Source organism: Zingiber officinale, chromosome 6B, assembly GCF_018446385.1.
Source record: "Zingiber officinale cultivar Zhangliang chromosome 6B, Zo_v1.1, whole genome shotgun sequence".
Lineage (NCBI taxonomy): Eukaryota > Viridiplantae > Streptophyta > Magnoliopsida > Zingiberales > Zingiberaceae > Zingiber > Zingiber officinale.
The window spans coordinates 71,930,819-72,074,997 of record NC_055996.1 but is presented as its reverse complement, the minus strand read 5'-3'; the positions used below and the strand labels follow the sequence as shown (position 1 = coordinate 72,074,997).

General features: G+C 39.1%; 6 protein-coding genes across 9 annotated transcripts; 2 read left to right on the top strand and 4 right to left on the bottom strand.

The window, feature by feature from the left end:
• Positions 1-44,821: 44,821 nt before the first annotated feature.
• On the top strand, positions 44,822-49,542 carry LOC121992667. The gene is made up of 8 exons (XM_042547172.1): positions 44,822-44,965; positions 45,205-45,472; positions 46,643-46,714; positions 47,745-47,809; positions 47,893-48,040; positions 48,175-48,273; positions 48,352-48,441; positions 49,070-49,542. The coding sequence occupies exons 2-8, from the start codon at positions 45,224-45,226 to the stop codon at positions 49,196-49,198; spliced, it is 852 nt and encodes a 283-aa protein (XP_042403106.1). The 5' UTR covers positions 44,822-44,965; positions 45,205-45,223; the 3' UTR covers positions 49,199-49,542.
• A 34,043-nt stretch (positions 49,543-83,585) lies between these two features.
• Positions 83,586-87,203, top strand: LOC121992666. Of its 2 annotated transcripts, XM_042547170.1 has the most exons (6): positions 83,586-83,716; positions 83,835-83,968; positions 84,091-85,670; positions 85,771-86,169; positions 86,275-86,504; positions 86,753-87,203. In XM_042547170.1, exons 2-6 carry the CDS (start codon positions 83,853-83,855, stop codon positions 87,002-87,004), a joined length of 2,577 nt encoding a protein of 858 aa, XP_042403104.1. In that variant the 5' UTR covers positions 83,586-83,716; positions 83,835-83,852; the 3' UTR covers positions 87,005-87,203. The 2 variants fall into 2 exon arrangements, with proteins under 2 accessions (XP_042403104.1, XP_042403105.1); XM_042547171.1 differs by lacking the exon at positions 83,586-83,716 and having other exon boundaries at positions 83,723-83,968.
• Positions 87,204-87,315: 112 nt separating this feature from the next.
• Positions 87,316-90,855, bottom strand: LOC121992664 (putative UPF0481 protein At3g02645). Its single transcript, XM_042547167.1, has 2 exons — positions 90,721-90,855; positions 87,316-90,642 (listed from the first exon to the last, which is right to left on the bottom strand). Exon 2 carries the CDS (start codon positions 89,350-89,352, stop codon positions 87,580-87,582), a length of 1,773 nt encoding a protein of 590 aa, XP_042403101.1. The 5' UTR covers positions 89,353-90,642; positions 90,721-90,855; the 3' UTR covers positions 87,316-87,579.
• Positions 90,843-98,813, bottom strand: LOC121992665 (HVA22-like protein a). 2 transcript variants are annotated; one of them, XM_042547168.1, is made up of 6 exons: positions 98,679-98,813; positions 96,698-96,724; positions 96,486-96,608; positions 92,546-92,789; positions 91,162-91,318; positions 90,843-91,085 (listed from the first exon to the last, which is right to left on the bottom strand). In XM_042547168.1, the coding sequence occupies exons 1-5, from the start codon at positions 98,732-98,734 to the stop codon at positions 91,187-91,189; spliced, it is 582 nt and encodes a 193-aa protein (XP_042403102.1). In that variant the 5' UTR covers positions 98,735-98,813; the 3' UTR covers positions 90,843-91,085; positions 91,162-91,186. The 2 variants fall into 2 exon arrangements, with proteins under 2 accessions (XP_042403102.1, XP_042403103.1); XM_042547169.1 differs by lacking the exon at positions 96,698-96,724 and having other exon boundaries at positions 98,679-98,809.
• Positions 98,814-111,480: 12,667 nt separating this feature from the next.
• On the bottom strand, positions 111,481-116,802 carry LOC121992662 (probable methyltransferase PMT2). Of its 2 annotated transcripts, none has more exons than XM_042547166.1 (7): positions 116,550-116,802; positions 115,102-115,748; positions 114,741-114,951; positions 114,331-114,625; positions 113,663-114,052; positions 112,128-112,205; positions 111,481-112,055 (listed from the first exon to the last, which is right to left on the bottom strand). In XM_042547166.1, exons 2-7 carry the CDS (start codon positions 115,741-115,743, stop codon positions 111,743-111,745), a joined length of 1,929 nt encoding a protein of 642 aa, XP_042403100.1. In that variant the 5' UTR covers positions 115,744-115,748; positions 116,550-116,802; the 3' UTR covers positions 111,481-111,742. The 2 variants fall into 2 exon arrangements, with proteins under 2 accessions (XP_042403100.1, XP_042403099.1); XM_042547165.1 differs by having other exon boundaries at positions 116,557-116,802.
• Positions 116,803-117,305: 503 nt separating this feature from the next.
• On the bottom strand, positions 117,306-124,599 carry LOC121992661 (EH domain-containing protein 1-like). Its single transcript, XM_042547164.1, has 16 exons — positions 124,418-124,599; positions 124,253-124,332; positions 123,501-123,569; positions 123,344-123,401; positions 123,200-123,252; positions 123,082-123,124; positions 122,935-122,999; positions 120,958-121,071; positions 120,737-120,839; positions 120,592-120,641; positions 119,538-119,666; positions 119,215-119,466; positions 119,005-119,084; positions 118,680-118,806; positions 118,458-118,601; positions 117,306-117,699 (listed from the first exon to the last, which is right to left on the bottom strand). The coding sequence occupies exons 1-16, from the start codon at positions 124,491-124,493 to the stop codon at positions 117,511-117,513; spliced, it is 1,632 nt and encodes a 543-aa protein (XP_042403098.1). The 5' UTR covers positions 124,494-124,599; the 3' UTR covers positions 117,306-117,510.
• Between the last annotated feature and the right edge of the window lie 19,580 nt (positions 124,600-144,179).

Sequence of the window (144,179 nt, the reverse complement as noted above, 5' to 3'; positions counted from 1 at the left end):
TAGTGCTTCTTGTTGAGTTTTAGGTTCATCAAAACACATAGTTATGTGTTTTGCAATCATTGGAAAAGTTAATATACAAGTCATGTGCATTGAGCCCAAAGAACATGGTTAGATATTGATTTTGAAAATATTTTTAAAATGCTTTTGAAAATCTTGGTGAAGACTATCTTTTGATAGTATTCATCATTGAAAAGTTAGACACAAACTAGGAGAAAACATTGAAGTTTTCAAATTTGTGTCACTCTTTGAAAATAGGAAGTATTTTCATAGAAAACTATTTTTCCTTGATAGAGTATACCCTAAAGAGTATCTACGTGATTTTTCATGATTTTTGTAATTTTGTATAATTTTTGGAGAGTTTCTGAATTTCGCTGAAACTAAATTTCAGAAAATCATAAACTCAATTGATCAGCCGATCGATTGGGATGGTTTTAATCGATCAGTCGATTGATTGAGAAGTCAATTCCCGTGAACAGAGGGTTAGTGAATTGATCAGCCGATCGATTCACCCAGGTTGGATCGATCAGTCGATCGATTCAGAAGGAATTTCTGCAAGCAGAAGCTTGCGGAATCGATCAATGGATCGATTGAAGTAGCTTCAATCGATTGAGCTCAACTTCAATCGATTGGGAAGTCTGATTATGGCTGGAAAAACCTGATTTTGGCACATTAAACCACTTCAAGTTCCAATAACCATTTCAAATCCCTTGGAATATATTTGTATATATTTAGGGGGAGTTTTCATGATGAAAGCAAGCATGGATTGGTTAAGGTAGATTTAGGTGAAGTTTAGGTTGGGGTTTAGTTTCATTATTGAATTTTGAACCTCAAAACTTCAAGTTTTGATTTTCCTAACTGTTTAGGAACTCCAAGTCATTGTTTGTGCAATGACAGAAGTTTGACCATATTTTTAGGGGGTGTTCCTCCTTGAATGCATGAAAATTTACTTTCAAGGACCTTGGAAGGGCGTTAAACCTTCGTGATGGATAATACTCAGGGTCGAGTATTGGGGAACAATAGAAGTTTGGTTATCTTCATTGTTAGGATGATAAATGCTCTCAGATGAGCATTGTGGAGTAGGTTACTGCTCAAGGGGGAGCATTGGATTAATGAAGGGAATCAGACCTTCCTTGGTAAAATGAAAAATGCTCTTGGATGAGCATTGAGAAGAAGATTACTACTCAAGGGGGAGCATTGAATACAATGAATGAGAGTTTCATTGGGAAGTTGATGCATGCTCTAGGATGAGCATTGTGAAGTGAAGTAGAGCTCAAGGGGGAGCTTTGACGGCAATGAAGAATATGAGATCTTCATTGTGGGGTTGGTAACAACATATGAGGTTGTAAACAACATAGAGTTAACTCTTATGGAGAAGAGTTTGTTTTCAGTTTTTGATGTGTGACAAAGGGGGAGAATGGAAGGTTAAGTTAGACCTTCATCCCAAGCAGGGGGAGTTTGCCCTCTAGGAAAAGGAGAGAAAGAAGGAAACCTTCATTCATGCCTTGTAATGAAGAAAATAAGGCTATGAGATTTAGCCTTGTGATAAAGAAGAGATTAAGACTATGAGATTTAGTCTTGGTATAAAGAAGAGGTTAAGACTATGAGATTTAGCCTTGTGATAAAGAAAATGTTAAGACTATGAGATTTAGCCTTGGTATAAAGAAGATGTTAAGACTATGAGATTTAACCTTATGATAAAGAAGAAGTTAAGGCTATGTGATTTAGCCCTGGTATAAAGAAGAGGTTAATGCTATGGGATTTAGCCTAACTTAGAGGTATTGTCAAACATCAAAAAGGGAGAGATTGTTGGGGCAATTTCCCTAGGTCAAGGTTGACCATCTTGACTAAGCTTGAGTTGAGCTAAGCTTGAGTCAGGATTTGAGTTTTGATGTTTGACAATATAAGGAGATTGCTGGAGCAATCGTCCGGTTGTGGAGATGGTCAAAGGATTGACTAGGTTGATGAGAATACAAGTCAAGTAGGTCAAGGTTGACAGGAGACTTGATTGAGAAAGTCCTAATTGGAGGTTAAACATTTGGAAAGTCCTAGTAAGGAGCTAGGCAGGAGAAATTCTAAGTGTGATCTTGGCAAAGGAAAAGTTCTGGTTAGAAGCCAGACAATTGGAAAGTCCAAGTGTGATCTTGGCAAAGGAGAAAATCCTGGTGAGGAGCCAGACAATTGGAAAGTCCAAGTGTGATCTTGGCAAAGGGTGTAAGTCCAAGCATGTGGTCTTGGCAAATGTAAGTCCTGGTATGACGTGGCAAGGAAGACCCGACAACTAGGATGAGGTCGAAGAAAGCTCCTGAAGGCAAGGCGTGAAGGATGGGGAGATATCCGAGGGACGCGATGCTGATGGAGGAGGCTAGAAGGCTAGTTTGAGGTTGGTCGGGTGTAGCCAAATGCTAGGCATGGAGACCCAACAGGTCACAGTTGACCAGGAGTGGGTTGGAGACTTTTGGACTTGAGATTGAGTCGAGTCCAGGATGGTCAATCGATTTGGAAATTAGTTAAACCAAGGTCCAATCAATCAGCCGATCGATTAGAGTGTGCTGTGAAGGAAGAAATGGCCCAATCGATTGGGAGCATGAGTCGCGAGCACAGAGGCCTTCCCAATCGATCGACCAATCGATTGGGAAACTCCAATCGATCGGTCGATCGATTGGAGCTGGGAGTTCTCATGCGATCGCGAGAACACTGAAAGCTTCTGAATCAATCGGTGGATCGATTCAGAATGTCCCAATCGATTGGCTGATCGATTGAGATTCGACCGTTACACAGGATGCAGATGATGGACGGCTGGGATTGTGCATAGCTGACGTGGCGATCGATTGGGGTTGATTTCAATCGATTGGGAGCACAGGATATAGTCGTTGCGGAGCGTTTCTCTCCACAGATCTTTGCGATCTTCTCCTGCGAGCTTACAGCGATCTTCACAGCAATTTCTCCAGCACTCACGCCAGTTCTTGAAGGCACTTGAGGAGCATCTTCAAGGTTCAAGAGGCAACAACAAGTAGCAAGAAGAAAGGTGCATTCACTTGTATTCTTAGAGTTTCATCTTGTATTTGTATTTGTGTTGTGTGTGAGTTTGTACGAGGCTTCTCTGTCTCCGGCTGCGACCGAGAAGAAGGTTTTCATTAGTGGAGATAGCGTGTCATATGTGGATCCTTGGATTAGTCACATCTTCTTGAGGTGGATACTAAGTAAATCCTAGGTGTTAGCATTGTGAGTGCTTGTCTTCGAGTATTCTACTGCACAGCAACAAGATGAAGCAAACCGACACAAGCGCGACGAAACGCTATTCACCCCCCTTTATCAGGCACATCAGTCCCAACAAGATACGTCTTGTTGACTGAGTTAACATGTTGATTATGCAAATGGTGTTATGTGTACACATGTTTGGTATGTGCCATAAGAGTTATCATGTTGACCGTGCATTTATATGTTGTATGTGTACACATGTCAAGTGTTATCTATTGGAGGTTTCATGATGATTATATGTATGTTGTGTGTACATATGTCTGATGTGTATTATTGGAGGTGTTAGAGTGTATACTAAAAGCCTAGCTTTTGTAAACATTTATTTTAAAATAAACAATCATATTGGTCAAAAATGTCTACATTTATATGTAGGTGTAGTTGTTCAATTAATTTATATTGTACATAACATGGTGTGTGGTGTCACACATAGAAGATCATGTTATCAGTTTCTTATAAATTATAAACAGTAAGATCACGACTGAGATGGAAAGGAACAAACCATCAGAACAGTCATAGTGTAATTAGGTATTAGTTTATCTTGACTATATAATTACACTAGTACACTTAGAGTGTATTGAGTAGGACTATTGATGCAGTTTCTTTTTTTACTGAGTAAATAAAAGAACAAGACCTCAGTTATTATGGAAGCGTGTGCTCTTAATCCTAATATAATGATAAACACATATATTTAATATTTATTTCTTTGACTTATCAAAGGGTGAGATTTAGTTTGATAAATCAAAAGGCTCAATAAGTTGGGAAATGATATTACTTATAGTATGTGTTATTGATTATAGAAGGAAACTGTGTCCTAATAATCTAGATTGATAATGTCCCCAAGAGGAGCTCATAAGGATTGTCATGTTAAACCCTGCAGGTGGACTTAGTCCGACATGACGATAAGGTTGAGTGGTACTACTCTTGGACTAAGACATTAATTAAAATGAGTTGTCAGTAACTCAATTAATTAGTGGGCATCCGATATCTTAAACACAGGGAGATTAACACACTCATGATAAGAAGGAGCCCATAATATAATTTGAGATTGGTGCGGTAGTGCAATAATAACTCTCTAGTGGAATGAGTTATTATTGATGAACTTGAGTTGTGTGTTCGGGGCGAACACGGGATACTCGAGCTCGTCGGGAGGTCAAAACCAATTTCTCCTTTAGGTCCTTGTCGTAGCCTCATTAATGCCTCACATCCACTCATGAAAAGCTCATCTTGGTGTCCAAGAATGGGGCGGGCCATGGCTTGGTGATCAAGCCATAGGCGCCGGCCACTTCCTCCTCAAAGGGGTCGGCCTCTTGCTTGGTGCCCAAGCAAGAAGGGGGCCGGCCACATAATTCAAAGTATGAGGGCTGTTTTGAATTTTTAAAATCTTCTCTTTGTAGATATCTATAAGTTTTAAAAAGAGATATTTTAAAATTATAAAACTTTCCTTATTTGAATTAGGCCACATGGTTTAAAAGAAAGTTTTAAAACTTTCCTTTTTTAACTATCAACATGATTTTTTTTAAAAAAAGAGTTTTCAATTTAAAACTTTCCTTTTTTTGTAACCATGTTAAAAAAGGAAATTTTAAATGAGAAGTTTTAAATCTTAATTTTTTTAATTTTTTTTTCTTTTTTAAAACATCCACATTAGGAAATTAAAAGAGAGCTTGTAAAATTTTATAAGAGCTTTCCTTCTTTTTTTATAAAATTTTTACAAGATATATTTTTCTTCTTTTAAGGGCTAGCCACCCTTGCTTGGTGCCCAAGCAAGGGGCCGGCCATTCAATCAATTAAGGGGAGAAAAAGGAATTAAAAAGGAGGAAAGGAAAACAAGAGGAAGATTTTAATTTTTTGTAAAAATCTTTCCTTATTTGCCTGGGGCAAGTATTATAAAAGAAGGGGAGGAGAGGCCTCATGAGGTATCAATTCTTATTCTCTTGCTTGTGCTCTCTCTTGTGGCTGACCCTCTCCCCTTTCTTTTCCCCTTGCTCTCTTTTGTTCCTTGGTGGTGGTTGTGGCCGAAACTTAGAGAAGGAGGAGGAGCTTTTGGGTGGTGTTCATCTTGGAGGTTCGTCGCCCACACGACGTCCAAAAGGAGGCAAGGAATACGGCAGAAGATCAAGAGGTCGTTGCATACAAAGAAAGATATAACTAGTAATTATTTTTCTTTGTATGAATTCCAAACACAAGAGACATATGATTCTAGAGTTTCGAATTTGTGATTCGAGTTTGTGTTTTTTTTGTTTTCGAATTGTGATTCGATTGTTCCTTTTGGTTAAACCTAGAGTTATATAAGAAAATTAAATATTAGATTTCCTTAAAAGGCTTTGTCTAGGCGGTGGTGGATGATCCCATACCCAAGAAGGACTAGTGCCTCGCCATGCAGTCTTGGAAGCCAATTTTAGAAATTAATATTTAATTGAATTTATAACATAGGTGGATTTGCATCAATAATGTTAAGCATCGTTTGCGATCCAAGTCTAAACCATCAAGAACTGATAAGTTAAATTTGGAATAAATAATGTTAAGTTACGTTTGCGATTCCTAATTTAATTTCTAAAGAACACAATAGGTTGTTTAGGAAAGGTTCGACACTTGTACAAAATTTTTGTACAGTGGAACCAGTACGATCTTCCTAGGACCAACCAACAATTGGTATCAGAGCTAGGGTTTACCTCTGTGTGTTTGATTTTCAGTTTAATTATGCACATGTCATACATAATTTAGGCAGGATAATAGTAGGATGTGCTAACTTTGTGGTTGTAGGCTCCAACTATTATGACTTACAGATATTGTGTGTGATTGGACCCTTGGACATGTTAAGGATATTTTATTGTATGTGCATGATTGTAATATTAAATACAGCAGGAGCTGTATTAGTTATTAGGAATTTACATTTTTATTTCGATCTAGATTATATGTACATTCCTTTGTGGAATATAGGATTCATATATATAAAATTTTATTTTTGTCGCGGGTCGTATCCTTTCAAGGCGTGGTACTATTGGAGGACCAAAAGTGCAACGGAAAAAGGAAGCTCGATAGACCCGACGGCATGAACCCTAAGGCTGGCAGCACGCGAAGGACGGTGATGGAAAAGACCATAATAGTTGGAAAATAATTTCTATATTTATTGTTTTATTTACTGTTATGTGTGTGATGTATGCTTACTAGGTTAAAATTCCTCACCTTAAATAACTAAGTGGGAGAGGGATTTTTTAATAAATTCCACGGTCTCCATTACTGGTTTGTAAATGATGCAAATAAACTTGCGCGTTGGCTCTGAGTGCCTCCTTTCATATCGGATATGAGTTTGTTTGTGGATCACTAGATCAAACTTTCATTTTTGGATGACTATAGGAAATTAATTAGGAGTGTGTGATCTTCCCAATCGGAAGGGGCACAATCTTATTTAATGGACTAAGTGTCAAGTAATAGTATACACTTAGGCACGTCGAATAGTATCCTCCCCATCAGAGTCACTGCTATTATTTGTGTGACTGAAGGAAAACTAACTATTAATTTTATTTGTCATAAAGTTAGGTTGACATGAATATAATTAATGGGTAAAACCTCCTCTTACAAATGCTTGATTTTGTATACGTCCACACTATCGTAGCATGCAAAATTCACGGTGATTTGAGGTATTGGTTAATTTAAATAGTATTGTTTGAGAAATCAATATTATTTTAAATTTAGAGTCTTGACCAAAGTTTATTTTGTGATTCTTAGGATGACTTTTAACCCACTGGCCATCATACTGAAGGAGAACAAACTTACTGATCCCAATTATATAGATTGGAAAAGAAACCTGGATATTGCCCTAACTGCTGAGGGCTATAAGTTTGTACTGTCAGAGGAGTGCCCTAATGTGCCTAATGGTGAGTCTACCCAAGAGGAGATTGAGAATCATAGGAAATGGGTAAAGGCAGATGAGATGACGCGGTGTTACATTTTGGCTTCAATGTCAAATGTGCTGGAACATCAGCATCAGGATTTATCAACAGCTTATGATATAATGAACAATCTCAAGGATCTCTTGGGTCACCAGGATCGGGCCGCTAGGCAAGAAGCTATGAGAAAGTTAATGACAACCACCATGACAGAGGGGACTCCCATAAGGGATTATATCCTAAAGATGATGGCTTATTTAAACGAAATACAAATCCTTGGAGGAGAAATCGATGGGGAAACCCAGATCGATATCATTCTCCAAACGCTACCCAGAAGTTTTGAGCATTTCCGCCTGAACTATAATATGAATAAAAGGATGTATTCATTGGCGGAACTGCTGACAGAACTTCAGACAGCAGAAGGGTTATTTCATCATAATTCTCAGATTCACTATGCTGAAAATGGTTCTACTTCTAAGTCGAAAGGAAAGAAGAAGAAGAAACAGACTGTTTCAGCAAAGAAGGTGAATAGACCTCAAGGTATAGGACAAAAAGCTGGAATGAAGAAGTCAAAGGGCAAGTGCTTCATCTGCAAGCAGTCAGGACATTGGAAGGCAGACTGTTCTCATAGGAAAGAGAACAATAAAGGCATATCTCATTCTCTAGTAGTTGAAACATGTTTAGCGGTGTTATCTACCAGCACCTGGTGTGTAGATACGGGAGCCATTGATCATGTCTGCAACTCTTTGCAAGGGTTCTAGGAAACCCGACGACTATTTGAAGGAGAGATAACTATCTACATGGGCAATGCTACTAAGGTGACAGTTGTTGCAGTGGGAGACGTCTACTTATCTTTTGATAGGAATAGAAATTTGGTTTTAAGAAATTGTCTTTATGTACCCAGTTTCAGAAAGAATTTAATTTCAGTTTCTAAACTGTATTTGGATGGATATTCTGTTTTTTTTAATAGCAATGTGGTTATAAAGAGAAATAGGGTTATTATCTGTTCTGGTGCATTGGTTGACAATTTATATACTTTAAATCCAATTTCTTCCACAAAGCAACAGATGAAAATTAATAACACATCTTCTAATTTCAATAAGAGAAAGAAATCTTCAGAGATGAACCAAACATATCTTTGACATCTAAGACTTGGTCATATTAACTTAAGTAGGATTTAAAGGCTTTTAGTTGATGGACTCTTGGGTTCATTAGTGGTGGAAAACTTTCCCACCTGTGAATCTTGCTTGAAAGGTAAAATGACCAAGAAACCTTTAAGGCCAAGGGGTATAGAGCCAAAAATGTGTTAGAACTGGTTCATTCTGATTTGTGTGGTCCTATGTCTATCCAGGCAAGAGGTGGTTTCGAATACTTTGTCTCTTTTATAGACGATTATTCGAGATACGGAGACATTTACTTGATGCGCCGTAAGTCTGAGTGCTTTGATAAATTCAAAGAGTACAAGGCTGATGTAGAGAAACGTCTTGGTAAAAGTATCAAGACACTACGATCTGATCGTGGTGGCAAATACCTCTTAAGAGAGTTTAGGAATTACTTATCAGAAGCTGGGATTCAATCCCAATTATCCGCACCTGGTACACCCCAATAGAATGGTGTGGTAGAACGAAGGAATATGACTCTTATGGAGATGGTTAGATCGATGATGAGTTATTTAGAATTGCCAAATTCGTTTTGGGGATACGCTCTGGAAACGGCAGTGCACATTCTGAACTTGGTACCTTCTAAATCAGTACTCTCTACTCCCACAGAATTGTAGAATGGGCGAAAGCATAGTCTGAGACATATTCGGATTCGGGGTGGTCCAGCACATGTCCTGAAAACAGATGTTGATAAGTTGGAATCTCGTACAGAAGTTCACGTATTTGTGGGGTATCCTAGAGGAACGAAAGATGGTTTATTTTATAGTCCTAAAGATCAGAAGTTCATTGTTAGCACTAATGCCCAGTTTTTAGAAGAAAACTATATAATGGACCACAAGCCCAAAAGTAAAATTGTTCTAGAAGAAATAAGAGAGGGCACGCCTACTTTAGTACCAACAGTACAAGATGAAGTACCACAAGAAACTGCAACATGTGTTACAAATGATGCATAGTTACAGACAGTGCCTCGTCGTAGTGGGAGGGTTGTTAGACAACTTGATGTTAGTGAGAGCCCTAGAGCCAATCATATGATGATTGTTGTATGGACTCGATGTATCATATTCCTATATATTTATAAAAGTATTTCTTTACGGTTATTATACTTACTTGTATTTGTGCCAAATAACTAAGTATAATAGCGTCCTTGAGCAGAAGATTTTTATCTATATCAATCGATTGGTTGAATTGATAGTCAGATGATATAGAGAACACTACTCTTAATCATTCCTAGTCAAGTATTAACATTCAGGGATAATGTTAATGCGATGAGACTAGCATGTAGGTCAACTCGATGACTTGATCTCACACGTCATGGATATAGAGATATTAAGTTGACACATGGGTATGCATTGGAGAATGTATACTGAATGACCTGCCATGAGAAAGTATCATGGATCGTTATATGAGTGTCATATACTTTCTCATGTGACTATTAGTATGACTATGAGTCCTTAGACCTGAAGCCACCATGGTTCCCTACATAAGGAGTTGCATGCTTTGGCTTCGTCAAACGTCACCCGTAAGTGGGTGGACTATAAAGACGATTACTGGGTGTGTAACAAATTATGTGGAGGGATGTGAGTGATGTAGATGAGATCTATCCCTCCTATATGATGGGAGTGACATCATGATTCTTGATAGAGTGAGACTACTAAGTGCATGACCTTGCCCAAATGAGTCAATATGAGATATTGAGCTCATTTGTTTAGAGTGAGTCTACTTGGAGTTCAAGATATAGATTGATTAGAGGATGACATGGTCTATGCCTCAATTGATCAATCTAGATGTCACGGATAGAAGGACATTGTCACATATTATGAGAGTCACAATTAGTAGTCACAAAGGTGATGTTGGATCTCAACATTCTTGTAATTTGGGTAGTAATGATGTGTTGCTAGATACCGCTCATTACTTATGCTTCAAAATGGGTTTAGGAGCATTGCCAACGTTACAAGAACCTATAGGGTCACACACAAAGGGCAATTAGATGGAGAATAGGTTCATATGATGAACCAAGATGATTAGGTTTATGTGATGAACCAAATTGGATTAAGAGTAATCCAAATTAGACTAATTGAGTTGGACTCAATTTGATTCATGTGTCCAATGAGTCTAATTTAGATTATGACTCATTGAATCAATTTAATTTAATGGATAGAGATTCACTAAATTAAATTGACTTAAATCAAAGGTTGGATTTGATCAACCATGGGAGATAAGAAGTCAAGTTTGACTTGACTTGAGAGGGAAGATGAAGAGTCAAGTTTGACTTGACCAAATGTCACCTCATTTGTGACTTGGCATGGGTCGGCCAATGATGGTGTTCCACATCATCAAGGTCACATCATTGTGTGCCACCTCATGAGGAAGACCAAGAGTCATGACTCTTGGTATTACATGGAAGTTTAAAACCCCTCCATTAAGTGGCCGATCACATTAGTGAGGCATTAAGCAATTTGTGTGCTAATTCAAGTCTTCTTTTTCCTCTCTACATTCTCTTCTCCCTCTCATCCTCCATTGTCATGACCACCAAGAGTGCTAGCACATTTTGTCTGTGTGGATACATATAGAGGGGTGTACACTTGACACCCTACGAGATCTGACAACTCTTGGACGAGCGGGATAAGCGAAGGGCTTCGCTACAAGGGTAACTCTCTTTTCATGTAGATCTAAGGTAGATCTAGGGTAGATCTAGGGTAGAAACATGTACATGATTTAATTTTTAAATATATCTGTGCATGGATCCGTGGCTAGCTTCGGGGTTTCCTCAACGCAAAAAGCGGTTTTTACGGCTCGAATTTCTAATAGTGGTATCAGAGCCACGTGCGAAGCTTGTACATGTTTTGTTTTTATTTTATGAAAAGATTTCATATCTGTAAGTTTCTGTAAGTTTACTATTTTTATGAATTTTGTGAGTAGTTTTCTCGTAAAGGCGAAGCAACAAGTGCTTGGACACTTGTAGGCTTCGAATACCGAGAAGAACCTTCCGAAATGGCAATGTCTCGCCCAAATTATTTTGGGACAGCGGCTTAAGGCGCTATTAGATCAAGATGGAACACTCACAATATTCATTTCGTGAGAAGGGGCGCTGCCCCTAACCCCGCAAGGAGCATTGTCCCGCGATCACGCCCCAAAATCGCTAAATGGGACCGCCGGGAAGTTGTGACTCATAAAATTGATAAAAACAGTAGTAAAATTATAGAAATTTACGTAAAATACATAATTTAGAATTATATGTGATATTGTGATGGTCATGGTCCAAAAATCCCAATATGATTGGTTAAAATGTGTTGTAATTCATAATATGACCTGCGCGCCATTTTTGTGTTGTGCGTGTTGTATTGAAATGCGATCTGCCCGTCGTACCTTCTTTTTATATTCCTGTTGTAAATAGTTTTAGACTCGAATGTAACTCGAGTTTCATATTGGTAATGTACAAAATGAAGCGGTGGAAGGTCTACTCGAAAAGGAGTTACGAGGAGGGTGCGATCAACATATGGCGGTCAAAAGGAGCCGCTTGAAGAAGTCGTTGACCCTAGGTTGACCGTCCAATCTTTTCATTGGCTTGAAAAGATCGTAGTAGGGCCATGACCTCATCACAAATTATTTTCTTGTGTGTATGAGATGCATGCTAATGTAGAGTAATTAGTGCCTTAATGCGTATATGATACACATTCACGATTAGATTAGATCTTAATCAAATCAACTCGAAATGCCTACCAAGTTTTGATACCCATCACTACCTCGATCATTTGTTGTTGTTGAATCTGTCAAAGCATAGCAACACATTTTATCTTGGTAGGGTGCGGAGGGATAATCTTGGTCCCGCCTATCAAAGCTTGGGTGAGTACAAACTCAATTAGATTGAGTATAATTAGTTAGCTCAATTGGATCGAGTATAACTATAGACATTTTTCAACGGTTGGAAGATAGGATAAAAATCACATTTATACTAAATCTTGGGTGATTTAGCCAAAGCTAACTCAAGTTTTAATATAAATGAGGATCTTGATCCTATGAACAAGAGTTGCATAGAGATATAATTGATAATTTATTATCTACCGATCATACTAAGTCTTGGGCGATTTAGCCAAAGCTAACTCAAGGCGTAATATGATGTGGATCTTGTCTCGCGAGAATTATAGCTAATTGGTATGAATCTAGTAGTGTGGTTTGACCACATCCATGACTTGATTCTACAAAAGCCCTATAATTCAGTAGGAGCATCATTTAGTTAAAGGCCTAATTAAATGATAAATGGAATATGATATTTACTTTCTGCTTTATTTCTATTGTAGATTGTCATGTCGACAAACACGAACACTTTCTCCCTGCGTTCTGTCCTTAACAAGGACAAGCTCAATGGAGCTAATTTCCTGGACTGGTACAGGAATCTGAGAATCGTTCTCACACAAGAAAGAAAACTGTACGTCCTGGAGCAGCCCATTCCCGAGGCACCTCCTGCCACTGCCACGCGAGCTGACCGAGATGCTTATAAGAAGCATCAAGATAATGCATTAGATGTGTCATGCCTCATGCTCGCGACCATGAACTCTGAGCTTCAGAAGCAACACGAGTTGATGTCTGCTTATGATATGGTTGAACATCTTCATCAACTATATCAAGGACAAGCGAGGCACAAGAGATTCGAGATCTCCAAGGCACTGTTTCAGTGCAAGATGCAAGATGGGACTCCCGTAGGTCCATATGTGCTCAAGATGATTGGGTACATAGAGAACCTACAGAGGTTGAGATTCCCACTTCGCCAAGAGATGACCACTGACTTGATCTTACAATCCTTGCCAGAGAGCTACAGTCAATTTGTCATGAATTACAACATGAACGAAATTGACAAGCCACTGTCTGAGCTGCTAAGCATGTTAAGAACTGCTGAGCTAAACCTTAAGAAGGTAAAGCCCAACTCCATTTTGATGGTGCAAAAGCATAAAGGCAAGGGTAAGCCTAAAGGTAAGGGAAAGTCCCAAGGCAAGATAATAAAACCTAAAGGAGGGGTTGCCAAGGATGCTACCTGCTTCCACTGCGGTCAGACCGGGCACTGGAAGAGGAACTGCAAAGTATATCTGGAAGATCTTAAGAAGAAGAGAAGTGAGACTTCTACTTCAGGTATATATGTTATAGAAGTTAATGTATCTATTTCTGCATCGTGGGTATTGGATACCGGATGTGCTTCTCACATTTATACTAATGTGCAGGCGCTGAGAAATAGCAGGGCATTGACGAAGGGCGAGGTGGACCTATGAGTAGGCAATGGAGCACGGGTTGCTGCTGTTGCTGTAGGAACTTATTATCTATCTCTGCCCTCTGGGCTTGTATTAGAATTAGATGAATGTTGTTATGTGTCTGCTCTTACAAAAAACATCATTTCAGTCTCTTGTTTGGACAAGAAAGGCTTTTTTTTGTAATAAAGAATAAATGTTGTTACGTTTACTTAAATGATATGTTCTATTGTAGTGCACCTCTAATAAACGGACTCTACATTCTAGACTTAGAGAACCCCATCTATAACATAAGTACCAAAATGTTCAAGTCAAATGATATGAACCGAACCTATCTCTGGCATTGTCGCTTAGGTCATATAAATGAGAATCGCTTATCCCAGCTCCATAAAGATGGTTTGCTGGACTCATTTGATTTTGAATCATATGAGACATGCGAGTCATGCCTACTGGGCAAGATGACCAAGACTCCTTTTAGTGGACACAATGAAAGAGCGACTGACTTGTTAGGACTTATACATAGTGATGTATGTGACCCTTTCAATGTCACTGCCAGAGGTGGTTATATGTACTTCATTACATTTACTGATGACTTCAGTAAATATGATTATGTGTATCTGATGACACATAAGTCACAATCCTTTGAAAAGTTCAAAGAATTCAAGAATGAAATACAAAACCAGCTAGACAAGAGTATTAAGATACTTCGATCAGATCGAGGTAGTGAATACCTTAGCCATGAGTTTCATGACTATCTAGCTGAGTGTGGGATCCTATCCCAACTCACTCCTCCTGGAACACCACAGTGGAATGGTATATCCGAAAGGAGGAATCGTACCATACTAGATATGGTACAGTCTATGATGAGTCACACAAATCTTCCTATGTCTTTTTGGGGATATGCTCTAGACACAGCAGCATTCATACTTAACCGTGTTCCATCCAAGACTGTGATAAAGACACCATATAGGATATAGACTGGGAGAGATGCCCAGATGTCTTTTATGAGGATTTGGGGTTGTGAGGCTTACGTTCGACGTCAAGTCTCGGACAAACTGGGACCCAAATCCGATAAGTGCTATTTTATTGGATATCCCAAGGAAACGAAGGGATATTACTTCTACATTCCCAGTCAACACAAAGTGTTTGTGCCTAAGACTAGGGTATTTCTAGAAACGGACTTTGTTTCTTGAAAAACTAGTGGGAGTACGTATGATCTTGAAGAAGTTCAAGATATGGACCATAGCACTGAAGCCTTGATGGAAGTTGAATTGGAACCACAAAATATTGTGGATGATGAGATTGTTTCACAAGGAGTTGAGGAATAATAATCAGTTCAAGTAGACCTACCTCTTCGCAGGTCTGATAGGGTACGTCGTCAGCCTGAGAGATATTCATTTCTCTTGTCTGACCATAATGACGTTGTGCTTGTTGAGAATGAGCATATCTCTTATCAGGAAGCTGTGATGAGACCATATTCTGAGTCATGACTAGAGGCCATGAGATCCGAGATGGAATCCATGTACACCAACCAAGTATGGACTTTGGTTGATCCACCTGAAGACATCAAACCCATTGGGTGTAAGTGGATCTTTAAGAGAAAGACTGACATGTATGGACTTATTACCTATAAGGGTCGCTTGGTAGCTAAAGGTTTCAAGCAAATTCGCTTCCATCTCATTCAAGAGATCATGGATAGAGGAGATGTGAAGATTTGCAGAGTACCCACAGAGGCTAACGTCGCTGATCCCTTGACTAAAGCTTTGGCACAGAGAAAGCATGATGGTCACACTAGGTCATTGGGCCTTAGAGCCTACACTGATTGACACTAGTGCTAGTAGGAGATTGTTAGTGAGAGCACTAGAGGCAATCATATGATGATTGTTGTATGGACTCGATGTATCATATTTTTATATATTTATAAAGGCATTTCTTTATGGTTATTATACTTACTTGTATTGGTGCTAAATAACTAAGTATAATAGCGTCCTTGAGTAGAAGGTTTTTATCTATATCAATCAATTGGTTGAATTGATAGTGAGATGATATAGAGAACACTACTCTTAATCATTCCTAGTCAAGTATTAACATTCAGGGATAATGTTAATGCGATGAGACTAGCATGTAGGTCAACTCGATGACTTGATCTCACAAGTCATGGATATAGAGATATCAAGTTGACACATGGGTATGCATTGGAGAATGTATACTGAATGACCCGCCATGAGAAAGTATCATGGATCGTTATATGAGTGTCATATACTTTCTCATGTGACTATTAGTATGACTATGAGTCCTTGGACCTGAAGTCACCATGGTTCCCTACATAAAGAGTTGCATGTTTTGGCTTCGTCAAATGTCACCCGTAACTGGGTGGACTATAATGCGATTATTGGGTATGTAACAAATTATGCGGAGGGATGTGAGTGATGTAGATGGGATATATCTCTCCTATATGACAGGAGTGACATCATGATTCTTGATAGAGTGAGACCACTAAGTGCATGGCCATGCCCAAATGAGTCAATATGAGATATTGAGCTCATTTGTTTAGAGTGAGTCTACTTGGAGTTCAAGATATAGATTGATTAGAGGATGACACAGTCTATGTTTCAATTGATCAATCTAGATGTCAAGAATAGAAGGACATTGTCACATATTGTGAGAGTCACAATTAGTAGTCACAAAGGTGATGTTTGATCTCAACATTCTTGTAACTTGGGTAATAATGATGTGTTGCTAGATACCGCTCATTACTTATGCTTCTAAATGGGTTTAGGAGCATTGCCAACGTTACAAGAACCTATAGGGTCACACACAAAGGGCAATTAGATGGAGAATAGGTTCATATGATGAACCAAGAGGATTAGGTTCATGTGATGAACCAAATTGGATTAAGAGTAATCCAAATTAGACTAATTGAGTTGGACTCAATTTGATTCATGTGTCCAATGAGTCTAATTTAGATAATGACTCATTGAATCAATTTAATTTAATGGATAGAGATTCACTAAATTAAATTGACTTAAATCAAAGGTTGGATTTGATCAACCATGGGAGATAAGAAGTCAAGTTTGACTTGACTTGAGAGGGAAGATGAAGAGTCAAGTTTGACTTGACCAAATGTCACCTCATTTGTGACTTGGCATGGGTCGGCCAATGATGGTGTTCCACATCATCAAGGTCACATCATTGTGTGCCACCTCATGAGGAAGACCAAGAGTCATGACTCTTGGTATTACATGGAAGTTTAAAACCCCTCCATTAAGTGGCCGATCACATTAGTGAGGCATTAAGCAATTTGTGTGCTAATTCAAGTCTTCTTTTTCCTCTCTACATTCTCTTCTCCCTCTCATCCTCCATTGTCGTGACCACCAAGAGTGCTAGCACATTTTGTCTGTGTGGATACATATAGAGGGGTGTACACTTGACACCCTACGAGATCCGGCAACTCTTGGATGAGCGGGATAAGCGAAGGGCTTCGCTACAAGGGTAACTCTCTTTTCATGTAGATCTAAGGTAGATCTAGGGTAGAAACATGTACATGATTTAATTTTTAAATATATCTTTGCATGGATCCGTGGCTAGCTTCGGGGTTTCCTCAACGCAAAAAGCGATTTTTGCGGCTCGAATTGCTAACACCTGAAAGATTAATGTTTTTGGGAGAATCTTCGGACTTGATCCCGGATAAACATGAATCTGATCCCCGGACGTATGACGAAACACTCCAAGATAAAGATGTAGTATCTTGGCAAAAGGTGATGAATTCTGAAATAGAATCTATGTATTCTAATAAGGTCTGGGAGCTTGTAGAACCACCAAATGCTATAAAAGCCGTTGGATGCAAGTGGATCTACAAAAGGAAAAGAGGGACAGACAGGAAGGTAGAAACCTTCAAAGCAAGGCTTGTTGTGAAAGGGTACACTCAGAAAGAGAGAATCGATTATAAGGAGACCTTTTCACCGGTAGCTATGCTTAAGTCTATCCGGATACTCTTATCCATTGCTACTCATATAGATTATGAGATTTGGCAAATGGATGTCAAGACATCTTTTCTTAACGGAAGTCTTGAAGAAAACATCCATACGAAGCAACCAGAGGGGTTCATTGAAAAAGGCAAAGAACATCTAGTATGCAAGCTCAATCGGTCTATTTATGAACTGAAGCAAGCTTCAAGATCTTGGAACATCCGGTTTAATGAAGTAATCCAGTCATATAGATTTATTCAGTGTCCAGATAAGTCTTGTGTATACAAGAAGTGTAACAGAAACGTAGTGGTATTTCTTGTACTATACGTAGATGACATTTTGTTAATTGGCAACAATGTCAAAGTGTTATCAGACGTAAGGATATGGTTGTCCAAACAATTCGATATGAAGGACTTGGGAGAATATGTACACATTTTTGGGATCAAAGTCATAAGGGATCGCAAGAAAAGGATGTTGTGCCTATCTCAAGCTTCATATATAGATACAATCCTTGCTCGTTTTAGCATGCAAAATACCAAGAAAGGTTTCTTACCCTTTAGGCATAGAGTAGCTTTATCTAAAGAGATGTCTCCGAAGACATAAAGAAGATAGAGGACATGAAGGTAGTTCCTTATGCTTCGGCTGTGGGAAGCCTAATGTATGCAATGCTGTATACGAGACCGGATATCTATTTGTCGTGGGCATGGTTAGCAGATATCAAAGTAACCCTGGACAAGGACATTGGACTGCTGTAAAGCATATATTAAAGTACCTGAGAATGACTAGAGATTATATGCTAGTTTACCAAGCAGATGATTTGCTCCCTGCGGGTTACACAGATTCAGACTTCCAATCAGATAGGGACAATAGTAAGTCTACATCAGGCTATGTGTTTATTTTAGGAGGTGGAGCCATTGCATGGAGGAGTGTTAAGCAGAAATACGTTTCAGACTCAACCATGGAAGCTGAGTATGTGGCAGCCTCTGAGGCAGCCAAAGAAGTTGTATGGCTTAGGAACTTCTTAATAGACTTAGATATGATTCTTGGTTTGCCCAAAATCATCACAATTTATTGTGATAATAGTGGTGCAGTTGCAAACTCGAAGGAACCACAAGCCCATAAGGCTAGTAAACATATAGAGTGCAAGTACCACCTGATACGAGACATCGTCAAGCGAGGAGAAGTTGTTGTCGCCAAGATTACATCAACAGATAACCTGGCAGATCCTTTCACTAGGGCCCTTCCGGCAAAAGCTTTTGATCGGCATGTGGAGGAGATGAGAATCATATGTATGGCAGCAGATATGACAGCTTAGTCTTTTAGTATAAGTGGGAGATTGTTAGAGTATATACTAAAAGCCTAGCTTTTGTAAACATTTATTTTAAAATAAAGAATCACATTGGTCAAAAATGTCTATATTTATATGCTAAATGTAGTTGTTCAATTAATTTATATTGTAAATAACATGGTGTGTGGTGTCACACACAGAAGATTATGTTATCAGTTCCTTATAAATTATAAACAGTAGCTCACGACTGAGATGGAAAGGAACAAACCATCAGAACAATCGTAGTGTAATTAGGTATTAGTTTATCTTGACTATATAATTACACCAGTACACTTAGAGTGTATTGAGTAGGACCATTGAGGCAGTTTCTTTTTATACTGACTAAATAAAAGAACAAGACCTCGGTTATTATGGAAGTGTGTGCTCTTAATCCTAATATAATTATAAGCATATATATTTAATATTTATTTCTTTGACTTATCAAAGGGTGAGATTTAGTTCGATAAATCAAAAGGCCCGATAAATTGGGAAATGATATTACTTATAGTGTGTGTTGTTGATTATAGAAGGAACTGTGTCCTAGTAATCTAGGTTGATAATGTCCCCAAGAGGAGCTCATAAGGATTGTCATGTTAAACTCTGTAGGTGGACTTAGTCCGACATGACGATAAGGTTAAGTGGTACTATTCTTGGACTAAGACATTAATTAAAATGAGTTGTCAGTAACTCAATTAATTAGTGGACATCCGATATCTTAAACATAGGGAGATTAACACACTCATGATAAGAAGGAGCTCATAATATAATTTGAGATTGGTGCGGTAGTGCAATAATAACTCTCTAGTGGAATGAATTATTATTGATGAACTTGAGTTGTGTGTTCGGGGTGAACACGGGATACTCGAGCTCGTCGGGAGGCCAAAACCAATTTCTCCTCTAGGTCCCTATCGTACCCTCATTAATACCTCATATTCACTTATGAAAAGCTCATCTTGGTGTCCAAGAAGGGGCCGACCACTTGCTTGGTGCCCAAGCAAGAAGGGGGTCGGCCACATAATTCAAAGTATGAGGGGTGTTTTGAATTTTTAAAATCTTCTCTTTATAGATATCTACAAGTTTTAAAAAGAGAGATTTTAAAATTATAAAACTTTCCTTATTTGAATTAGGCCACATGGTTTAAAAGAAAGTTTTAAAACTTTCCTTTTTTAACCATCCACATGGTTTTTAAAAAAGAGAGTTTTAAATTTAAAACTTTCCTTTTTTGTAACCATGTTAAAAAAGGAAATTTTAAATGAGAAGTTTTAAATTTTAAAACTTGTTTAAAATTTTTCTTTTTTAAAACATCCACATTAGGAAATTAAAAGAGAGCTTGTAAAATTTTATAAGAGCTTTCCTTCTTTGCTTATAAAATTTTTACAAGATATATTTTTCTTCTTTTAAGGGTCGACCACCCTTGCTTATTGCCCAAGCAAGGGGTCGGCCATTCAATCAATTAAGAGGAGAAAAGGGAATTAAAAAGGAGAAAAGGGAATTAAAAAGGAGAAAAGGAAAACAAGAGGAAGATTTTAATTTTTTGTAAAAATCTTTCCTTATTTGCCTGGGGCAAGTATTATAAAAGAAGGGGAGGAGAGGCCTCATGAGGTATCAATTCTTATTCTCTTGCTTGTGCTCTCTCTTGTGGCCGGCCCTCTCCCCTTTCTTTTCCCCTTGCTCTCTTTTGTTCCTTGGTGGTAGTTGTGGCCGAAACTTAGAGAAGAAAGAGGAGCTTTTGGGTGGTGTTCATCTTGGAGGTTCATCGCCCACACGACGTCCAAAAGGAGGCAAAGAATACGGCAGAAGATCAAGAGGTCGCTGCATACAAAGAAAGATATAACTAGTAATTATTTTTCGCATCATGCTAGTTTTTCTTTGTATGAATTCTAAACACAAGAGGCATATAATTCTAGAGTTTCGAATTTGTGATTCGAGTTTGTGTTTTTTTTTATTTTTCGAATTTGTGATTCGATTGTTCCTTTTGGTTAAACCTAGAGTTATATAAAGAAATTAAATATTAGATTTCCTTAAAAGGCTTTGTCTAGGCGGTGGTGGATGATTTCATACCTAAGAAGGACTAGTGCCTCGCCATGCAGTCCTGGAAGCCAATTTTAGAAATTAATATTTAATTGAATTTATAACATAGGTGGATTTGGATCAATAATGTTAAGCATCTTTTGCGATCCAAGTCTAAACCATTAAGAACAGATAAGTTAAATTTGGAATCAATAATGTTAAGTTACGTTTGCGATTCCTAATTTAATTTCTAAAGAATACAATAGGTTGTTTAGGAAAGGTTCGACATTTGTACAAAATTTTTGTATAGTGGAACCGGTACGATCTTCTAGGACCAACCAACAGGAGGATCATGTCGATAATACCTATGTTAGTGATTGTATGTGTTTGGTGTGATATTTGAGGTATCATGATTATACCTATGTGGTTGTGTGCATATGTATCTGGTATGACTATTGGAGATTTCTTATTAATTATACCTACATGGTAGGGTGTGTACATGTGTGATGATCTTACGTGTCTGGTGTGATAACTTATTGTACTTGTTATTTATAGGACACCTGTTGGATCTGTAGATTTTATAATCTAAATGCATGATTGACGAATTAAAAATGCGGTAAAAACTTACAGCGATCTCCCGCAGATCCGCAGTCGGCAGTGGCGAAAACTCGCTGTCGGAAGAGCGATCTCAAGATCGGAAAGCCCTCCGCAATTCCACAAACCAAATCCCTCCACCTTGGATGTTCTCCTCTTACTCTCGTCGCACACTTGCAATTTCACACACCCTGAGCCTTGGACGGACCCCCTTTATATAGGGAAATATACTAGGGGCATAATGGACTTTTCCATTATGTGTAGTGGGGAACATGGGCCACGTTCCCCACTATCCCCATTTCCAACATCTCCCACTCGTCCAAGGTAAGTCACTAAGACTAGTTCATTCAGGTAAGTCACAAAGACTTAATAAGTCACATAGACTATTAGAGAGTTTGGTCACATAGATCATATGAGAACATCCAATCCATACTTAAAGAAAATGGTTCGTGCGACAGCAAGCACACTGAGCGATAGTTGCTAAGAAGATTGTTACACCTTGACTTAGCCGCTCTTTGAGCAATCAATGCTAATAAAGTTGTTATACTTTACTTAGCTACTCAAATAAATTAGAGACACACTCTTTATGACACTTAGCCACTTTCCTGGTGGCACATAGCCTTTATCCAGAATCCATCCAATCTTCAAGTGACACACAGCCATTATCTTGAAGATATCCATGTCTTGCTATTTACCCAGATTAAATAATTTTCATTTACATCGATATGAACATCTCTAATCCCTTATAATGACCATTATGTCATGTGCATGTTCCATATCTAATATTCACATTCATTTCCGTACATAACAGAAATGGGTCGACCAGTGAATAACAACAAAAGATGTAAATATATTTAATCTTCCTTTTTAGCTAGAATCAATTCATTTTAATCAGTCGCTTTCCTAGTTATGCTCCATAGACCGAATCATCCATAGCCATAGGATACACGCTAAAGTAGCAGACACTGATTAAAACTTCAAGTAGACAGCTAAATAGTCACTAAGGCAAAAAATTGAGATTAACATATAATCTCAAAGGTCTCACATAGTAGAGAAACGAGGATTCATTCTCCTACTACCTTTATTGTCGCAATAGCACATGTGGTATGAATCACATGCTACGATGTTATTCTCTTTACTAAAAAGAGTGCATGTTGTCTTCAAATTTAACATCGTACAGATTTTGATCTAGACATACCTAGCGTCTAATCCTGAATTCAACATATGAATTCTAATCTGACTTTCAACAGGTTCAGTAAATGGTGGGTTCATTTACTTCGATCATTATTTACACAAAAATGATCTCATCTTGACACAATTATCAAGGCGACCTCAACTTATGAATCTGTCTCTAATTTCATAATTTCAGCTACATAAGCTGTTTCATAAGTAACGGTCTTACCCCTATTTGTATTTAACAAACAGAGATGATTGTCCATGTGAGTGGACCAATCTCCACCTGCCAACATGCTCACCGAGATCTTACATGAATGTAACAATACAACATATACACTGAATAAATTATGGCAAATTACACAATCATAACACAAAGTTTGATTGTTATTTCAATATTGTTACATTCTACGAAGTCCCAAAGACTTTACATGTTCTTTAAATGACTCTTTAGTCATTGGCTTAGTAAAAGGATCTGCAAGCATAACACGTGTAGGGACATACTCAAGAAAGATTTTTCTTTTAGCCACAATATCCTTACATAATTATATTTAATTTCTATATGCTTGCCTTTTCTATGATATTTGGGATCCTTGGAAAAAGCTATTGCAGCTTGACTGTGATAGTTATTGGACTCCCACTATCCTCAGCAATTTTCGGAACTAGACTGCTTCTTGCACAACTGATGAACATGCCACATATTCAGCTTCCATAGTCAACAAAGCTACACAAGCTTGTTTCTTTCTTCCGTGAGATGGCGCCACCATTCAACAAGAATGCATAGCCCGATGTGGATTTTCTATCATCCAGTCTCCAGCCATCTGCATCTGAATAACCTTTCGGACTCATATTTGATCCTTGAAAATAGAGACAATAATCAGTTGTCGCCTTAGATATCTGAATATCCTTTTATCGCCTTGTCTTGTCTCGGACTGGAAGGGACTGACCAAGCCCACAACATAGCTGATATCGGGACGTGTACACAACATAGTGTACATCAAACTACCAATAGCACTGACATATGGTTTTTTATTCATCTCAGCTATTTCCTCTGGAGTTTTAGGACACATACTCTTGCTCAACACAGTACCTTTCACAATAGGTGTATGTTCTATGTTGCAATTAGACATGCTGAAATGATGTAACATCTTATTTATATAAGACTCTTGTGACAGACCCAAAAGTCTTTTAGGACGTTCTCTTATGATCTTCACCCCTAAGATGTATTCAGCTTCTCCCATATCTGTTGTATCAAATTGTGATGACAGCCACTTCTTGACTTCATTCACATATCCTATGTCATTTCCAGCTATCAGCATATCATCAACATATAATGATAAAATGACATACTTTCCTTTTTCCCTTTTTAGGAAAATACAATGATCCTCATTGATCATCTCAAAATCATAAGATAAAACGACTTCGTTAAATCTTATGTTCCATTGTCTTGACGCTTGCTTTAGCCCATATATAGACTTTCTAAGTCTACATACTTTTTGCTCTTGGCCTTCAGCAATGAAACCTTCTGGTTGAACCATATAGATTTCTTCGTCAAGATCACCGTTAAGGAAAGTGGTTTTTACATCCATTTGATGTAATTCTAAGTCATAATGTGCCACAAAGGCCAAAATAACTCTTATTGATACAAATTTCACTACGGGAGAAAATGTCTCTTCAAAGTCAATACCCTCCATTTGGGTATATCCTTTTGCAACTAAACGAGCTTTGTATCTGTTAATTGATCCATCTGCTTTCCTCTTTATTTTGAGAATCCATTTATTTCTAATAGCCCTTCGGCCTGGAGGAAGATCAACTAAGTCTCAAACATGATTTTGAATCATGGACTCCATCTCTTCAACCATTGCAGCTTTCCATTTTTCTCTAACTCTACATCCCAATGCATCCTCAATGGATTGAGGCTCGTCGTCGTCAATTGGAAGTGTAACCAATGCCTCATTCTCAATATCAAACCTCTTCTTAGGTTTGATCTTATGAACACTTCTCCGTAAGTTGGGCTGTTGAGAAGTCAACTCATGACTCGGCATATCACTCCCACTCGGTTGACTAGACTCAAGTATCCCTTTTGACACCTCTCTTGTTCATAATATTTCATCCTCCTCAAATAGAGGAACATTTTTATCAACATCACCTCTGATTGGGAATTCTGTTTCGAGAAAAGTCGCATCTCTCGAGTCTATTTCGGAGATGGTTCCATCTAGTTGCTCACCTATGAAAACATAACCTTTGGAGGTCTCATGATATCTTATAAAGATACATTTCTTACCTCTAGGCCCTAGTTTTCCATACTTGTGAGAACTATCATGAACATAAGCACATACCGTGGTCTCAGATTACTCAAATCTGGTTTTCTGCATCCAACGTTCATATGGGGTAGATGGAACCGACTTTGAAGGTACTTTGTTAAGTATATAGCTACAGTTAATAATGCATCTCCCAATAGGAGATTGGCAAATTAGCTTAGTCATAGACCTAACCATTTCAAGAAGAGTCCTATTTCTTCTTTCACCTACCCCATTTTGCTGTAGAGGATTGTCAGCTGTCTAATAATCCCTCTATCATTATATATTGTCTTGAACATATCAGACAAATACTCCCCACCACGGTCAGTGCGTAAAGTCTTAACTTTACGTTCCGTTTGATTCTCAACTTCGTTCATATAACGAATGAAGCAATCTAATGCTTCGGATTTGTGAGAAATCAAATACATATGACCGAACCTAGAGAAATCATCAATAAATGTAATGAAATAGGAAGCTCCATGTCTAGCCTTCACATTCATTGGACCACAAATGTCCGAATGAATTAACTGCAATGTTGATTCAGATCTAATAGCCTTACCAAATGATTTCCTAGTTGCTTTTCCAGCAAGACAATGCTCACATATAGACAATTGAATTTTAGCTCGAGTGCCCAATAGACCCTCTCTAGCTAACCGATTCATTCGTTCTTGTCCTATGTGTCTTAATCTAGCATGCCAAACCTCATCAGTTATATCTGCATCACTAGTTAAAGCAATGTTTGAAAAACAACCATCAATAGCATAATTGACATCTGGTTCTACATCAAGAACCATAAAACCATTTGTTAAAAAACCATATCCGATTGACACTGAGTCAATCTTAAGTTCAACAGACCGATTGTAAAAATTAATACAATACCCTAAATCAAGAAGACACGTAACGGAAACAAGATTCCGTCGAATTTCAGGAGCATACAGGACATCATGTAGAAATAAAACTCTACCACCACGTAGGTTGAGTTTGCAAGTGCCGACTCCTTTGACTTCAACTCTTGCATTATTTCCCACATAGATCCACTTGTTGCTAGCTGGTACCCGACGGTACTCAACAAATGTAACTCGTTCCCGAGCTACATGGTTGGTTGCTCCCGAATCTATAATCCACAAAGGATAAGAATCAGCTAACAACACTGAACTAGCAACAAAATGCTCTTGAAAAGAAGACACACTTGGATTTACCTTTTCTGCTCAGTGCACTCCCGAGCAAAGTGGCCCTTTTTGCCACAGTTAAAACAAGTCAACTTGTTTTTAGGTTTCTTTCCAGTCTTCTTGACTATCTTCTTGATTGGGCCTTGTCCCACAACAGCAGCTTCCCTCTTCTTTCCCTTCCCTTTCTTGAACCATTTATTCTTGGATCCATATGATCCTGCAGAACCTACAGCCACATAGGCTTGTCCAGAAATCCTTGCGGATTCAACTCTCTCCGCCTCCAATTCTACATGGCGTGAGACGTCAGTGAAAGTCTTGATACTCTCACTGTGAGTTAAGGTCTGCTTCATGGTCTCCCAAGAATCTGGAAGTGAACGAATAACTGCTTGAACCTGTTGTTCATCAGTCAACTCATGACCAGCAGTTTTAAGCTCCCGAATCATGTTCGACATCTCCCTGAGATGTTGAACCATTGACATATTCGGATGCTTTTTGTAGCTGTCAAATTTAATTGTCAGCTATCGAAGCTTGCTCAGACTTACTCCACTGTATTTTTCTTTAAGGGCAACCCAGACTTCATGAGCCGTAAGATATGACTCATATTCAAAAGCTAGGTCGTCTACCATTGAACTAATCAATATACCCTTTGCAGTGGAGTCCTTTTTCTTCCATGCCTTATAGGCATCAAGATCTCGTCTGTGTTGTGCAGTGGGACCATCTACAGGTACTTCCATAACCTGATTTACAGCCTCTAGAACTTCTTGTTCCTCAAGTACATATTGTATCTTGAGGTGCCAGATCTTGTAGTTATCCCCATTAAGTTTTTCACCTTTGTTGAGTTCAGTTATTATGTTTTTGGTTGCCATAATCTATCATAAATAAACAAATTATTTAGTATTCAGTGTATATCATATGTATGCAATTTATGATTGACTTAATATTACTTTGAGTTGGTTTACAAAATCAAGTGACAACTATGTTTTCACTCATCATCCGTATGACCAATCAAATTAATATTAATCAATTCTATTACATACATCCCAACAAATGAACTAATCATTTATAATATCATGAATTCATTAATTAAATGAACTAATCATTTAATATATCATGTTTTTTTTTAATTAAATGAACTAATCATTTAATACATCATGAACTAATCATGCATCATGTCAAGCAAACAGCATAAATAAATGAACATATCATTAATATAAAATTATGCTGCAAATTGTTAACATATAACCAACTGACATGAATGAAATGAACTAACTATTGTTCATACAAAACGACAATAAAAATAACAGAACTCTAATAAACTAGATAGGCAACTACCACTCCCACTAGGACAGACACTAGTGCAGTGGCTAATATAATCCCTCTCAGCCTGGACTCATTTGGGGTAATCCCAGGTAGGACAGCTTTAAGATTTTCAATTGGATCCCACACACACTCTCCCAGATCCTCTTCAGATTCATCTGAATCTTCCTCTGGATCTTCAGGCTCTTCTGAATGCTCTTCAGATTCTTCTGGATCCTCCTCTGGAGGATCTTCAGGATCTTCTGAATCCTCTTCAGATTCATCTGGATCCTCCTCTGGGTCTTCAGGACCCCAATAGAGATGAAGCAACTGTCTGCACATCTCTGAATACGAGATGTGTCCATCATAATCATCCCAGAGTTGAATGCTATCTGCCTAAGGTTTTCTGGCAGTGAATAGACTAGAGTGAATCTTCTGTGTGTGTCTTCGACTGGAAATTCTTCTCGCTCGAGTTTCCAGAACAACCGATCGAGCCGACCAATAAGCCATCCGAGTCCTTGAACAGGGTCGAAATCAAGCTCCTTAATCTCCTCCCAAAGCTCATGTTGTCGTAAATCACGACTAGCCATCTGAAAAATTGAAAATAAAATAAGTCAGTACAAAACCGACTAACCAGTACAAAACCGGCTTATTTCAATTTATACAGGCATAGTACCAACATAATAAATCAAGAAAAATAAATCTTCTCGATTTTAGGAGTTAAGTCGACAATTAGAACTAATCTAATTGGTCAGATTCATCGGATCGGTTGATTAGGGATCTAGATCCTAAGCTCAATCCATTGTCCTTAATTAGAACTAATCTAATTGGACAAGGATTTTGTGCCTATGTTCTGTTACTTTTTCTCTAAGTCTATTTCTATCAATTTCAGACTTATTGATCAAACTCAGATCCGTTTGATTAAACCAATGCCCATTGATTTAAGTCCAACTAATTAGAACAAATCTAATTGTTTTGATCAAATTTGACTCATTAGAACAAATCTAGTCATTTGATCATATTTGGTCCAAGTCCAATTACTTAACCCAAATTAATTTCGGGTTTGGATCAAATTGGTTCAATTAAACCAACTAATGATTTAAATTTGAACCGGATCTAAATGGACAAAAATTACACTTGATCATTTATCATAAATAGTAAATTAATTGAACTCAATTTCAATTAATTAACACATGCAAACAGATTTAATTGCATTAAATAAAATTAATTAAACATGCATGTACACATTTAAATCATACATGAATTAATGTGAAATTTTAAATTATTTAATGCAATTTAATCCTATTTCCTTCCATTTATTCTGTGAATATATCACAGTTCGTTTTTTTAATTTGAAAAAGTCAAAAACAAAAACTTTCATATTTTATCTTTTCTGTTTTTTTTTTCACGTTTCACGCTGCATGCTGCAGATTACACGTCGATCACGCCGTTGTAGCCAGCCTCACAGCGACAAACGCTGGACAGAAACTGCAAGATGCCACCTCGATCTTCTGCACGCACGCTGCGCACATCATGCACACTGTGCACGCCACCTTATCCGCGACGAACACGAATTACAGAGGTGTCCATGAACACTCCGCCGGCCATCCACCATTGGAGACAAACTCCGTGGATGTTCCTCGAGGCATACGGCGTCACAATTTCACTCGACTACGGCAAAACTAGACGGAGACAAACTCCGTTCAGGGCAGCGATAATAATCGTTGATCATGACTCAGTCATGATTTCACCCAGCAAAAACGAACAGAACCAAGCCATAATTTTGATTCAATGAAGAGATAAGGTTTTAGGATTTATCATGCATTTAGAACGAACTACGCGCTCTGATACCAATGTAGATTTTATAATCTAAATGCATGATTGACGAATTAAAAATGTGGTAAAAACTTACAGTGATCTCCCGCAGATCCGCAGTCGGCAGTGGCGAAAACTCGCTGTCGGAAGAGCGATCACAAGATCGGAAAGCCCTCCGCAATTCCACAAACCAAATCCCTCCGCCTTGGATGTTCTCCTCTTACTCTCGTCGCACACTTGCAATTTCACACACTCTGAGCCTTGGACGGACCCCCTTTATATAGGGAAATATACTAGGGGCATAATGGACTTTTCCATTATGTGTAGTGGGGAACATGGGCCACGTTCCCCACTATCCCCATTTCCAACAGGATCTACCCTTACCTATAGATATAGGTGTTTGATGGATCATGTACTGAAGGTATTTATGATGGATTGAGATGTTACATTGATGATGATTGTGTCTGTATCTTGATTATTATATCATGCCCATCATTTGCACTGCATGCTGACAATCAAATGTCTCCCTTGTGATTGAGTGGGTTGTCAGTCATTTATAGTTGTCCATTCGCCCACTACGGGAGAGTGGTAGCTAGGAGTGGAGCTAGTTCTGTCAACATGCAGTACCTGAGAGCAAGCTCATTTATAACTCAGTCGAACGATCCGAGAGTCTGGGACTTGGCCGTGATAACAAGCTAATTTATAACTCGGCTGAACAGTTCGAGAATTTGGGGCTTGGGTTTGAGAGCAAGCTCACTTATAACTCGATTGAACGGTCTGAGAGTTTGGATTTTTGCCTGATCAAAAGGTCGCTTGGAGACAACTATTTACTTGACAGGTGTATTCTGAATATCAAATCTAAAATTCAAGTTCAAATTTATCAGTACAGATGACTTGAACGGATAATCTCAAGCTATCAAATAGGAAAAGATTTATTGCCTCATATGACTGAGTTGGAGATACCGATTCGATGGTTGATCGGAACTATCGATTGAGAAATATCGGCCGAGTAGCCTTTTAGAATACCTGTAGAATATATAAATTGGACTCCTTGAATTTGCTAAGGGAGTGCTTGGTTGGAGGGAATGGAAATGAGGAATGGGAAAGGGATTGAAAGTTAGTGTTTGGAATGTTAATATTTGGAATGGGAATGGTGGGGTCCACGGATTCAAACCCCCAAATATGGGATTTGGCCATTACCAAGTAAAATGGGGGGAATGGGAATGGTGGGGTCCACGGATTCAAAACTCCTCATTCCCATTCTTACTTCAATGAATCTCATTCCTAATCTCATTCCCTTCCACAAACCAAGCACCCCCTAAGTCTTTGCTGATCGGACGTTCTTTCCATTCGCATTTGAGTTAGTGACCATTTGATACTGCCAATCAGCTTTGACCATTGGAATGCGATTGCCATAATTGTGATTGAGTGGTAGCCGATTGGATTTTGGTGCTTGAGTTTGTCCATTGGGGCCGATTAGATTTGTGGAATGACTCGAAACCTTCCAATGAGTTTTTTTCAAATTGAAGCTGTCAAATTGAAGCTGCCGATCGGTTGATAGTTTTTCTTTTGCTAAGCCTTTGTCCGATGCATGCGATTCGAATGGTGTTTGCCGATCGAATTTGGAGACCGTGCTGATTGAATTTGTCACTTAGAATTTAATTGTCGATCGGTTACTGTTGATTGGATTTGCAGAAAAGAATTCATCAATTGGATTTGGCAATCGACTGCCGAGTGAAGTTGACCAGTCTTAAATATTTGGTCCTTTGAGTTGTTGATCGGACACCAATTTGGAAAGTGTTGAATGGAATGAATATTTTGCCTCATTCAAATTTAATTGCAACCGACAGAATTTTGCATGTGATTGGAATTGGACCACTTGGCTGTTGTCCATTATGACTTTCCCAATTCAGGTTTGCCTCGCCACTTGGACTCCATTTTGAATTGGCAAGTTGTTGATATAATATAAATTGAACTCCATCTCGAATTTAATGGCCGATCTGACTTAAATTTGCTTAGGGTGTCTGTAGCTGAAGTTATTCATTTAAGATTATCAATAAAAATTTTATTTAATTTAAATAATTAATAATTCCTAAATAATGATTCATGCTCAATATGTCAACAAAAAAGACATATAATCCGAAATCAAAAAATCTCAAAAGAATAAAATTTTTCTTGATTTTAGGATTAACAAAAAATTTTAACGAAAAATATCCTTAGATATTTATACTTTTGGATAAAAATACCCCTAATATTTTTATAATGAAATTTTCATTTTAATTATAAAAACTAAATTAAAAAAATAAAAATATGTGATAATTTATTTAAAAAATAATATATATATGGAAAATAAAAAAAATACTAAAAAACGTAAAGTAAATACGTAATGTTAAAAAGAGAAAAAAAAACATAAAATTTAAAAATATATAAATTTTAAAAATAATAATAATATTTGATTTTGTAACGAAGGGTAATACAATAAAATATTAAATTAGGTATATATTAAAATATTCAAACAAGTAAATTTTTATTACATTATCTAGGTTGAATTAAACAACATTAGGTTATATTTTATTTTCTATGACTTTAATTATGTGATTATCAGATAATCATATAACTAAAATTATACACGATGATTTAAATCAAACACATCCTCAATGTTTAAGATGTGGCCCATGTTACCGCTGAACTTTTACACTGGGGGCATTGAGACAATTTTGACCATGAAATTGTCGATCAGATGTCCACTTGAATTTGCCGATCGACATTGTTACATGGAATATTACCGATCGAATGTTGTGGAGTTGTTCTTTGCTTGAAATTGACAACTTTTTTGAGAGAGAATGCTTAATGGAATTTACTTGACTCTAGCCAATTAGGAGACACTGAATTTGACCTTTGATTGAATTAGTCCCTCTTAAAGTCAATCGGAGTGAATAAATTAAACCTTCTGAAGGGATGCAAACACGCCGGCTTCTAGCGCATTGGTAATGATGATTATCATGATGCCTAAAAAATTTTAATTTCTTGCCCCTTACTATAACAGTACTTTGTTTGTTAAAATCCTCCAAAGTGATGATAATGATGGAATTTTCTGATATCGTCTATCTTCATATTTTATATTGGACAGATTTTCTACAGACGACGTCAAATTAATTTTATTTGAAAGCGGGGAACATGACTCACTAGGTAAATGATTCTGATGTTGACTGAGCAAAGATTCCTAGCTGGAAAAAATGACTTTGAATTGTCCTATGTGGCAAAAGAAATGTCAGTAACCGGGCCTAGGAGGAGTCCCCAATGCAAACACTCCAATAACTCAAGTCAGTGATTTGGATGAAAGTAATGAATAGTAGAATGAATAATGGTTATGGATGCGTAAAGTTGCATAGCATCGTGCGTACCTGCATCGGTAGATAGAGACCCTTTTTTATAGTATTATTATTTGTCTATACATGAATCTTAAAGCGTTTCCAAAAAAGAACAAATAATAAAGATGCTCTAATACGTTTTCCAAAATAGACTCATAATCTTTATATTTGACATTGATCCTGTCCGAACCGGGAATCAGTGGACGCTGGGCACGTGACGCTTCCTGCTAGATCCTCGAATGCTCCAGTGAACCTGCAACGAAACCGAGCCGGGAGGGGTGTCCCGGCGACGGCCCTCCGACGCTCAAGTCAGGCGAGGAATAACAGAAAAGTGGCTTCAAGATGAAGATTTTTCTTACCTCCGGTGGAGAAATGGAGGCCTTATATAGACCTCTCAAAGAAGCCTGGGCGCGTCAGTCAAAGCAACCACCTGCCTTTGACCATGCCCAGGTATGGGTCTGTCAGAAGGGCCATACCCAAATATGGATCTGTCAGGAAGACGTCCATGAGACCATACTGCTACTGTATCAACCCTTCCATGATGTGACGGCAAGATCCTCCATCGTGCGATTTTGAGTACGGCCTAATCATCAGACATGCTTCTGCTGATATCCCATATCTCGAGCCGAGTGCATAGGCCGTTCGGCCACCTTTGTACCCTCGCCCATATTTCGGCCGAACGGACAACCCGCTCGGCCCTTTGGCCCCTGCCGAGCGGACTCCCGCTCGGCCCTTCGATCCTCTTGCCTTGGCGTCGGAAACCTGAGCCCATGGATGGGTTATCTCTAGCTCTGCTCGGACCTACCCATCTGCTCGGCTCAGCCATCAACCGCTCAGCCTTTCATCGGTCCTCAAGCTGAGACCCTTCGTGAAGTGGGTCCCTCATTCTTACTGCCGGACTGACTGGACTATATGTGTCCGAGCGGGCGGTCGCCGCCTTTCCGTAGCTTATATTCTTCCTTTAGCCGTTCGGCCCTTATGCCGGATTTAGCCGCTCGGCTCTTCGTTTCGGATGCCTTGTTGTTCAACGTGGATGTTTGCTTGTCTAAATCTCCTCGAAAGTCGCGCAAATCCTTCCCATTGAGTAGCAGCATGCGCGGTATGATGCGCATTAATTGCGCCTAGTGGCAAGGTGCCACGTGGCTCTTCTCGCGTGGCGTCGATGCTTGGTACGATGGGACGCGATTGCTTTGAAATAGACGGTCGGATGATGGCCTCGTGTTTCGTGACCTGCATCCGACGGCGGAGGCTGACCAGCCTCGGCAGTATAAAGCCCCCGTCTCCTTCCTTCGCCGCATGCTTGCTTGCGCGCTGCCTCCTGCTTCGTCCTGTTGCTGCGGCCTTCGGCGACCCAGTGTCTGTTCTTAAGCGGCGATCACCTCCTCGGTGATTTTTCCCCCCGTTTCCTTCCCAGTGAGTCTTCTGCCTTCACTTAATAGGTCTTCCCTGCTCATTTCGCTCCTTTCGTTTCCCTTCCTTTGATTTCTTTCTGAGATGGCGAGTTCCTCCGAACCCGCTGTTAACATTTCGGGCCCCTGGTACCTGACCATGGAGAGCCGATTCGATGAGGAGCATGCCCAGCGCTTTATTCGGACATACGGGTTTCCTGATGACCACGAAATAATTATAGCCGGCCCGACCGACCGTCCAAATGACCCGCCGATCGGCTCCATTTGTTTCTTTTTAGACCAATTCCAGGGCGGCCTTAGATTTCCTACCCATCCATTTATTCTGGAGGTTTGTAATTACTTCCGCATCCCGCTCGGCCAGCTTGTGCCGAATTCCTTTAGGTTGCTGAGCAGGATGGTCGTCCTATTTAAGTTGCACAGTATTCCTCTTGACCCTAAGATATTCCATTTCTTCTTCTACCCCAAACAATCCGAGCCGGGCACTTTTATCTTCCAAAGTAGAATATGCTTTAAATTTTTTGATAACATGCCGACCTCCAACAAACACTGGAAGGAGTTTTTCTTCTTCATCCGACTTCCCGATCGGCCAGCCTTCCGCACCAAATGGCAGACCGCCGTGCCGACCCAGCCGGAGCTTGGCAAGTTCAGAAGTAACCCAGCCTATCTTCATGCGGTTGTCCGCCAGCGATACAAGATCGACCAGTTGCTCCTGAAGGGGGTGCTATATATTTTCGGATTATCTCCCGTTCGGGCGAACCTCCCCTTCCGCATGAGTAAGGACTCTTTACTCTCTTAGTCTTTTTTGTCTAACTGATTTTAATTTCTTTCTCTGCAGCTGACGTCATGTGTCGTTCCAAGGCTACCGCTCACTTGAAATTGAAGTCTGTAGAAATTGAAGCGGCCACCAAAAAGGAGCTCGCCGAGCGGGGTTTAATCCCTAGCCGCCCGGCAGATGCAGGAGAGGGAGGGGCACAGTCCGCTCCTGAAACAGAAGCTGCCTCATCCGCTTCAGCGGAGGTTGAGGCGGAAATTGATCCTGTTTCCTCGGCTCCCGCCGAGCTGGGCGTTCCCCAGGTTGGAGATCCACCTTTGGAGGTTCGGCGGAAACGCCGAAGAGACCCCCGCCTTCCGTCAGCCCAAGAGGGGGAACCACAGGCGCCGATCAGCGTAACTTCGCCCGACCGCACGCCATCCCGGATCGGGACCCCTATGGCTTCGCCTGCCGCACAGTCTTCTGGCTCTCCTCCCCGACCTCGCCGCCGCTTACGTCGGTTGGGCGAAACTTCCACCATAGGGGAGTCCTCGCATCAGGCGGCCGCGACTGAAGAAACGCCGTCCGGCCACCCTACCATCAAGACTACCCTCCGATTCCCATCGGAGGAACATTTACTGTCTGCCGATCGGCCATCGAGCCCCGTTCACGAAATAACCCTGACTGGTCCGCTCGCCAAGCTCTTCGAGGACGCCCAGATTCAGGTGGCCCTTATGACGCCCAAGCAGCTCGGTGATAACAATATGCAGCAGGCCACTCAGGTAAACCCATCTTCATTCCCGTGTCATGATATTGTTTGATTCCTGACATTATTATTTCCCTTACAGCGCTGGGCTGAGCAAATTGCCACTAGCCATCGGCTAGCCGAGTTGGAGGGCCTTCTGGAAAAACTCCAAGTGTCGGAAGGTCCCACGGCCGAGCGGGAGAAACAAGCTCTTGAGGCCGAACAGAAGAAGACTGCCGACCTGGCTGCTGAGGTAGCTCGGCTAGAGGACTTGGTGAAGAAGCGTGACAAAGATGTGAAGCGCGCCGGTAGCCGAAAGAGGCAGGCGATCGCTGATCTGGACAGAATGAAAGTAGATGTCCATGCGCTAAATCAGCGATCTAAGGATCTGGAGGCCCGGCTGAACGCCGAACGGGAGGTCCGTTCGGCTGAATGCACAAAGGCTGAAGCAAACTTGAAGGCCCTCCAAGATTCCTTAACTGCTTCCCGGGCGTTGCTCAAAAAATATAAGGAGGGAGAGCCGAGTCGCCTAGCTGTAGCGCGCCAAGAATACATCCACTCAGAGCGATTTGGTGAGAAGTTTGGTGGCAACGTCTCCTCAACCTTCCTCGAGGCGGTCAAGGTCACCACGACGTACTTCAAGAAGGGGGGGGCATCTTCCTGCTGACCTGAGCATTCCACCTCCCGAACTGGCGGCCATGATCGACGACATCCCGGACACCTTTTTTAATTTTGAGGATCCGGAGTGATGTGGGTTATTCAAGCACTTTTTGTACTTCCTCCGCTCGGTGGTTGTGAAATTTTTGTACGTGTCGTTTGGCATAATTTTTCTTCTAATGAAACGGTGTCCCTTTTCTTGTCTTCCTACTCATTGTCCATAATATTCTTCTGTTTGCTTAACATTAATGCTTGTAAAATTTTCGCCAGTCGTGCTCTTAAGCTTTCTCCCTCACGCGTCCGATCAGCTTGGCTTATTGCATAAAGTGCGAGTGAGCAGACCTACTCGCTCTGCACGTATCCTACTTGCGTGAAGTCAACAAACGCCGAGTGCCGAAGGACCAACCCCCCTTCGGGCCTGACTGCTTTAATATTTATAGTTTCCGCAGTTTCTTACTCCGATATTCGTTCTTCCGCTTGGTATATTTATAGCCGATCGGCGCGGCTCTCGATTTTTAACGACGGTGCTCGTCGGCGCGGATATTTATAGCCGGTCGGCGCGGCTCTCGATTTTTAACGACGGTGCTCGTCGGCTTTCCGCTCGGATTATTTATAGACGCCGGCCCGTCTCTCGATTTTTAACGACGGTGCTCGTTGGCATGGATATTTATAGCCGGTCGGTGCGGCTCTCGATTTTTAACGACGGTGCTCGTCGGCTTTCCGCTCGGATTATTTATAGACGCCGGCCCGTCTCTCGATTTTTAACGACGGTGCTCGTCGGCGCGGATATTTATAGCCGGTCGGCGCGGCTCTCGATTTTTAACGACGGTGCTCGTCGGCGCGGATATTTATAGCCGGTCGGCGCGGCTCTCGATTTTTAACGACGGTGCTCGTCGGCTTTCCGCTCGGATTATTTATAGACGCCGGCCCGTCTCTCGATTTTTAACGACGGTGCTCGTCGGCGCAGATATTTATAGCCGGTCGGCGCGGCTCTCGATTTTTAACGACGGTGCTCGTCGGCTTTCCGCTCGGATTATTTATAGACGCCGGCCCGTCTCTCGATTTTTAACGAAGGTGCTCGTCGGCGCGGATATTTATAGCCAGTCGGCGCGGCTCTCGATTTTTAACGACGGTGCTCGTCGGCGCGGATATTTATAGCCGGTCGGCGCGGCTCTCGATTTTTAACGACGGTGCTCGTCGGCGCGGATATTTATAGCCGGTCGGCGCGGCTCTCGATTCTTAACGACGGTGCTCGTCGGCTTTCCGCTCAGATTATTTATAGACGTCGGCCCGTCTCTCGAGTTTTAACGACAGTGCTCGTCGGCTTTCCTCTCGGATTATTTATAGACGCCGGCCCGTCTCTCCGGTTTAACGTCTGGGCTAGACGGCTTTAGGGCTAACTCCTTACCAGGTCGAGCGACCTTGGCCTTCCGTTTCGCAGAGGATACCCTGTGCTATCATCCTTCTACTTCCTGCATCGCAAGTGCATAGGCGACCGAGGAGCATATACAGTTACATTTAGCGCACCTTTCACCCAGTGGAGAACGTATTCCTGGCCGAACGGCTCAGGGTCTGCTTCGTCGAGCATTTTTGCTAAGATAATTTACCGCCGTCCGAACGGTACAGGGCCTTCGACCCACGATAATGTCTCATTTTCGCTCTTTTGACTCTTCATTTCTGCATTTCAAACATTCAGTCAAAAAATGAAGTACACCGAGTGATTTACAGTGATACACCCTTCATCCCGCCCGGTAAGGCTGGAGGTGGTTCGCGCTCCACGGTCTATCTAGCTGCCGACCGTCCTTGTCTTCCAAATAATACGCGCCCGAGCGGAGCTTTTCGATGACTCTGAAGGGACCGGCCCATGGAGCTTCAAGCTTGCCGACGTCGCCGACCGGCTTGACTTTCTTCCAGACAAGAACGCTGACCTGGAATGATCTGGGAATGACACGCCGGTTGTAAGTTTGCTTCATCCGCTGGCGGTATGCCATCAGCCGAACGGCTGCCTTCGCCCTCTCCTCTTCTACCAAGTCCAGCTCCATGTTTCTTCGTTCGGCGTTGTCATCATCGTAGCTCTGGATCCGGATTGAATCAACGCCGACTTCGACTGGAATGACGGCCTCACCGCCATATACCAAATGGAAAGGTGTGACTCCTGTCCCTTCTTTTGGCATCGTTCGGATGGCCCACAAGACGCTCGGCACTTCATCTGGCCAACTTCCCCCCAAATGGTCGAGCCGAGCGCGCAGAATACGGAGAATTTCCCTGTTGACGACTTCAGCCTGACCGTTGCTCTGAGGATAGGCCACAGACGTGAAATGTTGCTCAATGCCGTAGCTCCTGCACCACTCTTTTAACATTTTCCCTGTGAACTGCCGCCCGTTGTCGGACACTAGTCGGCGGGGGATGCCGAACCGACAAATGATGTGTTGCCAGATGAATTTTTTAACCATTTGTTCAGTAATCTTTGCGAGCGGCTCGGCCTCTACCCACTTGGAGAAGTAGTCTACCGCCACTAGTAAGAATTTCCTCTGCCCGGTCGCCATCGGAAATGGACCCACAATATCCATTCCCCATTGATCAAACGGACATGAGATGGTTGATGCCTTCATCTCCTCTGCCGGTCGGTGGATGAAGTTATGATACTTCTGGCATGAAAGGCATGTAGATACTGTCCGAGCGGCATCTGTTTGTAAGGTTGGCCAAAAGTATCCGGCCAAGAGGATCTTCTTGGCCAACGAGCGCCCGCCCGGATGTCCCCCGCATGATCCTTGATGCACTTCCTGGAGGATGTAAGCTGAGTCTTCCGAGGACGCGAAAAAGCTTTCTTGTAAAGCTGATCTCCGATGAGTGTAAACCGACCGGCTCTTCTTCTGAGGAGCCGGGCTGCATATTCCTCAGATGGTGTGGTGCCCGAACGGAGGAATTCTATAATAGGTGTCCTCCAGTCACTTGGAAACGTGAGGCCTTGCATCCGGTCGACATGCGCTACCAGCAGTATTTTTTCAATTGGTTGCTGAAGGGCGACTGGCGTTATCGAGCTCGCGAGCTTGGCTAACTCATCGGCCGCCTGGTTCTCCGTTCGGGGAATCTTCTGAATAAGCACCTCTCGGAAAGCAGCTTTGAGTTTTTCAAAGGCCTCAGCGTAGAGTTTGAGCAGAACACGGTTGATTTCAAAGGTCTTGGGAGGCGGCGGGTGAATCGAATAAAGTGTCACCGGCCGGCTCCCACATGCGTCTTTGCTGCGATCGGCTATAACCTCATACTGCCTCATTGTTAGTAGCTTTGTAATCTAGCCGGACGGATAGGTGCATCTTTTCTTCCGAGGTGAGAGTAGTACTATTCCGATCCTCTTCAGCAGTGGAGGATCCATCCACATATATTCTCCACATAGCTTCGCTCAGGCCTTTCCGTTGGTCACAAAATCAGCTAAGGATTGGGCTTTAATCGAGCGGGTTTGATATTGGATGTCAAACTCGCAATCTGTCGTCCACTTGATGAGCCGTCCGGACGCTCCTGGATTCAACAGACTCTTCCGAGTGGACTGTTCGTCCGGACAATGATGGTGTGAGCCAAGAAATACGGTCGAAGCGGCTAGAACCAAAGCAAAGGCCAACTTCTCGAGCCGTGTAACGAGACTCAGCGTCTTTTAAAATGTGGCTCGGAAAATACACCGGCTGTTCCTCGCCCACAAGTGCTGAGCCTACAGATGCTCGATTGACGATAGATACATATAAAGTGACTCACCCGCATCGGCTGGCAAAGAATTTAGATATGTTTTCAACTCTTCAAATGCTCGGTCACACTCTTCATCCCACTGGAACTTAGTAGCCTTGCGCAGGATCTTGAAGAATGGCAGGCTCCGGTCGGCGGTTTTGGAGATGAATCTGGACAATGCAGTTATCCGACCGGTCAACCGTTGTACCTCCCTTGTGTTTCTAGGAGGAAGCATGTTTTGCAAAGCTTTCACCTTGCTGGGGTTGGCTTCAATTCCCCGCTCGGTCACTATATATCCCAAGAAATGCCCTCCTTTTGCTCCGAACAGGCACTTCTGGGGATTCAGCTTGACTCCATATCTGCGCAGCGTTCGGAAGGTTTCTTCCATGTCCTTGCAGAGATCTACCGCTCGGACAGATTTAATAAGAATATCGTCTACATAAACTTCCAGATTCCGCCCGATCTGCTCCCGGAATACTTTGTTCATCAAGCGTTGATAGGTGGCCCCGGCATTCTTCAATCCGAACGGCATCACTTTGTAGCAATAAGTGTCGTCGGCCGTCACGAAGCTTACTTTTTCTTGATCTTCCCGGGCGAGCGGCACTTGATGATATCCTTGGTAGGCGTCAAGCATGCAGATTAATTCGCAGCCGGCCGTAGAGTCCACCAGCTGATCTATCCGGGGCAGAGGATAAAATCCTTGGGACATGCTTTGTTCACACCTCGCGTACATGGCCGGCCTCCAGAAGTTTTTCTACTTCCGCCCGGATGATGGCATTCTGCCCGGCACTGAAATCTCTTTTTCTCTGCTTTATCGGCCGAGCGTCCGGTCGGACATGTAACTCATGCTGCGCTATGCTCGGCGAAATTCCGGGCAATTCATGTGTCGACCAGACGAAGACATCGTGATTTCGTTGGAGGCATTGGATCAGCTTCTCCTTCTGTTCTTCCTCCAGATCCGAGGCGATAAAAGTCGTGGCCTCCGATCGGGTTGGATGGATCTGAACTTCCTCCTTTTCATCATAAATTAAAGCAGGAGGTTTCTCGGTTATGACGTGTACCTCGATTCGGGGCGCCTTCCGAGCGGAGCAAGCTTCTGCCCGAATCATCTCTATATAGCACCGCCGAGCTGCTAGCTGATCTCCAGGCACTTCTCCTACTTGGTCCTCTACCGGGAACTTTATCTTTTGGTGGAAGGTTGAGACAACCGCTCGGAATTCGCCGGTCGTCCCAAAATGACGTTGTAGGATGATGGAGAGTCGACCACCACGAAGTTTATTGTCCTGGTCCTCCTGAGCGGCTCTTCTCCCAGCGAGGTGGCTAGCCGGATCTGCCCGACCGGCTGAACTTCGTTGCCCGTAAACCCGTAGAGCGGGGTCGTCATGGGCAGCAGCTCGGCTCGATCAATTTGCAGCTGATCGAACGCTTTCTTGAATATGATGTTGACCGAGCTCCCTGTGTCAACAAATATGCGGTGAATGGTGTAATTTGATATTACCGCTTTAATGAGCAGTGCGTCGTCATGGGGCACTTCTACTCCTTCTAAGTCCCCGGGTCCGAAAGTGATTTCCGGTCCACTTGCCCGCTCTTGGCGCGACACGGCCTTGGCGACCGGGATCACGCAGACGCAGTCCTGGCAGGCGCACTTCACCATCTCGACGTCGACGCTGGCCATGATTTCCTCCTCCGGCGGGACAGTCCGCATGTCGACGTTAGAGCCGCGGCGGCGGCGAGGAAACCCTTCTCCGGGCGCGGTGACGCGCCCGTGATCCCATTCGCCCGCTCGCGCGTTCCCCAGGTCCGGTGCTCAGCCCTCTGTCTTCTGTCGATGGGAGGAGACCGTCGTTCGGCTCTCCTGGGAATGGGATTAGTCACGAAGGGAAGACTTCGACAATCCCTCGTGTTGTGCGTATCCGACTGGTGGAAGGAGCAGAACAGAGGGGTCCACTTCTTCTTCGGTTTGGGCCGAGTGGCAGCCACCTCTTGTACATGCGATCTGGCGTGGGGGGATCGAATTGCTTCGGCCCTCGGTCCTCTAGGTGGCTGCTGAGCGGCGTGCTGTTTCCGCTCGGCCTGAACAGGTGCACGCTCGGTTAGAGTTTCCTTTTTCCGAGTGGCTTGCGCTTCTTCCACGTTTATGTATTCGTTGGCCCGATGCAACATGTGATCATAATCTCGGGGCGGCTTTCGGATGAGCGACCGGAAGAAGTCACCATCTACCAGGCCTTGTGTGAAGGCGTTCATCATCGTCTCCGATGTGGCCGTGGGGATGTCCATTGCCACTTGGTTGAATCGTTGGATGTAAGCCCGAAGCGATTCCTTTGGATCTTGCTTGATGGCGAACAGGCTGACACTTGTCTTCTGATAACGCCGACTGCTAGCAAAGTGGTGGAGGAAGGCCGTTCGGAAATCCTTGAAGCTTGTGATAGATCCGTCCGGCAACCTCCGGAACCACCGTTGAGCCGATCCCGAGAGTGTGGTAAGAAAGACGCGGCATTTCACTCCATCGGTGTATTGATGGAGCGTGGCCGTGTTATCAAACTTACCCAGATGATCATCCGGGTCCGTTGTTCCGTTGTACTCGCCGATCGTCGGAGGCACGTAGTGCTTGGGCAGAGGGTCTCGTAGAATAGCCTCCGAAAATTGGCGGTTGGCTCGCTCGGGAGATGAGTCCGCCCGGGGAGTCTTACCTTTTCTGTCATCCCGCCTTGGTATTTCGTCCGAAGAAGAACCTCTATCTCTTCGAGCTGGTGCGGCTTAATAAGGCCCGGTGAAATTCGACGGTGGCTGGAGGTGCTTCCGCTCGGCCACCGGACGCAGATGTCGCTTGTTGCTCTGTCGCTGCTTTCTGTTTTTGTTCAACAAGTTTGGCGGCCCTTATCTCGACCAGGGCGAGCTCTTCCCTCAAAGCGTCACCGTGTTTTGTCGTCCAGCCTCGCCCATTGTTCGCCGATCGGGAGCGTTCCAGACGGCGCCAATTTGATCTGTCCGAACCGGAATTGATTGGGCACGTGGCGCTCTCTGCTAGATCCTCGAATGCTCCGGTGAACACCGAGCCGGGAGGGGTGTCCCGGCGACGGCCCTCCGACGCTCAAGTCAGGCGAGGAATAACAGAAAGGTGGCTTCAAGATGAAGATTTTTCTTACCTCCGGTGGAGAAATGGAGGCCTTATATAGACCTCTCAAAGAAGCCTGGGTGCGTCAGTCAAAGCAACCACCTGCCTTTGACCATGCCCAGGTATGGGTCTGTCAGAAGGGCCATACCCAAATATGGATCTGTCAGGAAGACGTCCATGAGACCATACTGCTACTGTATCAACCCTTCCATGATATGACGGCAAGATCCTCCATCGTGCGATTTTGAGTACGGCCTAATCATCAGACATGCTTCTGCTGATATCCCATATCTCGAGCCGAGTGCATAGGCCGTTCGGCCACCTTTGTACCCTCGCCCATATTTCGGCCGAACGGACAACCCGCTCGGCCCTTTGGCCCCTGCCGAGCGGACTCCCGCTCGGCCCTTCGATCCTCTTGCCTTGGCGTCGGAAACCTGAGCCCATGGATGGGTTATCTCTAGCTCTGCTCGGACCTACCCATCTGCTCGGCTCAGCCATCAACCGCTCAGCCTTTCATCGATCCTCAAGCTGAGACCCTTCAGGAAGTGGGTCCCTCATTCTTACTGCCGGATCAGACATGATGAAAGCTTTTAGTGTACAGCTTACATATGAAATATTCTCTGTAATCTTTGGCACAAAATGACAAAAAAAAATGTTGGGCTAGTGAACTATTAATGTGCTGTGATGATTTTACGAGCTAAGTCTCCTCCATCATCATATCAAACCTTGTTTTTGGAGGGAGTTGGCTCTGATAAAGGATGTAGACCACCTTGAGGACTTGGATCGATTAGGAAGATTGGTTGACTCGAATCGGTCAAGAAGAGTGGTGGATCGGCTAGAGTGGTAGATCGACTAAGAAGAATGGTAGGTCGATCATAGTGGTAGATCGATAAGAAAGAATGACAGGTTAGTAAGGAAGAGTGACGAATCGAACTGAGTGATAGATCGACCAAAACAAAAAAAAGTGATAAATCAACCAGAGTGAGATCGACTAGAGTGACAAAAGGTATCTACGTCTGTAATCCTCATAGTTGCTCTTGCTATTCTCGATATCACTAGGTATCTACGTCTTTGGTCAGATTAATTTGGCAGGTGGACTTCAAAATTAACAATCTTGAAGGTGGATATAGTTATTTTTCATTGACTAGCTCTGAACTTAATATATAGTTTACTAATATTTTATAGCTTTAGTACTATTTTCATAAAATGCTAAATTAATTTTAAGAGTTTTAAGTTATGGCAAATGATGTATTAAGAATTAAGTATGCAATCTTTCTAAAGCATTTAAATTCAACATTTATTGTTACTATTTTTTTTTAGTGATGTATTGCAAAATCCTTCTCCCATATTTCTACTGTGTCATAATTTTAATCTTTTTTTTTTTACCATAAGGTGTTTTTTTAATCATAAATGAGACAAGAACGACAAAATTAAAACATCTCCTAACAATATCATTATACTGATTCAAATAGCTCAGTCTTTGTTTTTATTTTTCTTCTAAAAATTTAATAATATAAAAAAAATAATTTAAAAAAATCATGATATAAACTTTAAACATATACATTTTAGGTGCCACCAACGATGGATTGAGCATGGGTCACAATTTGAGTTATGAAAAAAATGAGGACCTTTTTATAATTTTAACATTCCTATAATAGATCGTGCTACTTTTCCATCGTCAGGAAGTGAAATACGAGTTTTATTTTTGCACAAGATATTTTAAAGAAGGAGGGCAAAGTTTGGGGGAGGGGCAAAATGAAAAATTCTCGGTTTAAATTCTCAAAGAAAACCAGTTGCCCGTTATAGCATACTGTAACGTCCGTCATCTCGGAGAAAAACATTCTCGACCGTTGTTATCGGCGCCACAACACCAAGTAGCGCACCTCCCAACGCGGATGACGGCTAACATTAGAACGCATTCCTAATTATATCCGAGCGCACAACGGAAGAAGCCCCGAGCCGATCCCATCGACGATTCACGCTCTTCCTCCCCCGTCTCCTTCTAGGTACGCCCGTCTCTCTCTCTCCCACTCTCTTTCTCCCTTCTTGTCCTTCTCAATTTTGTTCTTCTAGCTGGTTTTCCTCGCCGATATTGCTGGATTCTGGCGGGGTGGCGCTTCGATTTGGTGCAGTTTGTGCTGGCCAAACTAAAAATCTGTTGCCATCAAGTTGTTTTCTTGAACAAATTTTGAATCTTTTCATCGGTTTTTTGCTTTAATCGATCGAATTTTGAACTTGGCTGCAGGAGAATTCCATGCGAGAAGATGGGGGATCATGTAGTATTGAGCCTTGATCTGCTGAGGAAGCCTCGAAAGGTTAACACGATCAGAGGGGGAGAGGATTCTGCCCCTAACTTTTCTTCCGCCCTGGTGAGTGGGTCGGGCGGGGAAGGGGAAAACTTGATTGGTGATGAAGAGGAGCCACTGATTCAGTCGGTGGACTGCCGTATATGCCAAGAGGAGGATCACGTGGAGAACTTGGAGGTCCCTTGCGCTTGCAATGGCAGTCTGAAGGTCTCCTTCTCTTTCCCCCTTTTTGGTAGCCTGGAGGTCTATTGACATTCTGATAAAGCTTGACCTGGTTTAGTACTTGGCTATTGGGTCGTTGTGAACTGGTAGCTTTATGTGTTGCCTTTCCAATTATATGCTGTTTTCTGATCTTCGAAAAACAAATGATGTGCTGTTGAATTCCAATGTCTGCTAGCTCATGCATCTCTATTGGTCAGATTCCTGATAGAGTTGATAGACATGCATTACTGCATGGATTCCAATGTATAAAGTTATAGATTACCTTCTGATCTACTAAAAAATTTATATGCTTATGAATTGCATGGATCTGTTGCTCAAGATTCCTGATATGCTCTTGTTACTTATAATGAATTAAACTGTGGGACAAGATCCATGTAGCTGCTTGAATAGTTGGACTCATGGATTTGTTGTTGTACTCTGCAATCTGGATTATTTGCTTCAGTAGAATGGGGCATGATGTCTAGGCTTGATACATTACTTTAGCAGTGATTCAATTCTTGTAGGCTCATATATGTTTTCCAGTATGTATACACCCTTGTTATTGTATGGATTACAATGCTTCTGAGTGGAGGGCATGTGAACACAATTAAGCAGTAGCAGATTTTAGGCTTAGATTCTCCGATGGTAGATGTAGAATTCTTCTAAGTGAGATGATCAAAACAATAACATAATATAGAATGACGTTTGCCAGTCTACTTAAGGGACAATGCAGTTTCCTTGCTTTTATTTTATTTTATTTTATTTTATTTTATTTTGGGATATTGGAAATGGAGTCTGTATTTATTTTCTAACTTTTGCACCTTGATTTTTCACCTCAGGAGATTCAAGTTTGTACAACTTCAAAGTGAATAGTAAAATTCTTGTTTCTTTGATATTTTATTAAACTGGCTCCAATTTTTTTAACATTTGTTCTCTGAAACTTCTGCATCTCCTGAGTTTTAAAATCAATATCTTGTTATCTGTTTTTTTAAAGCAATTGGTGCAAACAAATTTCCAACAGTCTGATTTGATTAGCTGTCTCTTCAGTCTTAACTTGAACAGACATTAATGAGATAGATAATATGGCATGATGAATTCTTTCTGCAGTTATAGTATTTCTTTACTTTGCTGCTGTTTAGTTGGCCTAGTCAGTTACAATTTTGCAATGTGCTGCAGTATGCTCATAGGGCATGTATCCAACGTTGGTGCAATGAGAAGGGTGATACAACCTGTGAAATCTGTCATGAGGTGTGTTACAGTCTTGGTTGTATTGTATGGACATTCTCCGCAAATTTGTGTCATTCATGTGCCTTCTTTCTGAAGAATATATAGTTTTTGTTTTTTTTTTTGTAAACAAAGATAAACTATTCTTTTTTAAAAAAGGCATTTAATTTTATTTCCTGTTTCCAAGATTCACAATCTACACACTTCCATGAACAAAGATTAATGTCTAAACAAAAAAGGTAGGATGTCTAGGATCCAATTTTATAAGCAACATAAGCTGTGCTGTGCATTGCCACAAGGTGTTGAAGACAAAAAGAGTAAGCCATTTAGAAGTCATCGATTGTTGTAACAAGGAATATGCTTACATACCATTTCTTCATGCAATACAAACAACAAGCTAGTTCCTCTGAGGAAGAAGAATATATATATATATATATATTTTGGCATTCGTTTGGTTCAAATGGTTGTCTAAACCTCTGGTGAGAAAAGGGTGAAGTGAAAATAGGAAATTCACCTGGATTTAGCACAAACTTGTTCTGTTTAGTTGTTTGGATAATTTATTTGTATTGTGATTTATTTATTATCAATATTCTAGTGCAATAGGAAACTTACCTTACCACTTGCCTTTTAAAGTTCATTTATAACTTATTTTCTGATTCATTAACTATGCCAAGTATTCAATTAACATTTAGTTCTTTTATGGTATTGTTTATTTAGCAGCACATAACCCTATTATTATTATTATTATTATTATTATTGATAATCCTGGGGTCCAAGCTTCACCCGACTAATACTAGAGGGGGACAACCTTCCCCCTGGTTCGTGGGTAAATCCAAAACACAACTCATGCACACTGAGAAATCGACCTCCAGGATATTCATCCCACACATAACCCTATTATTCATCTTCGATGTGCTGGCCTATCTTGAGTTTCTTGTGCTAACTCCTAATCCTTTTGACTTGAACAATGTGCTCCTGTATATTCACTTTAAAAACAATATGTCATATATCAAATAAGTATTATAATTTTTTTTAGCTTCATTTGTGATTACAGCAATATAAACCTGGTTATACCACTCCTCCACGAATTCATTTTGATGACACCACAATTGACATCAAGTAAGTTCATTTACAAATTTTACTTTGTCAATCCAAATATTTATTCCTTTTTCTTTAAGATATTTTTTCATTTGCTGTGGCAGTTGGTTAATTACAGGTTCTGCATTGGATTTGCATGATCGTCACGTATTGACAATGAGAGCAGCACACCACCACCTTGTTGAAGGTGACTATGATGGATATGCTTCAAATGACAGTGGTGCTGTATTTTGCCGCTCTGTTACTTTAATAGTTAAGTCCCTTTCTTATTTTTAACCTTGACATCTACATCCCGCAATCAGATGGCATCTAACTTAAGAGTTATAAAATGATACTCAAATGGTATACATGTATACTAAGCATTTTTCCTGAACAAACTTCTGTAGTTAATGGCTCTCTTGTTGTTGAGGCATGCATTGATCATTAATAACGCTGATGGCAATGAGGATGACAGCGATGTCGAAGATGCTTCTGCATACTTTTCAGTGAGTGAAAATTTAAACTGCTTAGTATTTTAGGGCCTAGCTTGTTCATGTATCAAACACATTAGTTGAATTTTTCAGCTTTTTTTGCTACGTGCCCTGGGATTTCTGTTACCATGCTACTTTATGGCGTGGATCATAACGATCATGCAACGGCAAAGGGAAAGGCAGGTAAAAAGCTGTTGATATTTTGATGCTTGCATAGTTTTGGTGTCTTTAATGTAAAACTTTACTTTTCTAATGAATTTCCTTACAAGTTGGAATGCTTGAGATTCCTCCTTTGGCAACCATTTTGCTGAAGTTAACAACACTATCAATCAGGTTCCTGCATGTCACTTCCTGACCAAACAAAATAAGTGACTCCATATAGGCTAGATGAAGGTCACATATATCAAGAATTCCACCATATAGTGAAAGCTTGTGTTTATAGTAGAGGGTCACAACAAATTAAAAGTAATCTGCCAAAATTATTAATTAGGTCTGGATCACAATATGGGCACATATATTTATTACCAGTTGAGATTCAGTTGAGGCTGAGTCAGGGCTTAGGTGGTTTGCTTGAGGTGACCACAGGTCTATTGAGATTCTTGTGAGGATGCTGAGTTCCACGAAGGTGGAATGTACTTCTGTGGTTCATGTGAAAGTTGAGTTGAGTAGAAGTTGAGTTCCACAGATCTATTGAGATTCTATTTTCCTGTGACTAGAAAATTGAGGATTATGTGACTCGTTTTATTTTTAATCCTTTTGTTGGGGTCTATATTTTGTATTGGCATTCAATCCCAACGACCCAAATACTCAGGAAGCAGCTGGCTTAGCAGCAAGTGGAGTGGCACTCATTCTGCAGTCTGGTCGACATAGGGGCAGCTTGCCCATCACATTAGCACCAGATTCACCATCCACTCCCCAACAAGAGCCACCGCAACCGTAGCTATCTCAAGTGTGAGAATCATTCTGTTAGACTCGAGTTGGTTCTCAAATGAACTATAGTCCGTATTTAGTGACAGGTTCGAGCCACAAGTCGAGACTGTATTTGAATCTGTTCCGTGCATTTGAAGATTTCACTTGCAGCTATTCCTTTGTTTGGGCATATCTTGGCATTCAGTTTAGCTGTTCACAACAATGTAATTGTATTGGAATGAAATGTATGTTCAATGTGTGATATATCAAAAGAAATATTTGTTAGCTCTTGCATTGTTATGTGGGTTAAAAGAACTGTGTTTATTGGATGAATTGGAAGCAATGGCTTATATTAATTAAGAGAGGCAAATCAAAGGGATGCAGGTGGCTTGTGTAGTTCTTGTAATATTACAAGATAAAAAAATTGGAAAATTATTTTTTCATGATATTGTTATTCCATCCTAATTCAATCTCATTGTATATTTGCCCCACTACTCATCTTTTCTCTAGTTGCCCACCCAATTTAGTGAGATCACTCAACTAGTCTATCTTATCTATGGAATTTGCAAGACTTGATTGATAAAGATTTAATTATTAGAGTGAATTAACATTGATGTAGGTTAACAAAAACAAAATAATTAAATACAATATCATTAAGTTAGGCTAATGTAGTTCATGGACACATCTTCCACTATTTTTTAGCACAAACAAAAAAAAAAGCTATCTACTCATCTTCCACTATTTTTAGCACAAACAAACAAAACAAAATCTAATTGTCATGCAAATTTAACATGGCTATTGATGCCTATTTAGGCCACAAATGATGTTAAAAAACAAATGTGAAAGCTACCTTCTTTGTTATTGGAATGAGAAAGTCTTCCTCTAGGGATAGCTATGGTGTCTTTTTCACTTTATGGATTGAACGCAATAGCAAAAGTTGATCTATTGAAACACTAAATTCATCATGAGGATCACGGGCATCACGTATACCGCTCTATCCCTAGAAGGAACAATGACCAATATTAGCAATGAATGTTAAAGGGCTCAACACACCTTGGGTTAGTACAAGCTTAGGTTGTCCTCATCAAACTATAAATAGACCATATAAGTCCTAAATTTTTTTGAGAAGTGAATCAAAAGAGAACACTTATTCATCTATATCGTCAAATGAACATCTTTCTTTTAAAAAAAATATTAAAATAACACCTCATGTATAAATTTGCTATCTAAAATATCCTTTTATGCTACATTTTAGAGCTGCTTTATATAAAATAGCACAACCTTAGAGTTGCTTCTTACAAAATAACACCACCTTGAAGCTTCTTTGTTAACACCATATGCAAGATGCTTTGTACAAGGTGTGGTTTTTTTTCCACCAAAATTTGGGGTCGTAAATAAACTAAATATTAGTGAACAAACTTAGTATTTTGCTTAGTAAAAATTTATTTATATTCGTTCAATATACAAAAGATCAATTAAATAAATAAGCTTGAATAGTTCGTTAAATTACACAAACAAGTTTGAATACATATTTGTTCAACTTGTTAATGTTTGTGGACAATTTTCACGAACCATGTTCAATAAAACTCTTATCAATATGCTAAATAAATAAAAATAAAATAACTAAATAAGTTTGAATTATCAAACTCAATAACCAATCAAACAAGTAAAAATTTCAAACAATCAAACATGTTTGAATTGAGAGCTCGATAACATTTAAACAAATCAAGCTCGAACAAAACTCAAGCTAAACTTGAATTAAGAGCTTAATAATATCTAAATAAATCAAACTCAAGTAAAGCTTCAAACAAGCTCAAGTTTATATAAAAATAATAATTTAAGCTTAAACAATCATTTTAAAGGATTGATTCATTTTAAGCTCGGCTCGATTATCTTATCAAAAATAATTAAATATCCTAAAGCTCAGTTCTGTTTGACTTGTTTACAACTCTACCAAAATTAGATAAAATTATTTTTAACTTTGGTAAAAAAAAATCAAAATTATTCCATTTTAGAATTGCTTTATACAAAATAACTCCAAGGTGATTTTGGTTGTACAAAATAACTCCAAAGTGTTAGTATTTTATATAGATAAAAAAATATATTTTTATTTTTAATTTTGGATACTCAAATTAATCCTAATCTTCCTCATCACACAAAAACACAATTAATAGTCATGTAAAGCTATATCACGTACAAATTATTCAAAACTATGGTCACATTTTTTTTGTTTTGTTTTACCTAATGAATTAATATTACAACAATGTCTCATTTTCTTTGCCTTCATAAATATTTGGTGCACGAATATCATAGCCGACCATATATATATTTAAATATAATAGAAAGAACACGTGTCTTAATTTTATCAGTAAAAATGCAAGCTTTTCCTGTCTTAATTGATTATCATTCAGCCAATGGCTCATCTTTCCTTGCCGTCTAAAATAAACCAAATTCTTTATTGTGCCTTCATTGAATATAGACAAAATAAAATATAAAATAAGATTAAAAATAGAGTTAAAATATATTATTAGGTGGAAGAGACAGTGACCTGGGAAGACTTGTGAGGATATTTTAGTCGGAACTTGAACGACGAATTCCTGTGAAAATGACCATTGCTGGAAAATTAGTTTGTCTGAGGTTAATTAAGGACGGGTAAACAAATCGATTAGAATTAATTTAGCCGATAGGTGTTGGAAAAAGGTAAATGGTAGAGTAGTGAAGGGGAGAGGATTCATTGGTTAATTTTTAATTAGTCCGATAGTTTTGTGTTTGTGAGGTTGATTTATATTGAATCATAATACTTACAGTTTTCAATGTGAACGTGTATAGAAGAGACTCTTTCTCATGGGTAGACGTAGGAGTATAAATTGATAGCTCGAATTATATTGAATTTAGATAACTCGTATATGAGCATAAATTATGTGTACTTCGAATAATGTTGGATTGATGTAACGGTGATGATCGATGTTCTTGTCTGATTTCGTGATCTAGTGAGTCCACGCAGAACAACTGTCGTGGAGAAGGCTTCGGGTGACATGAAGGTAGATGGGCGAGGGGGCTCACAAAGCTCTTACAAACTCAACAAGAGGTTAGAATTGACGCTGAAATTGAACTCGGAGTGCCCACTCCAAAGCTCAAGTTAGCACAAGGCTCAAGTCAGAGAAAGGTTAAAGCTCTAGAGAAATTGAAGAGTCCAAAAAGTTGTGTTTGCATACATATGTCCATGGGAATGTATAACATTTTATAGATACATAGCATGTCCTCACGTTTTCCATATTTTCGGAGATGAACGCTTATATTGCCCATGTCTTCTGCAAGAAACGGCTACGCTATCAATGTTTTCCAGGATAAATAGCTATGTTGCCCATAACCTCTAGGAAGAAACGACTATGTTGTACATGTCTTCTAGGAGAAATGGTTCAACGGGCCATGTAGGATAAGAGTCTCGACCGAGGGAATCCGAAGTTGAGGGAGTCGGGTAGCCGAGCTAAGAGATTCAGGTGACAGGGCTGAAGGAATCAGGCAACCGGGTTCAAGGAGTTCGGAGTTGAGGGAGTTGGATGTAAGTACTCCAGGTTGATTTTGATGTGATCAACCGAGTTAAGTTAAGCTCTGCGATTTTAATACCTTGTATCTAAATGTGCAGAGACTTAGGAACATAAGAAGTAGAGCGAAAAATGCAGCTAGCGAGAAGGATAGCACGGGAAGCGAGTTGACGAGCTCGATGGATCCGAAAGACAAGGTGTTATGGAAAAGTACATCAATAGACTAGAATACGCACGCGGTGTTTCCGAAAGATGAGAAGCTAGGGAGGAAAACTGCTTAAGGAGAATTCTGGAGTTGGGTTCGGGTGAACTCGACTAATTTGGACGACTGGAGGATCACTCAAGAAACCAGACAAGTCAATGCTAAGTTGACCAAGTCGAGGCGCCTGGACCAAGTCGAGGCGCCCGGAGCAATATGAGCCAGGTCAGCAAACCGTTACAGCGAGGATCAGACTAGAGTCCACGTTAGCATACTCAGGCTCCTGGACTGGGTCCAAGCACCCAGAAGTTGATAAGTCGTTGACGAAGAACCATTGTAGAGTGGATTGAGGCGACCGCATTCAGGAGCCTGGACCGGCTCCAGGTGCATGGGAGCTACCATGTCAGCAAACGACTAGTTCGACCAGTGGCCTATAAATATAGCCATGGTCTTCAAAGTTAAATACAACACACTATACTTTCATTTCTGAATTCATGTTTTAGCTCTATTTGTGCTCAAATTTCTATAAGAGATTTCTCTGCCTATATCAGAGAATTTTAGTGTGCTTCTACTACCTTGGATTAGCAACATCCCTAGTTGCAAACTAAGTAATTCTTTTTGTCTCTTACTTTCTATTTATGTCTTTCATTTTATTTAAGTAACGTGTGTTTGTCCTTACTAAAGTTCAATAGCAAGAGAAAATACTATAATTTTTTTTATTACAAGGCTATTCGCCCCCTCTAGTCGGCCTACACGAGACTAATAATTGGTATCAAAGTAAGGTGCGCTTTACAAGGGCTAACTACCAACTGAAGCAACATGAAAGTGGTTGGAGCGAGCATTCACCGGCCAAAGTTTGAGGAAGATTCGTGATATGAAAAAAGAGAATGAAGATATTCTTTAAAACAGACTTTGAAGTTTTACTAACCATTAAATATGACTTTGTAGCACCCAGAGAGCACTATGAGGGAAAAAGAAGAACATCTCTAGAGCAAAAAAGAGTAAAACGACTTCGTGGTAAATGACAAAATAGAGTTCTATCTGCTGAGTATTCTTCTGCCTCAAGAAGTCAATCAGGTTGGCAGCTACGACTCAGCTAAAGAGCTTTGGCAGAAGTTCTTTGAGCTTCACGAAGAGACCTTGGAGGCAAAACTAGCAAAATGGGACCTGCTTCGGAACCAACTCAACAACCTTCGGATGGAAAAAGAAGAGACAGTAGCTCATCTATACGCAAGAATCAAGGAGATGATCACCAGACTCGTGAATCTTAGAGAAATTATAGCAACCCGAGATTCGCTAAAGTATACTTTAAATGCTTTCAAAGAACTCTCGAGTGGACATCTGTAGTGTTGGATCGTGAAGAATCGATAGAGGGGGGAGTGAATATTGATAAAAAAATTTGTAAATAGTAAGCACTACGGAAAAGAATAAGCAAGAAAAGAGCAAGGCTAACACAAGTGTTTTTTACTTAGTTCGAAGCCTTTGGCGACTCCTACTCCAAGGCACGCACACAAGGGTGCTTTCGATGGGCAATCCACTAGCAATTCGAATAAGTTTTTACAAATTGAAAGTACAGGAAATGCTAAAAGAAATGAAGTACCAACAATAATAAAAATAAATGAAAGAACACGTTGTCAGAGAAGCTTCAACGTCGCAAGAGCACAGGAGAGCAGTTCTTTAGTTTTTTGAGTTAAATCTTTAGCTCCAGCCTTGACCTAGTATCTGAGTCATAAATAAATAAACTTGGTAATAAATCATTTAAATATTGGACCTAGTCTTTGAGCAACTAATAAATAAGACCTAGGGGAAAAGAGAGTTGTCGTCCCTACCCTAAAGGAGAGAGAAATCGTCGTCTCCTACCCTAGAGGAGAAAGAAGCCGTGGGTTTTTGTGGTGAAAAATCGAAGAAAAAGTTGTTGGTGTAAAAAACATCAAACGATCAAACCTAAGTTTTGATTATGCAAAGAGTTCAAAGTTAAGGTTTCTTGTTGGCTAACAAGATTGACTGAGTTTGTAAAAAAGACCTAAGTGATCTTAGGCAAAAGAAAATCCTAGTTGATACTGTAGGATCAAAAAGCGGGGGGGGGGATAGCGCTCTTGGCTAATTTGTTCATTTTAAAACAATCAAGTAAAAACGTAGTGGAATAATGAAAAGATAGAGACAAGAGAAAGCACACCAAGATTTACTTGATTCAGAGTCTGTGACGACTCCTACTCCAAGGCCCACACGTGAAAGTGCTTTCGATGGACAATTACTAATTAATCGAAAGTTACAACAAGATTTACAGTTGAGTACAAGTAACTTTGAAATACAATAATACTGACAACTTGGAGAGTTGAATCCTTAGAGCAATCATCGTCGGGATAGCTTTCAAGCGTCGAGGAGGCGTTTTCTGAACAGCTCGAAGAAGCAGAACTTGTTCGGAATGCTATTATGAAGCTCCTGGTCGAAGCCTGCTTTTATAAGCTATTCTAGGTGTTGGGTTTTTCGGGCAGCGAAAATCGCATTTTCGCGTCGCGAAAACCCCAAAAGCCCCAACCACCGGATCCGTGCAAAGAAAAATAAAATAAAATACGAGTACGAGTTTCTAAACCTTGATCTATAGTAGATCTACAAAGGAAACAAAGAATATACTCTTGATGCGCGCCCTACGCGAATCCCGCTCGTCCAATGGTGCTGGATCTCAAGGTTGTCAAAGTAGACAACCCTCTAGAAGTATCCATACGAACACAAGAAGGAGATCACCAAACTAAAGTGTGCTAGCACCTTAGTTAGGTTCGGCAAGATGAGGAGAGGGAGAGAAGAAAATGGAGCAAGGAAAAAGATGATGGAATGAATGAGAATAATTCACAAAATGAAACTTATTCATCCCATTCATATGGCCGACCACATTAAGAGCATGTGTAACTCCCATGGAATGCCAAGAGTCACAACTCTTGGTAACTCCCATGAGGTGACATCTCACTTAAGCAACCATGATGATGTGGAGCATCATCATTGGCCCACTCAATGCCAACTCACCAATGAGGTGACATAAAGTCAAGTCAAACTTGACTCTTCATCTTCCTCCCAAGTCAAGTCAAACTTGACTTAATCTCTCTCATGGTTGATCTAATCCAACCATTTAATTCAAGTCAATTTAATATAATGAATCTAATTCATTTAATTAAATTGATTCAATGAGTCATAATCTAAATTAGACTCATTGAACACATGAATCAACTTGAGTCCAACTCAATTAGCCCAATTAGGATTACTCTTAATCCAATTTGATTCATCAAATGAATCTAATCCTCTTGGTTCATCATATGAACCTAATCTCCATCTAATTGTCCTTAGTGTGTGACCCTATAGGTTCTTGTAACGTTGGCAATGCCCCTAAACCCATTTAGGAGCATAAGTAATGAGCGGTATCTAGCAACACATCATTACTACCCAATGTTACAAGAATGTTGAGATCCAACATCACCTTGTGACTACTAATTGTGACTCCTCACAATATATGACAAGTGTCCTTCTATCCTAGACATCTAGATTGATCAATGTGAGGCATAGACCGTGTCATCCTCTGATCAATCTAAATCTTGAACTCCAAGTAGACTCACTAAATCAAATGAACTCAATATCTCATATTGACTCATTTGGGCATGGCCATGCACTTCGTGGTCTCACTCTATCAAGAATATCGATGTCTCTCCCGTCATATAGGAGGGATAGATCTCATCTACATCACTCACATCCCTCTGCATAATTCGTTACATACCCAGTAATCGCCTTTATAGTCCACCCAGTTACGGGTGACGTTTGACGAAACAAAAGTACATAACTCCTTATGTAGGGAACCATGGTGACTTCAGGTCTAAGGACTAGTAGTCATACTAATAGTCACATGAGAAAGTATATGACACTCATATAACGATCCATGATACTTTCTCATGGCGGGTCATTCAGTATACATTCTCCAATGCATACCCATGTGTCAACTTGATATCTCTATATCCATGACTTGTGAGATCAAGTCATCGAGTTCACTTACATGCTAGTCTTATTGCATTAACATTGTCCCTGAATGTTAATACTCGACTAGGAATGATTAAGAGTAGTATTCCCTATATCATCTCACTATCGGTTCAACTAACCGATTGATATAGGTGAGAACCTTCTACTCAAGGACGATATTATACTTAGTTTATTTGGCACCAATACAAGTAAGTATAATAACCAAAACAATAAATATCTTTATTTATATATAAGAATATGATACAACAAGTCCATAATACAATCATCAAATGATTGGCTCTAGGGCTCTAACTAACACTAGGCACCTGGAACCACTCCAGGTGTCTGAACCACGTGGTTCAGCAAATCGACGCGCGCCACATTAGCTTGCAGATAATTTTTTAGTTTTGAGCACCCGAACCGACACTGGGCGCCCAAACAACTCCGAGCGCCCGGACCATCTTTTTCCAGCCTCTTATTTTCTGCAAAATAAAGTTAGTGCAGGAAAAAATAATATATATAATATGAAATTTGATAGCCTCTGACTGTCCGATTTTGACTTTGAGTTTCGTCGAAACTCTAGGTCGAACTGACACCTACTATTCCCTCTTCGGGGAACGCGTCTCCTCTCAAGAGAGTTTACCTTTTACCATACCGATCCTCCAAACCAATTGGATTTTTGCTCAGCATCCGAGTCTTCAGGTCTTCTCCGCTGGATGCCCGATCTCGACCCGTCTAGTCTTCCACCTAGTCTGCGACCACCAGGATTTTCACCTAGAGTCCTCGACTCTAGGATTTTGCCCAAAGAACTTCGACCTGCCAAGACTTTCCACCTACGATTACCACCCCCTAGGATTTTCCACCTGCCTAACCGCAGCTAGGGTTTTACCTAAGAACACTTAGAACTTTCCTACAATCTCATTCAGATTTATTAGACAACAAAACAACTTAACTTTGGACCTTTAACATAATTAAAACACAAGTTAGATTGTCTGGTGCTTTTTGCACCAACAGATACTAGGCAGATAGAATGTCCTAGTTGCGGTTAGGCAAGTGGAAAGTCCTAGTTATAGTTAGGTAATGAACTCCTAGTTCGGGGGACTGGGTGAAGTCTTGGCGGGTCATGGACTTTGGACGAAATTCTAGAGTCGGGGACTCTAGGTGAAAATCCTGAGGGTCATGGACACCAGGTGGAAGACTGGATGGGTCATGGATCGAACATTTAGTATGAATATTTGAAGTCTCGGATGCTGAGTAAAAGTCCAGACGGTCTAGAGGACCATTCTAGCAAAAAGTAATTTTCCTAAGAGGAGTTAGTGAGGACGTGTTCCTCGTTGAGGGAACAGTAGGCGTCGGTTCGATCTAGGATTTTTGAAAATTTTGAAAGTAAAAATCGGACAGTCTGGAGACTATCAAGAAGTTCTATTATTCACATTTTATTGTACTAACTTTGTTTTGTATGGTATATTTGATATTTTTGGACTAACATATCTTGGAAGGAGTGAAAAGCACATTTTAAGCTCGGATGAATAGTGTTCAAGGCACCTCCGGGGCAGTTGGAGGTACCTCAGGTGGTTTGGCTGAAGGCCCGCGAAGAGAGGTGCGAAGGCGCCTTGGATACCGAATGGAAGGCGCCTTCCTTGAGCTTGAAGGTGTTGATACAGTCTGACCTGGCTGTTGTTTTGATGTTGACACTGATTTAAGTTTGTATCAGATAGTGTTTAAACTCAGAATGACTACTGATCGAGGTTGATCAGTTGGGAGGGAAAGTCCTGGTGAGTGAAGCCAGGCAAGGGAAATCCAGATGGGTCAAGACATCTGGTGAAAAGTCCAAGCAGGGAGCTTGGCACGGGAAAAGTCCAAGTATGGTGACTTGGCACGGAATCGTCAGAGAGGGCTCGGTAGCTCGTTCTCTGGACCGGACGAAGTCGGAGATGGCTCGGTAGCTCGTTCTCCGGACTAGGTCAGAGAGGGCTCGGTAGCTCGTTCTCCGGACTAGGTCAGAGAGGGCTCGGTAGCTCGTTCTCTGGACCGGATGAAGTCGGAGAGGGCTCGGTAGCTCGTTCTCCGGATTAAGTCAGAAAGAGGACTTTCAATGGCACATTGGATCGGTCGTTGGACCGATCCAGACACAAGAATCAGTGGATCGGTCGGCAGACCGATCCAGTGAAACTAAGTTCCACGGATCGGTCTGATGACCGATCAGATGACACTCAGTAGCACACTGAGTGAAATCTGATCGGTCTGCAGACCGATCAGAGATGAGTGCAATCTGATCGGTCGGGAGACCGATCGGGAGAAGAGACTGCGAAGAAAGAAAGAGGTGGATCGGTCCGTGGACCGATCCACCTCAATCTGATCGGTCTGCAGACACTCAGTAGCACACTGAGTGCAATCTGATCGGTCGGGAGACCGATCGGAGAAGAGACTGCAAAGAAAGAAAGAGGTGGATCGGTCCGTGGACCGATCCACACTCAATCTGATCGGTCACTACGACCGATCAGAATGGCCTCGGACCGATCAGGCTGTTGCCTGATCGGTCTGGTGACCGATCCACACACTCGGATTTGTTCGTTGTATCAACGATTCCTTCACCGCTTTTGATATATCTCTTTCATTTATGTGATGTAATCTTCTGTGCTGTTAGCTTTTGAGTTTGCAGGTTAACAGGTATCATTCCAAGCCTAATTTCAAATTAAGTTCGTAAGAGGAATGCGACAAATGGTCTTTCTGTTGGTTTCAGCGGCGCATGGTGCATTTCAGGCATCAACGGATACTGCTGTGATCTGGCTGCGATCTGCTTGACTCCTGGGGATTGGTTCGAGCTCAGAAGACGCCAGTGTTGACTGTGATATCATTGGTGTGAGTTCAGAGAATCAGAGAAGGAGGAAAAGAGATTGGCTGCAGCGCTGATTTGCGCAGTTTGGACCAGATTTGTGACAGCAGAGATCAGGTTTTGAGAAGCAGTAAAAATAGCGAGAGGGGAACAAGAACAGAACAAGAAAGAAAGCTTGAAAGAAAAGTGTGTGCTGGTGTGCGAAGTTCTTGAGCTCTCGGGTGAACTGCGATCTCTGTTTTTCTGCTACTGATCCTCGCGTGGTTGTAAGCACTCCTATTCTCCTTTGCCACCGAGTTTCTGTAAGTCTCGTGCTTTAATTTAGATCTTTCTTGAGACTCTGTTGAGAGGTTGCTCCACCGAGAAGGAGACATCTTTAGCCGGAAGTTATCCGGGGTGCGATCTACCGAAGATCAAGGAGTCGTCCACCTTACGGACACGCCGAGGAGTAGGGGCAAGTAATCCCCGAACCTCGTATATCTTTGTGTCTGCTGTGTATGTGTTTTTCTTCATTCGTTTTAGTTTTCCTTCCGCTGTGCTAACTAGTTTTTGTGTAGAAATCTCTGTCTAAGTTTTTTTTTAAGAGGCTATTCACCCCCCCTCTAGCCATCTAAGATCCCAACAAGTGGTATCAGAGCCTGGTGCTCTTCATTTCGGCTTAACAACCCAAAGAGCAAACAAGGATGGCTATGAAGGAAGGCTTCAGCACAAATCGACCACCCTACTTCGAAGGAGCAGATTTTCAATATTGGAAGGGCCGCATGGAGTATTACCTCAAGACCGACATTGCCATGTGGTTTTCCGTCAAGGAGGGTTTTACACCACCAAAAGATGAAGAAGGTAAGGAACTTGATTCGTCTAGGTGGTCTACCGAACAACTACGCAAAGCACAAGCCGATGCCAAGGCCATGGTCACCTTGCAATGTGGAATCGCCAAGGACCAACTCGTCAAGGTAGGTCCGTTCTCGAGTGCAAGAGACCTATGGAACAAACTCATCGAGCTCCAAGAGGGAACTCGAGATTCTCGGATTGCCAAGAGGGACCTATTCTTGAATCAACTACAAAATCTCACCATGAAGGAAAATGAAACGGTAAGTGAACTACATGGGAGGTTCAAGGAAATCATCAATGGTTTACATTCCGTGGATGAACGCGTGGAGAATCGCGACCTAGTAAGGTACGCTCTTAAATCCTTTCCAAGGAATGCCTTGTGGTCATCTATGGTAGATGCCTACAAGGTTTCCAAGGATCTTTCCATTGTTAAATTAGACGAATTCTTTTGTGAAATGGAACTTCATGAACTTGCTAACAAAGGTCAAAAGGAGAAAGGTATAGCTTTGGTTGCAGGAGAAAAGAGCAAGGATGAGAGAAGAAGGAGAGAAAAGAAGAAGGAGAAAGAGATTCCTTCATCTTCATCCTCCTCCGAGTCCGATGATGAAGGTGGATCATCATCAAGCGAGATGGCAAATTTTGTGAGGAGGATCATGAGAAGAAGCAGGAGATATAAAGGAAAAGGTAAATCTAATGATCAAAATATCGATAAGACTAATGTTACATGTTATGAGTGTAGCAAGAAAGGCCACTACCGGAGTGAGTGTCCAAAACTCAAGAAGGAGGAACGGGCCAAAAAGAAGGAGGAAAGAGCCAAGAAGAAGAAAGCTCTCAAGGCCACTTGGGATGAATCCTCCTCAAGCTCATCGGAGGAGGAAGAGAAGAAGGAGAAGAGTACTCGGCAATTGGCACTCATGGCAAGGAAGGAGTCCGAATCCGAGAGTGATGACTCAAGCACATCAGCCGCGGCTTCATCATCTTCGGATGATGAAGAGGTAACCTCTTCTCACTTAGAAAAATGCTATAAGACTATTACACATTTGTCTACCTTGCTTAAAAAATCAAAAACAGAAAATAAATCATTAAAAGAAGAAGTAGAGAACTTGAGAGCTCTTAGGGAAGATGAGGTTGATGACCTACATCTAGAGCTCCTTGAAGATGAAAACAAAGCCTTGAAGGGTGAGGTTGAGAAACTCAAGAAAATGCTTGAGAAATTCTCAACTAGCTCCAAGACATTAGACATGATTCTAAATGCCCAAAGGGCGGTCTACAACAAGGCTGGATTAGGATACCAACCTAAGGAGTCTAGTTTTATTTCTTTAGTGTCAAGAACCCAATTTCATAGATCGCATGTTTCTAGGGTTCATGAGACTAGGAAGAAGGTAACAAAGGCATGGGTGCCTAAGTCTTTCATTGTAGATGCATTAGGTCCCAAGATTTGGGTACCTAAAACATTTATCTTTCGTGTCTTGTAGGCATTGGTAAAGGGGGAGCGTCTATCAACTTGGTTTGTTGATAGTGGATGCTCCAAGCACATGACCGGGGACAAGTCACTATTTTCTACCATTCAAAATAAAAATAGAGGTAATGTGTCATTTGGTAACAATGGTAGTCTTAAGGTTGTAGGAGTTGGAGACATTCATATATCCGAATGTCTCCATATCAAGAATGTCCTTCTAGTCAAGGGGATGACTTTTAATCTCCTAAGTGTCAGTCAACTGTGTGATACGGGTTACACAATTGAATTTCATTCAAGTCAATGTTTGGTTAAACACATTGACACACTTGACACGGTACTAGTAGGCACAAGGGTTGATAATATTTATCAAGTATCGTTTAAAAGTGCTACTAATGCTTTGATTAAGTGTTTCATGTCAAAAGAAGAAGAGTCTTGGCTATGGCATAGAAGGTTGGCACATGTAAACATGAAGAACATCCGGAAGTTGGCCAACCAAGGATTAGTGCGAGACTTACCCAGCATCAAGTACCACAAGACCAAACTATGTGATGCATGTCAAAAGGGTAAGCAAACAAAAGGTGTTCATAAAGGTAAAAGCATTGTAAGTACATCTACTGCTTTAGATTTATTACACATGGACCTATTTGATTGCAGTAATGTAATATCATTGAATGGAAGTAGATATTGCTTGGTAATCGTTGATGATTTTACTAGATACACATGGACTTTCTTTTTGAAACATAAGGACCAAACTATAGATATTTTTATTTCCTTTTGTAGAAGAACTGAAAATGAAAAATCGACAACAATTAAAACCATTAGAAGTGATCATGGTGGGGAATTTCAAAATCATAGGTTTTTAGAGTTTTGTCAAGAAAAGGGATATAGGCATGAGTTCTCTACTCCAAGGACCCCACAGCAAAATGGGGTTGTGGAGAGAACGAGTCTTACAAGAGGTTGCACGAAGCATGCTCAATGAGTACTCACTACCGAGCTACTTATGGGCTGAAGCTGTGAATACAGCTTGCTATGTGCAAAATCGAGTTTTAATACATAGGTTTTTAGGAAAGACTCCCCATGAACTTTGGTTTGGGAAACCACCTACAATTAAACATCTTAGGGTGTTTGGTTGTAAGGTGTTTATTTTGAACACCAAGGACCATCTTGGGAAGTTCACGGCTAAGGCTGATCAAGAGATACTGGTCGGGTATTCTCTTACCAGCAAAGCCTATCGAGTCTACAACAATAGGACCAAATTGATTGAAGAGTCCTCTGATGTAGCCTTTGAAGAAATCCCTAACTTAAATGATCAACCAAGGGATGTAGGAGAAATTCAATTTGGACTTAGAAATCTAAGTTTGAATGATCAAAATGAAGAACGAGTCGAAGTTGACTCTGATGTTGATAAGCAAAGGCAACAAAGAACTCAATTTGATCCTTTGCCTGATATTGAGTCCTCGCCTGTGCCGAGTGAGACCATTCATGAGGCACCACCAACACCAAGACAATCTAGGATAGCCACTAGTCATCCCCAAGACCAAATTGTGGGAGACATCCAACAAGGGGTTAGGACTAGATCATTCTTTAGAAATGAGTCTAATGAAGTCGCATTGATTTCAGAGATTGAACCAAAAATAGTTGATGAGGCATTGCACGATCCTGATTGGATCTTAGCTATGCAAGATGAGTTAGGTCAATTTGAAAGGAGCCAAGTGTGGGACTTAGTTCCTAGACCTAAGAAGACCACCATTATTGGAACTAAATGGGTCTTCAAAAACAAGTTAAATCAGAAGGGAGAAGTTGTAAGAAAGAAGGCAAGACTTGTAGCCAAGGGCTATAGTCAAGTCGAAGGTCTCGATTATGATGAGACTTATGCTCCCGTGGCCCGATTAGAGTCCATTCGTTTGATGCTAGCTTTTGCTGCACATAGAGGTTTCAAACTCTATCAAATGGATGTTAAATCTGCCTTCTTAAATGGTTTTATTAAAGAAGAAGTCTATGTTGAACAACCACCGGGGTTTGTGAATACCGAAGCTCCAAACCACGTGTACAAGCTCAAGAAAGCACTTTATGGGCTTAAACAAGCACCACGAGCTTGGTACGAAAGGTTGTCAACTTACCTATTAGAAAAGGGATTTGTAAGAGGCCAAATAGACCCAACACTATTTCTACGAAGAGATGGTGAAAACATTTTTGTAGCCCAAGTATATGTCGATGACATAATTTATGGCTCAAATAACAAGGGCTATTTGAATGAATTCATTTCTCACATGGAAAGTGAGTTTGAGATGAGTCTAGTAGGAGAGTTGACATTCATCCTCGGACTTGAAATCAAACAAACTCGAGATGAAATTTATGTCCATCAGACAAAATACACTCAAGAGATGCTTAGAAAATTCAATATGAGTGACTCTAAGGAAGTGTCCACTCCAATGGCGACAAACACTCGCCTTGACAATGATGAGAGTGGAAAACCAATTGATCTAACGCAATATAGAAGCATGATTGGTAGTCTTCTATATCTCACAGCTAGTCGACCGGACATACTCTTTGCTGTGGGCATGTGCGCTAGGTATCAAGTCTGTGCCAAGGAATCTCACTTAATTGCAGTTAAGAGAATTCTGAGATACCTTAAAGGCACAATTAGAGTAGGTCTTTGGTACCCACGTACTGAGTCTTTTGACTTGATAGGTTATACCGACTCCGATTATGCTGGGTGCAAATTGGATCGGAAAAGTACTAGTGGGGGCTGCCAATTTTTAGGTTCATCTTTAGTTAGTTGGTCGAGTCGGAAGCAACATTGTGTTGCTCTCTTCACGACCGAGGCCGAATATATTGCCATGGGAGAGAGTGTATCACAGTTGTTGTGGATGATACACACCCTAGAGGATTATGGACTTTCTTATAAGGGTGTACAAGTGCTATGTGACAACATTAGCACGATCAACCTAACTAAAAATCCAGTCCATCATTCGAGGACCAAACACATTGAAGTGCGTCATCACTTCATAAGAGATCACGTAGCTAGGGGAGACATTGCACTCACATATGTTGAGTCAAAGTCAAATATAGCTGATATTTTCACCAAACCCCTTCCGGAGAATGAATTTAGTCATTTAAGAAGGGAGTTGAGAATGTGTTTGGCTCCTTAGGTCCTTAGGACCTCATCATGATCAATAAGGAAAAATTAAAAATGACAAGAGAAATTGGGAATGATTTTGGGCAACTTGGGAACATCTCACACAAACTATAAGGTTTAACAAAATATTTTTGTTTGCTAGAAATGGGGTGAGATGCTAGGAACAACCAAATTATTCAAAATGTATCATGCATCCCTTGAATAATTAGGTTGAAGAGACATTAATTGAGTATGGGGAACACCATTACATAATTCATGTGTAATTGGTTCCTTGATCTTACTCATATATTCCAATCAAGGAATCTTGGTTGGACTTTTGCCTAGAAATTATCCAATTATAGTTGATGGTTGATTTGTTGATTGATATTTTTGATTGATACTTAACATGCCTTGATTGAAAATTAGGACAAGTTGTTTATATTTTGACAAACTTGAAACTGATCATAGCAATCCTAGGTCTTAACTAATACCTTGGTTCACTATAGGTAATAGTTTTATAAGGTTCTCTAAGATTGGAACTCTGAGATTCCAAATGTCTGAGTTTTTGGGTTTTGAAGTCTGAAACTTTCGGGCTCTAAACAAGCTCAGGCCATAAGAGTTCATTTTTAGAACACAATTGTGGGTGTTGATCCTTAGGTTCTAGGTTATGAATTTGGGAGGTTCTGAATTCTTGGTTGTTGAACTTCTCAGAATTCTCGATCAACAACGGCTCAAAAATTTCAGTTACTGAAATCAGAATTTCAGGATTATCAGACACTGATCGGTCCAGGGACCGATCAGGCCGATATCTGATCGGTCTCTACGACCGATCAGTAGAGTTCATTCGATATCTGATCGGTCTGCAGACCGATCAGGGGTTCTGAAACGTATCGCTAGCTACTGATCGACCTCTGATCGGTCCGGGGACTGATCAGGAGGTTCCTGTCTCCGATCGGGAGGCTCTGGAACGCATCCACCTCTGATCGGTCCGGGGACCGATCAGGAGATACTGGGTCGGTCTGTCGACCGATCCAGAACGAATCCATAACTCTCCGGTCAGTTCTATGGTTCGCAGGAAGGCTACCTGATCGGTCTCCACGACCGATCAGAGGGTTTCCTGATCGGTCCGGGGGACCGATCAGACCTCTTTGGGCGTTAAAATCAATACTGATCGGACGACCGTCCGATCAGATCTCACTGTGCACTATCCCCTCATTAAATCCTCCCAACCTCCTCTCTTCCCGATCTTCTTCCTTTTCAAAACCCTAGCCGACCGACTCATAACCTAGCCGACGCCCCTCTTTTCCTCCCGTCTTCTCGACCCATCATCTTCTAAAAGCCGAAGGTTACAATGGCGCCCAGGTAACTCTTCTTCCTCCCGAGATTTGTTCATTCTTAGCGTTTTAGCTTCTTTTCACATTTTCTCTATGTGTGTTGTCTCGGTTCTCTCTGTGTGGCTCCCGTGGACTCCCATTTGCCCCGACCGTGTCCAAATCTTTATCTATTTAGGAAGAAAGCAGCCGGTGAGAGTTCTTCTAAGTCCCCAGCTGAGAAAACCAAGTCTCCTGCTCCCTCTCGACCCCAACCAGCTGGTTCTAGTAGATTCCCAAACCGCCATTTTGAGCAAGCATTTCAACAGAGGACATTCAAGCTGCTTCCATGTCGATCTGTGGATCGCAAGTATATGGATGAATTTTTGTCCTTCTGTGTCCGAAACCCTAGCCTATTTTAAACTTGACTCGGTAGTCTACTTAGAGAGGGACATCAACCTTGACCTAGTTTCTGAGTTCTATAATAATCTTCATCAGAACAGTGATGGTGTTTATAAAACCCGAGTCGCTAAAAGATCTATCGATTTCTCCATCAGAGAATTTTTTGGGTATCTAGGCTGCCGGATGTGTACGAGGGATCTTTTCTCAATTTATCCTGATTTACCAGAATCATTATGTCCTCCACTTGATGTCTCACCTGACTCCATCTATGAGTACTTCTTCGGTCATCCTAGACCAGATGACCTAGATGAGTTGGATGTTGACTTTCCCACTTTTGCTGCCCTACGACTATCTGCCCCTGACTATATTCTTTTTAAGATAGTCACAAACTGTATTCTTCCAATTACATCCAAACCTCTTGCTGAGATCCGACCCTATCATTGTTTGATGCTTTATGGGTTACGTCGGCGTCTCGACTTTGACATTATGTCCAGCATCTACTCTTCGATCATTTCATATTCTCGGCCCAGCGGCTCCACTGTTTATATGCCTTATGGGTGTTGGGATCTCTCGTACGGCTAGAGAGGGGGGTGTGAATAGCCGACCCCAAATCTTTGCTCGTTTCTTTCTACAAATTAGGTTAGCAGCGGAAATAACAACGTAGAAAGAAAACAGGAGAAGAAATCAAACCTCAACGCAAGGATGTAACGAGGTTCGGAGATTAGGGCTCCTACTCCTCGGCGTGTCCGTAAGGTGGACGAGACCAGTCAATCCGTCGGTGGATGAGTCCCCGGAGAACCGGCTAATACAATATACTCCTTGTGGGTGGAGAAACCTCGCCACAAACGTTTGCAACAGCAAACAAAGAGTACAAGTACAAAGAATAAGCAAGAAATACAATAAGAATACACAAGCACTCTACCAATCTTGCTTTCTCGTCGACTGGAGTCCGGATGAAGCAGCAGCTTCAAAAACTCTAACAGCAGCTCACGAAGCTTTCGGAAGGAACTCAACAGAGCTCTTATCGCAGCCCACAAATCTTCAGCAGAAGAGAAGAAGGAAGGAAGAAGTATCCCTGTAGAAGCTCTCAGCCCCTTTATACCTGCGAAGAAGAAACAGCGAAGAAACTAGCCGTTGCGTCGCAACGGCTAGAACCCTGATCGGTCTGTGGACCGATCAGGCATCGGTCTGGGGACCAATCGGGAAGAAGCTATGCTTCTGTTTCGTCCCTGATCGGTCCATGGACCGATCAGAAACCTCTGATCGGTCACGCAGATGCAGCTTCTGATCGGTTTACGGACCGATCGGGCTTCTTCTCGGCGCCATGATCTTTCGGTCCACCGTCGAAATTCAGCAAATTCAGCACGCCCGATCGGTCACCGGACCGATCGATGAGCCATATCATTGGATCGGTCACCAGATCCAAACTTTTCGACCCTAAACCTAAGGCTTCCACACCAACATCCGGTCAACCTTGACTGTTGGTACATCATGCCTAGCATCCGGTCACTCCCTTGACTGCTAGCACTCCCGCTAAGTGTCGGTCAATCCTTTGACCCACTTAGACTTTTCAACACCAGTCCAATCATCCCCGATCCATCTGGATTTTCCCTTGCTCGGTTTCACTCACGGGACTTTCCAACCGCCTAACATCCCGTTAGGACTTTCCCACGCCTAACATCCCGGTTAGGACTTTCTATCTGGTTTCACTCACGGGACTTTCCACCTTGCCTAACATCCCGTTAGGACTTTCTCCTCGCTTCACTCACCGGGACTTTCCAACGCCTAACATCCCAGTTAGGACTTTCCCTCGTGCCAAGCTCCCTGCTTGGACTTTTCCAGTGCCAAGTCTCCATACCTGGACTTTCCGCGTGCCAAGCTCCCTGCTTGGACTTTTCCCGAATCAGGTCAACCATCAAGAATTTCCCAAATCAGGTCACTCACCAGGACCTATGGTTGCACCAACAATTTCCCAAACATCTATTCTTGTCAAACATCAAGAATAGAACTCTCTTCTCGACAAACATCAACATACAACTCAACTAGATCAATCTTGACCTAAGGTTACATCAACAATCTTCCCAAGTCAAACATCAAAATACAACTCGAGTCAAGTCAACTCGAGTCGGGTCAACCAGGTCAACCTTGACCTAAGGTTGCACCAACAATCTCCCCCTTTTTGATGTTTGACAAAACCATAATCAAGTTAGGTTAACCCGATAACCTAACTTAGGTTTTCCAATGTTCTCCCTAGAACATTCTCCCATTTTCCAATGTCCAATGTTCTTTCCTTGAACATTCTCCGGACATTCTCCCCTTAGGTTAACCTGATAACCTAACTTGGGTTCTCCAATAATTCTCCCCCTTTTTGACACATATCAAAAAGAAAAAGGAGGGTATCAAGGTCAAGAGTTTCTTCCTAATGAAAGTCCCATACCTTTCATTGAAACTCTTAATTTCCCCCTTGATACTAAACTCAACAATCAACTTAGTGATAATTCCATATCACTAATCCTTAAAAGTCTTTTTGAGTAAAAACTCCCCTAAAAGTCAACTCCCCTTGACAATTAGGTAAAACTCCCCTAAAGGTCAACTCCCCTTGACCATTGCACCAACAATGTCTTGGAGAGTTTCAAACCTTTAGAAATCCACAAACCTAACTTCCTGAAATTTCAGACCAACATGAAAATCGAACGCATCGATCGGTCCCGGACCGATCGAATCTCGATCGGTCCCGGACCGATCCACGCCACTGATCGCATTTGAGCACGCCCGATCGGTCACCGGACCGATCAGAACTCCTGGATCGGTCCGGTGACCGATCCACACTCTGAAATCAGATTTCGATTTTCCTTCCGAAATTCAGAAACTCCTAATAAATTCAGAAAATTCCAAAAATCGTAAAATTTTGAGGATACACTCCTCATACCATAGACTATCACGGAAAAATAATTTTCTATGAAAATAGTTTCCATTTTTCAATCTTGATACAAAGTTCAAAAACTTTGAAATAGTTCAAGTTTAACTCAACTTTGTATCACAATGTTCAATGATGAATGCTATCACTAGGAAAGCTTCATCAAGGTTTTTCAAATCAATTTTGAAATGCTTTTAAAACCATTTGAATTTAGGACCATAATCTTAGGGCTAAATGTACATGACTTGTACACAAGCTTTCCCTATGATCCTCCATTTCTTGAATTAGGCTCATCTAGGTACAAGAACTATGCACCTTGATCCTAACTCATGATCCTAATATCTCACACACATCTAAGGTGTATCAAACCACATCCATGTCAATTTTGATGTGAGATATGGGTTTAGGTATCTTAGACTAAGGTCTCATGCATTTTCTAAACACAACTTTGATCTCAATATCAAAATGTGTTTTTCATCCTTAAATCAATTCAATTGATTATTAATGCAAGAGATGATGGCATGGCATAAAATGGTATCATAAATGAAAACATGTGCCAATGTCATGATGTCATGGCATAAAGTTTGAAACTTAAATAAACATGACATAAAAACTAGCCTAAGCATTATCATGACATTTCAAATGATAATAAAACTAAACATGATGTCATGACATGTGAGGGCAATCAGTCATGGCAAGTTAGCTCAAATAAAATACTTAAATTCCCTATCTAAGTATCCTTACCCTTAGCTAACTTAAAATCTAACCCTAGATTGCCCATATATCCCTAAGAGAAACCAAAATCCCAATTATGGTATTTCTCTAGGTTTTCTTAAATTGTGCCAAATAAGATTAAAATCGATATTTTTCAAATATGACACAATTTACTCTTCAAGGAGTAAATAATAATTCTTTTTCATTTTCAAAGGTTATCAAAACCTTGAAAATGCTCCTTGAGTGTCAATTTCCTCAAAGTTGGGTTAACTACCCTTCTAATTGGAGTTGACACTCTCTAACCCATCTATGGGGTAGAGAAGATGCTCCTAGGAACCCAATACCTATTAGAGCTCATTGGGTTCACTAAATATTCACTAGGGATAACTCCCCTAGCAACCCTCCTAATGACCCTCTTAGGCTTTGAAGCCTTGGTCATTTGGGTCTCATCAAGGTCAACTATAGGGGTGACTCCCCTTGTAACCTTGGTAATGGTCTTCCTAGCCCTAGGTTTTGTTCCATAATCAAATGGAACATTGTGGTAAGTGGGCTTGACCATTTGAGACTTAGGTTTGTGACCCAAACCTTTCTTGTCCTTGGACTTGAGTTTTTGACTCTTAAACCCTAGAGATGACTTCTCCATGTTTTTAAGAGCCTTTTCTAAATTATCAAGTCTTGACCTCAAGACTTGATTTTCCCTCTCCAATACCTCAAGTTTTAATTTGTCATTTTCTCTTGAGATATTCCTAGGCATGTGTCTAGTCTTCTTGGGATTTCTACCTAGGTTTTCCTTAACTTTAGAAGCGTTAATCCTAGGGTTGGTATTTCTAGTGTTATCCTTACCTAGGCTAACATGTTTAGCTCCTAAGCACATGAATTGGTTCCTAAAGTTAACATGCTTATCATTATTAACAATTGCAACAAAACTACTAGCATGAGTTTTATTAGAATTGCAATAATGAACCTTAGAGGTTACCTTAGGGTTTGCCTTAGCTCCCCCTATCGATGTGCCCGGTCTCTTGCCCTTGTGAGGTTGCCTCCCCCTCGGACATTGGCTCCTATAGTGTCCCCTTTGCTTGCATTGGAAGCACACCACGTGCTCCTTGCCTTTGCGTATCGGGACTCCGGCTTCCTTGACCTTTGGCGCCGGTGGAGTCTTTCTTACCCTCTTTGGACACTTACTCTTGTAATGTCCATGTTCCCTACACTCAAAGCACATAATGCGTAATTTAATTGAACTTAAATTGCTCGAGTTACCTAGGGTTGAGGGTGGATGCGAGCTCTCTTCTTCATCCCTTTCGGAGGTAGAAGCTTCTTCTTCTTGCTCCGAACTTGAAGAAGAACTTTCCTCCTCTTCGTCCTTAGATGTTGAGTAACCATCAACTTCTAATTTGCTCCCTCCATGATGTGAGCTACTTGGCTCACTAGGCTCCTCTTCATGGCTTGAAGTGGAGCTCTCCTCATGGTACTTGGCCAAGTTATCCCATAATTCCTTGGCATTGTTGTAACCTATCTTACACAAGATGTTAGTAGGCAATGAAAATTCAATTATTCTCGTTACCTCTTCGTTGATTTCGGATTTGTGAATTTGTTCTCTTGTCCACTCCTTCTTCTCAAGTGGTTTTCCTTCCTTATCCACCGGAGGAGTAAAACCTTCTTGTACACAAAACCAATTCATTATGTTAGTCATAAGAAAGTACTTCATCCTTACCTTCCAATACGCGAAGTCGCCGCATTCGTAGAAGGGTGGAATGGTGACATCTTCTCCATAGAGATCCATTCTCTAGCTTTGCTCCCACGGGTGTTGATCCGATGAAGAGCGGCCTCGCTCTGATACCACTTGTTGGGATCTCTCGTACGGCTAGAGAGGGGGGTGTGAATAGCCGACCCCAAATCTTTGCTCGTTTCTTTCTACAAATTAGGTTAGCAGCGGAAATAACAACGTAGAAAGAAAACAGGAGAAGAAATCAAACCTCAACGCAAGGATGTAACGAGGTTCGGAGATTAGGGCTCCTACTCCTCGGCGTGTCCGTAAGGTGGACGAGACCAGTCAATCCGTCGGTGGATGAGTCCCCGGAGAACCGGCTAATACAATATACTCCTTGTGGGTGGAGAAACCTCGCCACAAACGTTTGCAACAGCAAACAAAGAGTACAAGTACAAAGAATAAGCAAGAAATACAATAAGAATACACAAGCACTCTACCAATCTTGCTTTCTCGTCGACTGGATTTCCAGCAGCTGTTCCAGTCGGGGAAGCTCACGCGAAGCTTTCGGAAGGAACTCAACAGAGCTCTTATCGCAGCCCACAAATCTTCAGCAGAAGAGAAGAAGGAAGGAAGAAAAATCCCTGTAGAAGCTCTCAGCCCCTTTATACCTGCGAAGAAGAAACAGCGAAGAAACTAGCCGTTGCGTCGCAACGGCTAGAACCTGATCGATGCGTGGACCGATCAGCAACATCTGATCGGTGCGGACCAATCGGGAAGAAGCCTATTCCGTCCTCGATCGGTCCATGGACCGATCAGAAACCTCTGATCGGTCCACGACCGATCGGAACCTCTCGATCGGTTTACGGACCGATCGGGCTTCTTCTCCGCGCCCGATCTCCTTCGATCGGTCTCCGCATCGATCGATAACCATCGATATCGATCGGTCACCGATCGGTCACCGACCGATCGATGAGCCATATCATTGGATCGGTCCCGGACCGATCCAAACTTTTCAACCCTAAACCTAAGGCTTCCACACCAACATCCGGTCAACCTTGACTGTTGGTACATCATGCCTAGCATCCGGTCACTCCCTTGACTGCTAGCACTCCCCGCTAAGTGTCCGGTCAATCCCTTTGACCCACTTAGACTTTTCAACACCGTAAGTCCGATCATCCGATCCATCCGGATTTTCCTTGCCGGTTTCACTCACGGGACTTTCCAACGCCTAACATCCCGTTAGGACTTTCCCACCGCCTAACATCCCGATTAGGACTTTCTAGCGGTTTCACTCACCAGGACTTTCCACACCGCCTAACATCCCAGTTAGGACTTCTTGGCTTCACTCACGGGACTTTCCAACCGCCTAACATCCCGTTAGGACTTTCCCCGTGCCAAGCTCCTGCTTGGACTTTTCCAAGTCTCCATACCTGGACTTTCCGCGTGCCAAGCTCCCTGCTTGGACTTTTCCCGAATCAGGTCAACCATCAAGAATTTCCCAAATCAGGTCACTCACCAGGACCTATGGTTGCACCAACAATTTCCCAAACATCTATTCTTGTCAAACATCAAGAATAGAACTCTCTTCTCGACAAACATCAACATACAACTCAACTAGATCAATCTTGACCTAAGGTTACATCAACAATCTTCCCAAGTCAAACATCAAAATACAACTCGAGTCAAGTCAACTCGAGTCGGGTCAACCAGGTCAACCTTGACCTAAGGTTGCACCAACAATGGGCATATAATTACTGATTGGCTCGAGACCCTTCAGGTTGATGTGTCTAAGGGTAGGGTAGTCAAAATGGTCAGGCAGGATTGCCGACTTGGGAAACGGGCATTTTCCAAGTCTGGCATCATTGGACAAAATGGGGGTGTTCAGTGGAAGGATGGGAGAGTTTTGGGTGAGTTACCACGGGGACCTCCACGACAGGTTGCTCCTGTTGCTGCTCCTCCTGCTGCTGCTGACGATGGAGAGGACGATCCTGATCTGCGCTGGCAGATCGCCGAGCTGGAGAGCCGTTTTGATCGGCATGATGAGATGATATCCGCTGAGCTGGATGGCTTGCGTATTCGGATAGACCAGCGCTATGATGACCTACGCGGGCATATTGACCAGCGTTTCGATGATATGCGCAGTCATCAGGTGGTGACACAGCAGTTGCTACTCGGATGGATGGCACGCTACCCGCCTCCGCAGTCTTACCCAGGCTATCCATCCTCCAGCGTGCCGCCTCAGGATTTCACCCCTCCTGCCGATGATGGTGATGTTCCTCAGTGTGAGGATGTTGATTGATACAGTTTGTTTGTTGACTGTCTATATTTTGGATGTTTTTTGTTAGTCTTTATGACTGACCTGGATGTTTGCACTTCTGATGCTACTCATGTATTTATGGTACTCAGTTTTATATTTGCTTGCTCTTTATTATATTTCATTTTCTATCCGTTATTAATATGCTGTTCACTTGCATGTCTTGTTTGTCTTTTATTTCCTTATTACTGTCTTATAATACACTTAGAGGGAATTCTCAGTGAGTTAAGAACCAGACAGTAAGGGTTAAGGGGGAGTTCTTTAAGTTATCTTACCTTATTCGCACCTTTTCGGTGTTTGACAAAGGGGGAGAAGATAACTAAGTTTAGATGAATGCAAATGTGAAGACCCTCACATAGTGTTGTATCCGTCTTAGGGGGGGGATCTTGATTCCCCTAAAATTATGAAAACTTGAACAATTCTGATCTAAACTTAAATCGTGTTGTCAAACAACAAAAAGGGAGAGATTGTTGATACAGTCTGACCTGGCTGTTGTTTTGATGTTGACACTGATTTAAGTTTGTATCAGATAGTGTTTAAACTCAGAATGACTACTGATCGAGGTTGATCAGTTGGGAGGGAAAGTCCTGGTGAGTGAAGCCAGGCAAGGGAAATCCAGATGGGTCAAGACATCTGGTGAAAAGTCCAAGCAGGGAGCTTGGCACGGGAAAAGTCCAAGTATGGTCGTTCTCCGGACTAGGTCAGAGAGGGCTCGGTAGCTCGTTCTCTGGACCGGACGAAGTCGGAGAGGGCTCGGTAGCTCGTTCTCCGGACTAGGTCAGAGAGGGCTCGGTAGCTCGTTCTCTGGACCGGACGAAGTCGGAGAGGGCTCGGTAGCTCGTTCTCCGGACTAGGTCAGAGAGGGCTCGGTAGCTCGTTCTCTGGACCGGATGAAGTCGGAGAGGGCTCGGTAGCTCGTTCTCCGGATTAAGTCAGAAAGAGGACTTTCAATGGCACATTGGATCGGTCGTTGGACCGATCCAGACACAAGAATCAGTGGATCGGTCGGCAGACCGATCCAGTGAAACTAAGTTCCACGGATCGGTCTGATGACCGATCAGATGACACTCAGTAGCACACTGAGTGAAATCTGATCGGTCTGCAGACCGATCAGAAAACACTCAGTAGCACACTGAGTGCAATCTGATCGGTCAGGGAGACCGATCAGGAGAAGAGCCTGCAGAAGAAAGAAAGAGGTGGATCGGTCTGTGGACCGATCCACCCTCAATCTGATCGGTCTACCGACCGATCAGAGAACACTCAGTAGCACACTGAGTGCAATCTGATCGGTCAGGGAGACCGATCAGGAGAAGAGACTGCAAAGAAAGAAAAGAGGTGGATCGGTCTGTGGACCGATCCACACTCAATCTGATCGGTCACTACGACCGATCAGAATGGTCTCAGACCGATCAGGCTGTTGCCTGATCGGTCCAAGGCAGTGTGATCGGTCTGGTGACCGATCCACACACTCTGATTTGTTCGTTGTATCAACGATTCCTTCACTGCTTTTGATATATCTCTTTCATTTATGTGATGTAATCTTCTGTGCTGTTAGCTTTTGAGTTTGCAGGTTAACAGGTATCATTCCAAGCCTAATTTCAAATTAAGTTCGTAAGAGGAATGCGACAAATGGTCTTTCTGTTGGTTTCAGCGGCGCATGGTGCATTTCAGGCATCAACGGATACTGCTGTGATCTGGCTGCGATCTGCTTGACTCCTGGGGATTGGTTCGAGCTCAGAAGACGCCAGTGTTGACTGTGATATCATTGGTGTGAGTTCAGAGAATCAGAGAAGGAGGAAAAGAGATTGGCTGCAGCGCTGATTTGCGCAGTTTGGACTAGATTTGTGACAGCAGAGATCAGGTTTTGAGAAGCAGTAAAAACAGCGAGAGGGGAACAAGAACAGAACAAGAAAGAAAGCTTGAAAGAAAAGTGTGTGCTGGTGTGCGAAGTTCTTGAGCTCTCGGGTGAACTGCGATCTCTGTTTTTCTGCTACTGATCCTCGCGTGGTTGTAAGCACTCCTATTCTCCTTTGCCACCGAGTTTCTGTAAGTCTCATGCTTTAATTTAGATCTTTCTTGAGACTCTGTTGAGAGGTTGCTCCACCGAGAATGAGACATCTTTAGCCGGAAGTTATCCGGGGTGCGATCTACCGAAGATCAAGGAGTCGTCCACCTTACGGACACGCCGAGGAGTAGGGGCAAGTTATCCCCGAACCTCGTATATCTTTGTGTCTGCTGTGTATGTGTTTTTCTTCCTTCGTTTTAGTTTTCCTTCCGCTGTGCTAACTAGTTTTTGTGTAGAAATCTCTGTCTAAGTTTTTTTTTAAGAGGCTATTCACCCCCCCTCTAGCCATCTAAGATCCCAACAGAAGGCACCTTCGAACTGATGAAGTTCGCAGAAGACAGAGCTTATCGGTACCGCGGATTTAGAGATAGAAATCCAAGCTGGAGACGCCCTTAAGCGGGTTGAAGGCGCCTTTAGCAGTCAATAAAAGGAGACCATGAACAGTTGTCTGAATACAACTGATCTTCGCAATCTTTCTCCTACGCACTATTTCAAAGACGATCTGATGAAGCCGTAACGTGACTCCGACAATCGGAAACCTAGAATTTCTCATTCTTAGTTGTCAGTATAATTTTAATTATTGTAGCTAAATTATTGTACTTGTAATTCTCTGATTTATTAGTGAATTATCCAAAGTAAATACTCAACGAGTATGTGTTTTAGAGTAAGAGTCGTTATAGGCTCCGAACCAAGTAAAACCAACTTGTGTCGCTGTTTTCTTTACTTACTCTTATTTCGTTGCGTTTTATTCTATTGTTTTTAAATGAAAGTGAAAGCCACGAGCACTATTCATCCTCCTTCCTCTAACACATCTCGATCCTACAAAAGTCATGCCTCGATCATACCCCTAGTTCTCTCGCATCCAAAGTGGATCTATGGGCATTTAGACACAAAAGACACATTGAATACCTCTTTGTTTATTTTCTTAATGTGTTATCCAGAACATATAAAGTGTAAATATCATGCTTAAAGAACGTTTATGCATTGATCTTTTTATGTTTCTTAAGTACCTATTTATTGATGCGTTATTCAGAACATATAGGATGTAAATACCATACTTAAAGAATGCTTACGCATTTATCTTTTTATATTGCTTAAGTACTTTTCTTGATGCATTATCTAGGCTATATAATATATAAATACCATGTTTAAAAAACATTTATGCATTGAACTTTTTTATGTTGTTTAAGTACTTGGTGGTCGTGGCTAGGTTTTGAGTCTCAACCATGTTTTAATGATTATGTATGCTATGGATTTATAAAAAAGTTATATGCACATATGTATGGGGCTGAGAAATGTTTATGAGGATGTGTTGAGTTATGAACCGGGGATTTAAGTCTGGGAGCTTATCAAATTATGGATGTGTTGAGTTATGAACCGGGGACCTAAGCCCGAGGTACTGACTAAATTATGTATGGGTTGAATTATAAACTAGGGACCTATGCTCGGGGAGCTTGCTAAACTATATATGGGTAGTGGTTTCGTTCTGAGGTTCAGATCCCTAGCAACCTAGCGCTAGGTTAAATGTTTGATCAAACGGTTATATTACGAGGTCACTTTCATTGAACTAAACTCTATTAAGGATGTTTATGTTATACTACATTTATGTTAAACCCGATAGTAATATGATTTGCTTTATGTTTATGATATGCTGCATTTATGTTAAACTCGTTAGTAATATGATCTATTTTATGTTTATATCATGGCGCATCTATGTTAAACTCGTTAGTAATATGATTTACTTTATGTTTATGTCATGCAATATTTATGTTAAACCTGTCAGTAATATGATTTATTTTATTTTTATGTCATGCCGCATTTATGTTAAATCCAATAGTAATATGATTTGCTTTATGTTTATGACATGCCGCATTTATGTTAAACCCGTTAGTAATACGATTTATTTTATGTTTATGTCATGTCACATTTATGTTAACCCCGTTAGTGATATGATTTACTTTATATTTATATCATGCAACATTTATGTTAAATCAATTAGTAATATGATTTGCTTTATGTTTATGTCATGTCGCATTTATGTTAAATCCGATAGTAATATGATTTGTTTTTTGTTTATGACATATCACAATTATGTTCAATTCGTTAGTAATATGATTTGTGTATGTTTATGTCATGTCACATTTATGTTAAACTCGTTAGTAATAATATGATTTACTTTATGTTTATGTCATGTAGTATTTATGTTAAATCCGTTAGTAATATGATTTGTTTTATGTTTATATCATGCTACATTAATGTTAAACCCGTTACTAATATAATTTGTTTTATGTTTATATCATGCCGTATTTATGTTAAACCCGATAGTAATATGATTACTTTATGTTTATGACATGCCGCATTTATGTTAAATCCATTAGTCATATGATTATTTTTTATTTATGACATGCCGCATTTATGTTAAATCCATTAGTCATATGATTACTTTATGTTTATGTCATGCAACATTTATGTTAAACCCATTAATCGTATGATCTACTTATGTTTATGTTATACAAGTATAGTTTGAATGAGTTAAGTCTTTGGACTCATTAGATCTAATTGATGCAGAAGGTGAGACAGATGAGATAGGAGGCCTTGATAATTGAGCAAGCTCGGAATGCTGATAGTACGACCCAAAGGTCTTCCAATTTATGTTTCTGTATTTATTCAGTTGTTTCTACTAGAAGATTAATCCTAGAATTTGTGTTAAGATTTTGAGAACTATTAGTTACTTTATAACTTGGCTTGCTTTGTTGGATTAATTATTTATAAATTTGAAAAAGAAAAAGAAAAATTGACATTAATTATTCAAACATAGATTTAGAGACGCTACAGAACTAGAACCAGATTCAAACTCATCGGTTGACGAAGATGAAAGAACTTATGTGGCAAGGAAATTGAATAAATTTTTTAAAACTAACAAATTTAATAAGACGTAGGCAAGAAGTTTATTCCAGAAAAAGAAAACTATGATGCTACAACTGTAATAAAAAATGATACATTAAAGAAAACATCCTCAAAAGAATCTGAGCGTAAGGAGTATGTCAGAATAATATTGATGGCAAGTCATCAAGAAGAAATTATCGATGAAGGAGGAGCCACTTCTAGAGAAAACAACAATGAAAAAGGACAATCAAACTACAAATTCGATACTTCTACCTTCTGAACAATTATATGATTATATTAAACTTATGTTAGATCATTGTTTAAATCAAGGTCCAAGTAAGCTAAATTAAAAAGGATAACCATGATCTAAAAATTAAATTAGCAATAGTTTGTCTGTTAGAATATTTTGATAAAGTTCAAATGAAAAATGGAAAACTAAAACAAGAAATAAAATAATTGAAAAAGAATCTTGCATACAAATTTTTTTTTGAAACTTTAAAATAATGTTTAAATTATTTTTTGAAAACTATGGATTAATTGATAAAAATTATTTTAAAAAATAATTTAAGTAGAAAAACATATAACTAAATTTTTTGTTTAAAATTCTTAGAAATATTTTCAATATTTTTTAAATTAATTTTCATATTGTCTCTAATATCTTTTTTAATAGTATACAGGGGAGAAAATAAGGGATTAAGTTAAAGGAAAATATATACTTTAATATTCTTTGAATTGATTACAGTTTTTAAAATTGTAATAATTACAGATTTATTGTTTAAATTGTTTTATTATTTTTAACCCTAACTTAATTTGCTTTAATGTACATCAAAAAGGGGAGATGGTAAGTACATCAGATTAATTTTGATATAATCAACCGAGTTAAGTTAGGTTATGTGATTTTGATGTCTTGTGTGTAAGTGTGCAGAGACTTAGGAATACAAGAAGTCGAATAGAAGACATAGCTAATGAGAATGATAGCACGAGAAGCGAGTCGACGAGCTAGATGTATCCGAGAGACGAGGTGTAGTAGAGGAGTACACCGGCGGACAAGAAGGACGCGTGCGGCGCTTCCGAGAGACGAGAAGTCGGGAAAAAAACTGCTCGAGGAGAAGGCCGGAGTTGAGTTTGGATGTGCTTAATTCTAGACTGACGGAGGATCACCCAAGCGACCGGACAAGTCAACGCTGAGTTGACTATGTCCAGGTGCCCGGACCAAGTCCAAGTGCCCAAAGCAATATGGGCTAGGTCAGCGAACCATTGCAGCGAGGATCAAATTGGAATCCAAGTCAACAGATTCTAAGCGTCCGGACTGGGGCCAAACGCTCGGAAGCCAATAAGTCATTGACGAAGAGATGTTGCAGAGTGGATTGAGACAACCACATCTAAGTGCCCGGAAGCTATTGTAGAGTAGATTGAGGTGACCGCATCCAAGCGTTCGGAAGCTGTCATGTCAGTAAATGGTTAATTCCACTAATAGGATATAAATTGATTCCTGGTCTTCAAAATTAAATACAACAGACTATACTTTCATTTCTGAATTCAAGTTTTGATTATTTTGATATCAAATTAATTTTTTATAAGGAAGATTTTATTACACTAGTTTGTTGCTAAGGTTCTTAAGTGTCATCCTTGTATTGTACTACTACATAGGTTTGATATACCTTTATCAAATCTAATTTATGGGTCGGAAATACTAATTTATGTATTATATTATACGTATAATATGGTGATAAAAAGGTGAATATGTTTACCCCCAGTATTTTTATCAATTCGTTTCAGGATCAATACGAAAGAGGTAAATTAAAGATGACTACTAATTTTTAGAATAGTGACATTATAAAATTGGACAGAAAGAATTATAAGATTGGACAGAAAGAGAAAGGCAGATCCAGAAATACAAAAATACATCCACCTGCGTTACTTTCGTTTCTTTATCTATATACACTCCTTTATATTTAATTATTTTAATTATACAATTTTGTTATCTCTGTTCTATAATTTATTATCATAAAATAGAGTTAATGTATAGATCTATGTTTTTTTTATAATTATGTATTTAATTTTTAATGATTCGATTAATTTTTTATTTGATTCTATCCAATAAATCGAACAGCACATGATAGGACGCGAAATCAAATAATGTTAAACTTTCTGATAAAATATTTTACAGGACCCAATAGATTATCTCAAAATTATTTAATAAAAGTAACTAAATTTATTATTTTTTTTACTGTATTAATCATAAACTACACAATTTTCGTAAGGCTTGGTCAATGCGTGCGTCGACTGGTTCAGTTAGAGTAGGTTAGCAGCTGTCGGGTACCATGAATAGTAGCCAAGACAGGAGACTTATTTAAGAATCAAAATTGGGTAAAGTTTTTATCAAAAGGGTTTTTTTAATAAAAACTTCAAAATAATATTTTAGCACATTTCTCATTTCAAAAATATTTGTATTCTATATTATTGTTATATATAGCTATAGTACTTATTATTAAAGTGAATTGATTTAATTTTTTCTTCTTAATTTAATTTGGTTAAAATTATGAATACTTTTATATTTTTTTTTATCAGATCACTTCGAATATTAAAATTATGAATACTATTAAAGTAAATTGTGATTTTTTTAAATCAAATTAGGATTCAATTTTAATTTAGTATTCTCATGTTGTACTATTTAATCCAATATTTAACCTTCCAAGTCTCAATAGTTTTTCATAAAAGTCATATCAATAGATAATTTAGGTCGAGAATTTTTTAAATATGTAATCAATTTTAATTTTCCGATGATGAGGTGATGAATCAGAGACGATCAAAATGACAGTGAAGGTGTGATATTATTTTTTTTAAACCTAAGGAGGCAGTCACACCTCGTCCCCTGGGCTATGTTACTAGAAAACTTGCATGGAATTTACTCGGTATAAGTTGGATACCTGAATTACTAATTAAAAAAGCATGTTTCGATGTTTTCAAAATAAAAATCTTTTGACAAAAACAATAATAAATAATCAAGCCCAACCTTTTATTTTTTTTCCAATGAAAACAATGTACACATAGCCATTAACAATGCATTAATAACATCTTATGACATTCCTAGTTAAATTTTGCATCCATTAAGAATTAAAGAAGGAAAGCCGTCTACCTCAAAAAAATTAATTAAGGCAATTATTATGTACGATAAGAGGATTAACTATTATTAATAGAGTTTTGCCCACTCCATCACTAATTTTATATTAGTGCTCTCACTCAATATTTTGATTACAAAAGGGGGCTTAAGTGAATTAAACTAAAAGTTATATATATATATATATAAGAAAATATTACCATGCGGTACACATCCGTGCGAATCGGTGCGGTGGATCAATCCACTGATCGATTCAACCCCGCTGGATCAATCCAACAAGCGCGAGAAGACGAAGCGGGGCTGAATCGATCAGTGGATCGATTCAGTAGGCGCGAAAAGATGAAGTAGGTCAGAATCAGCCGCGACGCTAGCAGACGCAGCGCTGTCGATTCTAGCCGTCATTCGGCCGGAATTCGATCGCGGTCGGATTCCGACCGGATCGTGATCGGATTCCGACCAGATTGCGACTGGAATCAAGTCGTTTCGTGGCCAAAAAGCGCTGTGTCTGCTAACGTCGCAATCGATTTTGGCCACGAAACGCCCAGATTACGACCGTCATCTGGCTGGAATTCGGTCACGATCATATATATATATATATATATATATAACTTTCGATGGATTAATTAGAATTGAGGATTTTTTTTTCAAAAAAAAAAAAGAAGCAAACTTAGAGTTATTTTTTTATATTTTCTAATATTAAACACTAAATCTTAAATTCCAAAAAAGAAATTAAAAAAATTAACATAAACAAAAAGTGGATCCAACGCCTTAATAACCCTTCTAAAATCGATCTCACGAATATAGAAAAAGATAAATTTAAATACACGGAAAATAAATTTCACGTGATTTGGCCTCGTCGAACACAACGGACGCATTCCATACTTTTCTGAGAAAAGAATCCTGATAATCGGATGACTCACTGTATCTCTGTCTTTGCCGCTAATCGTGCCGGTGGCTTATCATACGTCGCCGTCGAAGATTTCTTTAAATTTTCAATGAAAACGCGCAAATTAAAAGTCTCAGCCTTGACCAGGAAAATAAAGGCGCAATGTGAAAATAAGAATAATAATGCGAACCGACGGGACAGATTCCTGAAGAAAAATTTTCCAAGGCCGCGATTTGGCTGTCAGTTTTCCATAGGGATCGGATCGCAAACTTTTATTTTTGTCTTTCTTCATTAAATTTTCTTTTTCCTCCTTCTTCTCTGTTTCATTCTAATTGGGATTCAGCTTGGGTTGCACAGAGCTGCTGAATCGAAGCCATGGAATTCCAGAAGGTATCCAACAAGGCCATGGAAATCTTCGCTGATTTCTTCTGGTTCATCTTCACCAGTTCCTTGATTTGGGCGATCAGTTTCGCAGCCATGCATTTCTTGAGGTAAAGACGTGACGTGAAGTTTCTGCTACTTGCGGTTTAATTTTCTAGCTTTCTTGGATGCAAATTCTTTACTCTTTTTTTTTTTTTGTTCCTTCTTTCTTTCTTTCCTGCTCTGTCTTCAGACCTAAGAAAGGAAGTGATTCTCAGAGTGCAATTGATTTGAGGAGGAAGGACGATGAGGCTAACAACGAAGAGGAAGAAGAGCCACCGACGCTTTGTTTCAAGTTTCAGTATCAGTTTTCTGATCAACAACAGCAGCTGATCAAGCAGCAAGCGGTTGACGGCGAGCCAACGCCGCCGCCGCCGCCGTCTCCCAACGCTAGGATTCACAACTACAGCTTCTTGTCCGGGAAAGATTTCACCGGGTTCGTCGAACAGCCGCCGGCGCCAAAAACTTATCGAGTTTTTCAGGATTCTTGTCGAGATCCTCCTGACCATGCTTCCTTTAGCTCTTTATCATTGAAAGGCTTCCCGCGGCGGCGACGAAGTTCAACAGACCGGCGGCAGGGACAAATCGACGCCGCCGGCGAGAAGTTTCCGGCCGACAAATCGACAAAGTCAGATTCTTTGAGAAGAACTAGTTCGGTTTCACCAAAATACTTTCGCCGACGGAGTTCGAGTGTTAAGGCAGACAATTTTGCAGACGAAGTTGATCATGGAGATATCTATATTCATCCCAAGTTTTCGGGCTTCAATTCGGAAGCTGAATCCATTTCTGATGCTGATTCAGTGAAGGCTGAGAGCTTTGTGTCTTCGAAAGCTTCCCGAAAACCGTATGCTAGCAATCGAGCAAATTTATCAGTTGAATTTGGAAGAGTTTATCGAGGAAGGTTTATGTTCAATGAGTTTGCAGGATTGGATTCGGACACCGAAAGCTTTAGTGCAAGTGATGGTTATTCTGTCAAGGAGTTGATTGTGGATTCAGATAGCAATGGCCTTGTCTCCGATACCGACTCCTCCGATGACCATGAACACAAAGCAAATTCAGCTAGATACAGTGGGAAATTTTTGGAAGCTATTAAAAGAGTTGAAAAACTACAATCACAGCTTACTCATAGCTATGATGCAGAATCTGTTGCCCCGAATGAGGAGTTCTCCAAGCAAACCATGTCGAAAGAGAATGAACCCGATGGAAAACTTGTTTGTGATGAGAAGGTTATGAATCAAGGCCCTGATGAATCAAAAGGAGTTCTGAAATGTGAAGAATCGACGCCACCAAATTTGAATGACAATGGTGAAGTGAATCAAAACACTCGAAAAGGATACGATGATACTAGTAGCACCGGTGACACGGTTTCTGAAGCGTCGAGCGGATTTGATCTCTCCCCTCATCCTCTTTTGGAGACAATTTCAAGAACAGATGAAGAATTGGATGGACTAGAGAAAGAACTAAAGAAGGAAAAGGAAGTGCCATTAGTTGATGAATTGGATGATGATGAGTATGATGAGTTGGAGTCCCTTTGGGAACATGAGGATCTTATAGAGCAGCTCAAAATAGAACTGAAAAGGGTGAGGGCTGCGGGCCTGCCTTCGATCTCAGAGGAATCGGTTGCCCCGAAAATAGTTGAGGATCTGAAACCATGGAAGATTGGCAAAATTCAGCAAGAAGATCCTATAGAAGAGCTCCATAAGTTCCACAAAATTTATCGGGAGAGGATGTGGAAGCTCGACATCTTGAACTATCAGAAGATGAACACAATAGGTCAGTCCAATATGTCAAACATTTGAACACTTTTTTTTCCCTCTTTTTTTTTTGAATCAAAAACAACATATTCGATAATGATAACGATAACTTCTCCCAGGATTTCTCAACCTCAAGGATCATGTTCATTCAAAGGGGCCTCAAAAGTCGGTCATTCCGGCCATCAAATCCGTCCTCCTGCAGAATCTATGGTCCTGTAATTTTCAAATGGATGTAGATCCATCTGACAAATTGATCAAGGAGGTGAAGAATGATTTGGAGCTTGTTGTTGTGGCACAAACATGCCTTTCATGGGAGTTCTTGCGTTGGCAGTATGAGAAGTCTAGAGAGTTACCGGAATTCGACCATCAGTACAATCATGTAGCCGATGAATTCCAACAATTCCAAGCGTTGCTGCAGAGGTTCATAGAGGATGAGCCTTTCCAAGGACCGAGACTACCAAATTATCTCAAGAGTCGATCTCTTGTTAAGAATCTCCTCCAAGTTCCGGTCATAAGAGGTAGGTAAATACAAGATGTTCATGTTGGTGTTTGATTCCATTCGGTCGCAAAATGAATCGAGGATATCGCTCACCGGGACTGATTTTCGACTTATTTTGCTGCAGAGGATACCATGAAGGAGAAGATGGAGGATGAAAGCAAGGGGAATTTCATTGTTACAATCGAAACCCTTGAAGACATAATGGAGGAGTCCATTAGGATCTTTTGGGAATTTGTGAAGGCAGACAAGGATGAAACTCCAGGGTTTCTGAAGATGTTAATTGGATCTCATGCTGAACTTGAAGACCTTGCAGACTCCAAGCTCATGTCAGAGATCCAAATCAAGTTGGAAAAGGTAGTCTATCAATCTTCTTTATGTTAGAACAAAGAACATGATTACCCTTTTTACAAAAATCATCACATATAAAATTCTAGACATTTCACATTTAATCATTAAAAATTAATCAACAAATATGTGGAAATGTACCTGAATCAACAAATTGAGTGAAGCAATTCAAGCTTTCTTTCTATTTACCAAATCTGCAGACTTCTGATCTCCCCTTGATCCTATTTTTTAACTGTTCCATGTGTTCTGTGACTCAGAAAGAAAAGAGACTGAAAGACATTTTACGAACCGGGAATTGCCTTGTGAAGAAGTTCAAGAAGCCTAAAGAAGACAGATCGAATCAAGATCTCTTCTTCTCTCAAGTCGACTTGAAGCTGGTCGCAAGAGTGCTACGGATGTCGAAAATTACAACTCATCAGCTGGTGTGGTGTGATGCAAAGTTGAGCAACATCTGGTTTGTGGAAGCAAAAGTTTATAGGGAGCCTTCATTTTTGCTCTTCCCCTGCTGAGTTTGTCAATTTTGTTGTTGTAGTACATATAAATCTATACATGTAAATTTAGTAGAAATTAGGCCTACACAAAAATGAATGTATGTATAAACAGGATTAATGGTGAATCATTTTACATGGTTGATTCATCCACAGAATTTTAAAGGTGGAGAAGTTGAATTCTTAGAATAAAATCATAGTCAGATATACTTTGTTTTGAGACTCAACTTAGGCCCAAGCTCGTGTTTAATATGACTTTATAATGAATTGTTAGTTTATGCTAACATTCTTTTGTGGTTCCTCTTTGCTGATTGTGAGCGAATCCTCCTTTAAGCATATCATTCAGTACATATACAAAAATCAAATCAAGAGGTTTTTGAAACATTGACAACAACAAATACACGTTTTTTTTCTCTCGTAGGAAAAACAATAAACAATAAAACATCTGTAATTTGGAAGAAGGAAAAGAGGTGCAGATATATGGATAGATATACACACAGCTCAATAACCCTAAACCCCAAAATAATTAATGCCAAGAAATATGCTCGATCACTACGATCTCATGAAGTAATTACTTACTGTTTTAACGATATATCTCAATGTTTCTGGACGTCGACGACCCCAAACCAACGGGAGCAAGTGTAGACCGAACAGAATGCTTGCAGAGCTGTGAGGAGGAGCAGGAGAATGGCGGCCACGAACGTCAAGAACTGCCATGAACCGAACACGTACTTCTTCATGAACTTTCCCGTCTTCACTCTCCACCTGCTGTTGTGGTACTTGTTCACGTCCTCGATGAGTTTGTCCATGAACGGCACCCTCGTCAGCCTCACCGAACGGCTCATCCCGTTCCACAGCGACGCCACCTGTCCGTCGCTCTTCATCCGGTTCGCCACCACCCTCTGTTCCCGGAGCAGCCGCACGTCCTCCTCGGTGTCGATGATGCCGTTCATCAGCTCGGTGTACCTGGTGAACACCAGCGGCCCCATCGCCGCCGACGCCTCGTACGCCACCAGATTCCGCAGGATGACCTCGGTGTTCACGTCCAAGCAGACGGCGGGGAGGTAGAACGTCGCCGTGTTCGTGTTGAACGCGATGGTCGACAAGTCGCCGGTGGTGGGAGAGAACTTCACGCCGGAGCTGACCAGATCCGTCACGGAGGGGATCATGATCTCCTCCACCAGAGGCGGCTTGTTACTGTTGCTGGAGCTGCTTCCGTTGATTAATGCTTGAGGGATCTGATCCCTATCTTGTCCTTGCAGCGCGGAACTGCAAAAGGACTCAAACGGTTGCTTCAGGATGGAGAAGCCAGGAAGGCTGGTGAGGATCTTCCACGGAACCAGCGCCACCAACTTGACCGGCCTTGAGGTCACGACGCCTCGGACGAACTGAATCGGGGCTACAGTGAGCCCTGATCCGATGCCCACCACGGCGTGGTACAGTTGTTTCATGTAGCCGCCATCGGAGCTGCCCCCTTTTCGCGGTTGCCCTTTCGACGGCGGCGGCGTCTCGTCGTTGACTTCCTCGATCTCGTTTTCTTCGGATTGGTCGTCGGACTGCGGGACAATGACGTAGTAGAGAAGTTCCAGCAAGTGGGAGTGCTGCTTGAGGTCGATGCCGCAGGGGAAGATATCCAACAGCTTGAAGGGGGAGAGCTCCTTGAGCAAACCGCCGAGCATCTTGGCCAGCGTCTCGTCGGATGCCTCGGCGGACGGCGACTGCGACTCCAAGATGTTCCGCAGGAGGAAGAGGGGGATCTGGTTCTCCAGCATCATGATGTCGCGAAGAATGACGTTGTGGGCGGACTTCCTCCCCGTGTAGTCCACCAAATGCGACATCCTCGACGACAGTCGCCTCAAAGCTTGACCACCACCGTCCTCCACAGCGGCGTAGACTTGGAGGAACTCGAGCAAGAACGAGGCGTCCACCGCCATCATCCACGCCAAGGTCTCGCCGCTGAGATCGAGATACCGGTGGTAGTGGGCGCGGATCTTGTGCTCGAGCTTGGTGAATTGCTGGACGAGGTGGTGGAGCTTGATGGTGTGGAACTGCTTCTTGGTGCGCCGGACGGCAGCGAGCTTGTAGCGCTCCATCTCGTACAGTTCGGGTCGCCAGTGGTGGTAGGGGCCGAGGGCGATGAGCTGGGGGATGTATGCCTCCGGCTTCGTCACCTGCAGGCTCTTGGGGACGTTGAACACCGACACCGGGATGCCGACGTCGTCGCTGTCGTCGACGTCCTCCAGCGAGTGCCGAATCTGGATCACCCACCGGAGTTCGTCGAACACAGGATTGTTGACGTGGTGAGAGTTTGGACTCGGACTGGAATTCTGCTGCTGCTGCTGCTGCTGCTGGCCATTGATAGACGCCATACTAGAGCTCGATCTGTAGACCAATTCGCTCGCACCTATACGAGACACATGATGCAGCTCATGATCCCTTATAATCTCCTACACACACAATAATGAGGCCCGATGGAGCTAGGGATTGAGCGCTGTGATTCAGTTTTCTCTTGGACCAGCGACAGACTTTACAACCCTCATTGATTTTTTTTTTTTCAAATTTTAATTGGCAGGTATCCTAAATTGGAAAGGATCCATCAACCCAACATTTGTAGATCGGCCATCCATTAAAAAAATATATATTCAATAATTCACCAAAATTAAGACTCTAATACTCCGATACTTAGATAATTGAAGAGGCACTGCACCATCTGCCCGGGGACTCATTGACTCTTTAATTATAGAATAATGAATTGTTAGTGGTCAGCAATGATGTTGGATGGACATCGTGATCCACGTGTAGATATTATTGCAACTTATATCTAAAAATTGTTACAATTAGAGGATATGGTCTCACAATTCAATAATTAACCAAAAAACAAGGGGCAAAAAAAGGTTGAGCGGTCAACCTTTTAAAAAGCAAAATGATTGGATAGCTACGGTGAAAAGTATATTGTCGGACCTGGACCCAGTTGGACGGGAAAAAAACAAATCAGAATTAACCTCACACTATCACAGGACAAAAACATGGCAAATTTGAACTACATAATGACATTAAATCTAGTATATGAAATGCTACCACCCAAACTAGAAAAATGGAACGCTGGAAACACACAGCAAATAAAAAAAATCTAAAGTAGCTGGTCACACCAATCGAAACTGCAAATTGCTCAAGTCGTCTTCCTTTTTTTTTTTTTTTAAATAAATAAATTAATCTATTAACTTTTTGAATGACTAATGGCAGATAAATTCCAGTAACTTGTAATAGTTTATGCTCCTGATGTTAAGCCTCAGGACCAACAAAAGACAAATACGCAAGATACATAGGTCGCTTCTTGATTATGATACACTGATCTAAAATTTTCTTCACATAAAACATAAGACCTGTTTCTTATATTCAATGTTCTAACATAAGCATGAGAAGAGCAAACTGATGCTTCCAAGAGAAACGGTGTATTGTATACACAACCTTCATCTTCATCAATCAGAAACATTCATATATAAAATAAAGGATAACTGATGTATTACCCATAAAGCCAAAGCATAGACTAACAGCCACAATACCTGTCACCGTGTAATGAATGCTGTAGTGTTCTTGGAAAACTAAGGCAGACTCAATGTCACCATTCTGAAATGCATGACCACATGACCTACATGACCCTGATGTAGAGAAATGGCTAAACCTGTTTGAAAATGAATGTAACCTAAACGCAGGCTAGAAGATGAGCCTTAATGTACCTCCTGATAAAGTAAGTCTATTTCCTTGTGCCACCATGAACGTACATTTTTGCAGAGTTCAGGATGTGGAATGTTCAATAATTTAGCATACCAAAAACATATAGGAAAGTAAGTTAGACAAGTAGACATAATATAGGAATTAGTTTCATAATAGAACTGCAAAAGCAGCGATCCGCATTAAAATTCAAATAACAGCAAGCATTTACCAAGAGGTACAATAAGAAACTTTGACAACCACAAAGGGTGGAAAAAAAGGTGATTTGAACTGGAGAATGCTACAAAGAGGATCTCTGCACTAAAGCCTGATAACTGCACTGCAATTCAAGTTTAATCCAGTGGCCTTGTCCCCAGAACATGTAAAGAAACTGTTTGAGGCGAGAATCATATATTATAACCAAACATATACTTTTTTTAATTAATATATAAAATATGCAGTCAAACCTTCACGAGATGAGACGATTTTGTTTCAGTATCTATGACCATCATCAAATATTGTCGAGTCCTCTCCCCATGGATTATACTCTTTTTCTGCATAAGATTGTTGCTGAGCGTGCACCTCCTCTAAAATTGTCCGACGAGTTTTAGGCTCCCTTTGGTACTGCAAACAACAGTTCCAAGTCATTAGTAACTTGGAGCTGCTGACGAAAAATTCAATATATTGTTAAGTAAAACATATAGATCATGTTTTTCAAATGAAAATCACATTGTTCGGACAAATATTAGACATCATCACTGAACCCCAAAGGAACCAGAAGGTGAAAATATGATGAAATTGCATCCTCCATTCTTCAAGTTTATCTGTGCAGAAAGTAAGATGGGAAATTGTTTCTGCTATCAAATGAGAGCATTTGTAGAAATGTCATCAAAGCATGTGGCAAAAGGCGATTCGCTCGCCCCCAACGCCCCCGCCAACCCGTCCCTAGGCCAACACGGAGGAGGTAAATCACAGATAACTATTAGCCATTAGTATGGCCAAGGCATGGGGATAAGCATGCTCGGACACGCCGAGTTTCGAGAAATGCCATCAAAGCATACAACATACAGAGAGAGAGAGAGAGAGAGAATGGAAAATTTACCAAAAGCCATTAGAAACCAGAGGAAATAGTTGGAGAAATTTCATAACAAAAATGGGGCATATGAATGATGTACTAAACCTACTGATGCTGATGTTAGGATGCAAAAGCATAGAGCACATGTATAAAGGCTATCACTTAGTACAGATAATCATATTGTGCTGGTTAGTAAAGTAATACAGGTGAAATCAATTCAAGAATAACAAAAGCACAAGGTATAGACATGGTTTAAAATTTTGAACTATATCGGAGTTTTGGTTTATGACCGGAATGATACAGTTTCGGTACCATATCATTCCATGCCGATATGGTTTCAATATTTTTTAAATATAAAAATGTGGGATTGCAGCATGTCTGCAGGGGCGTGTGGTCGCCGGGGGCACCGAAATCCGGCCCCGTAAAGATCGACGCGGGATCGCAACAGCCTCCATGACCCCACGGAGGTCGTCGTGGGATCGTGGCAGTTTCTGCAGCCTGCGGTGCCGGTACCGATGCCAGACAGCACAGCCGAATGGCAAATTTCGTATGTTTTCGCCCGACACGATACAAAATTTTAAACCATGGGTATAGATTTGCTTAACAATTGAAATACAACATACATCACTCCCCAGGATCTATCCTACTGCAAACACTACAACCAAAATCTCATTATATGATGAACAGCTCCACAAGATTATAGATGTGAGTAAGCTCTGGCATGTCCAGTAAAACATATGAGGAAGGACTATAACAATGTTATAGTATGAGCTTACCTTGCTGATTAGAGTCTCAAATGCTTTTGGTCCATTCTCTTCAATATATTTCTTTGCTGCTGATAATATATCTTCTGGTTTACGAATTATGTCCTCCTTTCTTGGTATATACCAGATGTTTACTGTCTGCCGATTGACTAATAATGGCCTCACAAAATGTTGATAAACATATGCAGCACCATTAAAGTAGGGCAAGACCAACCAGCAGCTAAAGAACAGTTTTGCATACGACCAAATGGGGAACCTACACCAGACAGTATGCATTGAAGAAATTTGAATAAGAAATTTGAATATTACAACTGTTACATGAATAGAGTTCAATAGAAGGACAACTGGGAAGATACATATAGCTGATCCTAAATAATTATGACTAGCATGATTACCTTGTAAAGGTTAGTCAACAAAAGAACAGAGAAAACAAGCTGCATTTCCTCTAGAAACCCACATAATTTGTGCAAAAACAATATCGTGACCAAAGCTCCCATCATATTTATTTTTTTGTTAAAGACAATTAGTTGGGTTTATTGTTGCTAGTATTAAATATCAACCAATCTCGAAGAGCAATGGGACCAGGAAAGTAATATAAGCACTTTCCCAAAATGCACTCTTCGTACCCACCCCTAACTGTTTGTTTCCCAAAATGTCATTCTAGACTATTTTTCCCTGTAATACTCCTGGTTTTCTCTCAAAAAGGTAGCAGAAGCTAATTTCCAAATCGCAACAAGATTTAGAGTAAAAATAATAATTTTAGACACCTGAAATCTTAAAATGTACAACTTGGGGTGTTCCAAAGCTAAATATTGGATAAATTCATAATTTTCACAGTATAAGTTATTTACAAATCAACTTCCATTGTAGAAATTGTCACAGAATGGGTAAAGGTGCACAAGTAAAGATAGGATAAAAAAATATCAATTTTTGACACTCGAAATGTCTAAGATGTTAAATTTGAAGTGTCTCAAAGATAAACATGGGATAAATTTATGATTTTCATAACACGAATTGTCTTGCAAATCAACTTGCATTGTAATGATATAGAAAGTGCTGCAAGCTAATTTGACAATCAGCTTAGGACAAAATTTGGAGTCAAAAATTAAATTTCTCAACATCTTAGAGCAAGATTTAGAGTCAGAAAGTATATTTCTCAATACCTGGAAGTCTAAAATGTTCATCTTGAGACATCTCAGAGTTCAAAATGAGATCAATTTGTGTTTTTTAGAGTGAAAGCTGATTTACAAATTAGATAACAACACCTTTTGGAGGGGAAATAAGGGGTATTGTGGGGAAAATAGATCTGAGGCACCTTTTGGGAAAGAGTAATTATAGGGGCACGTTTTGTGAAAAATAATCAATCAATATTAACAGATTAGGCAATTTGCACTTTCAGTAATTCAAATGTTACTACTAGAATTCTATCCAAGCAGCATGCAATCGGATTACCATAAGATGGATATGGGGCATGAGGACAACTATGCAGAAATATGCATGAGCATAAATGTATAAACAGAACCAACAGGGGTAACAACGTGACTATTAGTGTGACCCAATAGAGAAAAACGGCTTTGGAATGGAGACAAAACAAGATAACAATCCAATCAGGAGAACCACACTGCTCTCTTCTCACCCCTCCTAGTGAGGATGATCAACTTAAGGAAGAGAAAGATGCAGACAATTTATAACCACAGCGATAAGTAAATGCATACCGAATACCATGGACTTGTGAAGGGACACAGTTGATCATGTGAACCAGTTCATCAAGGTTGTTTGAGATAAAAGATGTGGAATAAAAACCATGTTTATTCTGTCAGAAGCATACAGAATCAGTAGGCTGTCAATAAGGAAGTACAAACATCTATTCTGAATACATAACATATTGAGGTGTGCCATCTAAAATTCACTCTCACAAGCCCAGTCTCTCTCTCTTCGTCTTGTTCTTGCACTAATTTATACTTCCGCACCATAGGGAAGCACAAGGGACCAAGGTTTAAAATCTCGACCTATGCCGAAGTTTAGATCCAGACCGGAACGATACGATTTCGGTATCGTATCGTGTCGTGCCAATACGGTTTCAGTATTTTTTTATTTATTTACCGTTGCGCCAAGGCTCCCCTTTAGTATTTTTTATTTATATATAGTAATTATTAGATAAATATGTTTATGATGTATAATTTAAAAATAAGTTATATATTGATTTTATAAAAATTCTCAACTATTGGACAACTTAATACGGTTAGAAAAAATAACTAAATATAATTTTCTTTTAAAAAAATTAATTTATCAATAACTTGAATCAAAAGTGATACATCATAATATGTTACCTTACTAATACCAAAAACAGTGGCATAAATCAGATGGAAGCATTGGTTCTTGCAACATTCTACTTAGGTCAACTCTATAATTCTCCAAGGCCAAGATTAAATAATCATCCCATGACATGCAATATTGATATTGATTTCTCCACATGTCCATCAACTTGTCTCGATTTATCACTATAGGTTGCACAACTTAAATAGTAAAACAGTAAAAATAATAATAATAATAATATCAAAATATAAATCTAATTTATTTTTTAAAAAATTAGATTTTTTTAGAATTTTTAAATAAAATTTAAAATAGTAAAAATAATTTTCCGAATATTAATTAATCAAATTTATTTAAATTTTAATTTTAAATATATTTTTTATATTTTATTGGAATAATTTAATTAGGATTTATAAAAACCTCTTCAAAATATCACGCATAAGTTGGGAATTGTTTGAATAAATTAAACCACTTTTAATTTTCTTTCGTCGTTTTCACCAAACAGAAATGCGAGCACCTTGCAGACGCACAGCGCCGAAGGCGTCTCGCGACGCCAAAGACGCTCAGTGATGCCTCCGAAGGCTCCAAAGGCCTCCGGTGACACTTCCGACGACGCCAGAGGCTTCCTGCGACGCCTCCGATGCTGCCTGCAACGCCACAATGGAGAGGGATTAGAGGCACCTTCAGGATGCTTGGTCCCGCAACACTTCCAGCGGCGCTGGAGGAGTCCCGTGACATCTCCGACGCCTCCATCGCCTCCGATACGCCACCTCCGCTTGTTTAGGTCAAATTCTGATTCCTCCACCGTCGTCGCTACTTATTCTTCGGCGCTCGCGATGCCAAAGACGCTCAGTGATGCCTCCAAAGGCCTCCGGTGACACTTCCGACAACGCCAGAGGCTTCCTGCGACGCCTTCGATGCTGCCTGCAACGCCACAATGGAGAGGGATTAGAGGCACCTTCAGGATGCTTGGTCCCGCAACACTTCCAGCGGCGCTGGAGGAGTCCCGTGACATCTCCGACGCCTCCGTTGCCTCCGATACGCCACCTCCGCTTGTTTAGGTCAAATTCTGCCTCCTCCACCGTCGTCGCTACTTATTCCTTCTGTTGTCTGTCACATGACACACAAAATTATCCTGTTTCCTGTGCCAGTTTCGCTCCGGTGGCGGAACGATAAAATCCATTGCGGCATGGAACGGTAATTTAATCGTTGCAAGGGGCATAGGATAAGGTTGACTGATCCTCCCAACCCTTCAAAAGATTCCTTCCTAAGTTCTCTCAGAACACAACACTGTTCGGTTTGATCCCAAGTCAAGCACCTGATCTTTCTTTTACCGATTCATCATACTTCTATTAAGATATACACACACACTATCGGTTATCTTTTGCATGTCTATATAGTCTAGACTACTCAATAAACATGTTGTAGGCTGGACGATTAAATATTAACACAATATGTAACTATATGGGCACATATGAGCACATTTGATGCAGTTAATAATTGCACAATGGTAAGTGGCAAGATTTACCACTTAAAACAGAGGATAGTGAGATGTAATAATTCTGTAGAAGAAGTGGACAAGCAAAAGCAGGGAGTTATGAGTAGTATAAACTGAGCAGGGAAAAAGAATATAACTCACCATTCTATAAGCCTTGCAAAAGTAAGTTCAAACAGTGTAATGAATGAGTACAACACCCAATAAGTGAGCCACTGTTGGTCATCAGTAGATGATTTGGTTTCTATTGCTTTGATGGATGCATACCTGTCAAGATTAAGCAGATGAATGTTCAAATGAATGAGCAAAAAGAAAGATAAGAGAAAACTGTGTATCAGGTTATAGTTTCCACTTACAATGGATACACAAGAGTAACCACTGGCCTGAAAACCATAATTAGAAAAAGAATTTAAATTTAACAATTAGAAATAATGCATTAACTACAAATGTCAAGAAAAAGAATAATAGTGCTCCAATCAAGAATAAAGAAGTTAACATTTAAGATTTTGACCTTTAGATACTAATTGATAATGCTTCTCAGTTGAAAAAGTCTTAACTAGAACTTATTTAAATAAACAGGGTAGGAAAAAAAAACATGGGTAGACGTTACATCCCATACTGATTACACTTCATAGAGAGTTCAGCATTTAGAATCATAAAAGTTCAGCTATTTTTTTTCAAGATAGACCACAAATTGCAGAGTTACAACAACAGCAAAGAATTTCTCTTTAAATCATTAGAAAAACTGTTTTTAAAAAATCCCTGAAGTATCACTATTCATAAAGCAAGGATACAGACAAGGGGCATGGAAGGGAAGTGAGACATCTATTCTAAGAAGCTAATTTAGATAATACACAGACACAAAAGATTCCATGTTAGGCTTCACTTGCAAAATCTAAGCAGCCAAACAATTAGCATGCAGGTGCTAAACAGGAAACAGAATAGAAGGGAAAAAAAATCATATTCAAAATAAACAACTCCTAACTAAAATAATTCTTGTTTAACTTTTGTTGTTGTCATCCTTCTTGTATTGATGTCAGATAATATAGTTTAATGTGTTCATATTAATGATGTACATTAAAATTTAGTTCAAATTATAGATATCAAATAGAGTTTTAAAAATATTTTAGATAAATTGTAGGATCTCAATCCTAAAAACTTTGCTCTTAGGTATATAGGATCATATAAGAAGTTTGTTAGAGGAAAAATAAAGATGTGTGGATAGTGACTGTAAGAAATATTATAATAGCCAATTGTTTGATAGGTTGCATTAATATATCATTCATGCATTATAATAATGTAGGAGATAAGAGTGTCTAGTACCCAAATATATACATGTTCACTCTCAGGCTCAGTCCATGTGGCATCACCCCATGCCTTAACCACCGCACCACCCCGAGGGGACTTTTTCAGGCTCAGTCCAGATTTGTTGACAGGAGGCTCAAAAAAAATTATTATGGTTAGGTTAGAAGAAAAGAATTAATGGATTAGAAACTATCTAATAACTTAATACCATTAATTTCTAATGATATTAAGAAATTATTAATGTTGTGTTTCCTCGAGGAGGAGGAAATAGGGGAGAAAGTAGAAAGCTGGAAAAAAAAAGAATAAAATTATATTATTTCCATATTCTCACGTCCACTCATCTTTGTTCTTTAATGGAACAAAAAGGAAATAACACACACGTTTACTTGTGTTAGATTTATTAAAGGATCAAACTTTTCTCCCTTAACTTCTGCTTGATTTGGGCAGATATAAAATGAAAGATATGGATAAAACTAAATTCCTTCCCCTCCAATTCGTGCCTTCCAATAAAACAAGAGAAGCTGACAATATTATTTATTTATTTATTGTTTCCTTTCCTCTCCTACTCAGTTAAAGCAAGTAATCAAGAAGAACTTGAGGACACGAGATCACGATCAAGTTTCACGTCACCATAAAAGATTATTATAATTTGTTAATTAAAAGTTATACATCAAACAAGAATAAAGGCAATATCATAAACAGTTAGGTCAAAGAAGTATATAATTTCCTAGCAACAAGCGAGTAACAAAAGAAACAGGAAAGTTCCAAAGTAACAAGGAATTGGGCAACATTAATTTCCCGGCTTTAAGACGATAGACAGATTACTAGCAGATGTCAATAGACACAGTCTCCCCGATGATGGAAGAAAAATTCAATTGCGGAAAATCTAAGGCATTGCGACGATGGAGATCCCTGAAATGTACAATACTACGAGGAGTCGAAATGCATTTAGACGATGTTTACGGCAGAACATGGACGAATCGGTCGTATTCCAACAGAAGTGCTACGAACATGGTGAGTACAGATGCTTACCCAGCAAGAACATCGAAGTTTTTTGCGACTACCTTGAGGAAAGATCCCGATCCCATTCTCTTCTGCTACGCGGTGCGGTGGCTTCTTCGCTCTAACCTACCTACTCTTTCCCCGAGGAGGGTCGATGATGATAAATAAAAGAGTTGCCGGAAGAGTGTGGAATGATGCCGTTCCGCATAGAGAAGATTCTACGACCTACAGATCGTCCGTCCGTCACCGCCGGATATCGTCGGTCTAGATCGTCTAGCTGGGATCGAATAAGGTTGGGTTGACCGGATCTTGACCAAGGGGTTTCGGATCTTACTATTTCTTTGTGTTGTGCGACTTTGCCAGTTGAAAAATAACCCAATAATTTTAACGTCCAAGTTTGATTCGCTTATTTATCCCTGGACCATAGGTATGTAAAAACCTGTGATGGTTTTTCTTAATCATATAAATATTTAGATATATATATATATATTAATAATTGATATTTTGTCATGGGATTCCAACTAATATCTTAGTCATAAACTCCAATGGATCAGTATTCTAGGTCACTTTAATGATTTTGTTGGTAGTCCAACAATGAAAGGACAAGATCATAGTTATATTTGTTTATATGATCGACACAAAACGATCATTAGACAGTCCCCCTTTGTTATTTTTGGGGTATACAAGATATTCAGTAATTTTGTGATCTACTTGTGAATATATTTCAAAGTTGGAATTCAACATCTCAAACCTTTATATTTTCAGACACATTTTCTAATATTGAAAGTTCAAAGTACATAATAAAAAACTAATCAATTTAAATTTTCAGATGTCCAGTAGCTTTCACTAGAAGAGATATATCTCTATTATTGGTATTTCAAATAGAGGTGCTTTTGCTCCTATGAACTCAACTAATGTATTGAGTGACCTCTTTCTTACTCATTTCTCTAATAAAAAGAAAGTTACTAGATCAATAATTGAGAAGTTGCTGAAATTCTATTCTTATATAGTTGAAGTAGATCATGATATTCTAGTATTTTATAAATTATACATTTTGTATATATTTGTTTGTGTTTTATTTTCGTCTAGCACATATAAGGTTCAATTAGGTCTTATAGATATTGTAGATGATTTTAAAAATCTAGGTAGATTCAATTGGGTTGAAGCAATTCATCAATTTATTGCTCTCTAATTACCTACCATCAAGGATCTTTTTTGCATTAAGGCTGACATCTCATACGACTACTTCAGTTCCATACCTCAAGAGATTTGTTGATCTTTTAGCTGTAAGTTTGTTTTAAATGGTAAATATAATTTTTTTTATATGGGCATTATTATGTATGTAAGATTATGTCTAATGTTGTAGGCATGATTTTTGGAGTATGTCACAATTAAAAAATCATATAATACCGAAGGTGTGCGAATAAATAAGTAGAGGTCTACTCTTTCCTATATTAGTAAGGTGAGTGCTTTATTGAAGCAAGTATCACTTGACCAGGTAAATATCTAAGACTATCACCTAATTTCATTTTGTAATTGTTAAATAATTATTTCTAATTTGATAGGTTATTAGTGAACTAGTCCCTACCCCTTATGAAAAAAATATTGCTAAAAAAATCTCCCTCAGTTCGATGTTACTCCACATCCATTAGAGGCATTACCGGTACATGATATAAAAGGCAGTTGCCCAACTAACAATAAAAGCCCTAAATGTATTATTCATTATAACTGAATCAAGGAGATAACAATGGAGAACAATCACCTAAATGAAAGGGTGAAAAAATTACTTAGAATAATAGAAAATTAGGATATCTTGGCTGAATCAAGTGACCTTGTAGTGGATCCTCATCCTGAACCTATTGCTTCTAGACTAGGACTAGGAGAGGTTGTGATTGGAGTCACTATGATTACAAGGATACTCTTATTGATAGTCCTACGTGGTTAAAGTTGATGCCTTTGAAGAAGTGTAAGCCTTCGGAGAACATCATAATATCTACAGCTCGTATTGACAAAGGAAAAGAAAAAAATGATATGGATGATAGAGACGAAGAGGGAGAGTTTATATTAATCTCAGAACTAAAATCTGAAGAAGATGCCAAGAAAGAGGTTGAAAGAATTGACATATTTAACAAAATGAGAATGAAAGTCATTGTAGTAAGTCTGCATGTACACATCATTTAGTTATAGTTCTTTGATTTCAATCACTAATTACATTTTTTTTATTTGTGGTAGTACTTGATGAAATAATTTAAACCTCTCAAGAAGAAAAAATAAGATGAAGATATGACCTACTTGTTAAATGCATTGGAAAAAAATAAAGTATGTTAATTTCAACCCCTTATTATATAGTTTTTTTAATTCTGTGATAAATATAAAAATTCATAGGTTATAATATTCATTTACCTAATTAAAAGTAAATGATTTTCTTTTCAGGCCTACTATATAACATGTTTGGGATGAATCACCCTTTTGTTTAACTACGACTTCCTTATTCACGGATGTAAATGCTAATGTGTTTATAAGAGGGGAGTTAATTGATACATATTGTTTGATTCTATATAGGGGGTCTCCTCATCTAGTACGTCATACAATAACTCTATATATTTTTTAACTAGTTTCACTATAAGGAATTTAATTTATCAGATAATATATAATAGTTAAATATGTTAAATTAATTGGTTGCTTATATATATCTCTTTATACAATTATAGTCAACATTGAAATATCTATGGAAGACTGCCATGACACAAATCAAAAAAACTGATATGGTAGAGGGAGATGTTAAGTATCTTTTTATACCTATTACAGTAGATGATGCACAATTTAACTTGTTGTCTATGGACACAAAAACTATGACTTTGAATCTTTACAACTCTCTTGCACATACTTGTAAATCATCATCAAATTTTGAAGTATTGGTAAGAAAACAATAATCTTGTTTATGATACTATTGCAGTATAAATTATAGTTGATATTAGTTTTTGCTTTTTATTCTTATAGGTATCTCAAATAAAAGATTTTTCTGGTGAGCAACTTGCTTATTCATCCTGGTTTAGATTATCCCCATCCCTTTGCTAAATGGGTCGGTGTCACGGTCGATTGTCCACAACAAAAAGCCAAGTTAATATAAAAGTCAGTGTGAATATATAAATTTATCTTAAATTTGAAATACTAAATTGCTTATGTTATTTACACTAATGACTGTAGCGTCTTTGTGATGCAATATATCAGATGTCTACTATATGATCTGAAGATGAAATTCAAACAAATAAACATGAAAAGATTTAGAATAGATGTATCAGTATCAATAATGAGAGACAAGTTCTCAATATTTTCGGTCTAATTATATATTGTGTAATAACTTGACTACTTGGGTAGGGATTATAAAGTTAATATTGTATACTTTTGTTACTTGTATATCTAGTTTTGTAAAATATAGAAGAGCTGTAGTTTCATCAGTATTGTGCTATTTCTATATTGTATTTGTAATAATATTAGTAAAGGTGGCCTCATTCCAATTTTAATGAAATAGTTGTTATATAGTTTATTTTTTTAACATAGTGGTATTGGTTTTCTAAGACCAGTGTCACGTCGGAGTTGGTTTTCCAAGAACAATGCACTCTATAGCTGGTTTTAGAAAAATAACGCTAAGGTCTATGCCACTTGGTACACGACAATAAATTCAGGTTGGAAACTTAGAAGCAGGTTTGGAGGCCATAAATAGATTTTATACACTCTCCCATTCCTATTAATACCAAGAATTCAAAAATCCAAGACATTTAGGTCAATCAATGAGTTTCATTCAAAATCCATTGATGGCCCTAGACAGGTCAAATCAGATCCATTCCAAGTTGTAAGGGTTCATATGACTCACACAAGTTAGAATATGTACTCAATTACTATTTAACTATCTTCCCAATGATGGTCCAAACAAGTTTAAGCTTTATTAACATAGTGGTGCTAGTTTTATAAGTACAGCACCACGACATAATTGGTTTTGCAAAGAACAATGCCATGCCATAGATAATTTTAGGAAAATAGCGCCATGGTCGGGTGCCACTTGACACACGACCATAAATTTAAGTTGGAGACTCAGAACTAGGTTTAGAGGGCATAAATAGATTCTGCACACTCTTCCCTTCATATCAATACCAGGATTTCAAAAATCTAAGGCTTCTAGGTCAATCAATGGGTCTCGATTAAAATCTATTAATAGCCCTAGAGGGGTTGGATCAGACCCATTCCAAGTTGTAAGGGTTCATACGACTCACACAAGTAAGAATATGCCCTCAATTATTGTTTAACTATCTTCCCAATGATGGTCCAAATGGGCTGAAGCTTTATTAATATAGTGCTGTTGATTTTACAAGTATAGCAGACCACGGCGTAGCTGGTTTTTCAAAGAACGACACCACACAATAGTTGGTTTTAGGAAAATAGTGTCATGGTCACATGTAACTTGGCACGCAATCATAAATTTAGATTAGAGATTTAGAACCAGGTTTGGAGGGCATAAATAGATTCTACACACTCTCTCCTTCCTATTAATATCGGGATTTTAAAAATTCAAGGCCTCTAAATCAATCAATGAGTTTCGATCAAAATCCATTAATGACTCGAGAAGGGTCAGATTGGACCCATTCCAAGTTGTAAGGGTTCATACGGCTCATACAAGTCAGAAATGCCCTCAATTATTGTTTAACTATCTTTTCAATGATGGTCCAAACGGGTTGAAACTTTGTTAACATAGTGATGCTGATTTTACAAGTACAACACCATGGTGTAGCTGGTTTTTCAAAGAATAGCGCCATGTTGTAATTGGTTTTGGAAAAAATAGTGCCATGGTCGCGTGCAACTTGGTACGTGACCATAAATTTTGCTTAAAGACTCAGAATCATGTTTGGAGGACATAAATAGATTTTGCACACTCTCTCCTTCCTATCCATATCAGGATTTCAAAAATCCAAGGTCTTTAGGTCAATCAATGAATTTCGATCAAACCCCATTAATGGTCCTAGAGGGGTTGGATTGGACATTCCAAGTTGTAAGGGTTCATACAATTCACACCAGTCAGAATATGCCCTCAATTACTGTTTAACTATCTTACCAATGATAGTCAAAACGGGTTGAAGCTTTGATAACATAGTGGTGTTGGTTTTACAAGTATAACGTCACAACATAGCTAGTTTTTCAAAGAACAGTGTCATGCCGTAGCTGGTTTTGGAAAAATAGTGTCATGGTTGTGTGCCACTTGACACACGACCATAAATTCAAATTGGAGACTCAGAACCAGGTTTGGAGGATGTAAATAGATTTTACACACTCTCCCCTTCCTACAAATACCAAGATTTTAAAAATTTAAGGCCTCTAGGTCAATCAATGGACTTCGACCAAAATCTATTGATGACCCTAGAGGTGTCAGATTGGACATTCCAAGTTGTAAGAGTTTATATGACTCACACAAGTTAGAACCAGACTTGATAACCTCTTGCTATGACTTCTCAAATTCATCAAGTGTTGTAGAATTTGCAATGACATTCTGTATACTTTGATAGTAGTTTTAAAGAGTCAAAGGACTTAATTTATCTAGAAATTTGTTAAGTATGTGCCAAAAACAAAATCTATGCACTATCTGAGGGAAAATATGGGCAATGACTTTCATCATAGCAGGATCCTGATCCTGATCCTGATGATCATGTTTAGTGCACGTTTTGGCATAGCTTCTATTAACTTGTTAAGCAACCAAATAAAAGACTATGTTTTCTCATCACTTAGAAACCTGCGACAAAAAATAATTGTCTGATGATGATTATTCACTCCTACAAATAGTATAAAAATCAACCCATATTTATTGGTGTTATATATTGTATCAAATATGACTACACACCAAATACACTTTATGTCCTTCTTGATACATAATTCGCCCAACAATACCTACAAAATTTGTTATTTGAATCAGTATCGTAATCAAAGACAAAACTTGAATTCTTCTCTTTCTTAAAGGCAAATAACTCAATTATTATTTTAGCAGCGATATCCTTTTGTTCATCCCTTAACTATTTCTCAAAATTTCTAATATCTCTTCTATGCAACCTACATACTCAAGGCCTCTATACTCTATATCCAATAATCATACTTGTTGACAGGTTGACATATTAGCCTCTAAAAATTGTTAATGATTTCTTTATTGCCAAAATACTATGATGTGAGCATAGTAAATGTACCTCTGTAGGAGATGAGAGTGGATAATTATGACTTTCAATAAAGTTAGTGATAACCTAATTAGGTCCAGTTTGTTCCTTCACCAATGAAATCTTTGACTTACATCCAGTTCTAACTTTACCATGTGCTCTTGTCTTTTTTATTTTATCACCTTGTATCTGCATATTCTGTTGACCATATGTATGTTTTTCTTTAAAGCATACAAATTTTTTCTAGGATACTTCATTAGTTTTCTTTTTTTTTTTGCTATTGCTTATTCTTGCGCTAAATATGACTTCTCATGCATATTGATTATAGAATGAAAATACCTCTTCTAGTGATGAAAATTTCATCCCAATTTTGATTTTCGATCATCATCAACTTAGGGAATGTATAGCTTGTTGGTACAGTTGGCACCAATAATCAAATCTAAGTTTTGATGAATGATAAATGGATTAAAATTAGATTTTTTGTGATCTAACATTTTTATCAAGTGTGCAAGATTTGACAGGTCTGACACCAGGCTAAAATCCAGCTAGGTCTGAAGGACCTGATAGTTGGTGTTGAAGTCTAGATATGTCAAGGAGTGATCCGATATCTAGTTGGAAGTATGGCTGAGTCTGTAGAACTTGACAGTTGACCAAAGTCCAGTTGAGTCTGCGGACCTAACAACTCACAGGAAGACTTGGTAGACCGTAAGAGAGTCAAGCGATTCTGCGTGGTAAGGTAAGTCACTTGAGGAGAGTGTTCCACTGAGGATGAGTCCCAATTAGGGACTTTAGGCGTAGGTCCAGTTTAGATCTATTTTGGAAACCTATACTGAGACCTTGACTAGATCCTGATCTTGGACAAAAATAATCTAATTAATAAACTCTTATTTTATTATTGTCCTAACATCGTTTTGTAGACACACTTTATTTTTACTGTTGACATATTTTGTAAGATAAAAGGAGCAAAAATAGCCTTGGATGAACAGTGTCTGAGACATCTCTAAGGTGCTCTAAGGTACCTTGGATAATAGCTTGGAGGTGCCCTAACAAGATGGAGGCACTCTCAAGAAAATAAGTCTACGGATAAGGCTTCGTGGTGCGGAGGCGCCCCGAGGTACATTGGAGGCGTCTAGGAGTGCTTGGAGGTGCCCTAGCACAGATAAAAATCACAGTAAATAAAGGTTATCCTGACCGAGGTTTTGAGATCACTTTTGCACCTGGAGGCACCTCGGACGAGGATGAGAGATGCCCTCAATAGCCTATAAAAGGAAGGTTCTTCCAAGCTTTTAATATAACTCATATACAACTCCTATAAGCGAACTTTCAAGCTTTCGGCTGCTTCGACTTCGTTCTCTTGCTGTGTTGCGATGCTATTGTGCTCGACTACTACTGAGAAGACATTCAACACTGAGCTCGATCCAATTTTCTTCAAAGTGTTGGTAACGAAAGTTTTAATTAAAATACTTAATTACTGCATAAAGGAAAGTGTAGGTTGTTGTATTTATCCTTGTTTTCCTATTGTGCTCGATTCCCTCTTCTGACGGTTCTGGAAGATAATTTTTACTGGATTTCCCGTCGATGCGATCGGAGGGATCGTGAGTCTTGAAGTAGGAGTCGTCGAAGGCTCCGAACTAAGTAACTCCTCATATACTTGCGTTTTTTACAGTTTCTGCTTTATCATATTTCATTGTGTACTCACTTTTAAAAACTGAAAAAGATAAGTTTTTTAAAACCATGTGATTCACCCTTCCTCTTACGTGCGTAACGATCCCACATAGATGAGTATCACATTAATTTTCTTCCATTAATGTAGAATGTTTGATTTAGATAATTGAGCAATAGTACATATATAGGGGAGCACAACCAATAGATCAGTTATTAAATAGATACAAGTCGAACTTAAATGCTATTTGGAAGTTTCTTAAGCAATGATTTTCTTGCTTTAGATGTATAGTATTTGACTATTTTTTAAAAAATTTTAAAATCCAACACCAACATGCTGCTGGTCTTTGAAAACCAACACCAACATTGGTGCTGGGTTTCAAAGAATAGTAGCACGTTGGTGTTGGAATTGAAAGAACAACAACACGTTGGTGCTGGTATTGAAAAAATAACAGTAAGTTTGTGCTAGTATTGAAATAACAATAGCAACTTGGTGGTGGCATTGAAACAACAACAACAAGTTGGTGATGGTATTGAAAGAACAATGCCACGTTGGTGCTAGTATTAAAAGAACAGCGCCACGTTGGTGCTGATATTTAAAGAATAATACCACGTAGTTGATTTTCTTTCAAAAACCACCACCATCATGTTGCTGATCTTTCAATACTAGCACTAATGTACTGTTGCTCGATTTTAAAAGAAACCCAGCACAAAACCACCACATTAGTGTTAATTTTAAAAGAAAACCAACACACCATTGAACGACGTCACTTTCAAAACCAGCATTTTGAAGATAAACAACATACAGGTGATGCTGGTTATTCAAAATGGCACATTTTGGCTCTTAATAAACTCTCGTGGAATGCACCATTAAGAAATACAAGTAGAAAAAGAAGAGGAGGGAGATAAGCAGTGCAGGTTGGACAAAAACCCTAACTGACTCCACGCGAGAAGGTATACTAAAGAAGATGACTTGGGTCTAAGGTCTGACATGGGGGAAGAGAGAAGTAGGATGAGAGGGGAAGAGAGTTTAGGGTTTTGGTTTTGAAAACCAGCGAGAGGAAACAAAGGGAAGGGAAGAGAGAGAGGTAAAATATGCCTGCGCATTTTAGAAAGAAGGAGAAAATGCTGGATTTTTGTCTATGTCAGCTTGCCACATTGCATGTCGCACATAATCACTCATATAAGGGTGTGCAGGATAACGAATATATATATAGGGGTTTAATACCTTGTACACCCTTACCTTGCATACTCTTGAGCGCTCGGACATGTGAGGGGCGTCTAGGAGTGTGCAGGGGTAAGGGTGTGTAGGCTAAAAGAATTATATATGGGTTTGATACCCTGCACATCCTTATCCTGCACAATCATGGGTGATTAAGTGTAAATTCAGACTCTCAAAAGTCCGTCCAGGCGCCTCGATTGGTAAAAGTGAATCGGGGCATCTAGATTTGTACTTAGTCACCCATAAATGCGCAGAGTAAGGGTGTGTTGGATAAATTTCCTCTCTCTATATATATAGTATTTTGATATTCTAAGTCTAGGCATCTCTTTACATGGGAGGCGTGTGTGTGTATAAACTGCGCTTCGTGTGCGACCATGCGAGAAATCAAATGTAGGCTATCTGACGCGACCAAAACCTAATTTTTTCATCTCTTTATCATCTGTATGTAACAACTTTTCTCTCTTTCCTTTTAAATTAAAATAAACAATTCATTTCTCTCTTCTATAATTGCATGCAACAATTATTATGGTGCTAATTTTTAAAGGTGATGTAACTATCACAACCTTGTAGCAGCTACTACACAATAACTGCTACACGTTGTAACAACTACTGTGTAATAGCTACTACAACGTGTAGCAGTTATTGTGTAGCTACTGAGTTGTAGCAGCTACTATACTATTATAGTAGGTACTGCACAGTTGTAGTAGCTATATACTACTGTAATGTTATAGCAGCTATAACACTATTGTAACAGCTAATATATCATTGTAGAAGCTACTATACAGTTGTAGTAGCTACTTTATAGTTATAGCAGTTACTTCACACTTGTGGCAACTACTACATAATAACTGCTCAAACGTTGTAGCAGCTACTGTATAGTTATAGCAGGTACTGCATAGTTGTAGTAGCCACTGCATAGTTGCAACAACTACTTCACCATTATAGCAGCTACTTCACTGTTGTAGCAGCTATTGCACTATGTAGCAACTACTTTACTGTTGTCGCAACTACTTCACAGTTGTAGCAGCTATTGCACAGTTTTAGTAGCTACTTTACTTTGTAGCAGCTACTACAAAATAACTATTATAATATTATAGCAACTACTATATAATATATGCGACAACGTTGTAGCATTAGTATCACAGTGATTGTTACATGTAATAATAGGAGAGAAAAGATAGAATTTTATTTTAAGAGGAAAGAGAAAAGTTGTTGTATGCAGAAGAGAAAATGATTAAAAAAATTAGGTTTTGGCGACGTCAGATAACCCACGTTGGATTTCACTCATGGTCATGTACGAAGCGTCGCCTAGCATATTATTTCTCTCTATATATATACACCTTGCACACTCTTGCCTTACATACTCCTGGGCAACCTTCACAGGTCTGGGTGTCCGGATGTTCGCCCTATTCACTTTTGAGATTTGGGGTGCCCGAGCGAACATCCTGATCTGTGAGAGTTGGCCAAGAGTGTGCAGGGTAAGGATGTGCAGAGTGTATATATATATATATATATATATATATATATATAGGGAAGGATTTGATATCTTCTCCGACTCGTCATTTGTGATGTGCATTCGTGATTGAGTAGTCGGGGTGTTTGAAAATGATCTAGACACTCCAAACACATTCACTTTGAGGGTGCATTCACTTTGGCATAGGATATCACTTATTCTATATATTTGACATGCTCACTTATATGTGAGCATCCCATGAACCCTTAATATACTAATTTGGTATGCTTTGCACTCATTTGTAATTCCGTGTTATTTTTTTTTAAATGGAAGATTTGGAGCTTTGGATTTAAAATTTAATATTTTAAATAAAAAATAAAATAAAATAATAATAATATTAGATGGGACATATTAAAATTCATATATATATATATATAAAATCAATGTTGGCACGTAGTGACAAGGAAAAGAGACCTTGGGAGACTTGACTGTGTTTGACTTTATTATAATTAAAAATTAATTGAAAAAAAAAATATAAATAGATTTTGAAATATATAATTTAAAGGATAAAAATTAAAAAGGTACATTAGGAGAGTAACAGGTGGAATCTAACGGTCCCATATGATTAGCCCTACAATCATTTATGAAAAAATAAAACAAAAAATTATAATTGATCAATATAGAAAGAGATTTTTTTTCCTCAGCTTTTAACTCTTTTAATTCTGTCATATACTAGCCAATTTAATCATGTCCCGGAAAAAAAAAATACCATTAGAATTGTTATAAGGGCGTCTTATGTATCAAAATTACTATTATTTTAATGTTATTATAATAACAAGAGCGGTTATTATAATGTGTAGCAACCTACACAGTAGATGCTACGATATGTTAAAGTAATTTATAATTTAGTTTAATCAAAAATATATAAAGAACATTTTTAAATTAAAAAATATTCATCAAATTGATCATTTTTTAATTTAATCAAAATTACTTTAACAATATTAAAAATATAATAACATTATTATAATAACTACTAATTGATTGTCACAATCAATTAATGCCTATTATAGTGGCAAAGGTGAATACGTTCACCCTTAGCACCTTCGTCAATTTATCCCAGGACTAATACGAAGGAGGTAAATCATGGTTATGCCAAGATTCGAACCTCAGAGCTCATGGTGACAACATCTCCTGTACTAGTCACTAGACCATCCCGAGAGAACAAAATTAAGGTAGGATAAATTTTTTATAGTGACTGGGTCCACCGTTTCGTGACCCCATACCCCAAAAACCCCGAAAGGATTTTTTTTAGGGAGCCTCAGTACCATTGTGTTGATAAGAGCGTGTATAAGGCATCTCAATCAATAATAATCCGACAGATAAAGAGTTGATAAGAAAGTTCAAATTTAACACCTTAGTCAATAGATAATAACGTCATATCTAAAACCCTCTAGATAAGTTGTTTAATGCTTAGTACAATGTTATAACCGTTTACAATAATTTTATAATAAGTTTAACCTTTTATTTTATAATAATTTTAATTAAATTGAAAAATAAACTTTTTGATATATGAGTCTAATTTATTTTAAAATATAATTTCTATAATAAGAATATTTTTAACATTGAAAAATATATTGAAATATTTTTTTCAGTTTCTTTAAAAAAAACATCCTCCTTACAATTTTATTAATTTTAGAGATTGTCTTGTTTTTTATCCAAATTTAAAAATATTTAAAAATGAAAATAAAAAAACATTAAACTAAATGTACATGTCATTCCAAACCAGGTGACCAACGAAACCAAAGTAAAACTGATAACCCAGCCAAATTAGTACAGGTAAATAAATTAAACCCTCTTAAATATGTTTAGTGTTCGACTTGAGATAAAAATTTATTTTTATTTATTAATACACAAATAAATTTAGATAACTCATTAAACTAAATTAATAAATTTTAATATATATATATATATATATATATAGCTCGTTAATATTTATGAATAATATAACGAACACTTTGAATAATATTCGTAAACAATACCCTGAACAATATTTATAAATCATGTTCATCATAAAACTTTTATTAAATTACTAAATAAATTAAAAAAAATCAAAATCAACAAAATTATTAAGCTCTATAACCAACCAAATAAATTTAAAAGGTAAAAGTTCAAAAATCAAACATGAATTGAGAGCTCAATACATTTAAATAAACCAAACTCAAATTCCTAAAAAAAAATTAAGTCATGAACAATATAATCATTTTAAAACACAAAAAAATATATAATGACACTAAATACCTGGGATGAGGAATTAGTCCTTGTTCTTCATTCACCTCCAGTGAAGAACCCCACATACAACAGAATAAGTAGAATTTCACAGGAACCTCATGTTTCAGTTAAATCTCTCTCTTTAGCAGGTGAGAGAATCGATAGGGTTGAAATAAAAAAGAAGGGAAAAAAAATTACCCTGTAAAAGATTCACTACTAAACACCAAAGAAGGGGGAGAGACTGTTATTGGAGAAAGCTACTCTATCTCCAAGTAAGCAACAAGTTGATGGCTGTGCCTCAACTCATTTGTTCTTCAATGGGTTGGTCAACCCCTCGGCTTGGATTGCTATTTTCAATTACCGGCGATTGATCAGGCTCACCCTCCCACTGTGTTTTCGGATTGTCGACAACCCAATACTGCTTAACTGCAACCAAAATCTTTTCCTGCAAAAGAGGGCCATCCTCGTGATCTGACATCTTTGTCTTCCATCTCATTCCAGTAATCATCCTCTTCACCTTCACCAGGATATCACCTTGATCTCGGAATATGACAGCGCCTTCAGGCCTCAGGATTCGGTCCATTTCTAGGAGAATATCTTCCATTTTGCACCTGGTATCGGAACGGCTATGTTTAGCAAAGTAGTCCAAGTAAGTTTGTAAGTAAGACAACTAACAAACTCACTTGTTCATGTACATGCTAAAAAGACCTTGGGCATGGATAAGGTCATAAGTCCTTGGGTAAGTCGAGAAAGCTTCACACCTGTAGTGGAACAAAAGGGTTGCATAAATATCGAACGTCGTAGAAGAATTGCACAACGCATACAAAAAAGACTGAAAAGGTGGAAGGAGGTTACTCAGTACTTACATTTTGGATATGAATGATGTATGGCACATTCACATTGACAAGGTGCCCCAACAAACACGGATTATAATGAGTATTAAATATTAATATTCACCTTTAACATGATAGATTTGCAAATAATGTAAATCTGTCAAACATCTATGCTAGATCGGGAAGTATATAAATGTAAAAAGTGTAAATAAAACCAAATTGATCCTACAATAGCTACACTTCGAAACTTGCAGGTGTTGATATATATATATATATATATATATAGAGAGAGAGAGAGAGAGAGAGAGAGAGTGTGTGTTTTTTGATATGTTGCCCACCTTAGGCCGCACACCTCATGTGCACTTAAAAAATCCTAAAACATATAGGCAAAATCTGATTGGGATAATCGAGAGCTTAAAAAAAGCAAAAAATAAAAAAAATTAATTACACTAGGTGTTCACGGGGTGTGCGGCGTAAGATGGACAACATATCAAAATTATATATATATATATATATATATATAAAACAAAGAAAGTAATGAATTAACAGCGGAAGTTAAACATTCTGCTTGTTTAAATTATAGATTGGACAAAGTAATGCCTAGTTTAAAAGCCAATACGGAGGATGATGTTTCAGAATAGAAACCAAAACAATGCTATAGACCTTGTTTTATGGATTGTCAGAAAGACTAGTGAATTAGAACATGAGAAAAGGGTCTGCGAGTCATACTTTCGTTCTTTCCACAAATTTTGCCTAGGTCATCAACAATATCTGGTTACCTGAGAAATTACCTACAAGAAGGAGAATCCTACCAAAATGTTTTGACCTGAACTCTTTCGTTCTTTACTATTTTAGACCAAATAAAACCACAAACAAATTGCAACCATATGAAGAATCTGACAGAAATGTTTTGTCCTAAACTCTTTTGTTTTTTTTAGACCAACTAAAACCACTGACATCATATAATGCAAAATATATGATGGCAGCTTAAGAACACCATATATAATGTGATATTCAATCAAAAAAGTTAACACAGATAAATAGAATTTGCTTAATTCATTACACTTCATAAAGAATTCAAAACAAATTTATAAAATGATTTATACTAGTTCTTTCAATATTATTGGTTCGAACATATTGTGTGAAACACTAACCATTAAAATTAGATTGCTCATGTCAGAAAATATGCTATAATATACTGCATCAACAACAAGTCGTGAATCCCAATTATTTAGGGTTGGACACTAAGACATTATCCTAAATGAAATCTATGCAAGAATTTTGGTTCTTTTCCAATAGTCTAACCCATAAAGTATGATAGGTGCATCAATGTCGACATTAAACAAAGAGCTAAAATCTAACTCAAATACTTAGCGTGAGAGTACCAGTCATGATATATGCCAATCATCCCTCTTTCATATATGACGCGTAGTGTAGACTTCTCAGCAATTGTGGGCACCACATTCATTACCCATAATTTAGGTGATTCAATTGCAGCTGCAAAACTACCGAACCCTGCATTCATATCCATTATATTTCGATATCTTCCTGTGTCAAGATACTTGTTTATTCTTTTGTAAGCTTTGACATGTTTCCTCCATAATCTGTTGTCTTCATGAAATGACTCAGCTGAGAAACCAGGAACAGAACCACTAGCTACTGTAGGAGGCAAGGCATTCAGTCTATCTGGAAATGCTTTTAATTCTCCACCAGCAACTTCTTCAGGATTGTCAACTTCCGGAAAAGGCACAATGCATGCTTCCATCTTCTTGTACCTAGAGCACCATTGTGTCATAAACGGGACAAAAAATAAGTATATAGAAAATGTCAAACAGTTATGGGTTTGATCCATGGTATCTTCACAATTGAAATTCAACCAAATCAAATGGTGTGAATTTTTAGTACAGTAATAATAAATACAGGAGAGGGATCTGCTAACATATCTTCTATATCACAAATGTACTTATACGAATTTAACTACCACATAAACATAGAAAAACACACCAAATTTATTATTTTAGTCATGTAGAAAGACAGGATAAGTTGGCAATACCAGACATCATCCGCATAAGAAGCGTCACAAGTTCTGATATGAGGTTCATCTTGCCTCAGAGGACATGAATCAGTATTGGTTCTCTTTCTCCATATTGCAATTTCATTTTTTTCAGAGACCTTCTCCCAGCAAAGAAGCTCAGCAATCTCTTCTATCTTTTTCTGCTCTTCCTCAAGGTCCTCCTGTGTTCGCAACCATGCTTTGTAGTTGTTCTTCCAATTTATTGGAGGGCCTGAAAGCACCCAGTATCCCCCTGGCCTAAGAACTCGATCAACCTCCATCATATACATTCCCTCTGGGGAAAAAAACAACATGAGTAAAACAGTGACTGATCCCAATCTTGAACTGCTATTAAGGGTGAGCGTTTGTTGGTAACAAGGATGAAATAGAATCTAATTGTCCACACTCACCATTTGCTCCCCAAGGAATTAAGCACCTTGAACAGTGAGCCATATCGAAGGATCTAGATGGGTATGGAAGTTTAATTGTACCAAGGACACCAATAATTGCAGGAACACCTCTTTCTAGAGCAAATTGCACCTGTGCCTCATGAGAGTCTCTTGGTGCAAATGACATGGCTAGAACATTCTTTTTAAGAAGGTAAGCTCCCCAGCTTGCAACCTGAATTTTCCGCACTTGTCAAGTTAAAATGAATTTGGAGGGATCTAACTTTCTTTTTTTTTTTTTTAAACTTCAAAGTATCTTATAAGTGCAATGACATAAGAATCAATGATGATCCAAGAAGAAGTATGTGACAAATTCTTTACGTACCCCACAACCGGTGTCCAATGCAGTTCTCACTGTCCCATTATTGATAGGAATAACTGATGCAAGTTGGTTGATATATGTGTCTGCGCCTTGAGGAAACTGTGTTCCACCACCAGGGAATCTAAAAACATTGCCTTCAAATTGAACCCAATTCTGGACAGCTTTCTCAACTGTCAGACTTTTATAGGGGACGTTTGCATAAGGGACAAAGTCCCGACTTTTTGGCCATGGGAATGGAGCAACATATCCTCTGGGTGCTGGTATCAGACAGTAAAGTTTTTCTTCTTCCGGGGGACAATGCCGTTCTCGATAGTTCATATTTTCTCTAGGAAACAACATTGCTCGGCTTTGAACTTGGCAAGGAGTATAGTCTGTATAATGTTCATCACATGGTTCAAAAGTTTTGGGTTTTGCACCACCATCATCATCGATATCTGATCTACTATGATGAGTCTCAAAACTAAGATTTGGTAAGATTGTGCAATCAGTTTGTTTAGTTATCTCAATAGCAATACTATCACCCTTCCCGAAACCGCTTCTCTGCCATGCTCCCAAAACATAGAAGAAGCAGCACATGCCAATTATTATGAATATAGAAACAGAACTTCTGGACCTATTCTCGGCAGCATTTCCTTTCACAGCCATGGAACCTAAACAAGATAAATTGTAAATAAGCAAGGTTTGATGTAACATAACACTGAAAAAACTAATGTTTTGGATATCCAGAGATGGAAAATCAACTAAACCAGAAGACAATAAAATGTAAAAGCGCCTTTAGAGTCCATGCAATCTCCAAAAGAAAGTTTTATAAACCAGTGACTGATAGAAACCTTTTGATGACAATTCCTCTTTATTTATTTTGTCTGTTGAAGAAATGCGGCAACTTAAAACATCAACCTAGATATTAATCAGCTAACATTACAGAAAGGTAGCCTAATTCTAGGGCAATCACAGAATGGTATTTCCATAAAACTCTACATTTATAGGGTAGACGTCCCTCATCATTGATACAAACAAGGGAAGTCCAACTAACCATTACAAAGTCTATATGTTTAAGAAATCCCATCTCTTGGTTACTCAATACCTCAATTTCAGAATTTCTCAATCGACGAGGAGCAGAAGAACACGGAAATCTGGTTGTCCTGATTGCAACGGCTAATTAAAAGTTTCGAATAATCACACCCTCCATTCTTTATTTCTTGGATAAATTACTCAAAAAACCACAATTTCAAAATTCCTCAAGCCTAAACGAGGCCCTCAACAGTGACCAAAGCTAAAGGGATCTAAAAGATCATAAGAAAAATGCGATTCTTGCAACGAGAGCGCGCGCATCTGCTCTCCCTGGAAAATTATTTTCAAGAAAAATAAAATGCAAAAGCTAATTACTTGCCAAAACAACGGAAAACAAGAAGAGCTGACCAAATCCACGAAAAGAAAGCGTTTTGTCATACCGACTACCTCGGATTGGAACTGAGATGCAGAACAAGATCTCAGATCATTGGAGCCACACTCGGAATCCCGTCAGGAAGAGGCTCGTCAATAGCCAAGGAAAGGAACCAGAGATCTCGTCCTCGTGCGGTAACTTTTATATCGATCATTGGAGCTGCAGATCTACAACAACACCATACGATAAGCCGAAGAGATAGCGCGGCCAGGCCGTGCTCGTCAAGAAGTTTGGGTCGGATTATTTGCGGAGAATTGAGGAACAGGAAAACTTCGACGCCAATGAAATGGCGGAGACTGGGATCGGGACAATGAATTTACTGACACGTGGCAAGGGATGTGTGGCACTGCATCATTCTGCTTGCAGTAAATCAACGACTCGGTCTTCGTAGATCAGATCGCGGTTATTGTATGAGTTGGAACGGGGTTTTGGGCCTAAAATAAATAAATAAATATTATGTAATTCACTCTTAGCTAAAAATTATGGTTCCATAGAAAGATTATGAAAGTTCATTGATTACATTAATATTAGTTTTAAAATTTAGAAAGTGTAATAATAAATTTTGGTGAAAGATCGTTATTACACGTGTCCTCCCCCACACAATTGGCACCTGGCACCATAGTACCGGCCAAGCATCTTCCCAAAGCCTATAAATAAGATTGTGCGTGGTCCTTTTTACTTGCCTAGAAGCAAAGCAATGAGCAGCAGAATAAGCTGCACATATCAAACAGAATGAGTGGCACGAGGTGCCACTAAGAATACCTTGTCGAACAGAACATAAACGTTGAATAATAAGCTGTGATCATCCATAGTTCATTGCGCGGTAATAAATACATCGCAATTCAAACATCTCATATCATTGCTTTCGAGTAGAACTCAATAACTCATGCCCCATCAGGCTCTTCTTGTTGCTTACTACCCTCCTAGGATTTATGGTACAGGGGAGAAATATCTCTCAGGAAGAGCAGTCATCTCTCATATGGATTCCTGAAGTTTTTTAGTAGTTCTGGAATATCGTACCCTAGCATATCGTCAACAGCTTGTATCATTTTTGGTTTCAGCTTCTCGAACTTATCGATACTAAAACCATTCAAAATCTCTCTGAAATACTCCAAATTGGGGAAATCCCCAGCTGGAAGATGATATTCCTTTTGAACCTATTGAAGAAAGATTTCAGTGTGTCGGCAGATGAAAACTGACATACATTAACGGGAAAAGAAAATTGCTCGGTTGGTTTATTGCAGATACTCAGTTGAATAACAATATGAAAACAGTGTAATGACTGCTGCATGATGATGAAGAATCAAAGAAAATAACAAAAATTGCTGCATTACTTGGGTGTTTATACATATCCAATGAAGTTGACAGAATATAAGCATTGTTCGGTAAATAGATAAGTCAACCTTTCAAGCTTGGAATATACATGTGCAAAAAGAAAAGAAAAAAAAAATAAAGAATAAGGAGTTGGAAATAGTGAGAATCAACACAAGAAATATAGATTCACAGGTTTTGGATCCAATTTCTTTAACAGGAAATGAAAACTAGTTCATTTTTTAAGAGTAAAATCATGAACAATCACAAGACAATAATGGATTCTAATAAGATATCTTGTGTATAGACTCAAAGATAAGCATTGAAAAACTTTCTAATTATAGATACATGGACAAATTCTTATACTTCATCTCACTTTATCAAATATGCTTTCAGTCGGTTTATGTCACGTATACTTCCGAAGGCATTACTATTTATTTTCATTCAATAAAAAACAAGGAGGAAATATGACATAAGTCAAACTAGCTAATGATTGCCCGAGCAGAGACAATCAATGAAACATGTTAATCTGGACAAATTTGTACAAACAATCAAGATTTATTGGATAATATTTTTCCAGCACTACAAAAGAAAGGAACATTACCTTTCTAAACTCATCTTCCAGGTTATCAATTAGTCTTTGTTGAGCCTTTGCCTTACCTATCATTGCCGGCATCTCATTTCTGAGGTGGCTAATGATATAGGAATGAATTTTAGCTGCTCTAGCCCTTTTTACAAATTCATTGATCTGCAAGCCATGAAGATAAACTAAATTAGAAACCATTCAAAAATTTTTTTGAAAGAGGTCACAAATCAACAAGATTACCCTGCGATCACAAGCCTTTTTAGGAACATCTTTCAAGTCAGACAGGAGGTCATCTTGTTCTCTCTCAAAAAGTTCCTTTCCAAGTGGACCAACAGCTGCTTCATTTACCGGTTTGTCATTGAATGAACTGTAAATTATAATTAGAATAGTTTTGAACTATAATATTGCAATGCTTGTGATTGCAATCCAATAAGAATCAAAATAATAATTAGGACATAAGTAATTCTAGGAAAAAGCAAAAAACCAGAAATGATTTCTGGGAAAAAGTAAACAGAAGTTCTTCGATACCAAGGAAATAATGAATAGTTTTGCATTGAGAACATACCCGATATACACGCGCATTACTTCAGGAGTATTCAGAACCTTTCCAAGTGACCACATCAATGCACCATAGACTCTCATAAGCTGCATATCAAAAACCATATAAAAAAAATGCACTTTGTCATAGAAAGTTCAGAAGCAAGAGATCTTAAAATCACTCCTAGGTATATAATCTCCTGTCAAAATATGAGGAATTTAATTGGAACTTGTTCACCTGCTGCGTGTCAACCTGGTCAGCTTTATTGAGAACCACACGTATCTTGTCATCATGACCACGCAACGAGCTAATAACACGCTTGAACTCATCACTGATGTCAAGCTTATGGGGGTCAAATAGAAGGAGAATAAGATCACATTTTGCAGCAAACCATGATGTAACGCCAGTGAAGTCATAACTACGTTGAGTTCGTTGTTTTTCTCCGGAAAGTACGCCAGGGGTGTCAACAAATGTGATGTGTTCCAGTAGCTTAAGAAATTCATAGCAGTTAGCTTCTAGATTATATTCCCGCCCTTCCAAGAGCTAAGATAAGATCATACCGAATTTGGCATTTGTGAGCACTCAAACTTTGACAAAAAAGCAGTTCCAAATGTGGTAAGTCCACTGAAAGGCATATCAGCATGAACCGCTATAGTATTCCCAGGAATAGTTCTTTCATCAGATCCTGACTGCACAAGGGTAACTGGTAAAAACTTTTAAGAGATTTCCTCAGTACTTATAAGAAATTTAAAAAAAAACACGCTTCAAGGCAATATTGAATGATGAAGCAGCAATAGAATCAACAAAAGAAATTGAAACTTAAAGATCTTCATCCAGTGGCATGAAACAGTGATATTAGGTGTTGTGATGTTGATGATGATCCTAACAGAAGGAAAAATATATCTCCAAATTTTCTTAAATGAATAGGTTTTCCCATTTCAATTTAGGATAAAACAAAACATCTGTCACCAACAGATAATGTAAAAGCAAACAACCAAACTTAAACAGCAAACAATTTCATCAAGGCACAATTATATGATTACCATCTTGCATGTGTTAAAGGTGTGTAATTGTATATTGTGATTTCATGTCCTTCATGTGACTGTATAGTAGTTGTGCCATAATATTTGTGATTTTGTAACTGTATAGTAATCCAAGTATCCACTTTAATGGCTCAAATTTGACACAGAATATATGAAAATAATACCATAAAATTTATGAACGAGATATATAAACACAGACCCAACATTTAGAACAATGCTTCATTACCAATCTTGAAAATTTGTAGGACCAGTACGAACTGTGGCGCGAAACATACCAACACTCTCATTATGGACTTGACAATCACGAGTTAGCTTGTCCTGTCCTTGTATTTTGGTCCAATTTCAATCCAAACATCAATTTTGACATTGTAAATGCTAGAAAACATTGTCAAAACCTTATATTGGTTGTCTATTTACTCTAAACAATAGAAACTACAATCTATTCTATGATAGGGGATTTTGTTCCCTACAAAATGGCAACTGCAAGAAACTAGAATGACCATCTTACTTGAAAAAATGTACCAAATATATAATAGACAAACAGCATAATAACCAAAAGTTTTACACATACCATAACAACAACAAACCGATCAGTTGTAGGCTCTGGTCCAATATGAGCACCTGTATAGAGGATGGAGGATGATAACATTTAAAAATTCGTTGCTTGATAATAGAAATGAATATAATCATACAAAAAAAGACTAATAAGCAAGAACCTGGATAGCTAGATCTTAGTAAATGTTTAATAAATGTTGTTTTTCCAGTTGAATATTGACCCAGGAGCATAACCATAGGCTTAGCATCAAAATCACTATTTGTCTGCAAAAGCAAATCAAGTAAAGGCAACTAGAGTACAACATAAATCAGGCAGAAAATACATTGAGTGACTAATCAAAATCAAAATAGGCTCATGGAGAATGGCTGAGTTCAAACACACCAACAGGGGTGAAGCAAAATCATTGAATTTGTAGGTAACTTCCAAAGGCTTCAGCTTTTGAATATATAATCTCTTCAAACCATCAACAATTGAAGTAACTGAGCTCAATGGTATCTGTTATAAACAAAGCATTGTCATATGTTTACTTAGAAGCAAAAGGAATATACAATATCAGCATATTACATAACTAAGAGGGTGAAAGAGGGCTGTCTATACAATATTTTGAATCACTTATGAACAATGCAATTATTCATAACTATTAAATGCTAAAGATGACAGAGTGAGATCTACTGAGAGAGATAGGTGGCAATCAGTAGAAAAGAAACAGCACAAATTCAATAACATTCGAGTTTGAATTAACACCAAATAATTCAACTAAAACACTTCTGCGAGCAATTTAGTGGGTATCACGTTCAATTTTTATATAAATCCAACACACAACATTCGTTTTCTTTTAATGACTGAAGTACATAGTTTCAAAGAGTAGAATATCTAGTGCAGTAGAATTTTTTAAAGTCAGATATTAAATTGCTGATTAGATGTCATTTATGAATTAACCTTGAAGGTTAGCAAGGAATGTCCATGTTAACACATGAGACATGAACCACCTAAGATAACAAAATGTTTGTGTATGTAGATCTCAACCTCAAACTAACTCTTATTAGAGACTTATTTCTAGGGGTGAGCAAAAATTCGGTGAAACTGAATTAACTGAACTGAACAGACTAAATTTAGAAATTCGGTTGGGTTAATTCGATTTTCGTTTTTTTAATTTGGTTCGATTTTCATTAATTCAGTTTGGCTTCGGTTTTAAAATTTATAATTCAGTCAAACCGAATAAGGATATTAATTTGATTATTTTTTATTTAAAAATGTAATTAATTAAACAAAATTTAAATTTGATTAATTTGGTTTTAAAAGTTCGGTTAATTCAGTCAAAAACTGAATTAACTGATATTTAATCGGTTCGGTTTTGTAGGAAAATTCAGTTAGTTCGGTCGGTTTGAAAAAAATTCAATTTATTCAATTTTCAATTTGTTCGGTTTAGTTGGTTTGGTTTTAACTGAATGCTCAACCCTACTTATTTCTGTTGATCAACCAATTTGGCCAAGGAACTACATATATCAATTGGAGATTTGGGATATATTTCCACATAGAGAATGCCTTGCTCAAACCACCCAATAAGCATCAATTTTGCTCCATACCCTTTTCGCTATTAATATGAGAATAGATTTGAACAAGTGGTTCCGCCTTCATTCAAAAGTTGAGCTGCGGGAAAAGAGAACCACGACTACAGAAACTCTCAAGTCATCATCCCTTCTCTAGTCCTTTTGTTGTCCCTTTATTTGACCTCACCAGAATCAACAAAACCATGTTAAAATTAGTTGGCATGACTAATTCTGATTAGTTACTCAATCCATGTTAGCCAATTCCATATGATTTTTATACTGCTTTAACAATTTCATATAATTTCTAGTAATTTTCCTTAATTTAAGAATGATCATCTAATCCATGTCAGGATTGATTGATTCTGAAAACTACACTTTCTCAGTTTCTGAGTAAACTGGAATGCAAAATCCTGTGCATAAAGCCTGGTTCCTATGTCTGGTCCAAGCAGTTATAAGCCCTGACTCTTCTCCTTCCAGCATGTACACTATTATTACTCAGCTTTCTATCTACTATCCTGCTTCAATTGTGCTTGCATTGATTTAGTAACAAATGTAGATCAACGTTTACATTGATTTCATAATCACATATACATGTAACCTTGTGGACGGAGATCTGAAAAAAAAAATTCACATATACATTTTTTTTTTTTTGCGGACAGAGATCTCAAATATAAAATAGAGAATTTGAATAGCATATTTTGTAAAATTCATGTAACTAAGTTCATTGAATTTAGCTCTTAGGGATCAAACTACTGCCACAGTGATTGAAGAATTAGCATGAACAGAAGCAAACAGAGGGAAGAAGTACCTTCTTTGCTGATTTCGAACTGAACCATTGGAATGTTGCTGGAGGACTTTGTGGCTCGGAGTTCACTATGAAAGATTAACAATAAGTTTTTATCCAAGATGGAAAATACTTGAGTAGAAAATTTGGCATCCATAAGAATTTCTATACCATCTAGCTCAGAATCAACTCTCTTTTGTGATTGTTTATTTCTCTATCAAATAAGAGAGCGTTAGAATAGCTAGAGACTACTAAATTTAGTAGTTCAGAAAACCTTGGCCTGACTTACAGTGAGCAAAACATCCAAACCTTCCATCATTGGAAGATTCAATTTTTCCAAATCTACAAAAGGAGGGAATGCAGTTTAATATTATTCTTATTAATTCAAAGCTCACATGAGAAATGAAGCCGTATTTAAAAATCCACAGTTTACCTGCATGAGCAAGTGCATCTTGAGTGATTTCACTTCCTGCTTGTGCTAAAGACACAAGCTGGTAAAATAAAAAATAAGACAGCAATTTACAGAATTATGCATTCTTATCAACATCAACAATCTTGAAGCAAGGGGAAAAAAAGATGTCACAAGAAACCTGCATGGCTGTAATGAACTCCTTAAATCCCAAATAACCTTGGCGCTTAGCGTCTGCAATTGCCCATACCTTCATTAAAAGTTTGGTAGAAACATTGATTACTGATGATATCTTCACAGGTTTGAAAACAAAATATTGCTTGTGTTATTGCATCAAAGTAGTCCATATTTAGAAACCGAAAATAACTAGCAAGACAAATAATGAATTATAAAATAGTTAAATAATCAAACAACACGATCATAAAAGAGTAGCACCATTATCCTAATTAGCAAACCTTCAAGTGAGCTTTAGATTAGTTGAGATCACAAATACTATAAAACATAGTAGCAGTAAGCTCTCCATCACGACAGGAACAATATATTGAAATTTAGTTTCCTATCTTCAATAACTTTGAAATCGAGACAGCTATGGATTTTTCAGTGAATTGATGATCATCATATAGAAACCTTAATACCTGACCTCCACATTCTCTCAGGCACAATAAAATGTAAAACTTGCCTATTATTGTCCCTTTAATAACCGCAGAATCATGAATATCTTTAATTGACTCAATGTGCTTAGGTGATTCTCCTTGTCTCCTATTAAATCCTATCCTTAACTTCAACGGGAAACCAGCTATCAAACCAAACAATAAACAACTGCATTAAAGTAGGAAAGTCACCAGGGGCTCAATCTCCTCATTCAACAATCATTAAACTGGACGTCCTAGAGATAAAAAAAAATGCAAGAGCCGTCGAAAAGACCCAATTCACCTGCTTAAGGTCAGGGCGAGACAAGTTGGACATGGCGAAGAACTTAATGGCATCGTTACCCGTGATCCGGCCGTCTCCATCTGTACTCACAATGGCGAGAAGATCCTCAAAAACCCGGCAGAGATCGACTCAAACCGAACAAGGAGGAAGGGTAAGAAGCGAGACCTGAATCGGCGAACGAGAACCAGTCCCGGTAGATCATCGCCTGCTCTTTACTGACAGAGAACGAGGAGAAGTCCATAGCCGACGGATCGGCGGCGGACGGGAGGAAAGAGGGCGAAGCAGCGGATTGGAAGAAGGCGGCTTGAGAATGAGATCGGAGGAATACAATAGCTTTAAAATAAATAATGTTAATAAAATATAACAGAGCAAATGTATTATTTATTACTTCTTTTCTCGCAGTGCGGGAAGTCAAGTATCGGATGATTGGCTCTCACGTCTATTTTAATTCTCTGTGACACGGATGACAACGCAATAATTTAAGCAAAATGTAAAAACAGAGGGCCTCTATTTTCTAAATTGGTAAATTGGTTAGAATCTCATCAGTTAGAAAAAAATTTAAAATGTTTAATCTTATTTTAAAAATATAATTAATTATTAATATAGATAGAGATAATTTTTTTAAAAATAAATATACAAATAGATAGAAAAGAATATAATTGATTTATAAAATATGATGTTACTTGGATATGTTAATAATGATCCTAAAATTAGGAAAGAGTTTATTTTAGCCTGTTATTAGTACTGTCATTTCTAAATGATCAAATATCCCATTTTATTTTATTTTTATTAAAAAGATATTTCACTTTTTATTATTATCCCGTTTATATCTTCTATTTAAATCTGAATTGATTAGTTACTATAACTATAATAGTGATAACTTATAGCTGCTATAATATATAAAATAATCTTAATAAAAAAAATTTTTTGGAGCTTATTTTTTTAAGCAGATTGGGTTATTATGGATTATACTCGATAATAGATATATATTTCAGAACGAATTTTAATTTAATATATTATATATTCTTAATTTAATTCGAGTAAAAAATTATGATATCTCAAAACTTATCTAATATCCATATCTAAGTTGTAGTAATATATATATATGTGTGGTGGGACGTCTTTTAATAAAAGTTTAAAATGGAATGTGATTGATCTTGCCTGAAATCTACAGAGATAGCGCACTAGGGATGGTGACTTGATTGTTAATTGAGAGAAGACTTTTTTACTCTATAGAGAAACTTCCTTTTGATCCTGTGCACATGGAGATGAGCCAACAAAATGTCAGTGCCGAGAAGTAAGGGGGGAGTCTTTGGCAAAGACCCTCCGACGCTCAAGCCAGTCTAATTCCGGATAGGTGAATGAAGAATAGTAGAGAATGTGTGCGCGAGAGTAAGCTTTAGATGTTAAAAAAATGTATCTTGCCAATGGAGAGAACCCCCTTTATATATCACCTCTCATAACCTCCATAATCATGAGGTGCCGAAGTGTGTCAGAGGTTATTAGATAAAGAAAAGTGTACAACTTAAGCAATGTGCAATAATTGTCCGAGAAATATTCCATTTACCCATATGTATATCTCTTTTATCGTTTATAGCTTATGTGGTTGCTGAGATTGTTGAACGAATATGATGTCACAAGTGGTCCACTGATAAGAAACATGATTATCTTTGAAAAATGTTCCAGAAGAATATTCTCTGATATGTGATTGTTATTCTGACAGGTTGTTAGGATTCTCTGCTTATGTTGTCGGCTGAGTATATCTCGGTCGGCCTATAAGGTTAGTCATCCTTATACATGTCCTTGCATTAAACTGCTAAGTTATGTTTTACATAATATTAGCGATCCGTTTGAAAAATAATATGATGTATTGAGCGTGCTAAAAATCTATTCAAGAAGTCATATGATGAATTGTGCATGCTGAAAATTCATTTAGGAATCAATATGAAGCTGAGTGCCTTAAGCCCGGTCGACCTTTTATTTGGCCGGGCCTACATAGAGAGTGCATAGAGAGATTTATGAGGCTAAGTGCCTTAATCCCGGTCGACCTTTATTTGGCTGGACATGCATGGAGAGATTTGTGAGAATTGGGGAGATCAACCATTCTTTTAACCAAACCCATAGCTAATCGATTGTGAGTTGGGTCAGACATTCCGACCAACCTATAAGGCTGATCATCTTTAAACCCGGTCGGGCATGCTATCTCTTCAGTTCAAGAGTAAAGCACTAAACCCCTTATATTCGACCGATTCAAGAGTCGGACGACTGATGTCGGGCAGGATAGCGATTATCTTGCGGGCTGATGCAAAAAGGAAAATTGAGGAGAAGACAAGATGAGGAACCTTCAAGAAGGAAACATTTTATTAAAACTTGAGGGGTTAATCCCTCAACATCTAAACATGACTCTTATATAGACCACAACCTAATACTCAAATAAGAAAAGAAATTACAATAATTACAATTAGCATATCTTAATTTCAATCTTGTAAAGAAAGGAAATATATTTTTACTCGAAAAAGAAAGTAATTAACTTAATGATCTTAACTCAAATTAAGACACGGATCAAGACAAATACTCTCTAAAAAATATCAGAAATATGAAAATTATCCTAAATATCCAAAAAATAAAAATTACCAAAAATAGTAAAAAATATCTAAAAAGGGTTTAAATGTTGGAATTTAGGGCTAATAATTGAAGGTTATGGTTACACCCTTAACAAATGTAGATTTTTGAATTCTGCATGCGTGATGACAGATAGAGTCTGATTCTGATTCCTGAGTCAAAAGTTATGTCCGTTTGAAGTTTGAAGACTCATACTGGACTTTAACATGGGTTGGGCCTACATTAGTCTTCCCGGCTTGAAAAGAACTTGCCCTCGAGTTCAGATTAACTTCATTAGCAATCATCGAATAAGGAGTTAGGTGCTTTACATTGAAGGGATTAAAAGTCTTTAGATGACTATGAAGGTGCAACCTGTAAACATTGTCATTAATCTTCTGCAATATCTCGCATGGTCTGATTTTTCGATCCTTTAGCTTATTATATTCTACAATAGGAAAATGATCATGAGCCAATACAACCCAGACAAAATCTCCAATCTCAAAAAGTATATGTCGACGATGACGATCAACCCGAGCCTTATACTTAGTATTGCTTTCCCTAATTGCCAGTTTCACTTGCACATGAATATCTCGAAGATGCTCTGTCATCTCATCTGCTTTAGGACAAATTTGCCCAACACGTGGAATAGGGGCTAAGTCTAGAACTCCTGATGGATTCCGACCATAGAAAATTTCAAAAGGACTCAATCCCGTGGTCTTATTTTTTGATCTATTATAGGCAAACTTTGCTTGAGATAACATCAAGTCCCACTGCTTTAGTTTAGTTCCTAAAAGGCATCTCAGAAGATCACCCAGACTCCGGTTCGCCACCTCAGTTTGACCATCCATCTGAGGGTGGTAAGCACTGCTAAAGTTTAACTGTGCCCCCAATTCCCCCTATAAGCTCTTCAAGAAGTAACTGATGAATTTGGTATCTCGATCTGAAGCCATGGACCGAGGAACGCCATATAAATGCATGATCTCCTTGAAGTAAAGATGGGCAATCCGAGTAGCATCCATAGTCTTCCTGCATGCTACGAAATGTGCCATCTTTGAGAATTTGTCAACAACAACAAGAATTGAGTCTGATGTTTGTTGGGTGTGGAGTAATCTCAATACAAAATCCATGATGACATCAAGCCAAGGAGCTTCAGGAATGGGTAGGGGAGTGTACAAGTCTGCATTGGTTAGAACCCCCTTAGACCGCTAGCATACAGAACATCGATCAACAAAGTGAGTCACATCGCTGGTCAACTTGGGTCAATAGAAATGGACAGAGATGAGGGACAATGCCATATCACGTCTAAAGTGCCCCTCATTATGAAGCTTGCTCATAATCTGCTGCCTTAGATAGTAGTCTAGAATGCACAACTGCAACCCATGAAACAGATAACCATTATGCAAAATAAAATCATGTTGATAACCATTATGTACCTCCTGGAATATCCTTCTGAATGATGAGTCAGCTGTATACATATATGGAAAAACCTCAAAGCCTGCAACGCTAATACTCATGGTGGTGAGTAATGAAGAAAGCTGACTCAGAGCATCTGCGACACGATTCAGACTTCCTGTTTGGTGCCTTAGTGTAAAAGTGAACTCTTGTAAGTAAGTCACCCACTTGGTATGCCCTCTGCTCAGCTTGTGTTGACTATTGATATACTTTAATACTTCATGATCAGTGAACAGGATGAATTCCTTCTATACTGGGTAGTGTCACCAATGCTTCAAGGACTGCATGATGGTATAGAACTCCAAGTCGTAGGTAGAATAATTTTTCTTAGATCCCCCAGAGAGCTTCTCGCTGAAGAAAGCAATCGGTAGCCTAGATTGACTCAGAACACCCCCGATACCTATGCTGGATGCATCACAGGTGACCTCGAATATTCTGTCAAAATCAGGAAGGTCCAGAACTGGTGCTTCGTTCATCCTTTATTTGACTACTTGAAAGCTAGCCTCTGCTTCTTCAGACCACTTGAAATCCCTTTACTTGAGATACTCAGTGATAGGAGCAATCAGAGTGCTAAAATTTCTGATGAACCGGCGGTAGAAAGAAGCTAAGCCATAAAAGCTTCTGACATCGTGCAAGGTTCTTAGTTGAGGCCACTCCAGGATTGCATCTATCTTTGTTTGATCTGCATGTACACCATCAGTAGACACAATAAAGCGAAGGAAAGTTACCGATGTAGTAAAGAAAGAGCACTTTTTCTTGTTTACAAATAAACACTCTGTTTTCAGCTTTTCAAAGACAACACGGAGATGATCGAAGTGTGATGCCCATGTCAGACTGTAAACGAGGATGTCGTAAAAGTATACCACCACAAACTTTCCCATAAAGGGCCACAAGATCTGATGCATAAACCTTATGAAGGTACTGGGCACATTGGATAGTCCAAAAGGCATGACCATCCACTCATATAGCCCATGCTGCATCTTGAATGCCATCTTCCATTCATCACCAGGCCTTATTCTGATCTAGTGGTATCTGCTTTTAAGATCAATTTTTGAGAAGACCTTAGAATTGGATAGTTGATCCAACATGTCATCTAAGCGGGGAATTGGAAACTTGTATTTACTGTTGATACGGGTTATGTTAGATGGGTCAAGCAAGTGAAGGAGGAATTTGAGTCCAAAAAGATAGGAGGTGTATAATCATTGGTCGAGCAAAGGTCGAATGATTACCTCTATGTATGTCCGACAGGGGAAAACCCGCCCGAGCATAAAGGCATTTAACCTCATATAATATTTTCAGCATATTACCGACCGATTGAAGGCCAAGTGAGCACCCCTGCGCTCATATAGGCTCGATAGGGCAAAGCCCGCCCGAGCGTAAAGGCATCTAGCCTTATATAATATTTTCAATATATTACCGACCGACTGAAGGCCGAGCAAGTGCCCCCACGCTCATATAGGCTCGATCGGGCAAACCCCGCCCGAGCATAAAGACATTTAGCCTCATATAATATCCTCAGTATATTACCTATCGACCGAAGGCTGAGTGAGCGCCCCCGCGCTCATATAGGCTCGACCGAGCAAAGTCTTCCCGAGCATAAAGGCATTTAGCCTCATATAATATCCTCAGTATATTATCGGCCGACCGAAAGCTGAGTGAGCGCCCCCGCACTCATATAGGCTCGACCGGGCAAAGTTCACCCGAGCATAAAGACATTTAGCCTCATATAATATCCTCAGTATATTACGGCTGATCGAAAGCTGAGTGAGTGCCCCCGTGCTCATATAGGCTCGACCAGGCAAAGTCTGCCTGAGCATAAAGGCATTTAGCCTCATACAATATTATCAGTATTGTACCGACCGACCACAGGCCGAGTGAGTGCTTCAGCGCTTGTATATGCTTGACCAAGCAAAGCCTGCCCGAGCATAAAGGCATTTGGCCTTTGACCTTATATAATATTCTCTTCATATAATCGGCCGACCATAGGACGAGAGAGAGCTCACGTGCTCGTACATGCTCGACTGGGAAAAGCTCATCTGAGCATAAAGGCATCTAGCCTTATATAATATTCTCAGTATTGTACTGGCCGATCGCAGGCCGAGTGAGCGCCCCCGCGCTCGTACATGCTCGACCAGGCAAAGTCCGCCAGATCATAAAGACATCTACCCTTATATAATATTCTCTTCATATAATCGGCCGACCACTGGCTGAGAGAGTGCCCCCGTGCTCGTACATGCTCGACTGGGCAAAGCTCGCCCGATCATAAAGACATCTAGCCTTATATAAAATTCTCTTCATATAACCGGCCGACCACAGGCCGAGAGAGCGCCCCCGCACTCGTACATGCTCGACCGGACAAAGCCCACCCGAGTATAAAGACATCTAGCCTTATATAATATTCTCCACACATTATTGGCTGACCACAGGCCGAGCGAGTGCCCGCGCGCTCAAACATGCTCGGTCGGGTAAAGCTTGCCCGAGCATAAAGAAAGGATCAATAGAAGGTATTCTTAACAGCATATACGATCGGCATGAACGACCGACTGAGATCTATTTAACAGGAAGCACTCTTAACAGTATATACAGCCGGCTTAAACGATCGACCGAGATCTATTTAACAGGAAGCACTCTTAACAGTATATACGGCCGGATTGAATGACCGATCGAGATATATTCAGCAGGAGGTATTCTTAATAGTATATATACCGACTTGAACGACCGACTGAGACATATTTCACAATAGGTATTCTGAACAGTATATGCGGCCGGCTTGAATGACCGACCGAGATATATTCAGCAGGAGGCATTCTTAACAGTATATATGATCGTCTTGAATGACCGACCGAGACATATTTCACAAAAGGTATTTTGAACAGTATATACGATCGACCTGAATGACTGACCGAGATGTATTCAATAGGGGACATTTCTAACAGTATACACGGGTGGCTCAAATGATCGGTCGAAACATGTTTAACAGAATATTTGACGGGAAATATCTTCTAGAAGCTTCTTTAATCATGATGAGGTGTTATAAATGATAAAACGAGTACATCTGAGTACAAAAAAGATTCCTTAAAGGATTATTGCACGAAGTATAGAAGATGACTTCTTCTCTTAACAAACTCTAATGAACTGGGGACCACTTCACGATTACAGAGGTCACGTGAGGTAGTATAAAAGGAGGATTTTCTCCGTTGGCAAGGTACACAAGTTCTAGCATCAAAACTCTATTTTTCACTTCAATCACTACTCTTCTTCTTCCATCTTTGAGAGGAACTGAATTGAACGTCGGAAGGCCTAGCTAGGGATCCCCACCCCGTTCTTAGATCACTAATGCTTTGTTGGATCGTCTCATTGTGCGCAAGAGTGTTGAGGAGTTCCTTCGGATCATCAGATTTCATCTTCATCGGAGGTCATCGCCATTCATCAGAACCAGTGCTCATCTCTGTAGATCTCAGACAGGATCAACTGTAATCTTGTTGATGGGTCTACTATCGACACACATATGCCACGAGCTATCTTGTTGATATGAGCTCGAGTGTCGTACTACGGGAGTTTATCAAATTACAATTAAAGTTACCGAATCCCTCTACACTAAAATAGTATAGAGCTTACTCGGGTTGTCTCCCAATAAATGTAACGATAGGATGATAACTTCAGGATTGATTATGACTTTTGGGTTTTTGATATGAAACTGGGGGTTTGAGTTTTGGATTTTAAGACTACGATATGAAATAGCAAAACAAGTATGAAACTAAACCTAACGAACAAAAGAGTATTGCAAGTATGAAAATTTAGTCTAACTTAAACTATGATTGCAAGGAAATTAAAGCAACATAAAGTAAGCATTGAATGAAATCTAGAGCATTAAAGAAATCTAATCCTAATTGCATCCAAACGAAGAACAGAACTTATATCAATTGAAAGAGACAAGATAAGTAGAAATTAAGTAAAATAAAGTGCACGAATTTAAACCTAACTATTAAAAGAAACATTTTGTCGAACACCTTAGGAGCATGAATCAAAATGACATGAGTATGTGCAAATCTAAAACAGGGGAGAACATCTTAGTATAAGCATTCATCAACCAACTAAAAGAAACATCAATTACGTCAAATCTTCAACCATGCAAACCTGTATCAACAATGGAATAATAAGTTTACTGTTCAGAATCTGATGAAGGAAGAAGTGCTACTTGGACTCGCCGGAACGAAGAGGATGGGCACCGGAGCTTGGCGCCAGGGATGATCTGTGATGGTGGGGAAATTGATCACAGTTGTCCGGATCGATCTATGGCTAAGCAGTATATGATCAACGAGGGAATCATGGAGGAGTGTTGCCAAATCCTGGATGTCGCGGGTTGTGCCCGATGGTGGCAAGATGGAGAAGATCCTCTGCTTCCAGATAAAATCCTGATCCTCTGTTTCGTGCCTCTCTTTGTCATGGCTTGCGGTGGTCGCCGATGGAGTGAAGCATGAGGAAGAAGAGCTCCGGTGGTCGGTGGTAGATCCTTGGACCTCCGGTTGTCTTCCTCCGCTTCGCCCAATCCCCCTTCATAAAAAATCGTGATGCAAGACATTGTAGCTTCCCGTCTCCTTTTAAATCTCATCCCAGATCTTAATAGATGGTTCAGATTGCTTTGGATCTGATCCAACGGTAAGACTTGATCTAAATTTGATCTAAAGGTGCCGATCTTCATCAAAGGTCTAGATCTACTCTCCTTTAGGTTGGATGGGTTGGATCATGATAAATGGCGCAGATCTCCTCAAGTCTTGGGTGGACAATCCAGATTACTCCAGAGATTAATCTCTTCATTTGAACATGATTTGAGCTCAATCTAGGTTGATCCAACTCGATTCCTTGCCCTTTAATGCCTGCAAAGATCATATTCAAAAATTAGCATCAAATCCCGTAAATATAAGAGAATTTTCAATTAAGTCCACAAACGAATATAACTCATGAAATGTGATATAATAGTAGAATTAACACATGAGAAGATCAAATAGTATGCTTATATGAATCAAAATACCATGACCAAATGATGGTTATCACTGATCCAACATGTCATCTAAGCGGGGATTGGAAACCTGTACTTTACTGTAATCTTGTTGATGGCTCTACTATCGACACACATATGCCATGAGCCATCTTTCTTCGGTACTAGTAGGGCAGGAACTGCACAGGGACTCATGCTCTCTCGGATATGTCCCTTTGCTAGCAACTCCACCACTTGATATTGCAATTCTTCTGCTTCTTTAGGGCTAATGCGATAAGCTAGCCGATTAGGAAAACTCAACCCCGGAACAAGGTCAATCTGATAGTGGATATCACGTATCGACGGTAGCCCAAAAGGAACATCCTCCGACATTAGCTCATCAAAATCTGCTATCAATTGTTGTACTTAGGCTGGTAACTTTGTGGCCATGGTCAGAGTAATGTTTTGGCATGATAGCAAAGCATATACAACTCCTTGCTCTACTTCATCTAAAAACCTGGATATAGAAAACAAATTAGTATTTTTAGCTATCGAAACTGGAGTAGTTCCTTCCTGCTGCGACGCTAACATAATTTTTTTCCCGTTGACGTTAAGGGTATAGGTATTCTTTCGCCAATCATGAACAGCACTGCGATCATACTGCCATGGTCACCCCAATAATACATGACCTACATCCATGATTACCACATTACACCAAGTACTATCAAAATATTTGTCAATTGAAAAGGAAATGAGGCATCACCGATCTACTATTATCTCACTTTCTTTATTCAGCTAAGATAACTTATAGGGTTTAGGCTGACGATCTGTCTTCAGTTGTAATTTCTGGACAACCTCTGCAGAATATTACATTCTTACAGCTACTATTGTCGATAATCAACTTGCAGACTTTATCCGTGATGGTGTAGGTAGTAAGAAAAATATTGGTTCTCAACCAATCGTCCCTCGAATCGCCCTTAGGAGTCAGCAAACTGATAACCATGATTTTTTTACACTATTTTGGGTCATAGATGCATGATTTGATGTCTTGTTCATAAATAAAATTTATATTTACATCACATTTTCATTCATTACATTTATTCTTAGACTTAATTACAAATTATCTTATTAATGCATTATTTGATGCTAATATTTGATTGTTATTTTGTAAGCATCAAAAGATCTTGAACTTGGATTCATTTGAACCAAAATTATGCTCGAATCAGAGTTTAAACAAGACGAACAAACTTTAGAGCAATTTAGACCGTCCATCCAAGATCAAGGAAGATATGAGCTATACATCGAAGATCTACTTCATTCGAGCCAAGTGGAAGTAAATCACAACCGTTGATGAAGAACCAGAGTTTTTGGTCCCGATTTGAGATGTTTAGACCGTTGATCAAGATGGAAGAATTCTAGACCGTCCGATTAGATTGGGAGTTGATTTAAAAGCCGTGAGAAGCTACAGTGACAGTAAGCTCGGGCGTTTCTCTTACGATTTTGGCACTGTTCATCTTCGTTCCCGTTACTCCCGTTCATTCCAGATCCAAGATTCGTGATACTTCATCAACGGCGAGCTTCAAGGAGTGTCGGCGATCATCAGGTGAGTAGAAGAACGCGACGACAAGGAGGTATCCATGTTGCGATTCTGATTTCCGCATTCCACCATCATGTGCTGATTGGAGGGAGTTTCCCTGATTTGCATTTTCGACCAGCAACATTAGTCGTCGACGGAGTTTTCTCGGCGATTCTGATCCACTACCATTTCCCATTTCACCCACGTAACTCGGATCGATTGATCAATCGTTCAGGACGATTGCTTACCAAAAATCAGAGCTCTGTTTCTCGTGCGGTGAGTTGTTTCAGAAAATCACGAGCTTGAAGGGAGGTTCCCAGAAGTTGAGCGATTCATCTGGAGCACGGCTGGAAGCTTGAAGATCTATCACTGGTCATCTGAAGGGAGTTGCGAGGGGTGGTTCTGTTCATTAGTAGAAAGAAGGACCGATCGGCGATATGTGTTGTGAACGTTTTCTTCACCTTTGATTTCAAGTTCAGTTGCTCATATATGATGAAATGATTTCTTAACTTTGCAATTCTGTTCTTGTTTGAATTTCTACATTCCATATATTGTTTTAGCTTCTTAAATTGTTTGCATTTTGTTTTTCAGTTTTAACCACTTGAAGCATGAGATAGTTATGTGATAATTTGCATTGTTTAATCTGAAGAAAATATAAATTTGAAGAATTACATTCATTAGTTTAATTCAGAACCAAATTCTTAAATGGTTATTTGACTAATCTACATTGGCACTAGAAGATTTTGATATTGAATGTTTTCTTGAGCTTTAAATTATTTACCTTTGTTATATGTTGTTGATTGTGGTTGTGATTTGATGATTTGTCAATTGATTTACTTAATTCAATGATGAGTTAAAATCTGAACTTTATTTGTGCTAATATGATGAGATGATAGTGAGCATGAGAGCTATTTCTGTGGATAGAGAGATAGGGTTCCAGATTTATTTTGTTTGATTTGCAAGATTCATTCAAAGTGGATAAGAAAACTTAAAAATAGATTTGAATCTAGAATTCACACATATTTATTAGTTATCCTTGGAAAAAATATGACTTGGGACTCCTTACTACAACTCTTATCTTTAGTTTTAATGGGTTCCAATCTTTATTAATTTTAAAGTGTCTAGTGACATGTAAAAGGGCAACATCAAAATTTTGGTGCCGTTGTCGGGGAACAATAACTAGTAGTGTGTGTTTATTTTAGATTGTGCATTGGTTGGTTTTCTTTGTTAGCATCTCTATTGATTTAATTGCTTATTCCTTTTGTATTTTCATGTTGGCTTATTCTTGAATTGTTAAATTCTATAATGTTCATATATCCATGTGTTTGAAACTATATGCTCTTGAGTTTTCTAATATTGATTGTTAGTGTTGTATTGTAAGAACAAAAGATTTCTTTTAGCATGAATTCATATTTGCAGCATTTTGGAGGTGAAATGGATAGTCAGTATTTTCAACCTGAGCATCAATTTTATCCAACCATGGATCAACAAAATATGTATGAGTTATTTTCTAATGCTTACAATTCTAATTGGGGGGGGAGGGGATCATTCATATTTTAGGTATTAAAATACACAAGGATAATTTTTTGAGCTAGATCTAGCCTACCAGAATTCATATGAGTTTCAAGAGAATGATCCTCAATTTGAAGTGTCAACATGGAAAGTTAATGAGGTTATGCAGCAAATGAGAGAGCATCAAGAGCAATAGTTTTCAAGAATACAAAATATACAGATTCAATTAAATCAAATTGCATCATCCATCAACCAACTACAAACACAAAATTCCAGTGGGGAGATGGAAAGTAGAGATTTTGTCAGGCTTGACCCTACTTCCATTACTTCACAAGATTTCTCTAGTATTTTTTGTGATGATGATGTAGTTGTACAAAATTTTGATTCTACTGATATTATTGCTATAGATGTTGTGAATGATGCAGGAGCTAAACATTTAATTGAAGATGATGTAAGTGTAGGGGATTGCACATTAGAAGCAATACTCCAAGAATTACTTGAACCAGACCCTGAGCTAGATGTTGATGATATAAGTGTAGGGGATTGCACATTGGAAGCAATACCCCAAGAATCACTTGAACCGGAGTTTGAGCCATTACTTGATAATGAGGAGGTCACAATTACTATTTTAGAACCCACAGATATCTTTCAACATGACAAGGTTAGAGTTTCTTGTGACTTTTCAGAAAATTTCTTTAAGGTGCCAGTTTTTGAATTTATAGTATGTGATGCTCATTTTGATACATTTAGTGTAGAAATTAATGGTGTTTCAGTATTCTCTTTTCATGAAAATGTTCGGGGAGGGGTTGTTTTTATTTGCTTTTGCAAGACACAATAGATGTTTAAAATGGGTACTTAATCTGAACCGTCTCTGACCTCCAGAGAGAATTTTCAAAGAAAAAATGATGAATAAAAAGAATTTGATTATAACTACAATTACTCCATTATCGGTGTGGATGCTACTTCTAAATCATTTGCAACCGCCCGGAATAAAAGGGAGTTTGTTCTTTGTTTTTCTTGTTACTTAATACGTTTCTTTAGTTTTATACTTTACATTTGCATTTTGCTTCCATACTTTACATTTTGTTTAGTATACATAGCATGTTATTTTGAATAAAATTCTCCATGGAATTGTTCTAGTAATACTTTTAAGATGGTAGAAGTTTCTTAAATTTGACCATCAAGTTCTAGGTCATTTTACATGATTGAATTCTCTACTTGCATGATATTGGTTAGTATGGTGGAGGATTCTATTTTGATGAATTAAGTTTGATTGCCAAGATTACCTAGTGAGGACTACCACAAGCTTAATTTCTATTATCTTTTTGTGTGGTATGCACTCATGACAATTGAACTCTAGAACTTACTTTGCTTCTTTTCAAAATTACAATAGCATATGTATGCATAGAAATGAAGGATATTTTTCATTCTTGTTCACTCATAATTTCTAGTTTATTTCCCCACAATTTTCTTAAAACATTTTCATCTAGCATTTTAACCTTTGATCATCTTTGCTTGTCATTCTTTCATTGAGAGTTTTGGTGGATTGACTTGATGAGTTAGATTTTCTAAGATGGATAAAGTTCTAATTGTGGGGGATTAAATATTCTTGAAGTTCATGGAGGGTTGAGTAGGAATTTTGAGAGTAGTTAGTTTTGGTTTGAATGATACATCAATCGGAAGTGTTTGCCATTAATTGGTTTGTTTGAAAATTCTGTTTGGTAAATGTGTTTGGATACATCAATTCAAGAGCAATTTTTATCATCAACAAATTATAATGATTTTGGTCACTATAATGTTACATTCATATAAGAGATGAGATGATGGAAGAAGTTGGGTAACATTTCCGCAGTTAAAGATGTTATCATGTGGGCATTCTGGGAGCTAATGAATAGTCGAATCAATTTGAGTGTTACTCCATTTTCACATTGCTGAACTGCAGAAAATAGAGAAGGATTATGAATTTGGAGTATCAATTATGTGCCAAGCTGGAACTTATTTCTTTTCTTAGCTATTATTGATGTTGAGGGAATTGATCTTTCAGTTTGAGGAAGCCTAATATTCATTATTTGGAACCTAGATGCTGAGTGAAGAGCCTGATTCCTGAAAGTACAATATCTGAATTGTTTTTTGCTATTGCTGTGAAGAATTCTAAATTGTGAGAAAATTGTGGGCATCTTCCCATTCTTATGTAAGGAGTGAATCCTAAATTGCAATGAATTGTAAGAGAGATCTTGAATTGAAACCAGAACAATAACAGAGGGGAAAAAACTGAATCTGATTTGTGAATTTGGAGTTGCTTGAAGAAGTTGGTGCCAAATGTTCATGTTGTTTCTAATCAGTTGGAATCTAAATTGTAACTTTAATCAATCTGGTGCCAAACAATGGTCATATGTAGATGGGGAAATAGGAAAAAAATGGAGATTGTTTGATGCCAATTCCAATTTGGTTTTGAACAGTAGCACCAGGATTCCATCTCTTAAGGTTGTAACACTTAATAAAAGTTTATGCTAAGACGAATTCTTCATGCAACAGGCTGAGATGACTTTAGGCTCCGAGTTTTGAAACTTAATAAGTCTGCATGTGGTTCAATTTGGAAGAACATAAGACTCCAAAGTGTGGGGATTCTAAAATTTTATTTTAGCAGGTATGCAACTGAGATGGTTATGTATGTGACAGTGAACTTCAAAGAAATATATGAGTGTAGCTTAAGAAAATCAGTTTTGAAGAAGTTGCATAATTAGTTTCAGCAATCCTGTACAATAATTCGTGTGAAGAAATAAGAGTCACGGAAATTCAAGTGCAGAAGTTGAGAAGTTGATTAACCAACCTTGAGTAGGGGCTGATGTATGAGCAAGCCTAAAAGATGTGAGGAGTTGCTAAAGGTTAACAATATGTTGATTGTTGGGACTTTGTACAATTTGCATAACCAAAATCTAGAACTAAGGTATCAACAATGACATGTTTGATTCTAATCAATTTAGTGTCAAATGAAATCCTATCCTAAACTTAACCCTACATGATTCGAGCTTAAGTTCTTTCAAGTTCATATTTTGGAACTAAAGTGTTGGAATGCAGAAATTAGAGTGTTTGAAGGATTATAGGGATTAGTTGTTTCTTCATCTAAATAACTTGTGCAAATTGCTAATCAGTAAAAGAATAAGACGAGTACCTAATTTTCCATTGCCATTTAGTGTAAAAGATCAATCCTTCCATGATTCAAAGCATGCAACTACAATGGAAGAGGTTTCTAAAAAGCCCAGCTTCACTGCAGTGCAAAAAAAAAAAAAAAATCAGCAAGTTGGCATGATGGTTGTTGCTGAGGAAAGTTTTCCAATGTTAGTATGAGTTAATAACATTTGGAATGAGCTAGAACCCTTTCTTCCAATGAAGAACATTTGATCAGCAAGGGAACCATTAGCTTTATTTTTGGAATTGAAATGCTAAGAGCTGAATTACAAAGAGGCAGAATTTAGAGAGGAAAAAATTGTAACCTTGCTTTTGTGCCAAATCTTCAAGCTATTTCTAACCAGAAACAATGTGAATCTAGGCTCATATAAATTTAATGTTAAATGATGCCGTATTCCAAACTGAATTCTTTGTGATTTATGCTGAAGTGATCTTGAAATTCCAATTCTGAAACATAAGTCTTAAGCTACAGATTTCAAAAAAATCAGCCTTAAATTATGGAAATTCTTAAGTTGGATTCTAAATTTATGAAATATAGGAATTTGTTGGAGAATTGAACCATAATCAGTCCCTTGAATCAGTGAAGAGTCAATTGGATCTACTTCTCTAATCATTAAAGATTTGGAGAAGCTGATATTTGCTATTGTTGAAAAGTTGGGCTGTGAATTTGATTTTAAATGTTGTGTGCCAAAGATTTCTTTTGCAAACCTCAGGACAGTAAAAGATCAAGTGGAGCACTTGGTTTTCATTTACCAATTGGGTTGCCAATCTCCTAAAATCTTCCATTCTTTAAGCATGAAAATATAACGGATGAAGGGGGGGGGGGGGTAGCTGAAATTCTTTGGAATTGAATTCTAAAGAAAAAAAACTATGAAGCAAAATCGAGAAGTTTAACTTTGAATTGTTGCTACTGGTCTGCATGAAATTTGATTTGGTTCTTCATCAATGCAGTACTAGTCATTACAGTACTAAAAGCCTTTCATTGATTCACAATTTCTGTAACTGGAATCTGAAGCAACATATTACAGAAGTCAATCTCAACTGGATTTCCAAAACGCTGAGGATCTTTGAGGTTGAGTCTGAATGTACATCAAAAGTTAGACAAGAGATCAACCCCATGAAACATGAAATTGCATCAAAATCAAACCTGTTCTGTGCCAACTAATCATGTTGTTTCTTTACTTTGCTAGTAGAATCAAAGAAAAGAAACATAAGAATTCAGCTAACTCCAACAAGAAAAGAAAACAAGAAAACAGTGGCTAAAAGTGTATCCAGTAATTAGATAGCATGATGTGTTGCCCTATCTAAGACGGACAATATTTAAGTGTGGGGGGAGCTCTTCTTCATAGGGTGATTTGAGATTGGTTTAGCTTCCAAATTCTAGAATTGAAGTGTGAAAAAAATAAAAACAAAAAAACAACAACAAATAGTAGCAAATAGAGAGAGTATCAAGTGTGAAGACAATGTATCAAGATTTTTGGATAGCTATCCAATTGAAGAAGGGTTTGGCTTGATCTTTTGTGTTGGTATTGTCAAATGGTATTAATCTCTTTTCACATCAAATTGATCAGCTCATGAAGTGTATTCCTTCAATACTCTCATTTCCTCATTAATTCCTTTTCCTTTTCCATTTTGTTCACTTCACTTAATTCTTTTGATTCTATTTCAGTTCTTAATGAAATCCTTTTGATTCATGTATGCTATGTTTTATAGTGGTGGAGAATTAGAAAATAAGCAAGCTTATGGTAGTGAAATGTTGTGAGTGACATTGAGTTGAGCTCCACTTATATATATGTTTGTGTGTGAGAGTTAGAATAGGTGAATACCTTGTGAGATTGCATCTTGCTTAGTTTTTCAATTAGATTAAAATCACTATACCTACTGAATATTGTTTGAATTGAATTTATGATTGTTTGTGATCTTTAGATGATCTTAGTTAAATTTCTTTTACTATCTTCTAGGTATTGCTAGGAAATTATTGTGAAAATGATTTTTAGTTGATTCTTAGGTTTTCTTGACTTGCACGGGACGCTCAAGACTAAGTGTGGGAGATTTGATAACCATAATTTTGTACACTATTTTGAGTTATACATGCATGATTTGATGTCTTGTTCATAAATGAAATTTATATTTACATCATATTTTCATGCATTGCATTTATTCTTGGACTTAATTACAAATTATCTTATTAATACGTTATTTGATGCTAATATTTGATTGTTATTTTGTAGGCATCAAAAGATCTTGGATTAGGATTAATTTGAACCAAAATTGTGCTCGAATCGGAGTTTAAACAAGACAATCAAGCTTTTGAGTAATTTAGACCGTCCATCCAAGATCAAGGAAGATATGAGCTGTACATCAAAGATCTATTTCATTCGAGCCAAGTGGAAGTAGATTATAGACATTGATGAAGATCCTCTCGATTTGAGATGTTTAGACCGTTGATCAAGATGGAAGAATTCTGGACCGTCTGATCAAATTGGAAGTTGATTTAAAAGCCGTGAGAAGCTACAAGGATAACGGGCTCGGGCATTTCTCTAGCGGTTTTGGCATTGTTCATCTTTGTTCCCGTTGCTCCCGTTCATTCCAGATCCAAGATTCATGATACTTCATCAGCGACGAGCTTCAAAGAGTGCCGGCGATCATCGGGAGAGCAGCAGAACGTAACAATGAGGAGGTATCCGCGTTGTGATTCTGATTTTCACGTTCCACCATCGTGCGCTAATTGGAGGGAGTTTCCTTGACCTGCATTTTTGACTAGCAACATTGGTCGTCGGCAGAGTTTTCCCAACGATTCTGATCCACTACCATTTCCCATTTCACCCGCGTAACTCGGATCGATCGATCAATCGATCGGGACGATTGCTTATTAGAAATCAGAGCTCTGTTCCTCACGCGGTGAGTTGTTCTAGAAGATCACGAGCTTGAAGGGAGGTTCCCAGGAGTTGAGCGATTCATCTGGAGCATGACTGGAAGCTTGAAGATCTGTCGCTGGTCATCTGAAGGGAGTTCGCCGAGGGTGGTTCTGTTTGTCAGGAGAAAGAAGGACCAATCGACGATTTGTGTTGTGAACGTTTTCTTCCTCTTTGATTTCAAGTTCAACTTTTCAATTCTGTTCTTGTTTGAATTTCTGCATTCCATATATTATTTGAACTTCTTAAATTGTTTGCATTCTATTTTTGAGTTTTAACCACTTGAAGCATGAGATACTTGTGTGATAACTTGCATTGTTTAATCTGAAGAGAATCTGAAATCTGAAGAATTACATTCATTAGTTAAATTCGGAAGCAAATTCTTAAATGGTTATTTGACTAATCTGCATTGACATAAGAAGATTTAGATATTGAATGTCTTCTTGAGCTTTAAATTGTTTACATCTATTATATGTTGTCGATTGTGGTTGTGATTTGATGATTTGTCAATTGATTTACTTAATTCAATGATGAGTTAAAATCTGAACTTTATTTGTGCTAATATGATGAGATGATAATGATCATGGAGCTATTTCTGTGGATAGAGAGATAGGGTTCCGGATTTATTCTGTTTGATTTGCAAGATTCATTCAAAGTGGATAAGGAAACTTAAAAATAGATTTGAATCTAGAATTTACTTATTAGTTATCCTTGGATAAACATACGACTTGGGACTCCTTACTACAACTCTTATCTTTAGTTTTAATGAGTTCCAATCTTTATTAATTTTGAAGTGCCTAGTGATATGCAAAAGGGCAACATCACAAACTCTTACGAACCACCAAATTCTCATGACCATCACCATAAATCACTTCGTCAAATGCTTCATACATCGGATCGCCAATTACTGTTGTATCTTCTATCACCTCTTCCTCGATCAGTAAGTTTTTGCCCTTTGGATCAGTAGAAGAGGGCTTCTTGCATTGGTGCACCATATGTCCTTATTCACCACATTAATAACATCTGGTAGGGGTTTTAGAGTAAACCTGTGGTGACCGCGGTGATGGTTGCTGTGATGGCTACTGCAGTGGCACTTGTTGTGAGGGACGAGAATTTTGAGGAGTCGATTGTTTTGGTCACCTCTCCCTGCTAGTTTCCTATTTTGTTGCTTTTCAGCTGTAGTACACACTGAAAGGCCTCTGACACCATCAAAAGTGAATGAAGACTGACGACATCATGCAAGGCCAAGCATAGACCCCCTAAGTAACATGCCACCTGCTGCTCCTCCGTCTTAGATAAGTCATTTCGGGCCACCAGTTGAAAAAACTCTTCTGTATCTTTGTCGACCAATCTTGCACCTTATCTTAATAGTGAAGTCGCTAGAATAGAGTTTGGATGTAGGCGAAGGGAAGGAAGCGTTTCTTCATGTTTTCCTTCATATCTTCCCAGATAGTTATTTGAAGTTTACCTTATTTGTCCCAAGAGCACCACATCTGTTCCCACCATGCTGATGCTCACCCTTTGAGTCTGATAGCAATTAACTTCACTTTCATCCGATTTGAAACTTGCTTGTAGTTGAAGATCTACTCTACCTCGTTGATTCAGTCAATGAAGTCCTCTGCTCGCAACGAACCAAAAAATTCGGGCAAATCCCAAAATCTGAAATCTCCAACAAGCTCCTCTCATCCATGATGATCTTGAGGC

Bases quoted from the DNA above. Each gene is read 5' to 3' on its own strand.
- LOC121992662 (XM_042547166.1), bottom strand. From the start codon at position 115,743: ATGGCTGTGAAAGGAAATGCTGCCGAGAATAGGTCCAGAAGTTCTGTT. The intron at 114,952-115,101 runs GTACGTAAAGAA...CGGAAAATTCAG, and splicing joins CATTGGACACCGGTTGTGGG to GTTGCAAGCTGGGGAGCTTA. The intron at 112,206-113,662 runs GTACTCTCACGC...GTTCCACTACAG, and splicing joins ATTGGCATATATCATGACTG to GTGTGAAGCTTTCTCGACTT.
- LOC121992665 (XM_042547168.1), bottom strand. From the start codon at position 98,734: ATGGGATCGGGATCTTTCCTCAAGGTAGTCGCAAAAAACTTCGATGTT. The intron at 96,725-98,678 runs GTAAGCATCTGT...TATGGTTTTCAG, and splicing joins AACTTCGATGTTCTTGCTGG to GCCAGTGGTTACTCTTGTGT. The intron at 92,790-96,485 runs GTGAGTTATATT...TGTCTGGTGTAG, and splicing joins TTTGCAAGGCTTATAGAATG to GTTCCCCATTTGGTCGTATG.
- LOC121992661 (XM_042547164.1), bottom strand. From the start codon at position 124,493: ATGGACTTCTCCTCGTTCTCTGTCAGTAAAGAGCAGGCGATGATCTAC. The intron at 123,570-124,252 runs GTGAATTGGGTC...CTTTTAATGAAG, and splicing joins CTCGCCCTGACCTTAAGCAG to GTATGGGCAATTGCAGACGC. The intron at 120,642-120,736 runs GTTCTTGCTTAT...TCCTCTATACAG, and splicing joins ACTAAGATCTAGCTATCCAG to GTGCTCATATTGGACCAGAG.
- LOC121992667 (XM_042547172.1), top strand. From the start codon at position 45,224: ATGGGGGATCATGTAGTATTGAGCCTTGATCTGCTGAGGAAGCCTCGA. The intron at 48,041-48,174 runs GTTAAGTCCCTT...AAACTTCTGTAG, and splicing joins GCCGCTCTGTTACTTTAATA to TTAATGGCTCTCTTGTTGTT. The intron at 48,274-48,351 runs GTGAGTGAAAAT...TGAATTTTTCAG, and splicing joins ATGCTTCTGCATACTTTTCA to CTTTTTTTGCTACGTGCCCT.
- LOC121992666 (XM_042547170.1), top strand. From the start codon at position 83,853: ATGGAATTCCAGAAGGTATCCAACAAGGCCATGGAAATCTTCGCTGAT. The intron at 83,969-84,090 runs GTAAAGACGTGA...CTCTGTCTTCAG, and splicing joins GCAGCCATGCATTTCTTGAG to ACCTAAGAAAGGAAGTGATT. The intron at 85,671-85,770 runs GTCAGTCCAATA...AACTTCTCCCAG, and splicing joins TCAGAAGATGAACACAATAG to GATTTCTCAACCTCAAGGAT.
- LOC121992664 (XM_042547167.1), bottom strand. From the start codon at position 89,352: ATGGCGTCTATCAATGGCCAGCAGCAGCAGCAGCAGCAGCAGAATTCC.